General features: G+C 44.4%; 1 pseudogene; it reads left to right on the forward strand.

Moving 5' to 3' along the window:
• Positions 1-36,658: 36,658 nt before the first annotated feature.
• Positions 36,659-119,781, forward strand: LOC148443157 (prolargin pseudogene; annotated as a pseudogene).
• The last annotated feature ends 24,398 nt before the right edge of the window (positions 119,782-144,179 follow it).

Consider the following 144,179-nt stretch of genomic DNA (forward strand, 5'->3'; position numbering starts at 1 on the left):
TTCCATCTTGCACCTCTTTTTTTTCTTTGCATTATGTACAGTTTGGGGCCTAGTTTTTCAAACTGCCATCCTGTCTGCCACTGCAGTTTCACGCCTAGATGGGTCACGTGTTTGTGCCGCCCACTCGTGTCGCTTAGCATAGTCATCCAGCTACCTCGGTGCAACGTTTTGGACATAAAAACACTATTGTGAGGTGTGAGGTGTTCAGAATAGACTGGAAATGAGTGGAAATTAAGGTTATTGAGGTTAATAATAGCATAGGAGCAGAAAAACCTACAAATTCTGTGATTTTAGCTGTTTTTATGCTTTTTTAAAAAAAAATACAGATCCAAAACACAAAACCCAGAACCCAAAACACGGAAGGGTGGTTTTGGCAAAACCAATCCAGATCCAAAACACGAAGAAAGATCCAGATCCAAAACCAAAACACAAAACACGAAAAGTGGCCGGTGCACACCCCTACTTATTATATGGGGCTCTATTTACTACAACCCGCATTTGTAATGATGATTGTAGTGTGATATTATCGACTGAATTCGCATTGCGATTCAGGCAATATCACAGGGATTTACTACAAATCCATTGCAGGGTCAGAGCTTGCAGGAAAGCTCTGTCCCTGCGAATCCCCTCCACACTCGAGTCACGATATTTTCGCCAAAAAATACCGTGCCTAGTACCCGCGCATGTGCCAACCGGCCGCCGCTGCTACCCCCTGGCGCTAAGCCCCGCCCCATCACTAAGCCCCGCCTTGCAATCGCGGACCCCCCGCGACCCCCCTTGAGACCACCCCTCCCTTAATAGCACTTACCTACAGTCATCGGTGCTCCGGTGATGTCTTCCATGCCTCCGGTCAGCTGATATCACATACTGCACTGGGACCCGATCACCTGATGACCGGGTCGCAGTGCAGCATGGGAGACCAGCTGACCAGAGGGGAGTCATCACCGGAGCCCCGACCACCGGTCCCTGGAGTCAGGTAAGTGAATTTTTTTTTTGACTATTTTTTTTTTGCAGTGATCAGCGTGTGATCTGTTTAGACCACACAGCTGATCACTGGGACCGGCTCCGGGCTCTGCTCTGCCTTTTAGAGCAGAGTAGGAGTCCGGTAACCGGGGGAGACCGTGGGTAACGCCACCTCCAGGTGGCGTTATTATCATAGGGCTTTCCCCGGTATTTTTTTACAATTTATTTTTAGTATCTTTGGTCGGATTACATTTCTCATTACAATTATGGGAAATGCGATCTGCTTACTAAAAATAAGTGATACTTAGGGTTTGGAGTCGAATTTTATTAATTCTACTCCAATTGCCCTGTAATAACTATAGGTGATACTAAAATAATGTGAACATTTATTTTAGTAAAAATTATTTATTTATTTTAGTAAAAATAATGTTAATAAATAGAGCCCTTAGTCTGCTCCAAACATGTCAGCTAGACTCCATATGAGTGAGTATGTCCCTTCCACTTCCTGTACACAAGGTGTAAACATAGCAGTCTGGTGATGCGGGCATCACCACACTGAAGAGGATACATCCCACACCCTATGTGCACCAACCCCTCATTGACTTTAACACTGAGGTAAAGTAGGGGACGCCGCACTTTGTCATCTTTCGTGACTTGACTTCATTCTCTACATCCAGACTCATTATTTATCACACCGGGGACGTGACGTGCTTTTCACACACCAGTTGGGTTATGACTGCCACAATCAATTACATGTATTTGTATTTTATTCTTTGTGCAATAAATTGAGTTCTTGCCTGATTTTGAAGTAAAACACTTAATTTCTATTATCATTGATCCATTTCTTGCCATCAATATTTTTGTGCACTGTCTGTGTTTATAGCTTACATACTGGTACACACTTACCGCACAACATTGTGGTACCTACGGTATCACTACAACGGTCACTACGGACCAAGCGATATACCCAATATAATATAACTTATTCAACACCATCTCTTTTTCAACACCATCTTTTATTCATTTAGATTTTCATTACCTACGTTATCAGAGGATTCACGAGTATTCCTGTAGCCCACCGGGTTGCTGACCGACCATACCATCGTCTTGGTGTGCAGCGAAAACGTATGACATTTGTTAGTAACACATCAATATTATTGACCTATTTCTATGCACCTATCATCTACCATTCCAGGTGAGCGCTAAGTACATATTCCTTTTTTAAGACTGCACTGACTGCAGCCTGCCAGCACGACCCCCATAAAGCGCAGTGAGGTGGATACAGCAGGACCTGCAAATCAACAGGGGCGGAAGCCACATGCAAACTGCCAGCCAGTTTTAAAAAGTAAGTGACTGTATTATAACAATGTTTTGATTAAAGTAAGCTCAGCATGTAGTGAGGGGTGCTGGGCTAACTGCTATGATGTGTGCTGGCCGGGTGATGTGAGACAGGGAGAGCGGTGCTGGGTCAGAGGTGGAATTAGCGGCAGTGCAGCCAGTATATTGCACCGATCTGGTTCCGCCGCAATAAAGGGGCCCACAGCAGGCAGCAGTATGAGCCTGACATGTTTCTTTAACAATAAAAAATAAGCCATAAACCAATGTGTCATTTTTGGTGTCCGTGTATGAACACTAAACTTGATGGTGAGATTATCTGTTGCGGGGCCCCAACAAAAATCTTGCCTAAGGCATCAAATTGCTTAGGGCCGGCTCTGAGTACAGTATATCACCACCACTACATTAGAGGGACATAGTGCTGCTATCCACCAGTGTTTTTACCGCTTTGACGTCTGACGCATTACAATGCCCAGCGATACCCTAATGCTCCAAGCTGCATCAATACTACTATTTGTACATCTATTACTTCCCTTTGTCAGTCAGATCACATGCCGTATGGGGACTAGAACCCATTAACTCGAGGCTGCTGGTCTCACAACCTATTAGCAGAGTATCGGTAGCAAACATGTGCAGCAGAATGACAGTGGGTGGAATTAAGGTTATGTAATTAGTCCCACTAGATGACAGTCAATACACTGAGCCAGAGTCTATAAGGTGTTAAATAAGTTGCATAGTTGTTTGGTGCAGGTGGCATTTAGTCCAAACGTGATACAGCTTAATTAGGTCTTAGATTTTTGAACCAGGCAGAACAACAAGTAGAGACAGTAGCAGTGGTGGCTGCTGCCTCATTCAGGGGTGCTCTACCCCCAGGGTGAAAAGAAAACTCCAAAAATTAATCAAAGTGTTTTTTTTTCTGTGTGTGTGTGTGCGTACGCGTTACCCGCACTTATCAACAATGTAGCTGCACAGGGGTGCTGCCTGTGTCGTTTATCAAGGGGCTGCTGCCTCATTCAGGGGTGCTCTCCCTACAGGGTAAAAAAAAATAAAAAATTATCAAAGTGTTTTTTTTTTCCGTGTGTGTCCGCATTAGCAACAACTTAGCTGCGCAGGGGTGCTGCCTTTGGCTGCACCAATTATCAAGTATCAACTATTATTACTTCCGCCAGTTGCTGCACCAATTATCAAGTATCAACTATTCTTACTTCAGCCAGTGGCTGCACCAACTATCAACTATCAATTCTTACTTCAGCCAGTGGCTGCACCAATTATCAACTATCAATTCCTCTTTCAGTCAGTGACTGACTGTATCAATTATCAACTATCAATTTTTCAATCCTCAAGGGGTACCCCAACCATCATATCTGCACAGTTCTCAACTCTATTTATCACTCAGTTTTCATTCCGCCTAGGAATTGTGACAGCCAGCTAGCTGGATGCAACCTTTTGGCCCTTAACTAGATGAAAAAAATCAATATTGTGAGCTGTGAGGTGGTCAAAATTGACTGAAAACGAGTCGCAATAATGTTATTGAGGTTAATAATACTGTAGGAACAAAAACAGGCCCATTTTATTTGATTTTAGCTGTTTTTATGATTTTTTTAGAAAAAATCAAGATCTAAAGGTGCCCACACACATACCGACTTTTCTTCCAATTAGGCCGATTTCGATGAATCGTAATGACTAATTGGGTAAAAAAAAGTACAAATCGTGAGTTTATACTCACGAGCACGATGCCGATGCGCGTCCCCGCTCGTCGTACCTCGCATCCTCTGATCTGCTGTGCCCTAGGGCAGATTAGCCAACCATGAACACAAAGGAAGCCGATCGTGAGGGTTTTTTTCCCTCACAACGAATCGTACGATTAATCGCACAACGCGGAATTTGATTGTCAGGAGCCTGGACACGCCCCATCGCCATCTTGTGCGGCATCGTGTATGGAGCAAGACAGACGCACATTGAGGAGCCTGCACACTGGATTCTAGTTTTGAACAATTTTTGGTGAGTATTAGTACAGTTTAAATTAGGGGTGTGCACCGGCCACTTTTCGTGTTTTGGTTTTGGATCTGGATCTTTCTTCGTGTTTTGGATCTGGATTGGTTTTGCCAAAACCACCCTTCCGTGTTTTGGGTTCTGGGTTTTGTGTTTTGGATCTGTATTTTTTTTTTTAAAAAGCATAAAAACAGCTAAAATCACAGAATTTGTGTGTTTTTCTGCTCCTATGCTATTATTAACCTCAATAACCTTAATTTCCACTCATTTCCAGTCTATTCTGAACACCTCACACCTCACAATAGTGTTTTTATATCCAAAAGGTTGCACCGAGGTAGCTGGATGACTATGCTAAGAGATACGAGTGGGCGGCACAAACACGTGGTCCATCTAGGAGTGACACTGCAGTGGCATACAGGATGGCAGTTTGAAAAACTAGGCCCCAAACAGTGCATAATTCAAAGAAAAAAAAGAGGTGCAAGATGGAATTGTACTTGGGCCCTCCCACCCACCCTTATGTTGTATAAACAGGACATGCACACTTTAACAAACCAATCATTTCAGCGCCTGGGTCTGCCACACGACTGTGGCTGAAATGATTGGCTCGTTTGGGCCCCCACAAAACAAGCTGGTAATTAATCTGTCCCTGCACAAACTGGCTCTACGGAGGCAAGATGTCGTCCTCATCCTCCTCATCCACCGATTCCTCACCCTCTTCAGTGTTGTGTACATCCTCATCCTCACAGAGTATTAATTCGTCCCTGCTGGAATCCACAACCACAGGTCCCTCTGTACGTTCTGGAGGCTGGTCTTCCTGGAAGAGTTGATAATTCATTTTATGAACATCATCTTCTCCACATTTTGTGGAAGCAACCTCCTACGCCTTTCGCTGACAAGGTTCCCGGCTGCACTAAACACTCTTTCGGAGTACACACTGGAGGTGGGGCAACTCAGATAAAATAGAGCCAGTTTGTACAGGGACCTCCAAATTGCTTCTTTTTCCTGCCAGTACAGGTACGAACTGTCTGACATGCCTACTTGGATGCTGTCACCGATGTAATCCTTTAACAGACAGACGCACGCTTGTCGCTGCTGCTTTAAGGATGCAGGTGCGGCTACAGCCCACACATTTCACAAGGACAGAAAAAAAAAGAAGAATTTTTTTATTGTTTGTGGAGCGCACTTTGAGGGTTACACCACCCTTTAATAGACAGACGCACGCTTGTCGCTGCTGCTTTGAGGACAGTATCATATGCAGTGACAGTAGACTTGTCAGAAATTGTTGGCATGTCCTTCAGTCCAGACCAGATGTCCAAACCGGCCCTTGACTTATGACACAGGCGTACGCTTGGCACTACTTTGTTGATGCATGTGCGACTACTGCGCACACAATTCACAAACACAGAAAATATTTTTTTATTTGGTTTAGACTGGAGTGTACTTTGGGGGTTACAGCACCGTTTAATGGTCAAGCCAGCCGGCCCTTTACTTATGACACAGGCGCACGCTTGGCACTACTTTGTTGATTCACGTGTGGCTACTGCGCACACAATTCACAAACACAGAAAATATTTTGTTATTTGGTTTGGAGTGTACTTTGGGGGTTACAGCACCCTTTAACGGTCAAGCCAGCCGGCCCTTTACTTATGACACAGGCGCACGCTTGGCACTACTTTGTTAATGCACGTGCGGCTACTGCGCACACAATTCACAAACACAGAAAATATTTTTTTATTTGGTTTGGACTGGAGTGTACTTTGGGGGTTACAGCACCCTTTAACGGTCAAGCCAGCCGGCCCTTTACTTATGACACAGGCGCACGCTTTGCACTACTTTGTTGATGCACGTGCGGCTACTGCGCACACAATTCACAAACACAGAAAATATTTTGTTATTTGGTTTGGAGTGTACTTTGGGGGTTACAGCACCCTTTAACGGTCAAGCCAGCCGGCCCTTTACTTATGACACAGGTGCACGCTTGGCACTACTTTGTTGATGCACGTGCGGCTACTGCGCACACAATTCACAAACACAGAAAATATTTTTTTATTTGGTTTGGACTGGAGTGTACTTTGGGGGTTACAGCACCCTTTAACGGTCAAGCCAGCCAGCCCTTTACTTATGACACAGGCGCACGCTTGGCACTACTTTGTTGATGCACGTGTGGCTACTGCGCACACAATTCACAAACACAGAAAATATTTTTTTATTTGGTTTGGACTGGAGTGTACTTTGGGGGTTACAGCACCCTTTAACGGTCAAGCCAGCCGGCCCTTTACTTATGACACAGGCGCACGCTTGGCACTACTTTGTTGATGCACGTGCGGCTACTGCGCACACAATTCACAAACACAGAAAATATTTTGTTATTTGGTTTGGAGTGTACTTTGGGGGTTACAGCACCCTTTAACGGTCAAGCCAGCCGGCCCTTTACTTGTGACACAGGCGCACGCTTGGCACTACTTTGTTGATGCACGTGCGGCTACTGCGCACACAATTCACAAACACAGAAAATATTTTGTTATTTGGTTTGGAGTGTACTTTGGGGATTACAGCACCTTATATAGGTACCTTATATAGGATCCAAAACCGGGTACCTTATATAGGATCCAAAACCCGCGAGACTCGGAAGGCGGGATGATGACGTTTTGCCTCGATTTCAGAATCCGAGTCAGGCGGGAAAAGTCGAGCCTGACTCGGATCTGCCTCGGATCGGGGGGGCTCGGGGGGGTTCGGATTTCAGAAATCCGAACCCGCTCACCCCTAGTTTAAATACAACCCACTGCTCACCAATGTGTGCCCCGAGGTAATAAATGCATGACCCATCCTCTGCCCACTGTAATGAGGCAGGCAGTGGCTGGTTCATGCATTAATCTCCCACTGCCCACCAATGTGTGCCCCCAGGTAATAGATGCATGACCCAGCCACCGCCCGCTGTAATGAGACGGGCAGTGGCTGGGTCATGCATTAAGCTCCCACTGCCCACCAATGTGTGTCCCCAGGTAATAAATGCATGACCCAGCCACCGCCCGCTGTAATGAGGCTGGCGGTGGATGGGTCATGCATTAAACTCCCACTGCCCACCATTGTGTGCCCCCTACCTAACCACTAACTTGCAACCAATGTCATGGGGCCACCTAATAATTAATTAGAAAACCAATCAATTTTTTTTTACATTAATAGCCAAAAATATTTAATCAAGATAAACAAATACATTCCTGGAAGATTATTCATATTGAAATAACATTATATTAATAATAAACATGTTTAAAATCAATTCAATACAGAAAAAAAAAACATTTTAAGTAATATTACAAAAAATTAAATAAACACTTATGTAACAAAATAATCACCATACATTACATTTAAAAACACACATCATTTAAAGCTGGGGTCTTCTACCTTTTGGTCTCCAGCTGTTGTGGAACTACAGATCCCAGGATGTCCTGCCACCCACCCATGGGAAATAACAACATGTTAAAATTGTTTTTAGGGCATCCTGGGATCTGTAGTTCCACAACAGCGACAGGCCCACAAGTGGAAGACCCATGCTGTCAAACAAAGAAAAACATTATATTACCAATAAATGAACACATGACATTCCTGTTAAAGAAAACACGATTACAATACCATACCAAACCTTTAAAAACCTGTAAAAAGGAAAATATTAAAACATTAAAAATGAGAACTATAACAACATAACATTTTTAAAAGCTGTAAAAAAAAATATATTAAAACATTAAATTTAACAAAACTATATACACAAATATTTAAATGTCCTTTTTCTTCTTCTTCCTAGATAATGTCCATGGATACTGAACGTGAATTTGTTACAGGATTCATTGAAATCCTGCACTCGAAAGAGTGTCTGTAGAAGATCAGTTCTCGGAAGTACCACAAAAAGTCGCACAAGTTGGCCGCACTAGAGGAACTTTTGGAGTATACGAAAAAATACATATCTGATGTAGACCTGAAAACTGTACAGCAAAAGATTCAAAATCTCAGGACAGTGTACATCAAAGAAAAAAAGAAGGTGGATGAATCCAAAAAATCAGGAGCGGGCACAGATGAAATATATATTCCTGCGCTGTGGCACTACCATATGATGTCATTCATCAGTGATCAAGAGCCTCAAAGTGAATCTATCGTCTTAATGGTTGAGCATGAGGGAGAAGAGGAGGTTGCAGAAGTCTTGTTAAGTAGTGACACAGGGCCTGATTCAGAGCAGGATGATTCAGAGCCTGATTCAGAGCCAAAAGCACTCCCACTGACATCAGTAGTGATGTCAGTGAGGGCCGGCCCCAGATGGTAGGCGTTCCCATGGGAACACCTCCGTCTGGGCAGCCACGCCCCCGGCACGCCCACCAAAGGGGGCGTGCTGTCAATCACCATCAACAGCACGTCCCCTTTGGTGCGAGACCCATAACGACGGCTTGGCCATCGTTATTTGGGTCTCGCGCATGCACACGACGGAGCCGCCTCCGTCGTGCGCATGCGCACTTGGGCAACATCGACCTGCTTGCGGGCGCTCAGCGCTCGCGAGCGGGTCTGAATCAGGCCCACAGTTTAAACCAAAATCCTTAATGTTTTTGTTGTTAAATCCCAAATGTCCAATTTAGTCAGTAGTTCATAGACAGTCCTCCTGCCACGGTACAGCACCTGGTCCATTAAAATAGGTCATGTACTCCTCCCTAACTTCTTTGGCACGTGCGGTGGATGTTGTTGTAATTGGTAGTGCAGACACAGATGTCAAATGTTCACTGTCCTCCAGGGGTCCTACATCTTCTGGTCTAGCTGGGACTGGTCCTCGTTGAGTAGATTTGCTTCGCAGAAAGTTGTGCAGCACACAGCACACCATTATGACCCAGTCAATCTTCTCCACACGTAGATTGATGGTGGTGTGGAAAATGTGGAAGCGATTGCTCATTATTCCAAACGCATTTTCCACAATGTGCCGTGCCCGGGATAGATGGTAGTTGTAGATCCTCTTCTCTCTGGTCAGGCCCCTCTGCAAGTGCAAATGAAGTTCAAATGGCTTCATCACATGTTCATGTAATGCAAAAGCATCGTCTGCAATGAAAACATAATTTAGGCCATGCTTTGTCTGGTCCAGTGAGGGCAAGTTGAGGGTTTTGTTGGCGAGTCTCTGGTAGAAAGCAGTCTTTTTGAAGGACCCAACATCCGAAGCACGGCCATTCTTGCCGATATCCACAAACAGAAATTCGTACTTGGCATTCACCACTGCCATGAGAATGATGCTGAAGAATCCTTTGTAGTTGAAGTCAGGGCCGGATTAACAATGGGGCAGTTGGAGCTGCAGCTCCAGGCCTCCCCATCAAAATAGGCCCACAGGATCTGCGGTAGACAGGAAAAAAGTATTTCCTGTTATAACCTGCCAGCTGCTGTCCGACCGAGGCCCATCCGCCCCCTCCCCATCTCCGCAGTTTGATTAAACTTTATTCAACGGGCATACAGCCACAGCACAGTACAGTATCTATGCCCCTTGCTGCTCTGCATTGTGTCATGTGCCGGCGCCTCCTCCAATTCGTGTGTACAAGACTTCCAAGCGCACATCACCGGTACTACTAGTACCCACATCATCCTACTGTAAAAGATCCGTCTGGCCGTCTGGTGCGCTCCGCAGTTACTATGGGGTGGGGAGAAGCACACGATCACACTACAGCCGGAGGTACCGTCTCACACTGCCCGAGCACAGCTTTAATAAAGCCTGTACTGCTGAGACAGCACTGCAGACACCAGCCTACACGCAGCACCCGAACTGCTGAACAGCAGTGACTCTTACAAACAACCCCCTAGGACCCTCATCTCCACCGCATCAACCCCAATCTCCCGCTACTGCCAGTACCCACTTCCCCCTCCCATTCCCCACACGGAGCTGTTCCTGCCTGCTCACCTTTTCTCACACAACCACCATTACTGAGTGTTACCTATTCACAAATTGTTTGACACCCCTGCCAGAATCCCTCTGACATAAGCTAGATATAAGAGCTATCAAACCCTTATATTGAGGAATTGGCTGATAATAATATTTCCACCCCAGTCATATCTACTATAGTATACTATTCCTGCTACTATTCAGCTGTGTTTAAATTAACTTGAATAAAATACTATTTGTTTTTATACATCTAATTTGTCACGGTACATGTGTATTCTACCATTAGCTATTGTGTCTTCCACAACACACATCATCTACCATCACCCCCCCCCCCCCGCACCGTCGCTCGTCACGGCAGGCATCGGCACCACCGCTGGTCCCGCTGATGTCGAAGTCGCTCACTAGACACATCGTCCAGTGTGTATGCGACTTTACATCCAAATGTAATTGAGCCCCAAAGCAGTTAATAAGAGCTGCTTGTTGATGAAAACACACTGATACTTTCCAAAAAATGCATATAGCCATAGGGGTCATTGGGCCTGATTCAAAGCTGCTCGCTAGATGCAATCGCTCGCACGATGTGTATGCAAATTGCATGGGTAGAGCTATCACACAGCAATGCATTAGCACACCCAGTATTTCTTAGAGAGCGATCACATAGTGTATGCAGACACCCACCAGCCTGTCTTAATATGCCCACTTGTGCACAGCATGTCCAGGAAGTGTATGCAACCATCGGTGCATTGGGTAACATCGGATGCGATCGCAGCGCTTGAGGTTGACCATACCCTGCTGCAAGCACTGCGACCACTTCAGTGTAAAAACAAGCCAGGTGACGTGTACTATGATGCTGTCTTATAATTATGCAAGCCTCTAAAACGCCATTGAGATGCTCAGGCACGCCTGCGTTTGCACCTCCACTCCCCCGTTTTTAATGGCCAGCCCCTGTTACCACCTACAAACGGCTTCCCCTGTCACTCACTCTGCTGGGCTGTCTATGCACAGCGAGCCTGTGCATTGTGAACTTTCGCTAAGGTCTGCACATGCGCACTGCGATACATACACACTGCATACCATCGGCAGCAGCGAGAGTATGCATCTCAGCGAGCGGGTCTGAATCAGGGCCATTGTGCCTTATAGCCAATGCAGGGGAATTATACTAATGTTCCAATTTAAATTTATATATCTCTGTTTTTTTTTTTTTTTTTTATAAAACTGCTTCTAATGGGGGTAAGGTGCAATCAGGGAGATTGCTAGACTCTTCAGGGAGTCTCCCTGACAAGCAAGTATGAATTTATAACATCACTAAGTGACACCTATGCTCTTCAGTAACAGGGTTTTACATTTACATCATAACTATGTCTTTCATATATATGCTGCTAATCACCGCACAAAAGGCCCTTCATAAATTTCAGCTCCAGGCCCATGTGAACCTTTATCTGGCACTGGTTGTAGTAATATGATCCGGTGTTGGCAGGTAGGTTGATGCGGATGTGTTTCCTATCGATGGCTCCTCCGCAGTTAGGGAAATTCCAATGTTGTTCAAAATTTTCCGCGATGCTGGTCCACGATCTTGTATAATGCTCTGCTGGATGCAGCGGATGAGTCGCCCCAATATACAGAGATGTAAAGTTTGTCTTGCTTTTAATATCACCAAATTTTATGAATTCTATTAGGTGCTTGCTGCATGGGATAGGGTGGTGATGACGCCATTTGGACAAGGTCACTACGCACATGGCACAAGTACACTGCTGGAAGCCGGGGCCACAATGTGTACTTGTGCCATGTGTGTATTGGCCTGTTCAAACTGGCATTTGACCCACCCTATGACATATAGCCGGCTACCTATTGGGATTCATAAAATTTGGTGATATTTAATTTGGTTGTTTTTAAACTTTCTATCGTCAGATGATAGATGTGACCCATAAACTTAAACTAAACTTAACTAAAATAAACACACGAGACCAAGATATGCCGTTTAAATTAATTTGGTCAGCTTTATTTAGTTACATGGTAGGTATGGTGGCAGGAGAAAGAATGGCAAATAACCAGCGTCCACTTGTCTTAGGCCAAAAGTATATAATAACTTGTGAGGGTCAACTATCCCAGACAAGGGTAGGTGTGATCTTAAAACTTGCAAGGGCCAACTATCCCTTTCAGAGCAAGTGATGCAGTCCCAACACCCATGCCAATGCACCATTCATCCTGCTCGGTCGAGAGGTGTCGCTGACCCCAATAGGGTGAAATCAGCCTATCAATGCATTGAAGGGGCACGCACCGCTATTACTGCCGCAAGATGGACGCTTCAATATTGCCGGTCTTCCCTGCCACATCGGTTCTCAGTAAAGAAGCAGCCCGCCAACATACTAACCAACTAAGAGCCGTATTCATTTAGAGCCGAGCCACGATAATTTAACGCCAACTTTGCCTGTTTTGTAGGCGTTAAAATATCGCATGCGTGCCCACGTATCCCCGTATTCAATTTCAAAGTAGGCGAAAACGGTACCCGGCAATACATGGATCGGCGAAAAAAAACGGGAATTTTTGGGAAATAATTGTAGGACCCCCTAAAGATCTCCAGACCTCGGGGATCACTATGGGTACCCCCCATTTTTGCCTGCAGAAGAAAGTCAGGGTTTTTAAATAGCCACGGCACCTGTTTTTTTCCCCGACTTTGAAGAAGTGATGCAGAAGAGCAGTTAGGTTTTTTTTTTCAGTTTTTAAGCGGTCCCATCAAATTTGGGGTACATGAAAATGGGTACTACCATATTTTTAAGTCCCTAAAGTCATTTTTTATAAATTCAGCAAAAATGCCCTTGCCGGCAGCTATTACAAATCCCGACTTTCTTTAGGAGATAAAAATGGGGGTACCCATAGTGATCCCCTATGTCTAAACATCTTTAGGGGGTTTCCTGGATTTTTTTCCCTGAAATTCCCGTTGGGTTAAAAGTTTTTAAAAAAATGACATAGGGTCCCCCCCCCATAAGCCAAACCAGCCCCAGGCTTGGCAGCTAGTGGTGGTTTCTAAAAATAAGGGGAACAAATTGTGTAGGGTTCCACCGTATTTTAGAAACCAACACCAGGCTGCAGGGACTAGTGCTAGTTTTAAATATAGGGGGCAAAAAAGACGTGGGGTACCCCCTATATATAAGACCAGCACCAGACCCAACCGACCGGGGTGTAATGCCACAGCCCGGAGACCCAATCACCGGGGCTCCAGGTCCAAAGCATTAGCACCCCAAGTCGGTCAGCGCAAGCCAGTGATCTTGGGGGAGTGGGGGACCCCCCTCCCGAGCACCCCTAGGCTTATGCTGAAGCCCAGGGCTCTTCCCCATACCCCTGGAGCGGTGGGTATGGGGGTAATGGGGGGGCCAAATAATGTAAGACTATTGTACTTTACAGTGGAACTACAAGTGCCAGCATGCCTGCCATTTTGCACTTGTGGAACTACAAGTGTCAGCAGACATGCGGCACTTGTAACTTCACTGTAAAATAAATAGTTAAAAAAAGACAAAACACACACACCATCATTAGTATAATTTTATTTCAGACACCTACCCATTCACACATACTTACCTATACCAGATGTATCTGTCCCCTTCTCCAGTAGAATATCCTTAATACATAGCTCTGCAAAGAAAAATTCATACTCACCTATATACTTGCGCTGGTCTCCGTAGCATCCCCGGTACTTGGCAAAACAAAAAACCTACTCTATTGACCACACGGACACAGGATGTGTATGTGTGTTGCCACACATACACATCCCTCCCGAATGCCAGCTGACAGTAGTGAACTGGGCATTGCAGTCCCGTCAGCCAATCAACGGCCATGCTGACTGTAGAGTGGCCACTGATTGGCTGCGGCAACTGACAGTTCCCACGTGGGCGAGGCAGCTGGGACTCGTGCATGTACTACACCCAGGTTATCACACCAGAACGGAACGGTCATGCAACCGATGACACCGTAGCTCTAATGTAACCACTATGGGAAACAGTTCCAGCAGGAGCAATTTCCTGGTCAGGCCCGCCTGCACCCATTCCGTCGGCCAAGCTGAAAAACACCAATCACCACCCAAAAAAGATCCAAAACCAGAGGATCCTGCAGCATCCGTGAAGAGCTGAGAATCCACAGGCCAGACGCGCACTCCATTGAAATCGCACAGAAAGGTCTCCCAAACCACCAGGTCCAACTTTAATTCAGCCGACAGCCGCAGAAAATGGTACAGTCGACGTAGACCTACCAAGGCCCTCTGCAGCTTGCGACCAAAAACTCTCCCCATCGGTATAACACAACACACGAAGTTAAATAGACCGAGCAAGGATTGTCCTTGACGGAGTGTTATCTTTCTTCTTGCCAACGCTAGGAGGATAGCATCCTGCAAGCGATGGACCTTGTCCGGCGGCAGCCAGCAAAGACCCTCCAAGGTATCAATTTCAATACCCAAGAAAAACAGCTTAGTAGTGGGGCCCTCAGTCTTGTCATGCGCAATAGGAACCCCACATTCCAAGAAGAAAAAAGGAGGCGATTACATCGATCCGAACCGGCTGGCCCCATGCACAAGAAGTCATCCAAGTAATGCGCTATGCTCATCTCCCCAGACCCCACTGCGACACACCAATGGAGACAGGAACTGAAACGCTCGAAGAACGCGCAGGAAACCGAACATACCATAGGAAGACATTTGTCCAGGTAATAGCCATCCGGCAACCAAAACCCCATGAAACTAAATGATTCTGTGTGCAGGGGCAACAATCTGAAAGCGAACTCAATGTCCACTTTCGCCATCAAAGAACCCGGGCCTGCTGCGCAAACTAGAGCTAAGGCAGAGTCAAAGGATTGGTACTGCACTCGGCAGACCTCGACTTCTATGGCGTTGTTAACCGAATTACCTGACGGATGTGACAGGTGCTGAATTAAACGGTAACTCCGGGAGCCACCTGACAGCACCCACAGGTGAGAGGACAAGATCGGGTATCAGAGGTTGCATGAAAGGCCCAATCATGCGACCCAGCCCGACCTCCTTCATAACCTTGTCCTTAAGTACGTGAGGCAAATCGTAGGCCGAGCATAAATTCCTAGGGGACCCGGAACCCACAGACTGAATTATTGGCAGCAAAAACCCCCTTGCAAAATCCTTACTCAAAAAGGTGGTATCGTCCCGCACAGGAAACCAGTCCAGCCATTTTGCCATGGCATCCAGGGAGTTGCAGCTCTACTTAGAATTCCTGCCAACTGCCCATTTGGCAGTGGGTGTTGTGGCGGCGGCCTGAGCCCCCCTGGGCTACGGGAGCAGTCCTTAATGGGGTGTGTTGCGCGACAGCGGAGGCACTGGTGTCGAAATCGACACTTGTTTCCCAGGGTACAATTCCCATTATTGTACGCCTAACACTTACGCTTGTTCTGCCCTCCACTGGCTGCCCTTAGTGTCGAGGGGGACGAAGGTTGAACTGGCCGCCCAAGGAAATGATCAGAAAGGACGCGTGTAGGCTGCATCACATCCATCCACACCTCAACATCCTTACAACCTAGGTCCATGACCTTGACCCGATCCTGTTTGCGACGAAACTCCTTGTCGTATTGATGCCACGCCGTACCCCGTGAGGACTTGAATAGGCCATGTATCAGGTGCAAATACCAAATCACGTTAAGGTACTCGGATGGCCTTGATTTAAGATAGCAAGCTGAAAACACACAAAACCCAGATATCCAATTAGTGTAGGACTTATAGGCCTCAAGCCCAATACCTCCTTTTGCATTTGCGGTCGCAAGAGCTTTTTTCACCATAGCTGTAAGGATGAACATGTCTACGTAGCACCCTTTTTTAATTAGCTGCTTAACCCTGGTACGTATACCTCGAGTGACTGCTGTATTAGCGCAGTGTATGACATCATCAGGACCTGCTCCTCAATCTACACTGGTACTACTCCCTGAGGATCATTCGCTAGAATGCCTGCAGCAACGTGAGCGACGTCTACGAGACCTCTGGGCTATTTTACGCCTAGCCTTACGTGAACTATCGCTTGAAGGGCAGGAGGAAATGGAACTAGACCCGCAGTCAGATGAACTGGCACACTCACTGGAAGGACCAACAATGGCACTGGTGACTCCAGTACCTGTGCTAGCCGTGAAGTCAGCCGCCGTGCTTCTGGTCGGGGCTGTGACCATTGGTCCCTCCTCCAGACTGTCGTCTGTAAAGGAAGAGACTGAGGCAGCATTGTGTGCTCTGTACATATCCGCAGCCTGATTGGGCTGAGGAAGGGAGACAGCAGAGGGAGCAAAAGAGACAGAGGGTACTGCGGGCATAGGAGCGAGGGAGAGGCGCCAAATCCAGCCTAACTGCTGCACCAGAGGGCCAAGCTGTGTCTGCACGGTGGACTCCGCCATCGCAGAAGGGCCTCCAGTGTCAGCAGTGTTTCCGGGCTGTTGGGTCAAAAGCGGCATCAGTGCACCAACCACAGACACCAGCAGTCCGGCAATGGCATCAGCGTCCACCAAGGGAGCACTCCCAGGTGCCACAGACCCTGCAGGCATAGCAACTGCCTGTGCAGCTGCCACCATCCCAGGCCTGGAAGAGCTGGCTGCCACAGACATGGGGGACCCCATGTCTGAATAAGTTTCATCAGTATGAACAGGGGGCAGCACAAGAGGGGGAGGAGTAACCTGCCTATCACTGTGCAGGTGCTGGCTCTGCCCCCATCATCTCTGCCCCCCGCCTGCTTCTATACTGGCTGCGTGCAAGCCAGCGCCATGACAGGCGTCCGTCCTGCACACTTATGTGGCCGTTTACGCTGCCCTTCCCCCGGACATCAGCCGACCCAAGCTGGGCGGCCACTGGGGGACAAGAGATGGGCGGCGTGACTCTCTTTGTGTACCTGCAGGAATGGCTGGAGCACGCGCCTGCGACTCCTGCGGGCACTGTAGTGTGCCCGGCTGCTCCCGATCCCCGCCTGCCCCGGTCCCTAGTCTCACTAGTACTGGCAACCACCGGCGGAGACAACTTTGCTGTGCACTCGGCACAGCTAAGGGGACCACGCCTGACCCTCCTGGCTGCCGGGAGGGCAGGCAATGCTGCAAAGGATGCCAGTTGGACAAGGTCACTACGCACATGGCACAAGTACACATTGCTGGAAGTCAGGGCCACAATGTGTACTTGTGCCATGTGTGTATTGGCCTGGTCAAACTGGCGTCTGTCACATACAGCCGGCTACCTATTGGGATTCATAAAATTTGGTGATAATGTTCTTTTGTGAAATTGTTATAAAAAAAGTATATTGCCCACAGTTTAGTGCACACTTTCAGTTGCCTGCAGGTCAGTGCACATTGTACTAAATGAAGGCTATTTTTTGCTTTATGTTGAGTAAAAAAAAAATTTCTTTACACAAGAAACCAATGTGTGGTTTGTTCTTTTTACTTACCTTGCAATAGTGGTATTGTAACACTTTAACGATGGCTTTGCAGGTCTCCAGAATGATGATGCCCAAGGAGGTGAGATGAGTGTCCCAAACTTCAGGTCTTCAAGTGACCTTCCTGTAGCCAGGTACCTCAGGGTAGCCACCAGTCTTTCTTCAGCAGGGATTGCCCTCTGCCACCTTGTGTCCTGTCTTTGGATGTGGGGGGTCACCAGATGCAGCAATTCTTGGAAGGTGGCGTCATCCATGCGCAGGTAGTTCCGATAGTCATCCGGGTTGTGCTCCTTGATCTCCATCAGCAGGGACATGTGAGGGCAGGTATCCCTTTGTAGAAGTCACTCCTTGGTCCAGCATGCTCTCGTCCTTCTTCGCTGGGCCCTCTTCCTAATTTCCCGGACCCCGGCTTCGGCGACCAACATTCTATACCGATAGGGATGCATCAGTACAGAATTCAAGAATAGGATAGAATGCAGGTAAGTAGCACACACTTGGAGGTAGAATAAACTTTGTAAAAGGCAAGCCAAATACATAGAGCACAGTAGCAATGTACAGGATTCAGCATGAATACACCTAGCCTCATCAAGTAGCAGAGCAGAATGTACAGAGTTTAAAGATTGCCTGCTTTTTATACTCCCTAGATAGCCCCTCCCATTGTTATGGCTATTTAAATTTCCCACCAATAGTCAAGAGCCTGTTTTTTTTTTTTTTTTTTTAACTCACGATTTGTTATGGCCAATCTCACGATGCGTACGATCCAATAGATTGTGAGATCATAAAACAGATTGGGTGTCTTTTTTCCAAAATCATGATCACGATGGCAAGGGAGCTTCCGTGAAAGTTCATGAGGAAATTGGACAAGAAATTGGATCATGACCACATCGGTATGTGTGTGGGCACCTTTAAACAAAAAATAAAACACGGAAGGGCAGATTTGGCAAAACCAATCCAGATCCAAAACCAGAGGAGATACAGATCCAAAACTACAACACGGGGGTCAGCGCACATGTCTAGTATTAGTTACATGCCCAGGGCTGCTGCTATAGCAGCCAAAGCTCCCTGCAGTGCTCTGGAATAATAAGTAACAGGTATTATTTACAGTATAGGCACATTTAACTCATGTCTCCTACTCAAGGTGTGTAATGGACATAATATGGGCAGTATTCACATTCAGACCTATTGGAACAAACCCTCTGGATAGTGACCGGAGACAGGGCCGAAACTAGGATTTCTGTCACCTGGGGCAAGACAATAATTTAGCGTCCCGCCCCAATAAAAAAGGATGTGTGGTTTTGTGACACAGTAATGCCCCATGCAACACATTATGCTACAGTAATGTCCCTTGCAACACATAATGTCACAGTAATGCCCTTTACAACACATTATGCCACAGTAATGCCCATTAAGGGTACACATTATGTCACAGTAATGACCCATACTACACATTAGGTCACAGTAACGCCTCTTACACATTATGCTACAGTAATGCCCTCCAGTGATGGCAGCCCCCCAGAACTGACAGATGAAACACTATTAAAATTGGACTTTCACATTAAAATGGGATCTCCCAGTAAGCCAGCTCCCTCCTTTTACTTGCCAGGGCTGCATGGTGGGTTAGTTTGGGCAGCGCGGCCCGGGACGGAGATGCTACATGCCGCGGATCAGTCAGTGCCACTGTCATTCTAATGTAGCACTGGTCATGAACCAATTGGAGCTCACGGACCTTGCCACCAGCATCACATTAAACTGATGGCTGCGCTGTGTCTCTCAAGTCCGGGCTTCGAGTGGCTGTCTCCAGGTCCCGGCGTGCTGCCCAAACCCACATGTGCAACTACCTGTGGCCACCCCACCTTGGCAGCCTCACCTCATCACCCCAAGTCCAGCGCCCGGGGCACATGCCCCCTTAGCCCCCCTAGTTGTGGCCCTACACTATGTAATGGAAAAGTAATAGGATCAGAGGGACTAAACTCTTGGTATGAACCCCTGCTCTCAGGTAAGTCCCTCATACATCAGAGATGGAGAGATGCTGGGTCAGTGGATCGGTGAAATCCAACATGTTGGATTTCACAGATCTGCCGATCACGAACAAAAAATTATCGCGATTGGCAGATCTGTGAAATTTAACATGTAGAATTTCACCAATCCTGCGACGGATCACGGAACATCGATGTCCGCCGGTGGTGGCTATGGATTCCTGTGCAAGTAAACTTCACCTGAAATTGTGAGAGCTAAACTGCTGCAGTTCCAGTTGAGACAATAGCTAATAGATCTGCTTTACTCACAAAAATCACTAAGTCCAAAGGCCTAAGTACAAGTGTTTCATATGTTCAAAGTGGGACATTAAGGGATCTATTTGCTAAGCAGTGTTAGGAGACAGAGTGAAAAGTGATAAGTCTGTGATAAGGTGCCAGCCAATCAACTCCTAACTGTCATTTTTCAAACACAGCTTGTGAGGTGGCAGTTGGGAGCTGATTGGTTGGCACCTTATCACAGACTTATCATTTTTCACTCTGTCTCATAACAGTGCTTAGTAACTAGACCCCAAAGTCTCTAAATGCAGACTTAGTTGAGCACAGAAGAAGTACGATAAAAGGAACGAGTTAGCTTTAAATGTCTCCTGATAGTCACAGGATGGATTGCTGGTATTTATACTCAGGAGACACAAGGCATAATAACAGTCAGAGGGATTGTAGACAAAGGGGACTATGGCCATGATTCAGAGCCGGACGCTCTGACAGAGCACTCACTCTGAATCAGGGCTGTCCCTTCTCCTTTTTGGAGCGGCCTCCTGGCCGCTCGCATAGCTGTGGGTGACCACCCACAGCTATAGCGAGCAGCCAAAACGATGGTCACAATGGTCAAGACCAACGTGACCATCGGGCTTGCGACGAGAACCTGCGGTAGGGTCTCTCTGCCGCAAGCCCTGGAGTGCTTTTGGCTCTATCAGAGCCAAAAGCACTCCCACTGACATCAGTAGTGATGTCAGTGGGGCTGGCCCCAGACGGTAGGCGTTCCCATGGGAACACCTCCGTCTGGGCAGCCATGCCCCTGGCAAGCCCACCAAAGGGGGCGTACTGTCAATCACCATTGACAGCATGCCCCCTTTGGTGCGAGACCCATAATGACGGCTTGGTCGTCGTTATTCGGGTCTCACACATGAGCATGATGGAGCCGCCTCCGTCGTGCACATGCGCACTTGGGCAACATCGACCCGATTGAGAGCGTTCAGCGCTCGCGAGTGGGTCTGAACAGGCCCTATGTACCAAGCTGATTTTTTACATAAAATTATACAGAAACTGCAGTTTCTGCATAATTTTATGTATTGTGCCTATGTACTAATAGCACAATGCAGGAGATTTCACAGAAAACTCAGGCAAAGTGCTAATTAGCACTTCAGATCGCAGTCCCCAATATTGTCAATTGGGACTATGATTTGTCCCCTATGTATTAAACTACAAAAAGCAAAACTTTTCAGAGTTTAGCCCCAGTTGTTTATACCATATTCAGATGGTGTAAACTACTGTTAGCCTATGGGGGCTCCCAGTGCAGGAGAGAGATCTTTCAATCTCTTTCTTGCAGTCCCCAGCCAGTTCCGGAAGCTGACACTGTGAGCAGAAAGACTTCTCCTAAGCGGTTACCGCAACTGCTGTCCCTGCGAGTTCCCCTTGTTACACAGCTGGGATATTTTCATTAAAAATGAAAATATTCCCAGCGAGATGGAAACATAATAAGACCTATATGCATTTAAAACTATATAGCAAGTCAGTTATGAGGTGAATTTTGGAGCGTGGGGCCCTTGAACTGCGCTGGCTGGACCTTTTCGGGCCATCACCACTTAACACTCAATTTTAACAATTTATATCACTCTACTGTATGTTTGTTTTTATTTATGTTACATTTTTACACATTTATTTTTAATTTTTTTAACACTTTCAACATTAAGCAGCCATTTTCACTTACCTAACACTTCAACTCTTCAATGCCATTTTTTTATTTATTTTGTGTGGTGCCCTGGGGTGGTTTGGCTGGGATGGTTTGGGGGTGCCCCACGCCCCAGACATGAACCCCCAGTGTGTTAGGGACTTACCCGATGAGGTTACCTTGGTGTTGGTGGGTAAGCTCATAACTTTGGCTAAATTTATGCCAAAAACCCTGTATATGATGTAGGGGTGTGCACCGGCCACTTTTCGAGTTTTGTGTTTTGGTTTTGGATCTGGATCTTTCTTCGTGTTTTGGATCTGGATTGGTTTTGCCAAAACCACCCTTCCGTGTTTTGGGTTCTGGGTTTTGTGTTTTGGATCTGTATTTTTTTGAAAAAAAGCATAAAAACAGCTAAAATCACAGAATTTGTAGGTTTTTCTGCTCCTATGCTATTATTAACCTCAATAACCTTAATTTCCACTCATTTCCAGTCTATTCTGAACACCTCACACCTCACAATAGTGTTTTTATGTCCAAAAGGTTGCACCGAGGTAGCTGGATGACTATGCTAAGCGACACGAGTGGGCGGCACAAACACGTGACCCATCTAGGCGTGAAACTGCAGTGGCAGACAGAATGGCAGTTTGAAAAACTAGGCCCCAAACTGTACATAATGCAAAGAAAAAAAAGAGGTGCAAGATGGAATTGTCCTTGGGCCCTCCCACCCACCCTTATGTTGTATAAACAGGACATGCACACTAACAAACCAATCATTTCAGCGCCAGGGTCTGCCACACAACTGTGGCTGAAATGATTGGTTCGTTTGGGCCCCCACAAAACAAGCTGGCAATTAATCTGTCCCTGCACAAACTGGCTCTACGGAGGCAAGATGTCATCCTCATCCTCCTCATCCACCGATTCCTCACCCTCTTCAGTGTGTACATCCTCATCCTCACAGAGTATTAATTCGTCCCCGCTGGAACCACAGGTCCCTCTGTACGTTCTGGAGGCTGGTCTCCCTGGAAGAGTTGATAATTCATTTTATGAACATCATCTTCTCCACATTTTGTGGAAGCAACCTCCTACGCCTTTCGCTGACAAGGTTCCCGGCTGCACTAAACACTCTTACGGAGTACACACTGGAGGGGGGGCAACTCAGGTAAAATAGAGCCAGTTTGTACAGGGACCTACAAATTGCATCTTTTTCCTGCCAGTACAGGTACGGACTGTCTGACATGCCTACTTGGATGCTGTCACCGATGTAATCCTTTAACAGACAGACGTACGCTTGTCGCTGCTGCTTTGAGGATGCAAGTGCGGCTACAGCCCACACAATTCACAAAGACAGAAAAAAAAAAAAGAATATTTTTATTGTTTGTGGAGCGCACTTTGAGGGTTACACAACCCTTTAACAGACAGACGCACGCTTGTCGCTGCTGCTTTGAGGATGCAAGTGCGGCTACAGCCCACACAATTCACAAAGACTGAAAAAAGAAGAAGAATATTTTTATTGTTTGTGCAGCACACTTTGAGGGTGTCACCGCCCTTTAACAGACAGACGCACGCTTGTCGCTGCTGCTTTAAGGATGCAGGTGCGGCTACAGCCCACACATTTCACAAAGACTGAAAAAAAAAGAACAATATTTTAATTGTTTGTGTAGCACACTTTGAGGGTATCACCACTCTTTAACAGACAGACGCACGCTTGTCGCTGCTGCTTTAAGGATGCAAGTGCGGCTACAGCCCACACAATTCACAAAGACAGAAAAAAGAAGAAGAATATTTTTATTGTTTGTGTAGCACACTTTTAGGGTGTCACCACCCTTTAACAGACAGACGCATGCTTGTCGCTGCTGCTTTGAGGATGCAGGTGCGGCTACAGCCCACACATTTCACAAAGACAGAAAAAAAAGAACAATATTTTATTGTTTGTGTAGCACACTTTGAGGGTGTCACCACCCTTTAACAGACAGACGCACGCTTGTCGCTGCTGCTTTAAGGATGCAGGTGGAATCTAGACGGGATTTGGAACCGGGGACACACTACCTCCATCAATTGTCTAAATCCCACTGCACTAATGGCGGATACCAGACGCACGTCTAACATCAACATAGCAGTCAAGGCCTCAGTTATACGTTTTGCTTCAGGATGACTGCTGTCGTACTTCATCCTCATCGCTAGGGACTGTTGGAGGGTCAATTGTTTAGTAAAAGTAGTGATGTTCCTACTTCCTCTCTGGGATGATGAACAACTCCCAGCAGCAGCAACAGCACTAGGAGGAAGTGGTTCTTGATCTTTCCCTATTTTATTTTTATCGGAGAAAGTTTGGTCCTCCATTTATGTTATATTGATATATACGTGCGGCTAAAGCGCACACAAACACAGAAAATATTTTTTTATTTTTGCTGGAGAGTAGTGCACTTTGTGGGTTACACCACCCTTTAAGAAATGAGCCAGCTGGCTCTTTACTTATGGGACACAGGCGCACGCTTCGCGCTGCTCCTTTGTTGATGCACGTGCAGCCACAGTGCACACAAGTCACAAACACAGAAAATATATATTTTTTTGGTTTGGACTGGAGTGTACTTTGGGGGTTACAGCACCCTTTAACGGTCAAGCCAGCCGGCCCTTTACTTATGACACAGGCGCACGCTTGGCACTACTTTGTTGATGCACGTGCGGCTACTGCGCACACAATTCACAAACACAGAAAATATTTTTTTTTTGGTTTGGACTGGAGTGTACTTTCGGGGGTTACAGCACCCTTAACGGTCAAGCCAGCCGGCCCTTTACTTATGACACAGGCGCACGCTTGGCACTACTTTGTTGATGCACGTGCGGCTACTGCGCACACAATTCACAAACACAGAAAATATTTTTTTTTTTAGTTTGGACTGGAGTGTACTTTGGGGGTTACAGCACCCTTTAACGGTCAAGCCAGCCGGCCCTTTACTTATGACACAGGCGCACGCTTGGCACTACTTTGTTGATGCACATGCTGCTACTGCGCACACAATTCACAAACACAGAAAATTTTTTTTTTTTGGTTTGGACTGGAGTGTACTTTGGGGGTTACAGCACCCTTTAACGGTCAAGCCAGCCGGCCCTTTACTTATGACACAGGTGCACGCTTGGCACTACTTTGTTGATGCACGTGCGGCTACTGCGCACACAATCCACAAACACAGAAAATATTTTTTTTTTGGTTTGGACTGGAGTGTACTTTGGGGGTTACAGCACCCTTTAACGGTCAAGCTAGCCGGCCCTTTACTTATGACACAGGCGCACGCTTGGCACTACTTTGTTGATGCACGTGCGTCTACTGCGCACACAATTCACAAACAGAAAATAATTTTTTTTTTGGTTTGGACTGGAGTGTACTTTCGGGGGTTACAGCACCCTTAACGGTCAAGCCAGCCGGCCCTTTACTTATGACACAGGCGCACGCTTGGCACTACTTTGTTGATGCACGTGCGGCTACTGCGCACACAATTCACAAACACAGAAAATATTTTTTTTTTTAGTTTGGACTGGAGTGTACTTTGGGGGTTACAGCACCCTTTAACGGTCAAGCCAGCCGGCCCTTTACTTATGACACAGGCGCACGCTTGGCACTACTTTGTTGATGCACGTGCGGCTACTGCGCACACAATTCACAAACACAGAAAATATATTATTTTTTTAGCACTTGGGGGGAGCACCCCTGATGGACAGAGCACCCCCTGGACAACACTACAGCACCCCTTTAGGACTGGGACACTGCACAGGACTTTGGAGTGGACACAGCCCCTATGGAGAACTGACTGCACAAAACAGTCCAGCCAGCCCCTATGGACTTTTGAAGTAGTGGACACAGCCCCTATTAACAACAGCAGCACAGCACAACACAGCCAGCCCCTATGGACTTTGAAGTAGTGGACAACAGCAGCACAGCGCAGCACAGCACAGCACAACACTACTCTGCACTACACTACACTACACTACACAGCCCAGCCAGCCCTAACTCCCACCCTCCCTCTTCACTGTCCACAGCCGAGTGAGAAAATGGCGCCGACGCGGGTACCTTATATAGGATCCAAAACCCGCGAGACTCGGAAGGCGGGATGATGACGTTTTGCCTTGATTTCAGATCCGAGTCAGGCGGGAAAAGTCGAGCCTGACTCGGATCGGACTCGGATCGGGGGGGCTCGGGGGGGTTCGGATTTCAGAAATCCGAACCCGCTCACCCCTAATATGATGTATACTTATTAATGGTTGTATGGTGCATCTGGTCTCTCTCTTTTTTTCTATGTTGTAGTACTGTCTCAGCTAGGTAGCACATCCCATTAGAAAGAGCTAGGGTGTGCAGTCCAGGCCCACTTCCTCTAAAATATTTAATGTATTATGTGTATTTATACACACATGACAGTGGCAAACGTAGGATTTCTAGATGCTTGATTTTAGAGCACGTGTGGCCAGGCCATGAAGAGGGAAGAATTAGTAATTATCCAGCTTTAATATGTTGCATACAAAGTATATTGTGTTGCATAATTCCAGCATATACAGGACCAGCGATCACAGAAAGCCATTAGATGTGGCAGTAGGTCCATCCTGTCTGAGCAGAATGTTTTTCTTCAGATGTGGGCATCATTCCAGAGCATTGGAACAAGTCCGGCAGTCTGGGGGAGCCACAGAAGAACATAGCACTGCCCTGGACATATATATGTACATATTGGTCTCCTTATGTACTGGATAGTGTATTATTATACAGTATTAATAATTAACCCTATTGATGGTCTATAGCAGTGCACCACTAACAGTGCATGTTTTCCACATGTCCTAGTTCTTGCACAGGTATATTTATTACTAGCTGACACATTTTAATAGATACCACAGGTGGTGCTAATCATTTCATTTGTGATACAGAGAAGAACATGCAGCACTAGTAACATTCTATTATATTACTATTTATATTGTGGTCATGGTGTGTGCTGGGGAGGGGTGTTTCCAGGCAGATGGAAACCCCCCTGCGTTTGCCTATGCATGAAGGCCAAGACTCCTTCAATCTTGACTAGCACCCTGCCCACCTGCCTCTGATGTTTTTAATTAGCGACCCAGCATTTGTTGACTGCACTGTCTGTATAGCAAAGTCACAGGTAAGACCTATATGCATTTAGAACTATATAGCAAGTCAGTTATGGGGTGAAGTTTGGAACGTGGGGCCCCTTGAACTGCTCTGGCTGGACTTCTTTGGGGCATCACCACTTAACACTTATTTTTAACACTTTATATCACTCTATGTTTGTTTTTTATTTATGTTTCATTTTCACACAATTATTTTTAATTTTTCTAACATGCTGGGGATATAACTCGCAGGGACAATGGTTACCGCAACCACTGTCCCTTCGAGTTCCCCTTGTTACACAGCTGGGATATTTTCATTAAAAATTAAAATATTCCCCGAGAGATGGATACATAATAATCGCGGCAGTGCCACGATTATTAGTACATTGCCCCAAATTCCTTATATAGCTATGAAAGTCAGGACAATCAAGGTGCGCCTGAGAATAAATGGTGAAACCATGGTCACAGATATCCAGGATGTAATATTTGTATCAGATTTGAGGACCAACCTTATTACCTTTAGTGTACTAGAAAACAAAGGATTAAAGGTCAAGTTCGCAGAGGGCAGTAAAAGAGGGTCAGTGATAGCAACAGCAATCCAGCAACTATACGTCTTAGATGCGGAGGAGTGTTATGCAATGATGTCCTGTGATTCAAGCCAGTCTATGAAACTGTGGCTCAGAAGCTAGGCCATCTGGGGTTTGACAACTCCTTGATGAGATGGTGAAGGGATTAACCAAAATGATAGAGAGAGACTTGCATGTGAGAGCTGTATAATGGGTAAACAAACCCGCTGTCCCTTTCCAAAGTCAGTAACTAGAGCTGAGGCAGCGCTAGCATTGGTGCATACAGATGTATGTGGTCGGATGTAGGTAAAATCGATAAGTGGGTACCAATATTTCCTGACATTCATCAAAGTGAACACATTTTCCTAAAGAAATATAGTATTGAGCATTAGCTAACCATTGTGTACATGGCTGACCAGAATGGTGTCAGTGAGCATGCCAACTGTACAATTGTGAAGAGAGTGTGGACTGGAGTGATGCAGGCCTTGAAAATTATTTTTGGGCAGTAACATTGTCTACCACAGTATACCTGAAGAATCGTGCACCCACAAGGCATGGTCTAGAAATAAGCCAAACATCAATCATCTCAGAGTCTTTGGGTGCACATGCACATATACCAGAGGAGAAGAGACATAAGCTGGATCCAAGTCAGTGGAATGTATCATTCTTGGATACTGCCAAGAAAGTACAAAATACAAACTATTGGACATTACAAATAAAAAGCTTATAAAATCCAGGGATGTAGTGTTCTGTGAAAAAGAGCCACCTAACATAAAGCTGGAACAAGAATCACAGCAAGAGTTTGTTAGTCTGGATATGCCAACAGCTGTAAGCATGTCTGCTTTGCCCATGTGGATGTCCAATCATAGAGCAGGAGTTCTGTAAGAAATAATAAAGGAAAAACTCCAATAATTATTATGAAGAATTTGTAAATATTGCTTTCTGTGAACCCCAAAATATTAAAGAGGCAAAGTCAAGCAACAGCTGGGAGGATGGATGACAACAAGACATGAACTGTTAACAGACTGAGTCACCGAACAGTCAAGAACAAATGGGTCTTTTTTAAAAAGTTAAATGCAGATAGAACCATTGCCCATTACAAAGCCTGCTTCTTGCTAAAGGATATACATAGAAATCCAGGATTGACTATGGGGAAATCCTCTCGTATTGGCAAGGTACAGTACACTGCGTTTAGTCATTGTCATATCTTTCATGCATGAGTTATTGCTGCACCAATTAAACTTTAATTCAGCTTTCTTTAATGGAGAACTATTTATTATTATTATTATTATCCTTTATTTATATGGCGCCACGAGTGTTCCGCAGCGCCTTACATAGTACATAGAACTAATAGGTGAACAAGAAACAAGTAACTTACAGTACATTACAGTGCAGGACAAGGACACGACTTATATACATTGCTGAAATAGTGATTAAAGCACTCACAATAAGCTGCCAGGAGTTGGCAGTCCCGTGTTAAGTGCCCTAATGGGGAGTAGAGAGTAGAAGAAAATGTAAAGAGAAGCACATAAGGGAAGAGGTCCCTGCTCATGAGAGCTTACATTCTAGTTGAAGAAATCTATATGGAACCTACTGAGCATTGCAATGAGGACATATTCCAAGAGGGAAAAGTCTGTGTGTTAAAAAATTATTTGTATGTTCTGAAGCAGAGTGATCGTTATTGGTACATTAAGCTAGATGCTACACTATTGGAGATGGACTTTGTACATTCAGAGACTGATTATTATTATTATTATTATTATTATTATTATTATTATTATTATTATTATCCTTTATTTATATGGTGCCACAAGGGTTCAAAGTACATAAACAAATGAGCACACAAGAAAAACAGTTATTAACATTACAGACAATGCAGGACAAAGACATGATTTATAAACATTGCTGCATAACACTTAAATAAGCAGCAGGGCATCAGCAACCAAGTGTTAGGTGCTGTTGTAAATTAAAGTATAAGTAAGGGAAGGAGAATCACGTGAGGGAAGAGGGCCCTGCTCGTCAGAGCTTACATTCTATCACTGTCTATACCACAAGATAACAGAGCATAAATTGTTCATCATAGTATACGTAGATGATCTGTTGCTAGCAAGTCAGGAGAAGCACAAAGCCATAGTGTCAAGCATCTGTTAGAACAGAAATACAAGTTAGACCCACAGTAGGGCCTCACATTACCTGTTAGGCTTGCAAATCATACACTTGAAGACTGGAACTGCAGAACTAGTCAGAACTCCCACTGATAAAGACAGAAACTAACAACACCATGAGCTCTATTTATTATCATTATTTTTACTAAAATAAAGTGAAAAAGGGTGTTTTCACAGCCTTTTCACATTAATTTTGTATCACCTAAAGTTACTAACGGGCAATTGGAGTAGAAATCGTAAAATTCTACTCCAACCCCTAATTACCATATATTTTTAGTAATCAGATCACATTTTCCATAATTGTAATGGGAAATGTGATCTGGCCAAAGTTACTAAAAATAAATTGTGAAAAAATATCGGGGAAAGCCCTGTGATAATAACGCCACTTGGAGGTGGCGTTATCCAGGGTCTCCTCCAGTTACCGGATTCCTGCTCTGCTCTAACAGGCAGAGCAAAGCCCAGAGCTGGCCCCAGTGATTTGCTGTGTGGTCTAAACAGGCCACAAGCTGATACACTGCTAATATATATATCTATATATATATTTATTTATATATATATATATATATATATTTAATGAGAAAAAAAAAACTTACCTGAGTCCAGGGACCGGTGATCGGGGCTATCCTCCATGGCTCCGGTCAGCTGGTCTCCCATCCTGCACTGGGACCCGGTCAGCTGACTGGGTCCCAGTGCAGGATGGAAGATCAGCTGACCAGAGCCACGGAGGACATCACCAGAGCCCTGATCACCGGAGGTAAGTGTAATTAAGGGAGGGGGGTTGCAATTGTGGGGGCAGAGCTTAGCGATGGAGGCGGGGCTTAGTGGCAGCTGGTCGGCGCATTTGCGGGCACTTGTCACGGTATGTTTTGCGAAAATACCGTGATAAGTGTGCGGAGGGGATTCACAGGGACAGAGCTTTATCGCAAGTTCTGTCCCTGCAAGGGATTTTTAGTAAATCCCTGTGATATTGGCTGAATTCTCAATGTGAATTCAGTTAGTAATATCACACTACAATCTGCATTCCAAATGCAGATTGTAGTGAATAGAGCTCCATGTCACTCACAAGTGAGGCATAGATAGAGGATATGAAGAAAGTTCCTTGTCAGAGCGTTGTTGGCACTTTAATGTATGTAAGCATTCGAACTCAATCAGACATCACATATGCTGTGAGCCATGTGAAACAATTTGCCATTAACCCTGGTAAACAACACTAGACTGCAATTACAAGAATCCCAAAAAAACTTAAAGGGTTCAAACTTCCTTGAAATTTGAGTTTTCAAAGCCTGGAATTCTCATATTGAAGTCTTTCTGTGATGCCGACAGTGGAATAGATGAAGAACACCATCATTCATAGATGGGATACCTGTTGTACTAGCAATCCCAGCCATCAGCTATGCAAGCAGAAAGCAACCCACCATGAGGCATGGCACTTACAGAAACTGCCAAGGAAGCCTCATGCTTAAAAGATACTTCATGGGAGTTAAGTCTTCTGAGTCAAGTTCAACATTCAATGTGGCAAAAGGGTACAATTGACTTGTCCTACAGTACCTGGAACCATGGCTGGTCCAAGCACATTGCTACTAGACACCACTTTATCCGTGAGGGTCTGATTTCAAAACTACTAAATGTGAAAAATATGGACTGGAATTTGTTTGAAGCGTTGATATGTTTATTGCATAATTGCATGTTTCTGGTTACAGGTGTTCTAGTAAAGCGTAATATTTTATGTGACCGGAGACAGCCTGAGCAAGGGGGGATGTTAGAGAGAGGAGTGTGCTCCTGCACTGTCTACTTCTTCTCTGCAATACACTCTGGGCACAAACTCCAATCTGAGGTGCCACTTCGCAACTGCGACTTGGTGCATGCCACTGTGTAAGAGTGTCACAGCAGTGCTTAGCTTGTCAGGTGAGACCACTATAACCTGCATTACCGCTGTTGTGGATACCGCCAGAGACCACTACTGTGTACCACTGTTATCACTGTGTGTGTTATTCTGGTATCAATAAACCAGCAAGCCTGATTAAGGACTCTCTGTGTGGACTAACCTCCTTTTCACATTCCACTGGTACTTATTGAAACCTCCAAGGTTCTATAACAATAGGTCGTATCAATAACGGACAGTCGTGATTTTGGTGGGACTGCCCCAGTTCTTGGATCCTTTTAAAGGAGTGCCTTTTTTAAACTGGTTATGATTTTTCAAGAATGTGGACATGGTTGGTTTCATAGGGTTTGAGCTAATAATGAGCAGGACTTATTTGTCCCAATATTGTTTTTAAAATATTGGGCAGTATGGCTTTCAGTGGAGATGGCGTTTAAGCTACAGAAAAGTGGTCTTTACTGTGTTAAACAGCAAGAAATCAAGTGTACATAAAGTAATATTATTAGAGATGTGCGCAGCCCCCCCGTGTTTTGGTTTTGGATCTGGATTCATCTTCATATTTTGGTTTTGGATTCAGATAAAAATCAATTAAAAATCGATAAAAACAGTTAAAATGTCCGAATCCAAAACCTGAGTTTGGATTTTAAGTCTGAGTTCCGAAATGGCAACAGATCCTAACCGGGATTCGGTTCAAAATTAATTCGAACCTTGACTCTGTTCTACTCGAAACCCCTAAATTCGAGTGTGTACGGATTTCAGAAATTCGGACCCGTACATCTCTAAATATAATATATATAATTGTTCCACCAGTCTTTCATATATCAGCTTATTTTAACAATAGTTTTCTTTCATTTTCATCTTTATATATACTGGTTTGCTATTCGCAAAGGATGCATGGATCCACACTTTGCCTTCTGCTGCACAAATGTATCTGTGCTATGCTTCACATAAGTTGTATAGAGGACAAATGCTGCGGTGTTATAAGGTCCTGGTAGTGCACATACTGTACATCAGGAGAGCTAATAAGGCATTGCATATGAGCAGGGGTTAAAGTGGTCCGGAACGGGGTGGAATTGCATTCCATCACTTCTATTTAAAGACGTAACCAGTTCCGCCTCCGCCGGCCCACCTAACCCCGGCACTGCAGGGAGGCTCCATTTGCCAGGCGCCACCGCTGAGATATTGTTACCAGCGGGCACCTGGCTCCTTCCCCGCATCACCAGCAGCTGGAGGCTGGAGCTCACTCCTGAGCTCCGGCTTCCAGCTCCCCCCACAAGCACTATGGGAGAGGCGTCATGACGTCTCTCCCATATTTCAGCGGAGCAGCCGGTGAACGGCAGCGGTGCCGGAGGCTGGAGCTCACTGCCGAGCTCCGACATCAGTCTCCTGAAGTGCACTATGGGAGAGACGTCATGGGCTTAAGGTAAGTATTAGATTTTTTTTTTTGTGTGTGTAAGCTAGGGTCATTACTCAGGGGGCATTACTTGGGGCACTACTACTGGGGGCATTACTATTGGGGGCATTACTACTGGGGCATTACTCGGGGGCACTACTATTGGGGCATTACTCAGGGGGCACTACTACTTGGGGAAATACTCAGGGGGCACTACTACGGTGGACATTACCCAGCACTACAACTGGGGGCATTACTTGGGGCACTACTACTTGGGGCATTATTATTGGGGACATTACACAGGGGGGACACTACTACTGGGGGCAGTACTTAGGGGTACATTACTACTGGGGGCATTACTCAGGGGGCTCTACTACTTTGGGCACATTACTACTAGGGGCACTACTATTGGGGGCAATATTAATGGGGGCATTGCATGGGGGGCATTGCATAAGTGGCACCACTCCTGGGGCACTGCATAAGGGGGGCTCTGCATAAGGGTCACCACAACCGCGGGCTCTGTATAAGGGGCACCACCACTGTGGGCACTGCATAAGGGGCACTACCACTACTGGGGGCACTGCATAAGGGGAATCACTATTGTGGGCTCTGAATAAGGGGCACTATCACTGTGGGCACTGCATAAGGGGCACTACCACTACTGGGGGCACTGCATAAGGGGCTGCACCACTACTGGGGGCACTGCATAAGGGGCAGGACCACTACTGTGGGCTCTGCATAAGGGGCACTAGCACTCTTGGCACTGAAGGGGCACTACCACTACTGGGGGCACTTCATAAGGGTCACCACTGCTGAAGACACTGCATAAGGGGCACTACTATTGGGGGCACTATTAGAGGGGGATTACTAATGGGGGCATTGCATAGGGGGCACTATATAAGGGGCAAAACTCCTGGGGGCACTGCATAAGGGGCACTACCACTACTGGGGGCACTACATAAAGGGCATCACTACTAAAGGCACTTTATAAGGGGCACTTCCACTGTGGGAACTGCATAATGGACACTACCACTACTGGAGGCACTGCATAAGGGGCACTACTGCTGTGGGCATTGTATAAGGGGCACTACTACTATGGGCATTGTGTGTATAAGGGGCACAAATGAGGGCATTGTGCAAAAGGGGCACTGCTGTGTGTCATACATGAATAAAGGAGGTGTAATATGAATCAAGATTGTGCTACTGTGTGGCGTAATTTGAATTGGAAATACTATTGTGCGACCATGCTTCTTTTGTGACCATGCCCCATTTGTGACCACACCCCCTTTTGTTTGTGACCACACCCCCTTTTGTAAAAAAAAAAAAACACTGAGGGAGGGCGGTGAGTTCCACCACTTCTCTAGGACCACTTTAAGCACTGCATCTGAGAAGGGAAGAGAAAAACAAAATAATATGAATTAAAGGGTGATGGTGTAAAAGACTGATAAAAGAAGCAGTAATGATATCAAAAGGAAACGAAACCATAAGAATGAATGTATTAATTAATTGAAGTGGACTATTTTGGAAGTAAAGTAAACAGATGAGAAATGGAAAGAATGCCACTTTATTCTTGGATGTGATTGCATTGCACAATTATTAAAGTGATTGGGATGGGTACGGGATGCCGCCGCTCGGTATCCCGGCGGTCAGATTCCCGACAGGAATAGGATACCGACTCCCCCTCTCCTTACCCTAACCCTCCCTCCCTAGTGAACCTAACCTTCCCTCCTAGTGCCTAAACTTAACCTCCCCCTTCCCGTACCCTAAACCTAACCCTCCCCCTTAGTGCCTAAACCTATCCCTCCCTTAGTGCCTAACCATAACCCCTAACCCTCCCCCTAACCCCGCTACTTACCTTTGGGATTCCGGTGGTCAGGATGCCGGCCACGGGATTCTGACAGGAGTTAGGATTCCAGTGTCGCCATTCTGAGCGTGGAAATCCCCACTGTCAGGATATTGACGGCACCTCAAGTGATTTATGAAAAGCTTTGGACTTAGCTCAGAGTAAACTGCAATTTTCAAAATTGCTCTGCAACATATTTGCCCCAATCTGTATTTGGCTGCAAAATTTGCACTTTCCCTGGAATTATTTGGTCTTCAGTTTTACAGATCTATTTAAGACCCTTTTCAATTTTTACCTGGTAAAATATTTACCTCGTTTACCTGGTCACACCAATAAGAAATGAAGAATCAGGTTAATTTACGATTTTACGCATTCCTCATGCCGGCAGTGCCGTAATTAGACACTTTGAGCATTCATGCCCCCTCCCTCCCCATATTCTAAAAAGGGACAGCCCAAAAATGGGTGTGCTCTTGTGGGGAAGGGGTGTCGCCACACCACAGTACCCCCAATTCAATATATGCCACACAGTTGTGCAACCTTATTCACATTACACCGCCCAGTAGTGCCTCTTATTCACATTATGCCACACAATAGAGCCCCTTTTATACATTATGCCACACATTAGTACCCCTTATACATTATGCCACACAGTAATGCCCCTTACACATTATGCCACACAGTAGTGCCTATTACACATTATGCCACCTAGTAATGCCCCTAACACATTATGCCTCACAATAATGCCCCTAACACATCATGCCTCACAGTAATGCCCCTTACACATTATGCCACAAAGTAATGCTCCCTTCAAAAGTTTAAGTTACAAACACAGACTTACAGTCACTGCACAAGCTGTAGCCACCCTGCTGCTCCTGCCGACCATCGTCTCCTCTATTGTCACTACACACTATGCAGGAGCCGGACACACCGCCATTAAATACATTGCAGCGGGCATCCAGCAAATAGACATTGCGGTGGTGACTTGTTCTGCCCCCAGGGAGTCCTGAGCTCTGTACAGCTACCCCAGCCACACTGCTCAAATTATGGCCCTCCATGCTGGGAGAAGTAGTAGTAAAATATGTAATATCTCCTGTGTTAAACCCACCATTCTAGATTTGAGCTAATCAGGCAGAAACAGCCATTATCATATGAACTTTGGGGTAAAAAAAGTTTAATTAGTCATACCAGCTCTATTCATAGACTATGAATTCTACAAAATGCTAATTTACATACACACTGCAGCATAGCAATCCATGCAGTGGGGTAGCAGATGGGTTGAGCTTATTTCCCCTTCGTGCTAGGGACCTCGAAGTGACGTGAGTGAGGACGGAAGTGCAGTTCCTGCCCATGAGAGCCAGCTACAGAAGTACTTTGGGTCTCATTCAGACCCGCTCGCAAGTGCAGGACGCTCGCAAGCGGGTCGATGGTACCCAAATGCGCATGCGCACGACGGAGGGAGCTCATAACTAACAGGTCATATTACCTCCATTCCACAGCAGGCCATAAAACATAGGCAGTTTCATCACTTGCATGAAGGACATACTGCGACTTTCTAAAATTAATACATTTTTGATGACCTTTGTCCTGGTGGCTTTGCAAGACTGGAATAATAGTTTACTGTACAATACATGTGAGCTGTCCCTTTATCAAGATGTGTTTTGCACTTACTGACTCTGTTTTGCATCCCATGCTGTAATACTTCTAAAGTTATTTAAAACATGCAAATGAGTTTGTTCATGTCCTGTGCACATACAAACAGATGGATAACAAGTGGTTCATGCATTGTAAAACAAACCCACAAATTATAGCATGAGATGCCTTACTAATTTGTACTCTGGAGGATTGTCTCATTGTTCACTGTTACATACTGTTCAGAGCATGCAACTATGAACTTTATAAGTTTTGCATCTCTTTTCCTTGCTTTTTAAATTAAGAACAGGACATTATTAAATAGAAGGTGTGCACAGGAGGGGATGCTAGTGAGCAGAAATAAATTCTACAAGCTCTAACTGCCAAATAAAGACTTCATTGTGCTCCGTCTTTCCCCCACCTTATGGGATTCTGTCTGTATCCCCTCCTTTACCCTCCTCTTTCCCCTTAGCCTTCTCAATCTCTCTCACTCCCATCCTCCTCCCTAAATCTCCTCTCCTGTCCATCTCTCTACCCCTCCCTTCTTCCTTGTCTCCCAGAAAACTCAGAGATGTGCTCACAGGGCTCTGGACTCAATAGAGTTATAAAGGAGAAAAGGAGGGTGTAGAGAAAGAGAGAAACTGAGGGGGAGAGCTAAATATTATCTTGGGAATAAAGCCCACCTGTATACAGCCGGCAGCAGCCATAACAGGCTCCCTCACAGGTAAGAGGTCTGTTTTCTCTGTGATGCTTTTTTCACATCATAGACCTGGAAAAAGTGTGCAATCTGACTGTATGATTCAGTGGTGCAGTGAAATAGAGACAACCCATTAAAAAACTGCAGAGTACTCTACTGAGAGGAGCCCAGAAGTTCTGTTACGTTTTATGCTACAAAATCTGTTTCTCAATGCAACACCTGAACTTACTGTACTGTAATGCCCAGAGGATACTTTTTAAACAACTATCCACAGCCTTACCCTTAGGGTCTGTCTGTTGCATTTCTACAGGCTGTTGAAATGTGTATTGACCATTTATAACAAATACAGCACTCTATTAGTAATAGGCCTTGTCTATTTTATTTATTAGTTTTCAGTTAGATTTTTATAGCTTGCTATATATAGGACTGTCAATTAATATATTTGGGCAGCATCAATATATCATTATGTCTCTCAGATGTAAGGTTATGCGTTTATTTATAATGGAAAAATATTATTAAGTAAGTTTTTGCTTTTGTTTCTGTCCTTACTTTCCAACTTCCCCAAGTTATGTAATTTAATGGCTGCTTAATGACCAGGTAACAACACTTTCTCTATAACTAAGAACTAAACAAAGAACAAAAAACAAAAATGCAATCCTATCAACACATATTAAGAAAGAATAAATGCACATTAAGAAACTTTTGATAAATGTAATATATCTAACAACCAACAACATTGTTCTATTCTATTCATATATGAAAAAGTGCCTATGCATCAAACAACTTGAAATATGTTATTTAAATTGGATTACTGAAAGGAAGTCTGCTTTGCATAGAAAATTTGTTCCTGCCCAATCGCAACCTTATATATCAAACCCCTAGTGGTCTGATAACCAGCAAGCACTGGGGGTGCTCTGGCAGTAAGAAGATGACTGCAGCATTAGAAGATGTAGCAGAGGTAGAAGATGGTAGCAGAGTGCCTTTCCAGGATGCCGTCAGGGCAGAAACTGTGTTGCCCCCTCGGTCTTGCACCATGGCCAGCGGTTCTGGTCGCATACTCCTTGTTATGGCCTTGGTAGATTTGAATGGCCATAGGTATAGAAGCTCACTTGGGATTTATGTAGATTTTGTTTGTCCAGAAAAACAGCTGGTTGCTATCACTAAGCTCAAACAGTGTAAGAGGTAACAATAAAAGAGGAAACTCTTGTGTTGCATTATAGAAAATGTACATGTTTCATTCCATATACGAATGTCATTCTTTGAACCTGCTCTGACTATATGCTATATTAATTAAAATCAAATTAAGTTTCATATTTATTAAAAAAAATATCTGCAATAGTAATGTCTGTGGTGTGGCCACATGTATTTTTTTGCAAAGAGAGGCAAAGTTAGTTCCTTAGCTTGGAGATTAATGTACGCACCACATGAGCTGGATTTTGTGCTGCTTCCAGTCAGAACACAAAAGGAGTGTGACTAGAGGTAATATATACTATACATGAACATGTTGTCTCACGGAACACATGCATGCCATTTATGTTATTGAACCAGGGCAATGCTGGTTCCAAGGGCGCTTTGGCAACCTCAAACCAATTTCAGGTAAACCAGCCTCCAGAATAGGGAGGTTTGAAAACAGATTAAAATATATTATGCATGATTAGTAATTAGTATACATAAACTGCCTAAGGTAAAGTTGGAAGCATTTCATTTAAAAAATGTAGACGTAAAATGCATCCAAAAAAGGGAGGTATTTTGTGGGGCTTGCAGAGCTGTATGCATACCAAAATACATCCAGTTTTGCAAGAGTAGCATATAGATCAGGAGACTATAGTATATACTCTGGTTTACCTAATGATATATAAGTGGCTAGGGTTGGACTGGCCCACAAGGGTACATGGGAAATTCCCAGTGGGACCCACTGCATGAGGGTCCATCCCCCTCTCCTAAATTATACATTGTTACTCTATTAGGCAGTCAGTTACCTGGTGGAGCAGGACCTTTGATCAACATGGTGCTTGTCTCCCTTCTATAGAAACTACACCAAGATTTGCCTAATTGTTACTCAAACATCTATGATGCGTGGTCATCTGCCAGGGGGGTGTGGGCAGCTCCCCTAAGTATGGGCCATTATCACTGCATTCCCCTGCTGGGTCCTTCATACCCCAGTCCTGCACTGTAAGTGGTATATACGTACAATTGGTTTATGTCAGTAAAATGTGGCTTTACAATGAAATGAAAGGGGGAAATGTATGAACCTTCTAAAAAGTGGAGAAGTGGGAATTTATCAAGAACATTATATTCATTCTAATCATAGGTTAATGCCGATTGCTTTAAAATGGCGACTTCACTTGTCAAAAGGTTTGATACATATTCCCCAAAGTTATAGTATACAACTTGTGCACAATATAGGACTTTAATGAATATATATATATATATATATATATATAACAATCTGTTTCTGCCTAATCCTGAACCCACAGAGACTGTTTTTGTGGTGGAATTGCCTGAATTTTTCTTTGCCACCTTAAGCCTTAGTTTTAACACATCCGTGTATATAATAAGGTCTAAAAGGTGTGCTTTATGCATAAAAAGACCATTGTGATCCTGATTTTATTGAGGGAATTACTGATCCATTCCTTGCTCATATTTCCTGAATTTTAGATTTATGTATGTTGTATGAGTTTCAAAGTAAAGGATAACCCCTGAAGAAGTCTTGTCAGACAAAATGCGTAGGGTTACATTTTTTAAGATTCATTTTGGAGCAAGCAACTGGAAAAATCATGTCCCTAAAAAAGTGAATTTCATGTGAAAAATTGTATGATGAATTACTAAACTGTATATGATGTGAATAGACTGCAGTAGCCACACTAATAATTATATTATATATACTAACAATGACAAGGTGCGGAATTTGTACCAAGGATTGAGCACCTGCAAGACATATACAAGCTCATATACTACATGGCTGCAAGTATGTGGATAACCATACATCACACCTACAGTATACTGTATGTGCCTGTACAAATGGTTGATATGGTCAACAGGTCAACATGAAACTTGTCGACACAAGAAGGGTCAATACATTTTTTATAAGCCCTAATCTTCACTCTAACCCTAACCTCCCCTTAGTACCTAACCCTAACCCTCCCTCCTGGTGCCTAACCCTAACCATCACTTCCCTGGAAGGGGAAGCGGGAACTAATTACCCAGGCCCGGGCTTGCTGGAGGTTCCTGGCAGGGACCGGGTCCAGTGCCACCTCCCCCTTCCTCTTACATCACAGCCTGGGCTTGCCAGAGGGCCCCAGTCTTGCTGGAGGGGCCCAGGCTTGCTGAAGGGGCCAGGTCGAGTCTAGCGCCGCTCCCCCTCCCTCTTACATTACAGCAGCCCAGCACGCGCTGCTGTGTGCTGGGCTGCACTGGGAGACTGTTCGCAGCTGTCTCTTATGCCTGTTGGAGGAATGATCGCACTGATCATACTCCCCACTGGCTATGCGCTGGACTGAGGGGGCTCACAGTGCCCCCCTCCCTAGCGCGCAGCACTGCCCTGCGGTGCTGAAAATTTTTATCTTTACTGTTGTTTTTCCCTAAGGGGGTGTGGCCATGCCTTCTGCTGTTAGGCCACACCCGCTTTACCAGGGCCAGTCGCGGCTCTTGGCGCTCCTGTGCCAAACCCTAACTCTCCGGTAAGTGCCTAACCCTCCCTCCTGGTGCCTAACCCTATCCGTCGTGGTGAGTGACTAACCCTAACCCTCTGGTAAGTGCCTAACCCTAAACCTAAAATACAAAAAAATTAATGTCGACCATTTTTGTGCCAACCATTTCATGTCGACATTTGACCCTGTCAAACAGTTGTACCTGTCGACCTTCTTACATATTGATCTTTAGTGTGTCGACCTTTTGTTCCTGTCGAACTTTTGTACCAGTCGACCTATTGACTGTCTAACAACTGGTTTCTATTTAGACACTGTCGACCTTTTTACTGTCTACTTACTAGGTTTGCATCCTTCAGCATACAACTTGTTTTCTCCACTAGTGAGCCGTTTGCTCATTCACTAACACCATTTTGCTGAGGACTATAAGAAATGGTCAACTGATGCTCTATTCCATATTTTCTTAAGAATTGTTCCACCTCTCCAACGTTTTCAGATTTTAGCACTTTGAGTCTGCTGCCTTTTTGGTCATTTACATGTCTTTTGTAATCTGCAATTTTCTTTGAGAAGAAATTTAGACACACGTATATTTCAAGTACAGATGTGTCCATCTACATATTTGCAGATCGTGCTACAAACGTGCGCACACATCGCGCCATGCGCTTACTCGCAGAAGCATATGCTACGGTATGATATGGCGCGCATTGAGATCACACCATGCAATCCTATGGAGGCGCGGGTGCGAATGCAGTGCAAGTATCCGCTTATGGGCATGGCGCGATTTGCTGCATATGCAGCGACTATGTAGCAGGACATATCTATATCTCCTAAAGGATTTCTCCTTTATGAAATATACATTAATTTTCATGATGTCATCTATAAATGTCGCAAAGTATCTGTATCGAATATAAACTTTACTTCCATTGGTCCACACACATTTGAATGTACTGTTTCAAGTGGTGCCGTAGCTCTAATTGTTGACTTTGGAAACAGTTGATGACTCTGTTTCCCAAACATGCAGCTTTCACATGTGTTTCTCTGTGTTAGTCACTGATATTCCTGCGACAATTCTCTTCTGAAGCTTTCAGACACTGTTATATACAAGATGACCAAATCTTCTATGCCACAGTGCCAATGACTGTGACTCATCATTGTGTAGAAGTGCTGTGTATCAAGAGCATACAATTGCTGGAGTTATATGCCTGTAGCGATAATTGTCCCACTGCTGTAACTCACTATGCACTTTCCTTTGGTGAACTAACCTCTGGGTTACCCCTGTTCTAGGAAACTGAAGGCAGTAAGATTTGTTCCCATCTCTGTTAAATAAAATACATTTCATATTTCAGTGACTTTTGTTCTTGATCCAACTCTCAAACAAGCTTTAACTTGCCCCAACTTTTGTGACTATCAACATTTGATTGCCAATTCCCTTAATTGTGATAGGGTCACGTTCACTTATTTTGGTTAACCACTTCTCATTGCAATGTCTTGTTGTACCTGAATCAATATACTAAGAGTATTTTCTGTGGTTATGTGTGACACAAAGGGACAACTGCTTACTGTACTATAAATTACTCTACTCATGAGACCTCAATGTGCCTATTGTAATGCAGTCCACATGTCTCTAGCTGACACCTTACCATGAATTATGGAGTACACATGTTACTCCACACTCAAGCCTATGGTACCCATGGCTTTTTCTACTTCATCGGGGCTTGGACTGTTACCAGGATCTACTGTTATTTTCCACAGTCTTTCCCACTTAAGTTGCATTTCCAAAGCAAATTTCCATGTAGTGTAGTTCTCTGCACCTTTAAGTTTTATGAACTCCATCATAGGTGTAATTGCTGTATGTATGCTATGCTCTTTACAACCATTATTGTGCAGCTCTTATGTATTAGAAGTGCTTGCTGTGACACTCTTTTGTTTGAAACACACTCTGCTTGCTTTACTCTGTGCTGCTGCATCCCTCTGTAAATTTACAAGTGGCCATAATGGCGTCTCAATGCTGCTTTGGTGTTTGCAGTAAAACTTCTCAATGTGCTTAGGCACTTTCTGCATACACTCTGTGTGACTTGAACACTTTCTGCATATACATTGTGTGTCTTGAGTACTTTACAATCTGTGCACTTGTGTACACACCAGTGGAATCCAGGGCATTAATACTGTGAAACTTAACCAAGTTGTGTGGTTTAATGAATAGGAGGTTTGTACAGCCATACTTACTGATAAATTGTATGTCCAGAGCATGAAGTGGAGCCGGTGACTGTATTACGGTAACAGTGCAGTTGCTGAAAAAACTGTCAAATGTGGGTACTCAGGTCTCAGGAGCTCATAAACAGAGAACAAGATGTCGCCGTACATGTACAGTTATAGTATCAGTGGCCATCTTAATAAGGGAAATGAAGTATCCCTTGAGGAGATATATTATTGGAAACTGTGCAGTAGTGCACTCCACTTCTAACATTTTGAAAATCTCATCCAACACCATTGCCATTAATATAGAGTCTATCACCCCTTCACTACATTAACAGACTCCATTCGTCTGGGAAGCCATGCCACTAGAATGTGTGCGAGTCTAGCACCCATTTAGCCACAAGCGCATAAGTGAGGTCAGGAACGGATGTTGGGAAATAGTTCATCCTATATGTGTTTGATGCACCAGAGGTCAGGGCTCTGTGCAGGCCAGTTATGTTCTTACACACCAAACTCTGCATGCCAATTCTTTGATGAACCTCATTCTGTGCATGGGAGGAGTGTCATGCAAAACAGGAAAGGGCCAAACCTAAACCGTTGCCACACAGTTGGAAGTTGAAATACACGATTCTCTACATTGTCATTGTATGCTATAGCACTAAGATTTATTTTCACTGAAACTAAGCATCTCAGACCAAATAATTTAAAACAGCCTCAGACCATTAGTCGTAATCCATTAAACTTTACAGTCGAAAGTATGTATTCGGGCAAAAGTGTTTACTTGGCATCTGCCAAACCCAGATTCATCTGTCATATTTCCACATTTCGACTGCTCCTGAGTCCACTAAGGATATGCTTTAAACCATTCCAGCTGACATGTGGCATTTTGCATGGTGATCTGTAACTCATGTGAGGCTGCTTGGCCATGCTAACCCAATCAGTGAAACATACAAACAAAGAGTTCTTGCACTGACATTGAACTCAGTAGTGAGTGTTGCAACTGAAGACAGATGATTTGTATGTGCCACATGTCTTAGCACTCAGCAGTCCTGTTCTGTAAGCTTGTGTGACCTACTGCTTTGCAGCTTAGCTGTTGATGCTTCCACACGGGGGTGTATCTATAATGGGTGCAGGGTGAGTGGGCACACGGGCCCCATGGTCCATGGAGGCCCACACCGCACACCCTGCACCCATATAGTCTTATACTTACCTGTCCGTAGTCTCCAGAGTGCTGCTCTGCAGCGCCAGGCCGGCACTGCAGAGCAGCAAAAATCACTGGGAAAATGGCATCGCCCATTTTTCCAGTGGCTCGCACATGCGCGGTACTGAATCTTCTGCACCGTGGCACTGCACTGAGCCTGCACACGGGCCCCTTTCTCTCTTAAAATGCCCCTGCTTCCATATCACAATAACAATATTTGTAGCTGACCAACGCCAAGTTGAAAGTCACTAAGCTCTTCAATACTGTAGCAGGAGTGGAATGGGATTGAAATACTGGCGGCTCAATAGCCGCCGGTTCAAATCCCAATAAGGAGAGTCCGACAGCTCGAGATCCCGACGAGTCGTAGGTAAGTACACTAACCCTCCCCTCCCCCCCCCAACCCTCCATTAGGGGTGCCTAGCCCTAACCTCCCCTCCTAGTGCCTAACCCTAACCTCCCACCAGGGGTGCCTAAACCTAACCTCCCCTCCCCGCACCCTAAACCTAACCCTCCCAGGGGGGCCTAACCCTAACCTCCCCCTAGTGCCTAACCCTAACCCCCCCTTCCCCTAGCCTAACCTTCCCTGGGTGGGGGGGTGCCTAGCCCTAAGTCCCTCAGGGTCCCTAAACCTAACCCCCATCAACAGACTAAGGGTCTCATTCAGACCCGCTCGCAAGCACAGATGCGCTCACAAGCGGGTCGATGTAGAGGCCCTGCGCACGCGCAGCGGCCACACTGCATGTGCACAAGCCCCGGAGTGAGAGAGAAATTTTCTCGCTCCGGGGCTTACTACAAAAGGGGCGGCTGTCGATGGTGATTGATAGTTCGCACCATTTTGTAGGTGGGGCTGGGGGGTGGCTTGCCAAACGGAGGCATTCCCGACGGAACACCTGCCATTTGGGGGCGGCCCCACTGACATCACTCGTGGTGTCAGTGGTGAGCTTCTGGCTCTAATAGAGCCGAAAGCTCACTTGGGCTTGCGGCAGATGAGACCCTACCACAAGGGTCTCATCGCAAGCCCCGATGGTCACGATGGTTGCGAGCGCCTCTGAATGAGGTCCTAAGTGTTATACTTACCCATCACAGGACAATCGGGATGGCTAAGGTCGGTCTTCCGGCGTCAGGATTAAGATAAGCATCGGCATTTCGATACCTATGTTAAGTCCCTTGTCGAGCAGGTCCTGTCGGGATTTAGACCGGCGGCATTGCATCTGCTGGTCTATTAACTACATCCCAGCAGGAGTGACTATACCAGTTCCAGATTACCAAAAGGTGAAGGAAACCAACAACTCCACACGGTTCCTACAGTAACCCATGTGCACTCCTGTAAGATACATATACCGAGTGTGCGGGCCAGCATACATTCTCTGCATGGCAGTGCTCAGGTTAAGGAACTGGATGAAGGCAGAAAAACAGTTCAGTGGAGCACTTTAATCCCAGTTTTATTCAGGTATTTATAGCAGGAAAGAATTTCCCCAAAGAAAAAGACCAGAGGAGAATGAAGGACCTACCAATTTACCTATTAGAGATGCCAAATCAGAGCAACACAAACACAAACCACCATGGAAATGTCACATTTCTTCTTCTGGCTGCATCCTGCTTGATTGACATCACCTGTAAAAAACACAGTAGTGCCAGATGTGCCAAGAGAGGGGGAGTGGGTACTGATTACCCGGGCCAAGGCTTGTTGTAGAGGCCCAGGTCAGCATCAGCAGGGCGCCATCTTGGTGCTCTCACTCTCCATTACCAGGAGTTCCTGGGATTGGAAGTTATGTCACGTGTGCTCTTGTGAGACTTGGTGGTGAGATCTGTGCTGTGCCTGCCGTGTCTGGGCACCATGCCCGGGAAGAACAGTTACTTTATAGCCCCAAAGGTGAGGCTGAGCTACTAGGTTGTGTGTCACTGGGGCCCAGGCCTCATAGGCAACAGCTACTGAGGGGTATTTTTCTACTGAGGGGGCAAATAACATGCTGGAAAACTCAGGGATGTAATAGTAAAATGGCTTACCCAGCTATGATGCTCCTTAGGATTTGTTATTTTCAATATTTTAAAAAATGAAAGGGGCATGCAGCAGATGCTGTCTGTGGCCTACAAAATTTCTGGACATTTCTTGCATTCAGCAACTGCATGTAGAAGATTGCAGCAGTTGCAAGAACTGTTCCATTTGCCAAGCCATCAACTGAAGCAAGATGTAGTAACCAAGTGGAATTCCACTCTTTATATGCTTCAGCGACTGGAGGAACAACAACAATCCATCCAAATGTACACAAAAATCCACAACATAGGGAATGGGAGGGGGGGGGTATTGTATCTTACTCCAGCACAGTGGAGAATACACTCATTTTGATGCAATATATGGAAACTATTAGAAATTGTCACCAATGAAGTGACTTAGGTGATTCCCTTAATTAAACTATTGGAAAAGCAACTAGAGAAACTAGAGGAGATGAAATAAAGAAAGTACGCTAAGTATTTTGGACTTGTAGAACGAGTTTTTTTGTTCACTTCATCAGGACCAAAGAGTTTGCAACATCTTGTAATTGGATCACTACATTTTGGTAACCATGCTTGATCCTAGGTTTAAATCACACATAATGTCTTTCTTTCTAACAGACTCAGATCTTAAGAGATGTAAAGATTTCCTTGTGAGCAAATTGTCATCTCAAGTGGCACATGACCACAACATCTTCCGCTTCAGTGTCTCCTGCAAATGCTGCTGCCAGGAAAAAAAATGATCTTTTCCAAGAGACCCACTGGTCAACTCAGCACTCCAGAGTGAAACACCATTATGACATCTGGTCAGGCTTAATAGAATTGGCCAAAATTATTGCCACCTCTACTGTGACTCAATATGATACAGTAAGGGATATATTTACTAAATTGTGGGTTTTTAGAAGTGGTGTTGTTGCCCATAGCAACCAATCAGAGTCTACTTATCATGTATCTAGCACCTTCTAGAACAGGGATGGGCAATAAGTGGGCGCCAGCTGCTGGTAAATAACAAATCATAGCGTGCCTTGCAATAGTTTTAGAAAGACCAAATAGCAAAATGGTAGAAGGCATGCTGGGATGTGTAGTTCTACAAAAGATGGAGGGACACATTGACCACACCTTTTCTAGAAGATAATAGCTAGAATCTGGTTGCTATGGGCAACAACTACACTTCTAAAATTCTAGACTTTAGTAAATATACTGTACACCTAAGAATCAATAGAATGGTAAAGGATTATTTTAATGACAATGTACAAATTATCATGTCACACAGTCCCTTTGAATACTGGGAGGAAAAAAAGGCCATTGTACAAACTAGCCTTGGTTTACTTAAGCTGCCCACCCCTCAGTGTGTGCTTGGAAAGAATGTTTAGCACAGATGGGAACCTAGTGAGTGATCACCATAGGAGGCTACTTCCAAAAAAATGTTTAAAAAATTATGTTCATCAAATTAAACTACAAATTCTATGAGGAGGACCATTGCCCCAGTTACAACAATGTACAGAGACTTCTGTAATCAGCTAATATTGTGTGATGATGATATTAACACTGATGAGGGTGAGGATGAGGATGACATCTCCCAACTATAGAGATGATTAACAACACTGTTAGCCTTCTTAAGCCCATTGGTAGTATGTATTGTGGGGGCCCAAACAAACCCAGCACTTCAGCCACAAAAGTGTCAGTCCCTGTCACTGAAGTGCTTGATTTATTCAACTGTGAATGCCCTTTTTAATATACAACATAAGAGTGGATGGGAGGGCCCAAGGACAATTCCATCGTGCACCACTTATCATTATGGGCTTTGCCAAGATTGTTTATATTTGATTGACAGGCAGTGTATATTACTATACTTTACTGAGGCATTCATGTTATTTTGCATTTTGCAATGCTATCCATCACCAGCTTCTCATCCAGGTGTGTAGGCTCCATTTCCTGCAGCTTTTCAGCAGATACAGAGTAGTATCATGAATCATATAATTAATAATTAATTATGGACTTCGACTAGGCTGTTACTCTGCCTTGAATCCTGAGCTGTAATTTGCAGTTTAGATTCAGTTTACACTTTAAAAATCCCAATGAGATTTTGGATGCTTGTTTTGCAATAATTTTTTACATGTCACAGATTTGTGTTTTTATAGTTATATTAGTACTGTAATCAATTAATCAAAAATCAATGAATTACCTAGCCTCTGATCTAGTTCTTGATTAGTGAAAACATTCTATAGAATCATATAGTTTATCTTAAACTTCCATACTGTCTGCCACTGCTGTGCCACTATGTTTCCTAGATGTGTTACTATATATTCTTTCTTTAACTGCCATTTGTTTGTGCTGCTACTTTGTTGCTTAGTTTAGAAAGTCAGCTGCAGCTTTTGACCAATATTTATGAAACCAATATTGTGAGCAGTAAGGTGATCAAAATTGACTTGAAATGATTGAAAATTTATGTTATTGAGGTTAATAATACTGTAGGATTTTAGCTATTTTTTCAATTTAAAAAAAAATCCAGAACCAAAAACAAAACACTAGAGGGTGGTTTTTCCAAAACTAAAAACAAACCTTTGGAGGTGGTGTTGCCAAAATCAAAACACTGAGGTATGTGTACATCTCTAGTATTTTCTGTAAAAAAATAGACACATATGTCCATCACTACATCAGGCCCAAAGTGTCACTGCTTTTATGGCAATACTTTGAGAAGGGCTAATTGAAACATTTAAGTCTGCCTAGAATTGGTAAGTGAATGACCTGTCTGTTGGAAATTGTACAAACTTTGTAATGGAGGGAAGGTGGGGCGGAAAAGAGGGTTGTTATTCTTGCCTTCTCCTCACATGTAGTGTACAGACCAATGTTTGGAACGAAGTCATATACTGTAATACAATACACGATCACATATAAAAGTAAAAATATATACTCTTTTTATTAGGTAAATTATATTTATACAAGACCCAAAACACTACACATATGTATTCAGCTTACTGTTGCCAAACATTACTTAATCACTCAGCAGGCTAACTTCCTTTTCTTTTCCAAAGACAAATAGATTATATTAGGAATGTTTGCTGTAAATGATCCAATTAGCCTTCACTAACTATCAGTTACAGATCAATCGAAAGATAGGCAACACTGACAGAAGTACAATATAAAGTCATGTATTAGGTCACTCCAACTAGTTTCTTTGAAGCCTCTTCCTGGATCTTATGACTAGTTTCTGCTCACTTTTCATCAATTTGTACTGAGTCTGGAAATGTTTGTGTGATTTGGCTGAGAGTTATAGCACTTATGGGAGCCAGATAAAGAGAATCCATGGAAACCGAGCTCTGTTAGCTCTTGATCTCTGAATACTGTAGGAGGGGTCTAGAAAGGGCTAGACATGGACTTGGGGAATTGTACAGTCTCAGAGCTCAATGAATACACAGACACAAGAAAGTGACATATGCTTATATGTAAAAATAAATAAATAAATATATAGAATACAGAAATTGTCGGCCTGAGTTATAAACATGTACGCCTGATTATAGAACTGTGTGTTGACTTCAACTAACTTCTTTGACACTCAAATTAGGTCATTGTGTATAATTGTCAATATTTGAATGGATGGCTCAACTGTGGTATATATATAAACAAACTGAAGCTTGACAAAGGGCACATAGCTGCTTGAAACGTTGCTGTATTAAATATTGTCTGTATTAAATATGCTGTATGCCTAAATAAACACTTTTGGTGTTTGGAATCAGATCCTGGAGTGCAGTTTTCTTCTTGTAAACTACATTATTACCAGTGGCGGATATTACCTAGGGGCTGTGGGACTGCAGCCTTCCCACCACCCACAGGGACTGCCTAGCAGTGGTGGTGACTTCTCAATGGAAGCACTCCCTGCTGATCACAGCGAGGCAGGCAGTCCCAGGGGGAGGTGTTCAGTCCGGACTGCAATAGCAGAGAGAGTGCTTTCCATGGGAAGCCACTCTGCTGCTATTACGGCAGCCCTATCTGGCTTCTGGGGGCTGCAGCTCATGCAGCACCTAAAGCTAGCCTGTTTGCTAGTAGCTCTGAGATTAAGCCATGCCTCCTTATTTAGGCCCTGCCCCTTGCTGTCACCTGACTTAAGCCTCGCTTCCCAGTGACATCAGCTGTCAATCACCAGGATGGTATGGAGGAGAGGGCTGCATAGACTGCAGCCTTTGACTCCCCCCCCGGCCAAGCAGGTAAGGAGCCATTACTGATTATTACTATAGTCTGGCAGCCAGATTCTCTATGTATTTTGGAGTGTCCATCTCCTGTCTATAATTACAAGTATTATAATTATATATAAATTATTATAATTTCTTAGCATTTTATTTATAAATAAATCATTATTTTGAGTATAATAAATTATTATAATTTGTCTCGTACATGGAAAACTTTAAGTTAGTATATAATGCTGTAGCTATCTACAGTTGTGAACCACATACAGGTGTAGAAATTATTTGGTATTTTAGCCAATATAGTATAGTTATTGTATTAAGGGAATACATTACAAATTCTTAGAAATGCAAAGTTTTTAGCGTAAAGTGTGTAATTTATACTTTCATGTATTAAAAAAGGGTCTGTTGTGAATGCTTAAATCTCAGTGTGTATCTTATAGAATGCCAAATATCTGAGATACTGTACAAAGATACGAAAACAATCACTGCCAGCTTCCTATGATCTGTAGACTTTCATTGTTTAAAGAAGAAAAAAAAACAGCTCCAGTGTATACCTTGTATCAAGTGATGAACTAAGCTGCTTCTTTTACTTAGCACAGCCCCAAAGCTGCACACTGAAGCAATTTTTACCGAGCACCCTTGTTTTTGTGAGGTCATGGGTTATTCAGCTGGTTAAAAAGCGTGGCTTGCTAATGTCTATGAAGTCACATTCCTTTATGCTCTGCCTGATTACTGGTTGTAGCAGGTGCTGCACTACAGCAACGCTGGAGCCCAGTATAATCAGTTTCAGTGTGCCATTTCTGGGGATACTTAAAGAAAAATAGCAGTTCACTGAATCAAGAATACTTCTTTAAGCATCTATCTTGTATGGTGCACACTTAGATATGTTTAAGCAGTCACCCGTGGCAAGACAGTAATTTGGCGCCCCCCCCCTGGTAAATCCCCCATAGTAATGTCCCCTTCAGCAGTGCACCTTTAGTAATGCCCCCTAAGGTAATGCCCCTGTAGCAGCGCCCATATAGTAATGCCCCTGTAGTAGTACCCTTATTGTAATGCCCCTGTAGTACCCTTACAGTAATACCCCTGTAGTGCCCATATGGTAATACCCCTTTAGTGCCCTTATAGTAATGCCCCTGCAGTGCCCTTATAGTAATGCCCCTGTAGTGCTGCTTTTTACACACATACAAAAAGAAAAAAAAGCAATACTTACTTTAAACCCCGCTCCTGCATCCGCCGCCGTCCGGTCTGCCTGGCTGCTCCTCGGAACTATGGGAGAGACGTCATGATGTCTCTCCCATAGTGCCTGTGCCGTGGGCAGAGCCAGAAGCTGGAGTTCAGGAGAGAACTCAAGCTTCCGGCTACCGTGGTGCTGCAGGGAAGGTGCCGGGCACCCGCTGGTAATAACATCTCATCAAGCGACCAGCTTGGAGCCTCCCTGTGGCATCTAGCAGGAGGACACTGGCGCCAGGTGTACGTGCACCTACAGCCCCCCCCCCCTAGTTGCGTTCCTGCTTTAAGTAATACATTGTGAAGTTTGGCTTGAAGAGAGCACTCTGGACTGTGGTAGGAAATCAAAATTGTTCCAAGTACACTGTTGTCCATGTCAGACTCACCAGGGAAAGGCAGTGGCAGGAGCAACTAAAAGGGTGTGGCCATGCAAACGGTGGGTGAAGTCATAATATTATGCAGTCTCAGACAGAGTCATAACCAGGGCCGTAACTAGGGTGGTACAGGCACCACAGGGCTGTTTGGGGCTGTCAATTTTCTGTTTATAAACTTTCTCACTTGTAGATTCATCTCTTGGCCACCCCTATCTCCTCCTTGGTTGACTCCCTCTCTATCTGACCACCTCCCCAAGTACCTTCTGTCACATCCTCTTTAATTTAACTCACACATTTCAAAATACTGTCATATCCGGGACTCGTGCCTATCACATCTAAAATGGCAGTCAGTCACCATACACATGGAGCTATCTTGCCCGCAATCTCTGTTGGCAGCCCTAAACACAGCCACCGATCGGTGCAGCTTCACCAGCATTCTCCTACATCTAGAGCTGTAAGTTATACTGCATAATTATTTCGTATCATCACTGCAGCCATTGTATTCACACCTGGATAACAGTGGCACAACGGGATCGGTACCCCTTCATCATCATACAGGATAAATCAGAGTTGTCATAGCCCCTCCCTGTGAGCCACACCCCTTTTTCGGGCATGCGTCTTAAGTCTCTAAAGGGGGGGGGCGCCAATGCACTTTCCGGCCCAGAGCACCAAAAATTCTAGTTACGGTTTTGGCCGTAACTAGACATTTTTGTGTCCTGTGCCAGAAATGGCACTGGCGCCCCCTCATTTTTTAAATAGGGATATCATATTATGCCTTCAGCGCTCACCCAAACAAGAGGCGTGATCTCCTGGGGAGAAGCATGGCCTCATAACATGTCCCTGTGATGCAAAAAGAAATTGAAACCACATACATTTCCCTAGAAGACCTCATCTCACAATATTACCCATATTGAATCACCAACAATTGCCCCTTTGGACATTTTCAAACTAGAAGCAAAACTGGCTGCTAAATTACTAACTGGGATCCAGGCATCCAAATAGCCCATTTGATACTAACCTGTTTTTTTTTATCACTTTGCTCTGATGACCTCTGAGGGCTCTATTTACTACAATCTGTATTAAAATGCAGATTGTAGTGTGATATTACTGACTGAATTCACATTGCGAATTCAGGCAATATCACAGGGATTTACTACAAATCCCTTGCAGGTACAGAGCTTACGATAAAGCTCTGTACCTGCGAATCCCCTCCGCAGCCTTATCACTGTATTTTTCATGACTCTAACCCCCCCTTCCCCTAGCCTAAACCTAACCCTCCCAGGGTGGTGCTAACCCTAAATCCCTCCCCGGGAGTCCCTAATCCTAACCCTCCCCCCCTGCGGCTAAGCGCTCCCGACGCCCAGCTTACCTACAATTGGTATGCCGGGCGTTGGGATTTTGGCGTGGGGCTGATGATAGACGTCGGTATTTAGATGCCTATCATTAGTTCCATGACAGGATTTCACAGTCAGGAAGCCGGCGGTCAGCATTTCGACCGCCGGCCTCCTAACTACATACCTTGCTGGTAGCATAATGTTTGTGTTGGTTATAAAGCTAGCTATGAATAGGGTGACTGGGAAGAAGATGCATGTTTCTCAATAGGCAAAATAAACATATATCGAGTAATTTGTGTTACAGTGAACTGAGCAGCCCCTGCCAGTGTTATATGTGAGGCTATGAGGTCAGTTCACTGGGCTTCTGCTGCTGCTGGATGTAACACAAGCACATGGCTACTATTGCCAGAAAATATATATATTTCTGTATGCAGGATGGGGGTTTAACACTGTAAGCTGGGTGCTCCACCTAAGCATGTGGCATGTGCGTGTGTGTGTCCCGCATGAGGATTGATATAATATACTGATGTCATGTTGCTACTCATGCAGCATGCTGGTCTCACATGAACCTTCACACAGCTGCTGAAACCTGTATCTGAACAGTTGTAGCCAGTAGGAGCCCACATTACCCCACAGTAAAATAATAACATTCATTGGATTGCTGGTACTACTGCTCGGTCCTTTATCGGGATGGATTAAAAAGGCTTCGTTATTACAGTGCTGTCAAACACTATCTGGGCTCAATTACTCTAGGCTTGGCAGCATAGGAAAGAAGAGGTGGCTGCACAGGGAGGAGGAAATGGGGCAGGAGAACGGAGAGGAGGAGAAGGAGATGGCACTAGGATGAGGAGGACGAACAGCACCCTCTGCCCTGCTGTGCTCTGTGCCATGGCACATGTCGCACCACCCTATTTACGTCCCTGGTCTCAAATACGGAGGCACAGTACTGTGTATGATGTTCTGGCGTCTGTGTTCTCAAGACCCACTGCACCATACAATTCACAAAAATGAAGATACAGATGTGTCCACATACACCTAGTCTCAAATCGTGCCAAATAGCTATATTTAGCATACCACGGACTTTGTGTCTTAGTCATGCCAAAATACACTAAGGGCAAAATTTACTAAGCGGCGGATTCTAAACCCCAGGGATTTCGTAGCGGGTTTGCTATCCGCAGATTTACTAAAGCCAAAACTGCTGTAAAACCACTGCAAAACTGCCGTCAAAACTAATTTTAGAATAGAATAGAACAGGGCTGTCATTTAGAAACCGCCACTAAAACCCCAGGGTTTAGAGCCCGCCATCAAACAGCCACCAAACTAACGGGGTTTAGAACCTGCCGCTTAGCAAATTTTGCCCTAATCCTCTTACCCACCACTACTACACAGAGACACCATCCCTCACCCACTGAAATAGCCTTCAAACATTAATACCCCCTGACACTTTACCTCCCCCGCTGAAATCCCTTTCACCCATCTCTACCCTCTGGCTGCATACCACACCCACTAAAATCCACTTAAAAATCTGACAAAAAAAGTGTCTCAATTTCACCCACAGACATTCATTCATCTTAAGAAGTCCATTTAAGTCATTGTCCCTTTAGCATTTGCTAAAGGGGTTATGACATCGTTCAGATTTTAGCAAACAGGATCTTGCTATACAGGTAAGTTATTTTAAATACAGCTGGCATATTTGTAAGTAGCACAGCGTTACTAAACAAAATATACCACTAGTATTTTGGTATTGTTGTTAAATAGAGCCCTAAGACACAGAGGGAGGAGAAGAGCAAGAGGCAGGAGAGAGTGGCAGGTAAGACAGAGAGGGACAGGAAGATGACATCGAAAAATAGCAAAACAGGAGAAGAAGATAGAGATGGGTATATAGAGACAGAGTAGATGGACAGAAAAAAAGAGGCTACTAAAAAAAGAGGAGAGAAAAGCTGGAAACGGTTTTAGGGCGGGATGCAGCAATGGGTGAAATATGTTCAAACCCCCAAAATGCAGGTTTGACCCCATTTCTCATATTAACCAAGCCCCAGAATGTGATGCATTCCGGGGCTTGGATGCATTGGGTAATGCCTATGGGCTTTTATCGGTCAACACCAATCGAATCCCTCCCAACACCCCCCCCGCTGCGCAGAAGCATGCCAGAGGGACTTCTGGGTCATAGTCCCGGAGGTCCCTCAATCCTACCAAGAGAGCTGTCCTTTGTGATTTTATTCATGCTTACCAGCGTAGCTAACGCCGACATGCATGCGAACAGTGGGATGCATTACGCCGGCATGCATGCGGGATGCATACATCCTGAATGCGATGCATCATGCATTCCTTCCTTAGAGAGAAAAAGAGAAACAGACATGGGGAAGGAGAGGGTAATGTAGCAATATAGAAAGACAGAGAAGAAGAAAAAAAGGGTATGGGATCCCGACGGTCACAATGCCAACGGTCAGAATATTGACAGCGGCATCCCAATGGTCAAAATGCTGACGGATTTTGGTAAGTATTCTAACCCTAATCTTAACCCTAACAAACCCCTCCTGCAGCCTTACCCTAACCGTCCTCTCCCGCAGCCTAACCTTAACAGTCTTCTACCAAAGTCTAACCCTAACCCTCACCTAGTGCCTTACCCGAACCCTAAACATAACCTTAACCCTAATACTCACCATCAGAATCTGTCGGGATTGTGACCGATGTGACTGCCTCAGATGACCCAGAGGCATATTTATTAATATTTGAGAGGGTGAAATGGCATTTAAAGTGGCCAGCCGCTTCTTGGGCTGATAGACTTGCCCCTATCTTACTGGCGAGGCACAAAAAGCATATGCTGACTTTTCCTCCACTGATGCGGTCAAAAACACTATTTCGGCCCAGTCAGGAGTCACTCCAGCTGGGAAGGTGCAGCACTTTCACGGGTGGTCCCTACTACAAGGGGTCCCTATTCGGAAGCAGGTTGCAGAACTCACCAGACAAGGGTGGAGTTGGCTCCAGCCGGAGGTCTGCACTACCGCACAGGTTGTAGAGGCGGTAGTTGTCGACCAGTACATAAGGACCCTAGGTCGAAGTATGCAGCACTGGGTGGTACACGCCTATCTTGAGAACCTGGAGGAGATAGTTATAGTGTTAGAGTGCTATGAAACCACAGGAAATATGGCAACAATACTGGAAAAGAGACCAGGGAATGTGCGTCCCGTTAAATTGGCACCCCACTGGCATGTGACCCCATCTACACCCACTGTTCTCAGAGACCCCAACGGACACTCCGTGGTTGTCTGCTATGAGTGCAGAGAGCCAGGTCATGTCCAAAGACATCAGAGCCTATGAAGTGGTGTTGGCAACATGGGTGCTACGTACCAAGCCTTTTGTACTATGGTACCCCTGGACTCCAGACCCCCATTGATGTGGGAGTCTGTTTTGCTGGGTGGTCGAGAACTACCAGCTATAATAGATTCAGGGAGTGAGCTAACCCTAATTTCAGAGCCTGTCTTATCCAGGCCACTAGATAAAGTGCCAAGGTTACTTGAGGTTCTCTGTGTGCATGTATCCACGGAACACTTTCCACGTGTGCGAGTGAGTCTCCCTCTAAAGGGGTGCACTTATGAGGTAGTAGACGTGGTTGGGCCCAAGCTCCCATACCCGCTTATATTGGGATGCAATTTTCCATGGCTCACTGAGCTCTTGAAAGAACTTCAGAGACAGAGCAAGCATACAGTCTCTAAGGCCCTTCCTCACAAAGTGGATAGGGATGTGTTAAAACGGCCAGTCCTCCTTGGAGAGGAAACCCCTAAGCAACCCCTGTCAGATGAGGATGCTCCTATTCTGGGTTGGGATATGCTGCCAAATGACATAGACCTACAGAGTTTTTCCCGGGACCAACAGAATGATGCTGCCCTTGGGAAATATCATGTCCAGTCTCGTCGAAGTCAATGGCGTAGCAAAAAGCACTTATCATCCGGAGGGCACTCCATATTTTGTCCTCAAGTCAGACCTACTATATAGAGTTAAGATTGAAAAGGAGAAGAGAGTGGAGCAGTTGTTGGTACCCAGGGTACATGTGCCACTAGTGTTACGTGCCACTCATACCCATCTTTGGGAAAGCCAAAAGAGAAAAATCCCGAGATTGTATTCTGCTCCAATTCTATTAGCCAGGAGTCATGGCCAAAGTCAAAAAGTTTTGCCAACGGTGTCCCGTGTGTCAGCCCGAGACCCCATTTAAGGGCCCCTCTGGTCCCAATGCCTGTTATCGGAATATCATTTGACCGCACCACAATGGATCTCGTTGGTCTGCTGGAGAAATCAAAATGGGGTAACCAACATGTTCTGGTAATCTTTGACTATGCTACCCATTATCCAAAGGCAATACCCCTGCAGAACACTAAGACAACTACTATTGCCAAGGAGTTGCTGCTCCTCTTTTCTCGTCTTGGATTTCCTAAAGAAATTCTTGCAGACCAGGAGACTCCGTTTATGTCCGAAATATAACCCAGGCGCTGTAGAGTTTTAAAACAACTCCCAATCCCAGACTGTTGAATGAGGTAGTCACCCTCACCAAATGTCAGAATATATAAAAAATTAGTACAAATAGTAACACTAAAATCAATATATAAAAAGTCAGTATGTATTATACAATATTTCAACAAATGGCAATTAATATCCAATCTTGGGAAAAAATATATCTATCTAAACATTGTCAATGCAAATTCAATAAAAGGTTAAAATAGTAGCACTATTGGATCCATCCCTGAATGTGAATCCGTGAATTACTGAATTGGAACAAAGGCCCTCATTCAGAGCCGTACGCTCTGAGCAGAGCGCACGCTCTGAATGAGGGCCGCCCTCCATAATTATGGAGCGTCCTCCTGGAAGCTCGTATAGCTGTGGGTCACCACCCACAGCCTATACGAGCGTGCAGTTTGATGGCCGCGATGGTCTTGACCATCGCGACCATCGCCACTGCGAGCCGGAGCCTGTGGTTGAGGTTTTCAACCGCAAGGCCCGGAGTGATTTTGGCTCTATCAGAGCCAAAATCACTCCCACTGACATCACTAGTGATGTCAGTGGGCCGGCTTCTGACGGTAGGCGTTCCCTTGGGAACGCCCCCATCAGGGAGGCACGCCCCGTGCACGCCCACCAAAGGGGGCGTGCTGTCAATCAACATCGACAGCACGCCCCCTTTGATCAAACACAACGAGCGAAGGAAAGTCCTTCGCTCGTCGCGTCTGGCGCATGCGCACGACGGAGCTCCCGCCGTCGTGCGCATGCGCAGTGCACAACATCGACCCACTTGCGAGCGGACAGCCGCTTGCGAGTGGGTCTGAATCAGGCCCAATGTCCATATATACTGATAGTGACAGTCTCCAACAGAGTCAATAGGTACTGAGTGAAGATGTACCTTTAATGTGGGGCAAAATTTCCAAGTAGAATTTACCTGCAGACTTTCATGGAGTCCTGTGACCACCCACAGCTATAGCGAGCGGCCAAAAAGATGGTCGCGATGGTCAAGACCATCGCGACCATCGGGCTTGCGACGAGACCCTTGTGGTAGGGTCTCGTCTACCGCAAGCCCTGGAGTGCTTTTGGCTCTATCAGAGCCAAAAGCACTCCCACTGACATCACTTGGGAACGCCTCCATCTGGCCAACCATGCCCCCGGCACGCCCACCAAAGGGGGCATGCTGTCACTCACCATCGACAGCACGCCCCCTTTGTAGCGAGACCCATAGCGGCGGCTTGCCCGTCGCTATCCGGGTCTCGCGCATGCGCACGACAGAGCCGGGTCCGTCGTGCGCATGCGCACTGGCCCAACATCGACCCGCTTGCGAGCGCTCAGCGCTCGCGAGCGGGTCTGAATCAGGCCCATTGTTCCAATTCAGTAATTCAGGGACTCACATTCAGGGATGGATCCAATAGTGCTACTATTTTAACCTTTTAATGAATTTGCATTGACAATGTTTATATAGATATATTTTTTACCAAGATTGGATATTAATTGCCATTTCTTGATATATTGTATAATAAATACTCACTTTTTATATATTGATTTGAGTGTGACTATTTGTACTCCCAACCCCACGATTGTCTTTTTTATAGACTCCGTTTATGTCCAAGGTGATGTCAGAATTGTGTAAAAAATTGGGAATAACCCGTCTCCATACTTCAGTCTACCATCCACAGATGGTTGGGTTAGTTGAAAGATTCAACAGGACCTTAAAGTTCAATGATCTGCCGGGCTGTCCTGGATAAGAAATGAGAGTGGGATGAAGTACTCTCTTATCTGATATTTGCCATACGTGTGGTACCCCAGTCGTCAACTGGGTTTAGCCCTTTTGAACTCTTCTTTGGAAGGCAACCTAGAGGTGTTCTAGACATTTTGAAGGAAGGCTGGGAACAGCAGAAAATAGAGGAACCAATGTGGTGTTCATTAGAAAATTATATGAACGGCTGTATAAAATAGGGCCCATTGTTCGAGAAAACCTTATAGCATACCTCTCAACATTTCAATGAAGGAAGGAGGGACAGGGCTTCCGGGAAAAGGGTGGAGTCAATTGAAAATGGGGTGGAGGCTTGCGGCTTTTCCCGTTTTTGTCACTTTGGGGACGTGCCCAGCACTCTCCGAGATGCTGGGCAGACCGTACACAAGAGAACAGATGCCGTGCACATGCGCACCACATCTGTTCTCTTCCTGTACACCCGCTGCTATGCAGCAGTGGTTTGTGCTTTCCCCATCTCCCCCCCACCGCAGGACACTGCGGCCCGTGGGCGGGACAGCAGAACAGTCCCAGAAAAACGGGACTGTACTGCTGGAAGCGGGACAGTTGGGAGGTATGTTATAGAGGCCCATGTTCATCAGAAACGAGATTATGATGCCACAGTTCAGGGATGCATTGTCTTCAAAGCAGAGGAAAATAGTAAAATCCGGCGTCCGCAGGGAACAAGGGATGTTTACTCCTTTCCCAGAACGCACCACATTCACCAGGTATGAAGAAGATACACCTGGAAAGTTGGTCAGGAAGCATCAGTCTGGTAACTGAACCAGGGGCCTGATTCAGCAAGGATCGCAGTTGCTAAAATGCAAGCAATCGGCCAATTGTTACATACTGCGCATGTGTATGCATCGCAGTGTGCGAACCAGCCACTGTGATCATGACTGCGATAGTAGCGGGTATGCAGACCCATAGCAGAGTGACTGACAGGTTTCAGAGCATGCACTGAAGTTAGCAATTCCTGAGTGATGTCTGACCTGCATTAACTGTGCATATGGGTCCAATGGTACTATAGATTGGCATAGTATCACAGTTGAACTGCTTGTGTACAATATATTGCTATCCGTAGTGAACCAGGCCCCAGGTACACAGACGTCTGTTCCAGGGAATTTAGGAAGGTTGAATGGCATCGGCCGTCACAAAGGTAGATATGCACTTCCCCAAGCTTGGAAAAATGAAAGGGGGGATGTGGGGTGAGAGGAGTTGCCTCTCACCAGAATTGCCCAGACTAAAGTAAACCCTGCGCAGTCTGCACAGTGGAGGTTTGTAATTCTGGGTTTTTAGGATTGCACAGGTTCAACTGCAAGTCATCAAAACTCTCATTCACCCGGTACTCTGGGCACTGACGCCGAATAGCAGCCAGCAAGTAGGCCTGAGTTTTGTAGTGCCAGGGACTTTTGGATTTGGCTGTGCTAGGAAGCATAGCAGACTGGGCTGCATGCTATTGTAGCAGACTGAACATTAGCACTTTGGGCGTGGGGTCATTTATTTCCACCTGCATGTCTAATCACTGTGCCTGTTTGTCCAGGCCTTTGTGTGTATATGTTAATCTGCAGTGTCTGCTGCCATTAAAAGACACTGTTTCACCAGGAACCTGCCTGTCGTGTGTCCTGCTTTCTGTGACCCTGTTACATAACCGAAAAACCAATACTCCAAGTAATATCCTCAAGCATTTGCCAGAAGTGCCACATGGGCAGTCTGGCCCTGTACTTATCTTTCTGTGAAGAGGGCTGACTGGACTCAGCACACTGCCTGTGGAGCAGTAGAGGAGAAGAGAATCACAGACAGGCTGGTGGGCCAAGGAGAGGAGAGGAAGCAGGATGGAACAGACACTACGGGAGAAGTGTAGGCATACCTCCCAACTTTTATACTTCATGAAGAGGGACACTTTGCACGCCTTAGGTGCGCGCGCCTGAAAGGGGGAGGCGCTTCACGGGAATGGGTGGAGCCTCTTGAAAATGGGGCAGAGCCTCACAACAACCCTGTTTATGTCACTATAGGGGGCGTGCCCAGCACTCTCTGAGATGCTGGGCAGACCCCAGGCTCTCCCTACACTGGTGAACAGATGCCGTGTGCATGGCATCTGTTCACCATCTGCACACCCGCTGCTCTACTTTGCAGAGCAGCGGTATGTGCTCTCCCCAACTTCTCCCCTACCGGCACCCGCGGGTGGGACATCAGGACATCCCAGAAAAACGGGACTGTCCTGCTGAATGTGGGACAGTTGGGAGGTATGGTGTAGGTATAGATTATAGTGGAAAAAGGGCCGAGATTCACAGAAAAGAAAGGGGTGGAGCCTCAGAGAGGAAAGGGTGAAGACATAGCTACGCACCAGTAGTGTGGCCAGCCATGACGATCAGGACCAACAGTCACATAACACACTCTGGGACCTAGGGGAGCATGATGCAGCAACACTTATTTTATAAAATACATTGCTGGTGATGCAGGGACCAGTAAGCCCTGCCCACTTATGGAAGGTGGCAGATCTCCTCAACTTTGGGGACCACTGCAGAAAACCCTCACTCTCCATTGGCCCAGTTCGACCCTGACTATTGTTTTCCTATTTGATGTTCTGGCAAATACATTTGATGCTGGTCTGCAAGCTTTTAAAGAAGCACCTGTTGATGTTGTTAATGGATACACTATGTTGTTATATGGTTAGACCTAGGTGCATATTTATCAAAAAATAATTGTAGGAAATTCCCCAAAAACAGGCTACCCCAAAATACTAAGGATCCCCTGAATGTATGTACAGGCAACCGTAGCAACAGCAGTTGCCCGATTTTCATTTGCAAATGCAGCCCCATAGGTTTCTATGGCATTTGCCATTGTAGCTTATGGCTACTAACATATGCGTGGTCTGATGACTACAATACATAGTAGCCCCTGATCCTGAATGTGATTATTCATACATACAGGTGATACTTAATTTGTATTGCTGTGCTGAGAAATTATAATTTATTGGTAAAAAGTTCCAATGATCATTAAATACATCCTAAAACAATATTGGGTACATCGTTAAATATACACAGCTCAACATCGGGTCTTTTTTTTGCCTCCTCCATTTACCCTGGTATATTTGCAATGAATGAAATGTTATTTTATCTCTATATGTTTTAGGTTTTATATATATAAGCCACTGTAGGATATTCTTTATATTGATTAAAGCTCAATAGTGTAATGATTTATATAACACTACTTAACAAAATCTAAAATATTATCTGATACATACAAATATCAGATACGGTAATACAGTAGCTATAGCTAAAAAAGTAAGATAAGTAAAAATTAATATCTATAGAATTTAAATATTCTCATCATATTAATTGATTCATCGTATTCATTTATAAAAGACTAATAAAACTACAGAAACACTTAACTGCAGAAACTAAACATCAGAAAGTCTTAACAATCCAAATTAGCCATAATGTAATTGTTAATAAAAGATAAAATGTAAAGTAACTTTGCTTTAGGGAAATTGGATATTGACGCTTTCCGTATGTACTTTGTCTCATTGTCTCTTTGTCTCTCAGCAGTAGTCCCCCATTATTGCAGGGTCTCTGCATCCTTGGCAGCGATGCTCCATTGTCAGAATGTCTTGGTGAAAATGTTCCCCCTGTTCATAACTTAGGGCCTGATTCAGACCCGCTCGCGAGTGCATAGCGCTCGCAAGTGGGTCGATGTTTGGCCCCTGCGCATGCGCCACCTCCGGGGGACGCATGCGCGAGCCCCAGCGAGCGACAGTAGCTCTGTCGCTCCGGGGCTCACTACAAGACGGGGCGGCTGTCGATGTTGATTGACAGCTCGCCCCGTTTTGTAGGCGGGGAGTGGGGGTTGGCTGCACAAATGCAGGCGTTTCCTTAGGAACGCCTGCCGTTTGTGGGCGGCCCTACTGACATCACTCGTGATGTCAGTAGTGGACTTCCTGCTCTATTAGAGCAGGAAGTCCACTCGGGCTTGAGGGAGACAAGACCCTCCCGGTAGGTCTCGCCGCAAGCCCGATGGTCGCGATAATCACGACCATCGCCAGGCCGCTCACACTAGCTGTGGGTGGTCACCCACAGCTTTGTGAGCGGCCTGGAGGCCGAAACTAAAAAGAAAAAAAATGCCCTGATTCCGAGCGAGCGAGCGCACGCAAAAAGCGTGCGCCTCTGAATCAGGCCCTTAGACTACCCAGGTTTTCAGGGGAAAAGTATAGATGGGAATGTAAAAAGTTAATTTTAATTGACATTCTACAACCCATATTCTTGTAGTTGTCCAATAGTTCATTCACAATAGACAGGTTGACCTCTTTTCTGTTCCCTAAGAATGCACGCACAGCAGCCTTGAAGGAGAACCAAGCAGCAGACTCATTTTCCGTCAATTTAGCATTAAATAATTCATCTGTTAGCAGTTTCCTTATATGCCTTCTTAAGCTTTCCTTGCTTAACTTTGGAAACTTTTCCTTCAGATAACTGAAAGCCTGGCATTATTTTTCCAGAGCTTTCACAAAATTCTTCATTAGGCCCAACTTAATATGAAGCAGAGGTAAAACATGATTTTATGCGGCTCAACCAATGGAGTGTACTTAATGTTTTTCTCTTCAGCAACATAGGTTTCTCTCTTTGTTGTTTATAGGGGCATACATAATAGGAATGTGCGCCGACCCCGTGTTTTGGTTTTGGATCTGTATCTCCTTCAAGGTTTTGGATCTGGATTTGGTTTTGCAAATCACCTGCAACTGTTTTGGTTTTGGTTTTGGATCTGGAATTTAAAAAAAAAAAAAAAAATAGGTAAAAAGTTTTAAAAACAGCTAAAATCATGTAATTTATGCAATCCAAAACCCAAAATTCGGATTTAAAATCCGAATTCCGAACCGCAAAAAGATCAGAACCATACCCAGATTTACCTGGATAACCTCCGGAGATCAGAACTGCGACTTGGATTTAACTGGATTCACGAAATTCGGGTGGATTCGGATTTCTGGAGAACCGAACCACACATCTCTAGTACATAATTAAGGCAGTGCGGTGGCATACGCAGCTAGACGACTCGATGCACGCAGGAAGTGGCCAAAATCCTGCACGAGATCAGGTCAACCTCTATTGAGCGTATGGTTCTGATGGCTCTCAATGTTACCGATATTTCTGCTGTCTTGCGGACTACTCAGGCTTTGAGTAAAGGGAAGTGAGCGACATTGTGTAGTGCTGGGCATCTGCATCATATACTGCGGCTGCCGTGCATATGCATTGATTAGCATATATTTGCAGCGGCCAAGTGCGTGCGAGCTCACACTTGCATTTCTTGCTGAATCAGGCCCATCGTGATTTGTTGTATCTCTGTTGTCCCATAAACACAGAGAAGCAGTACTTCACCTTGCAAACCTAACAGCAGTGCAACTACCTACAAAGATTCCTTAAATTATCTTTATTCATGATTCCCTCCAACAACGCAGCCATACTTTTATAATTTTCTATCATGCCCACAGCATAGGCCAGAGGCAGTGAAGGGGGTTTGTTCCTATTACGGAGTAACACTGCTTTCAAACTACTCTGAGGAATCAATAAACAGTCGCCACTCACTAGTATTATGCAGAACACCAAACTCAATCATTAAACCGTTAAAATCAGTACACACTAGGGGTGTGCACCGGCCAATTTTGTGTTTTGTGTTTTGGTTTTGGATCTGGATCTTTCTTCGTGTTTTGGATCTGGATTGGTTTTGCCAAAACCACCCTTCCGTGTTTTGGGTTTTGAGTTTTGGATCTGTATTTTTTTTTAAAAAAGCATAAAAACAGCTAAAATCACAGAATTTGTGTTTTTTTCTGCTCCTATGCTATTATTAACCTCAATAACATTAATTTTCACTCATTTCCAGTCTATTCTGAACACCTCACACCTCACAATATTGTTTTTAGGCCAAAAGGGTGCACCCAGGTAGCTGGATGACTATGCTAAGCGACACAAGTGGGCGGCACAAACACGTGGCCCATCTAGGAGTGACACTGCAGTGGCAGACAGCATAGCAGTTTGAAAAATTAGGCCCCAAACAGTAAATAATGCAAAGAAAAAAAAGAGCTGCAAGATGGAATTGTCCTTGGGCCCTCCGACCCACCCTTATGTTGTATTAATAGGATATGCACACTTTAACAAACCAATAATTTCAGCGCCAGGGTCTGCCACACGACTGTGGCTTAAATGATTGGTTCGTTTGGGCCCCCACAAAACAAGCTGGCAATTAATCTGTCCCTGCACAAACTGGCTCTACGGAGGCAAGATGTCGTCCTCATCCTCCTCATCCACCGATTCCTCACCCTCTTCAGTGTTGTGTACATCCTCATCCTCACAGAGTATTAATTCGTCCCTGCTGGAATCCACAACCACAGGTCCCTCTGTACCTTCTGGAGGCTGGTCTTCCTGGAAGAGTTGATAATTAATTTTATGAACATCATCTTCTCCACATTTTGTGGAAGCAACCTCCTACGCCTTTCGCTGACAAGGTTCCCGGCTGCACTAAACACTCTTTCGGAGTGCACACTGGAGGGGGGGCAACTTAGGTAAAATAGAGCCAGTTTGTACAGGGGCCTCCAAATTGCCTCTTTTTCCTGCCAGTATAGGTATGGACTGTCTGACATGCCTACTTGGATGCTGTCACCGATGTAATCCTCCACCATTCTGTCAATGGTGACAGTATCATATGCAGTGATAGTAGACATGTCAGAAATTGTTGCCAGGTCCTTCAGTCCGGACCAGATGTCCAAACTTGGTCCTGCCTGCCCTGCATCACCGCCAGCGGGTTGCTTAGGGTACCTAAGTTGTTTCCTGGCAGCCCCAGTTGCAGGAGAAAATGAAGAAGGAGCTGTTGACGTGTCACGTTCCGTTTCAGCTGACAGTGTTTTCACCAGCAGGTCTTTGTACCTCTGCAGGCTTGTGTCAGTCTGAAAGAGAGACACCACAAAGGCTTTAAACCTAGGATCGAGCACGGTTGCCAAAATGTAGTGGTCTGATTTCAACAGATTGACCACCCTCGAATCCTGGCAAAGCGAATTAAGGGCTTCATCCACAAGTCCCACATGCTGAGTGGAATCGCTCCATCTTAGCTCCTCCTTCACTTTCTCCAGCTGCTTCTGCAAAAGCCTGATGAGGGGAATGACCTGACTCAAGCTGGCAGTATCTGAACTGACTTCACATGTGGCAACTTCGAAGGGCTGGTTAACCTTGCACAACACGGAAATTATTCTCCACTGCGCTTGAGTCACGTGCATACCCCCTCCTTAACCTATGTCATAGGTGAATATATAGGCTTGAATGGCCTTTTGCTGCTCCTCCATCCTCTGAAGCATATAGAGGGTTGAGTTCCCCCGCGTCACAACCTCTTGCTTCAGGTTATGGCGGGGCAGGTTCAAGAGTGTTTTGCTGGTGCTCCAGTCTTCAGCACTCAGTCGCTGAATGGCGAAAGTGGCTACAAATTTTTTGGGCCACCCAAAGCGTCTCCTGCACGCCCCTGTCATTTTTCAGAAAATTCTGCACCACCAAATTTATTGTGAGCAAAACATGGAATGTGCTGGAATTTGCCCAAATGTACTGCCCGCACAACATTGGTGGCGTTGTCAGATATCACAAATCCCCAGGAGAGTCTAAGTGGGGTAAGCCACTGGGTGATGATTTCCCTCAGTTTCTCTAAGAGGTTGTCGGTGGTGTGCTTCTTACTGAAACCGGTGATACACAGCATAGCCTGCCTTGGAAAGAGCTGGCGTTTCTGAGCTGCTGCTACTGGTGATGCTACTGTTGTTGCTGCGTAAGGCGATACATCTACCCAGTGGGCTGTCACAGTCATATAGTTCTTAGTCTGCCCTATTCCACTTGTCCACATGTCCGTGGTTAAGTGGACATTGGGTACAACTGCATTTTTTATGAAACTGAGGACACTTTTTCTGACGTCTCTGTACATTCTCGGTATCGCCTGCCTAGTGAAGTGGAATCTAGACAGGATTTGGTACCGGGGACACACTACCTCCATCAATTGTCTAAATCCCACTGCACTAATGGCGGATACCGGATGCACGTCTAACACCAACATAGCAGCCAAGGCCTCAGTTATCCGTTTTGCTTCAGGATGACTGCTGTCGTACTTCATCCTCCTCCCTAAGGACTGTTGGAGGGTCAATTGTTTAGTAAAAGTAGTGGTGTTCCTACTTCCTCTCTGGGTTGATGAACGACTCACAGCTGCAACAGCAGCAGTGGCAGCAGTAGGCGTAGCAATGCAGGATCCTCCGGAGGAATCCCGGATAGGAGAGTCAGTCATGCCAGTGACATGGCCTGCAGGACTACTTTCGATCCTGACTAAGGAGGAAATTGACGAGGAGGGAGTTGACGGTGTGGTTTTCAGGCGCTTGGATACAACAGGACAAAGGGATTTAGGTGTTCCTAGACTGCTTACGGTCTTAGCCAAAGTTTCTGAACTTGGCAGTAACTTTTTATGAACGCGCTGCATGTAACGTATAAGGGAGGATGCTCCTAGGTAGTTAACGTCCCTACCCCTACTAATTTCACCTTTACATATGGTACATATGGCAAGACAGTTGTTGTCCGGATTTGGATAGAAATTTTGCCAGACCAAAGAGGTGGAATGTTTGGTCTTCTTCCTAGGCATGACCGCGATGGGCTTTTTCATCAAACAGACAACAACTGTCTCCCCCGGAGCCTGATTTAAACAAACCACATCTCCTTCAGAATCCTCCTCGTCAACTTCCTCCTCAGCGCCAGCTACACCAGTATTCTCATCCTGTTGTACTTCAACAGTGACATCTTCAATTTGAATATCAGCAAGTGGACTGTGGGTGCTCCTTCCAGCACTTGCAGAGGGCGTGCAAATGGTGAAAAGAGCCACCTCTTCCCGTCCAAGGTCAGCCATCGCAACCGCGGCCACACTTGGACTCTCCTTGGGGATTTGTGTTATCTTCTTAGACTGCACAGTTCTTTGCTGTGTTTTTGCCAGCTTAACTCATTTGATTTTTGTAGCGGGAGGAGGGCTTCCATTGTCATGTGAAGCTGAACCATTAGTCATGAACATAGGGAAAGACCTTAGCCATTACTTGCCACTCCGTGTCGTAAATGGCATATTGGCAAGTTTACTTTTCTCCTCAGATCATTTAAATGTTTTTTTAAGGTAATTTTCCTGAACTTTGTTATTTGAGATTTTATATGTCCTCTACTATGACATTAGGCTCGGCCTTGGCAGACGACGATGATGGCATTTTATGCATTTTATCTTCTATGTCATGACTAGTGGCAGCAGCTTCAGCACTAGGAGGAAGTGGTTCTTGATCTTTCCCTATTTTATTTTTATCTGACAAAGTTTGATCCTCCATTTATGTTATACTGATATATACGTGCGGCTCAGGCGCACACAAACACAGAAAAGAAGAATTTTTAAATTTTTTTTGAGTGCACTTTGGGGGTTACAGCTGGCCCTTTACTTAGGACACAGGCGCATGCTTGGCACTTCTCCTTTGTTGATGCACGTGCGGCTACAGTGCACACAATTCACAACACAGAAAAGAAGATTTTTTTATTTTTTTGGAGTGCACTTTGGGGTTACACCACCCTTTAACAGACTTATGACACAGGTGCATGCTTGGTGCTGCTTCCTTGTTGATGCACGTGTGGCTACAGTGCACACAATTCACAATACAGGAAAGAAGAATTTTTTTTTTTTGGAGTGCACTATGGGGGTAACACTACCCTTTAACAGATGAGCCAGCCATCCCTTTACTTATGACACAGGTGCATGCTTGGCACTGCTACTTTGTTGAATCACATGCAGCTACAGTGAACACAATTCATAAACACAGAAAAGAAGAATTTTTAATTTTTTTTGGGAGTGCACTTTGGGGGTTACACCACCCTTTAACAGATGAGCCAGCTGGCCCTTGATTTATGACACAGGCACATGCATGGCGCTGCTCCTTTGTTGATGCACATGCGGATACAGCACACACAATTCACAAACACAGAAAAAAATATTTTTTTATTTTTTTTTGGAGTGCACTTTGGGGTTACAGCATCCTTTAACAGACGAGCCAGCCGGCCCTTGATTTATGACACAGGTGCACGCTTGGTGGCTACTGCGCACACAATTCACAAACACTGAAAAAAATTATTGTTTTTATTTCACTTGGGGGGAGCATCCCTGATGGACAGATCACCCCCTGGACAACACTACAGCACCCCTTTAGGACTACAGCCTTTATGGGACACTGCACAATACAGCCCAGCCAGCCCCTATAGACTTTGGAGTGGACACAGCACCTATGTACAACCGACTGCACAAAACAGCCCAGCCAGCCCCTATGACAGCAGCACAACACAGCCCAGCCAGCCCCTATGGACAACAGCAGCACAACACAGTCCAGCCAGCACCTATGGACAACAGCAGCACAACACAGCCCAGCCAGCCCCTATGGACTGAGTGGACACAGCCCCTATGGACAACAGCAGCACAACACAGCCCAGCCAGCCACTATGGACTGAGTGGACACAGCCCCTATGGACAACAGCAGCACAACACAGCCCAGCCAGCCCCTATGGACTGAGTGGAAACAGCCCCTATGGACAACAGCTGCACAACAGAGCCCAGCCAGCCCTCCCTCTTCACTGTCCACAGCCGGAGTGAAAAATGGCGCCAACGCGGGGACCTTTTATAGAATCCAAAACCCACGAGATCCGACAGCGGGATGATGACGTTTTGCCCGATTTCAGAACCGAGTCAGGCGGGAAAACCCGAGCCAGACTCGGTTCCCGGCTCGGATCGGGGTGGCTTGGATTTCAGGAATCCGAACCCGCTCATCACTAGTACACACAAATTAAATAATGTAATTCTTCCTGTTCTATGATGTGAGGTGATTTGTCTTGAGTTTTGGGATGATACTCCTCTATAATTTCTGTATCTTCTAACTCGCTTTCCTCTGATGTCCCCGATTCATTGGTACACACATGAGGTTTCCAGCTTGAAAAAGGTTACAGTGGTAGCCGAAATGTGTTGCTGCTCTCTTACAAGAGTGTCACCCTTCACTGCCGACTACCAGCGACCATCCCGCAGAAAACCATCTATCATCAACCTAAATACTGGTTAAAGCCTCCGGTTGTCAGGGTCTACTGAAATAGAGGCTGGGCGTATTACCGGAGTGACTACACCTGACCTCCGCTATTGCTGCACGGGAGCCCCCTGTCATCACACAAAAATCCAGCAACTCCGTCAGACTCACTGGTAGGACCGAGACCGGTGCCGACCACGGGGGGGTCGTGAATTGCTGCTATACTGCTAGATACCAGCTGCTGGATTACTGTCATCCCGTACTGAGCCGTCTGCGTTTGCAGTGTCCTCATACATCCAGGTACTGTGTTATTCTACCTGCAGGTACATTACTGGTTAAAATGAATATAGGTATTTGTCCTGCACACTGAGCAGATGGTTTACTTGGCCACCTGCTTCCAAACCTCAAAAATTTCCCCAAACCTTAAAATAACATACAGTAAAAATAGATAGGTGCAGTGCTTGGCTTAAGGGGTTAATGTTTATAATTAAATGATCCAATTTAATTGATTTGTATAAATCTAACCCAAATGTTGTAAAAATGTTGAATGATTGCAAGACTGTTATGATGTTAAAAATAGTAATAATTATATTTTACTTCGATTCTATGCAGAAAATACAAATTCGTAACCCCAAAAGGGTAAATCAAATAAGCGTTCCCGGTATAAGCAGGGAGAAGATCTAATCCGTGGCATAAGGTATACAGTCCAGAAAACTACAGTGCGGTGTCCCACTACTTATTTTGAGATGTTTAAAGTCCAGTTTAGCTGATGCGCATATCGGTGTTTATGTAGTGTCTAGGTGTGGTGGACAGAGTGTTGAAGGCAGTGGGTAGACAGACCTCCGGATCGTGCCGCACTGTCTGTGGGTCAGAACTCCGCTAGTGAACCCGTCCGGGGTCGCCTACGGGGTGCCGACTCCGGAGACGGTGGACAGTGATCTTAGGGGTGGCAGACTTGGTTAGTGCTCCAGAGAGTCTATATCAAGTGCCCCATTCCTTACAGAGGGTCAACCGCTCACACTTACCATATGCTCTGTTGCGCTCTACACCTGGGTCCGTCATCTTCCTTCTTCTGGCACCTCTGCTCCACTGCTTTGGGGTGGGTCGTGCTGCATGAACCTGCTAATCGGGAATGTAGTGTTACTGCCTTCTGTGGGTTATATTGAATCCTGTCAGGAATGCAGGGTATATAGTTAATCAACACGTTTCAGCCTTTAAGACATTCTTCTAGGAGGTAATTACTATTTTTAACATCATAACAGTCTTGCAATCCTTCAACATTTTTACAACATTTGGGTTAAACAGGGTGAGATCTATACCAATCAATTAAATTGGATCATTTAAACATTATCCCCTTAAGCCAAGCGCTGCACCTATCTATTTTCACATTACCGGTTAAATTTAACCTGTGCCAACAGTGCTATACTCCACGCCTTGAAGCGCCATACATGGGACCAGTATTTATTAATTAGTGATGGTGTCTACACCGGATTGTGTGACTCCTCTTTATCCTACATTCGGCTGGGAGGTGATTCATTGTTTGAGATCTTTCTACAATGTAGCCCAATTTACCATCGTGATGGGCATAAACCTATAATATTGATAATCAACAATTCACAGGGAGAGCTGCCAATCAGATACAGATGTTTATATCTGCCCACTAAAGAATCATCAAAGTTTCAATCTAATATCAGACTTAGTAGCTTTGTGTGGTCTTTCCAATACCACAGCTTGGAACTGTTTCTAATCATTAGATTCTATGTTTCAATGTGCATTTGACTATTGAGATACATTTTTATTGGAGTCTGATCAACTTCATGTTTTTAAGTCAAATGTGATATTCACCATGTTTTCTCTTTAGTTATGCTTATCAGGTACTAGAAGAGTTATTTATGACCATTGTCTCCAACTTACATGTTCTATATGTTCATGCCATATCTATTACCTTTTTCTTTATCTAAGGTGCAATAAATTATTCTTTGTTCAGTTCAATTTTTCATGTGTTGTTGCTGTATGTCCCAACATAAATATTAGAGCGCAGTATATCTATTCTCTGCTTTCCTCTGATGTCCCCGATTCACTGGTACACACATGAAGTACAGGAACAGGCAGCCCTTCTCTATGAGGCACAGGTTTTATCACTGAAGTTACTTTGTGATATTTGATAGTGTGTTTAGTTTTACTGGAATGGCCAGCAATGCTAGCTAGACAAAAATAACAGTCAGTACTGTGCTCCTTAGGCTCACACCATACCATTGGCACAGCAGACAGCATCATATAGTGATTCCTTTCAACTACAGTATTCTGTCAGATTAGTTGCACATGATATGTAAGATATGATCAGCCAGAGTCCTGGGACACAGAGACGGAGGCTCCGCCATGAAGCAGCCCACTGTGAGAACATGCTCCGGTTACTGATGGTCAAGGTACAATCCAGGGAGCTTCCTGCTTACTTCTCCCTCTGCATGCCTGTCTGGAGCAGGGACAGGAGCCAGCAAGCAACATGGCAGCCAGCACTAAGAGGAGGGTCCTGCCACAGAACCAGCATGGAGGAGAATGAGTTAGATGAGATGGGGGATTCTGATGACATAGAGATTGAGGAGTCTGGGCAGGATGTGTACCTCATTCCACAGACAGAATGGAGTCTTGCCAAGCATTTACTGTGATTAAATACTTTAATTTTTTAATTTTAATATTTCAAAATATCTAAAAAAAACCTTACATGATTTAACATTTCTTAGGGTATAGTTGGATTCTACACACATTACATGGAAATTGATATATACAGTATCATGTCAAATGCAAAATGCCTGTTCAGTAATGTAATAGTAGTGAAAACTAGAATACATCAGAAATGTAGCTGCTTATTCACTGGATCCTTCTAGAGAAGAGCACAGACCCCTGTATTTTGGTTTTGGTTCTAAATCATTGTGGCGTTTTGGTTTTGCCCAAACCATGCTCAATTGTTTTTTTTTGTTGTTTTTTTTTAATTCATTGATTGACATATAGTATTATTACCATCAATAACATTAATTTCCAGTTATTTCAAGTCAATTTTCACCACCTCACAGCTCATAATATTGTTTTCACCAATATTGGCCAAAGGCTGCAGCAAGCTAGCTGGCTAAACTAAGTGACAGCATTGGCACAAACACATGGCAGTTTAAAAGAATATAGCACATCTACAGTATGAAACATAGGGCCTGATTCAGAGCCGTTCGCTATTTGCGGTCGTTCGTTCAAAAACAAGGGGTGGCTATTCAAATGATCCGTTCGCAAATTGCAGTCTGTTCACACCTCTAAGACTGAACGAGCGAGCAAAACATACGCTCGGTTATTTGTTAAAAACGCCCCCTGGCCGCTCGCACCATACGTCATGTCCGCTATTTATTAGATTAATCGAGTACATCGACCAGCGTATGAACTGCTCGCTATTCTTGTGGTTGGTTTTTGCTACCACAATCTTGCGAGCAGTTCTGGCTATAAAATAACCCAGTGACGTGGTCAATGACGCTGCTGTATTAATTATGCACACCCATAAAACGCCCGTTTTGACCTTTAAGCACGCCTGCGTTCGGATCTCCACTCCCCATTTTCAAGCACCTTCCCCTGTTACCACCCACATACGCCTCATTCTGTCACTCAAAATAGCAGGCATTCGCTATATTGTGAGCACATGAATTTCGGCCACACTGACTGGTTCGCGCATGCGTATAACGATCCGTACGCATGCGCAGATGTGCAAACATCGCTCGGAACGAGCGTACTGCCGCTAGCGAGTGGCTCTGAATGAGGGCCAAAGTGGCTTAGCAGTGGCAGACAGGATGGCAGTTTAATAAAGTAAACGACTCTATAGAATATTTTCAGTAATCCAGAACTAATAGGATAATAGTAAAAGCCTAGTAGAAAATATATATTACCAAGACCCTTCTCCAAACAACAAATCACTGGCCTTAGGGCAGTACAGGTGAATGCTGCCAGAGTAACATCAAGTAGAAAGCTAGATCACCATCAAACTTACTCCAAACATAAAATCACCGGCCCAAGGCCAGTACAGGTGATTGGAGGTGGAGTATTTCATAGAGGGTAAAGCATTTATTACTATAAGGAAAAGTAAATCTAAAACATGGAACACATTCTTAAAAACCAAGCTTCCAAATGTGAGGTTTCAAATGCAAACTGAATCCAAACAGAATATCACAGGATTCAGGCCAGAGTAGTAGCCTAGTAGAGAAGATAATAATAACAAACTTCTCAAACCAGCAAATCACAGGGCTCATACCAGTACAGGTAAATGGAGAGGAAGCAACAGGCTAGTAGTATTTAATGAAAAGTGGTGCACAATGGAATTGTCATTGGTTCCACCCACCCTTCTGTTGTATATTAAAAAGGACATGCACATTTGAACAAACCAAGCACTTAAGCGAAATGGACTGCCATTTTTGTGGCTGAAGTGCTGGGTTTGTTTGGGCTCCCAGAAAATAAACCCTCATAACTGTTGTTAATATGATCATCACACATTATTAGCTCATCCTAACCGGTATCCATTGTTACAGTTTCTGTTTGTCAGAGGCAAAGGTATTCCTCATAGAATTGTAGTCTATTTTGATGAACATAAGTGTTTCCACATTTTTTGGAAGTAGCCTCCTACGCCAATTGCTCACAAGGTTCGCAGCTGTGCTAAACACTCTTTCAAAGTACACAATAGAGGATGGGCAGTTTAAATACACCATAGCTATAGTAGTTTGTACAAGGTGCTCTAAATATCCTGTTTTCCTAGTATTTAGAGGACTGTGTAAAATGCTAATTTGTACATTATCATTAAAGTAATCCTCCACCATTTCTATTGATGCTTACTGTATCAGATTGAGTCACGGTAGATGTGTCAATATATATGGGCATTTCTTTTAAGCCTGACCAGGTGGCATAATGTTTTACTCTGCTGCATTGAGTTGACTCATCATTAACAATGGATCTCTTGGAAAAGGTCAGTTTTTTCCTGGCAGGAACATTTTCAGGAGACACTGAAGCAGGAGACATGTCATGTGTCACTTGAGCGAATACTTGCTCGCAAGGACCTCTTTGCATCCCTAAAGATTCATGTCAGTTTGAAAGAAAAACTTTACATAGAACTTAAACTTACAGTAGGATGAAGCAAGTTTGTCAAAATGTAGTGATCCAATTCCAAAGATGTTGCAAACCCTTTAATCCTGGAGAAGTGAATAAATAACTTGATCTACAAGTCTAACATACTTAGCAGAATTGCTTAGTTTTATCTCCTCCTTCAGCTCCTCTAACCGCTTTTCCAGTAGTTTAATTAAGAGTACTGCCTCAGACTGGCAGTGTCTAAATTCACTTCAGTATCTTGCATAAAACTGAGACCATTCTCCCGTGTGCTGAGGGGTAACATGTCCTCCCTCTCCCTATCTCATGACTTGATGGGTACATCTTGATGACTTGTTGCTGTTCCTCCATTTGTTGAAGCATATAAAGGGTGGAATTCCACCTGGATACTACCTCTTGCTTCAGTTGGTGGCATGGCAAATGGAACAGTATTTGCAGCTGCTGCAGTGTTCTACATGTGGTTGCTGAATGCCAAAAATACCCAGAAATGTTATGGGCCATAGCCAGAATCTCCTGCATGGACCTATCATTTTTTTAAAATTCTGAATCACCAAGTCTTTTGTGTGCACAAAACATGGTACGTGTTGAAATTCACCCAGACATAATGCTCATACAGGTACAATACTAGTTCTTATTGTAAATTAAAAAACCTGAAAAGAGTCTTAGAGAGGTAAGTCATTTTGCTTTCACATGCCTGAATTTTTCTAACATATTGACAACGGTATGCTTCCTAGTGAAGCCAATAATACTGAGAGTAAGCTTGTGTTGTGTGTTAGAAGGAGATACACCCATCTAGTTGGCTGTCACAGTCATGTAATATTTAATTTGACCAGTACCACTTGTCCACATATCTATAGTTAAGTGGATAGTCGGTACAATGGCATTTTCTAGGCAAAGAATATTTTTTTGTTTAGTGTCCCATTATAGGTGACGAATTGCTGTTCTGAAAAAATAGAATAGATATGGAATTGATAGCATGTATACATGACTTCAAATAATAGGCTCAAACCAGATGCATTGATGGCAGATATTGGATGCATATCTAATGTTAACATAGCTGTCATAGTTTCAGTGATCCGCTGTGCAACAGTATGCCCGGCTGTCATATTTGGTTTCTATTGAAAATGTTTGTATAACAGACAATTGTTGTTAGAAACTGCTAGACTTTTTGGTCCTTTTCTGTAATGAAGATTCAGCCCCAGCAGTAGCAGCCCTAGTGAGCAAGGATTCTTCTTGGAAATTGTGGATTGCATTAGAGGAGTCAGTTTGCCTATGAAAATTGAATGCAGGAGGACTATCTCTAATCACTAATGAGGAGGCTAATGATGGTGTTGGCGGTAGAGATTGCATGTCCTGGTATCTATCCAAGCTGCTGGTAGCTGATGCTGGATTGCTTTTATATGATTTTCCAGATTTTGCTAAACAACTTGAATGAACTCTCTGCAAATGATACCCACCTTCTCCTATATTATTAGTAGATTTCTCAGCATCAGAAATGTTAGACTCACACATAGCACTCCCTTGGACTTTCCTAAGGAATCTCTGAAGCTTGTGAATATGCAATTTGTTCTTCAGCCTTAGTGTACTTTTTGTACACTTATTTGCTTGTTTTAGAGGTGACACAACTAGACTCAGCGAGAAGGTGGTGCAAGCGAGGTTACAGAAGATGCCTGACTGTGTTTGGCCCTGGGTTTTGCAATAGGCATTCTAATGCATGAAAGAGCAGCAGCAGGACCACAAGGGGCAAAAAAAAAACATGGCCTGAGTCTTTCTTTGCCACTGTGTGTGGTGTATGGCATGTTACAAATGTATTATGTGTTAAGGTAACTCTTCCCTTCATAGTTAAAGGTGATGTTTTTTAACAGATTGTTAAACATTGTTTAGATTTGGCGTGACATTTTTTACACCTTTTTTCTTAACCCTTGACCTTGTCTGTTGAAGAAGTACTATCACTGCCAGCACTAGTACTGATATGTTCCTGTTCTTCTATAGATCAATTGACAATCGATTTACACCAGGACAGGGGTAAAGCTACTGTAATTTGGTCCCACGAGGCGAATTCATTGGAAAATTTGCATTGCGAATTACATTTGCAATTCAATTCCAAACGCGCATTTCTTTTTCAGAGTATATCTGCCTGTTTTTGTTGGCACCCCCCTGAGCTGGTGAAAAAGTAGGGAAAATCTTTATTTTAAGGTACAAATGTTGGGACCTGCTTCAGTACCACTCGAACGCCCCCCCCTTTCATATGACTAATTAGGCATTTGGAATTTTTAAATTAGATTAATTGGGCCAAAATGTCATATTTCTGGTTAAAAAAATGCCCCCAAAATATGATTTTTAGCTAAATAATGCACCCAAAATGTAATTCAATTATATTTTTCAATGAAAAATAATTAGAGATGTGCAGGTTCGGTTTTACTCGGATATGTTAGGATCTCAAAAACGGCATTTTACTGGCTATCGGCTATCACGTGTTTTGGATAGCCAATAAAATAAATCTGAACTAATCATAAAACCGAACCCGCACATCTCTAAAAATAATTGCTTTTTATCATTTTTTTACACATCTCAAATTACCCCAAAGCATTTTTTAATCTACTTTTTTTTGCATTTTCTGTAATTTTTTGTAATTTAAAAAACGCACAATACAGCCGTTTGACACCTTTTAAAAGCATACAGTACTTTCCTTATGGCCACTAACAGTCTTCTATATGATTCTGCTAATTAAGTTTTCCCTTTTTTGGGGTCCAAGAAGGTCTCTCCACTTTTTCATATTATTTTCCCTGTTCGCTTTTTGGACAAAATTTGCACACTATTACTGTGAGTAATGCGAAGTGGCATTTCTAATTAAATTGTGCATATCTCGGGTGCATGCATCAAGGCGAAGTGTGTGAATTAAAAGTGTGCAAGTTTATCGCCTTTTGCAAACTCGCGCCTCATCCTAACCCTCCCTCTTGGTGCCTAACCCTAACCCTCCCTAGTGCCTGAACCTAATCTCCCCCGCACTGCACCCTAAACCTAATCCTCTCCGCTTAGTGCTTAACCCTCCCCCTAGTGCCTAACCATAACCCCTAACCTAACTCTAACCCTTCCGCCCACCCCGTTACTTACCTTCGGCATCCCAATGGTCGGGATGCCAGTGCCGGTATTGTGACCGGCATCGGTATTCTGGCGCCGGTAATGTAAGCGTCAGCATCCAGACCGCCGGGATGCCGAATGCATAACCCTCCATTAAGCAGTCCATATTTTTGTACTGGGGACACGGCTTACCATTTTGGAGACAAGCCATTTTGAAGACATGTATAGGAGAATTTGGAGTAGCCTAATTTGTCCTAATTTAACTTGTGAAAGGTATGATACAATGAAATATTAAAAATATAGTATGATCAGGATGGAAAAGAAATACTGTTCACAATATACATGGCTTAACAGAATCTAATGTTATAAAATTGGAGTCTAATAGGAATTAGGTAATCATTCAGGTTTGTTTGATGACCTAATCGTAGCTGCAGTTTACATAGGGATGCACAGTGATGGGAAAAAAAGAGAACTAGGCTGGGAATTAGGGGAGTAAATATAATAGGATGGGAGGGGGCAGAGCAGCTGAGGAGAAGGGGAAGATGCTAGGTCTTTTTATGTAGTGGTATTTTATAGTTTCACATCCATTATATGCAGCTCTATGTCATCGTATTATTATACCGACCACTTATAGTCCCCAATGCCCAGTGCACCCAGTAATAAGGGCAGAATAACAAAATCATAACTGTGATATACAGCTGAAAGCATTCATATGAAGGCCTATTTTTAAACCGCATTACTCTTTCATGCTTTTTATTGAGCCCCACCATGCCACAACACAGCCCTATAATACTGTCATATATGCCCCATAATGCCACCATATAGCCTTATCACCAACTGTGTATTGAATACCTGAGAAGTCCATGCAGAAACTAGGGGGACAGCACTATGGGGTCTATTTACTAAGCCTTGGATGGAGATAAAGTGAGCGGAGATAAAGTCCCAACCAATCAGCTACTAAAATAAATGACACTTAGGAGCTGATTGGTTGGGACTTTGGGCCTAATTCAGTACAGATTGTTACTGCAATCACATGTAGTCTCACTGCGAAAATATGGTAATGATTGCAATCGCAATGCCATCGCAGCCAAACATAAGGACGCCCACTTTACCTTACACACATCCGTAATACTTAGCAAGTCTGCAAAACCATCGGTAACATCGAGTACCATCGCAGCCTCACGCACACTTGCACAAGGTCTGACTTTACACAGAAATTGCTAACCTCTTTGCACACAGTGAAAGCCCAAGCTGCGTATGGCATTGCAGTGCCTTCTTTATGCACACCCCTGTAATAGCATTCAAACGCACTGACACGCCTGCTTTTCGCCGACCGCCCCCCCATCACCACCCCCAAACGGTCACCTTCTGTCAATCACTCTACGATGGGTCTGCGTAGTCACTGCGATCTAAGTCCTTTCGCAGTGAGAACTTTGCACGCGTACATTGCATACGCATGCGCAGAATGCAACAATCGTCCGATTGCATGTGTAATCGCAGTTGCAATTGGAGATGAATCAGTCCCTTTATCTCCATTCACTTTATCTCTCTCCAAAGCTTAGTAAATAGACCCCTATGTGTCCGTTCACTTCCCAGGTCCCTACAGGTACTCTTATTAGCATGTGTGGAGGATAGTGCATGCACAATAGAATTCCTCTTTTTATGTACCTAGACCAAAAACAATCACAGCTTAGAAAATACTCAGAAAAGACTTTAATGCCTCAATATATGTTAGGTAGATTATGCCCTCTTCTTCTTATTCGCAAGCTCTCATCCAATGTACTCCAATCTCTACTAAGAAATAATTTTTTTAATATTTCATGATGGTATGGGGACTTTATTTGTTATCCCAGAATATATATATATACATTTATGTGCTCTTTCTGGGTCAATTTACCATCTCTAAGATTATTAACATTGATATCTCCTCAATAGCATCATCAGCCCAATTTTATTTTTTTGAGATAAAATGTTTCTCAGCCTTGTCTCCCTTATCAATTTAGCATTAAAAAGTCTCTTCGCTCAGGCCCTTGAGTAATATTTTGCTTTAAATTAAAACCAGAAGATAAGCGATACGAACATCTGAGGTCACCAAAGAGCGGATACTGCGGATCATGTCACTCAAATAGCTTGCTGTTTTATGTAAGAATGTACTAAAAAGATTATACATTTCATTAGCCAACTTCCATAATTACAAGATGTATCTAAATTCATGTTTTCAAATTTACAATGAGCTCCTAAAAGTCAATGAATAACTACATCTGCACTTATCTACTCAATGAAAATGAGCATCGGGATGGCTTACAGTGCTGACAGGATTTTAGTTTATAGACTCAGGACTAGGCCAGAGGAATATCCTCATGAATTAAGGTAGTAAAGGGGACATGATCTTGCAAAAATTAAGAACAAAGGGTCACTAATTATTTCTCTGATACATATAACAAAACCTTACAACAAACATTGACTCATGCATTTATTTTATATAGGCTTTGAAGGTAATATTTACATTATTCATAAACCAGGCAACGATTCAATTTATTGTTCTAGTTACAGGACATTATCCTTAATAATAATGTTAAATTATACAAAAAAAATCCTGCTAATCAATTTAATCATGTTTGCCCTTCTCTCAATAATAATGAATATTGGTTTATTCCTAACATATAGAAAAGGGACAATGATATACAAACTATTATTATTATTAAAAAAGTTAATGGTGCAGAAACCCCACCTTACGTATTTCTTTACATGCTGAGAAGACATTTGATAAGATTTTATGACCCTTTATGTTTGCCACGCTAGAATCATATGTATTTGGAGATATTTCCTAACAGCTATAAGAGCTGTGTTCATCAACCTTTCAGCTAAATTAGCCACAAATAGATCTTCTTCTAATCTTCTACTTATTGGAAAATGGAAATACAAAAGGTTTTCTATTGTCCTTCTTATCTTATGATCAAACTTTGTCAAACTTAATTATGTAGCGCAAAGATATTGAAGAAATGAAAGTGTGGAATTGGAAATAGAAATTAAGTATTTTTGCTGATGAAATTTTACCTTTCCTTCCCCCATACCTTATTCCTAAATTGTTCTAAGATCTCTAATTAATATTATGAGATATCAGGATATCAAATTAACTAATGCATTCCATATTCTCATTAATGATAAATTGGCTGTATCTCAAAATGTAACCTCAAGTCAAAGAAGATAACATATAAATGTTAAAGATTGTTTTAAATTTAAGTACTTCCCAGCCTGTTCTGCTAGAGAAAACATATTTGTGATTGTGAGTACTGCCTGTTTCAGAGGAATTACTGATATTAAAAAGAAAACTGATCTCTCCATAACATAACTGTTACGGTCTCCTAGGACTCACTGTGTAAGACCTCTAGAATCACTCAGATGAGGTCTTCACTAATAACAGTTACCCACTATTCCCTTAGAACTGGACACATTCACCGGTACTTAGGTGGCCGTCTCCAGATAGTAGAGGCTTACGCAGTTATCCTAGGGCCACAAGATGTTATGTGACTGTAGGATCTCAGAAGAGAGTGAGATATGCAAGGAGGAGTAGATAGGGTGCGGCTTAAAGAGCTGATGGATATCCTGGCTGAGTAGCAGCTTTGAGGGCTAAGATGCAGCTTTGAGAGCCATGATTTGGCAGGAGAGCCAATAGATGCTCCAACGGCAATATGGCCTTGAGAGCCAGGGAGTGGCTTTTAGAGCCAGGGTGTGGCTTGACCAGCTGATAGGAGTATAAACTGGGATGTGGCTCTGAGAGCCGAGGCACGACTGCGAGAGCTGAGGTTCCGGCAGAGATACGGCCTTGAGGGCCGAGCTGTGGCTACAAAAGCAGAGGTGCAGCTTTGAGATCCAGGGTGCGGCTGGAGAGCCGAGATGCAGCTTTAGGAGTTGGTGTGCAGCTGGAGAGCTAAGATGTTAAATGCAGAGATGCGGCCTTGAGGGCCATGATGACAAAGACCCATAGAATACTGCAGCTCGCAGAAAATCAGAACTCTAGATGATGGAATGAGAGTAATCTCTGAGAATCCTCGAAGCACAGGCAGAAACAGGCACAGACAGGCAGGTACACGACTGGCAGGATCCGGAAGCACACGTCAGAAATTATATAGCCGGCAAGCCAGCGATGAACCCGCAGGCTTAAGAAAGGTAAAGAACCAATGGACTAACAGGGTAGGTGATTAATGAAATCCACAGGTGAGGAGAAAGATCATCCAGTATTCCCAGTATCACGTGCCACAGCCCGGCGTCCCGATCTCCTAACAACTAAGGGTAGTTGACGACAGTTATACTTATTTCCAGGGACAGAGTAAGACTTGTGGGGGCACTGGGGAAACTAAGTTGTGGAGGCCCCATATTTTACATTTCCATGGCCTCACGCAGCAACTTCTATTCTCCTTACCTTGTCTCTAGTCTCTCCACTGAACGGCAAGGTCGCAGCATTCAGCATCAGGGTTGCAACTGGGCAGGGGGGCTAGGAGGGCATGTGCCCAGGGCACCGGACTTGAGGGGCGGGGGTGCTAAGAAGGAGATGAAGGGGGCCTTGGTGACTGCAGTTGTTGATTTGGAGCCACCTACAGCAGCCATTGAGAGCTGCAGTGCTGCAGTCCTTCTAAGGTGGAACTGGTCACGAACCAATAGGAGCTCACGGATCGGCAGTGGCTGCCAGTCTGTGAGCTCTGGTTGGTTCTCAACTGGCGCCACACTAAAAATGACTGCAGTGCTGTCACTCTCTCAAGGGATGTGGACGGCTGCCTTCCAGAGCGGCTTCAAATCAACACCTGCTAATTCAGGCACAGTAAGAGGTTAATGTAGGGGGAGATCCATACTTAGCCAAATTACTACCCTAGGCAAGATGTTGGGTAGTCTCTCCCACCATGGGATCCTGAAAAGGGGGGTGGCATAACAGAAGGATCAAGGTCTTAACCATATCCCTTTCTCTCCCAGCACCTTCCTCTCCTAGCACAGCATGATGGCACCCCTCACCTGACCCAGTGCGCCTATACCAGCACAGCATCCCCCTCACCCAGCACAACACTCCTCACCCACCACAACAGCTCTCACACTGCACAGCACCTCCCTCTCACAGCACAGCATGGTGTCAGCACCCACCCTCACCCAGCACACCTATCCCAGCAGAGCACCCCATTTCCCAGCAGTAAGCACCACAGCACCCCTGCCCTCTCCCAATTCCAGACTTACTTTACTTGAGCCGCCCGACTCGAGTACCCACCCTTCCTGGCTCAGACTGGCAGTCCATAGCTGTGTGTGATGATTGCTGAAGGCGAAGCTCAGAGCCGTGAGGCTCATAGGAGGAGCTGCTGTGGGTGCAGCAACCCTCATGCAGCCATTTAATTAAAGTTCTAAATGAGCCTCTGCCCATACGCAGAAGGTCATTCTGATCGTGGTAGCCGCCGGCCGCCGAACTGGTGCGTGCTGCCCCAGAGCCAGCCCGGTGCTAACCACTAGCCGCTGATCAGACCTGTCAGCTGAGCTTCGATTGTGGACTGCACAGTGGCAGTAGCAGTTGCCTTAGTCTCTGCCCAGTCAGCAGCAGGTGCCCCTAGACATTCCAAATGCCCTATGCATTTGCTTAGTTTCCCTATTCCAATGGACAGTTCTGGCTACCATAATTACCATCATATCAGTACAATATACAGTAGTGTTATGTAGTGGCAGCTCCCACCTTTAGACTTAAGGGGGGCTGCAATTGCCAAGCTAACTGCTAATTGCACCACATATAGATAACCTACTTTAAATCACCTTAAATTATATCATAGAGTGAGAACTAACAGAACACTCTGGTAACTTAACATTTCCAATATATTTCTGAGATATGCGCTTCTCAAGCTCAATGTGTTTGTGTTCTGATGATAGAGTTGTTCAGCAGTGGCGTAACTAGGGTATTTGGAGCCCAAGGCAAGATAAAAAATGAAGCCCCACTGTGTGCGCACGACGAAGGACCGTGTCAAATAAGTGGGCATGGCCACATGCTACACCGGGTCTGGTCACTGAAAAATGGGGGCGTGTCAACATGATAATGCCCCCAGTAGTAGTGCCCGTTATGCAGTGCCCCCTGTTGTAGTGCCCATTATGCAATGTCCCTATTAGTAGTGCCCCTCATGCAATGCCCACTATAGTAGTGCCCCTAATGCAATGTCCCCAGTAGCAATGTCCCTCATGCAATGCCCCCTGTTGTAGTGCACATTATGCAGTGCCCCCAGTAATGACCCTTATGCAGTGCCTCCTGTAGTAGTGTCCCTTAAGCATTGCCCCCTGTTGTAGTGCACATTATACAGTGCCCCCAGTAGTGCCCCTTATAAAGTGCCACCAGTAGTGCCTCTTATGCAGTTCCCAATATACAGTGCCCCTTATACAGTATCCCAGGTAGTGCCCCTTATATAGTTCTCCCAGTAGTGCCCCTTATGCAGTGCCCCCAGTAGTGCCCAATATATAGTTACCCAAGTAGTGCCCCTTATATAGTGCCCCCAGTAGTGCCCTTTATATAGTACCCCCTATGCAGTGCCCAATATACAGTGACCTTACATAGTGCCCTCTATGCAGTGCCAAATCTACAATGCCCCCAGTGGTAGAGCCTTTTACACATAAGCAAACACACACAGACAGACAAAATTACACATACCTGAACCCACGCTCCTGCCACGGCAGCTGCTGTCCGCTGCTCCTGTCCCACTCGTCACTATGATATCATGACGTCTCTTTATTCACCCAGTGCCGGAGCCGGAAGGTGGAGATCATGAGTGAGCTCCAGCCCGGCTCCGGCCCTGTGCGCAGCAGCCGATAAGAGTCTGTCTGACTCTTATTGGCTGCAGTGCTAAAACAAACACACAGCCGCCAGCAGTGTGTTTGTTTTAATGTGTAGCGCTGCGGACCGACGTGCCTTGGCCGGCGGCGGCCCCCCACTCCACCAGATCCAACAGCGCCCTGGGCACCTACCCCGCTCCACCCCACCCACCCCCACGTTATGCCACTGTTGTTCAGGGTTCACTATAGCAATATTATATACAACAGGTAACACTGGTGAAAAAATAAATCACATCAGACACAATTAAAAATCAATTGTACAGTTATAAATACATTTTGTTATAATCATGGCTTAGTGTTCTAATACAATTTTCCTTATAATTTTTTACTAAAATTCTAATTATATAATTAATCATTTTATACAGTAGTGTATTGTACAATGAAGCTTGGTCTCAAATGCTGACAGGTGGAAAATTAAATCTATAACATTAGTAAGGCCACTAATATAAAAACAAAACAAAACAGTGCATTCATAAGAATATAATTAATATATAATTTAGTTTTACTTTGTTAATATCCTTACCATAATACAATAGAATTCTCCCTAATTGCTGATGTCACTCAGTTTTTGCATACACAGTGAAAGCTTATATGGCTACATAGTCTGCATCCTCTAGAAGCACATTAAGGCCAGCGAGTAACACAGCATGGGCATATCATGCAGTGTGTATACCCGATTTGTGTGATACCACAGTCGCATTCGATCACATGGCAAAGCATAAGCACGCCCACTATGTCTTGGGGTGGAGTGGAATCGCCCTGTGTATGCAGACGCCCACCAGCCTGTCTTAAGATGCCCACTTGCGTACGTCATCTCCAGGAAGTGTATGCAACAATCTGTACATCGAGCACCATCAGATGCATTTGCAGCACTTGAGGTTGACTATACCCTACCACAAGCACTGCGAGCACTTTGGTGTAAAAACCAGCCAGGTGACATGTACTATGACGCTATCTGCTAATTATGCACACCTCTGAAATTGCGTTACGATGCTCAGGCATGGCTGCGTTTGCAAGTCCACTCCCTCGTTTTTAATGGCCAGCCCCTTTCAGCACCCACAAACGGCTTGACTTGTCACTCATTCAGCTGAGATGTCTATGCTCGGTGTGTGTTTTCGCTTCCCAGTCGCTCAGACTAGTTCACGCATGCGCACTGTGATGCTTACGCATGCACAGAATGCGAACCATCGGCAGCTACGAGTGAACACTTCTTAACGACCGGGTCAGGTCCAGTGATCATTCCGTCATTCAATAAATCTTTTTAGTGTGTACCGGCAATCATGCGATGTCCAAGGTGAAGGTAAATCGATTGCTGGCCATTCATCAGGCATGTACCCAGCTTTACTGCTGATTACACTCTGGACTGGCAGTCCCACAGGGGGAGGAGTGTCCAATAGTCTACAGCCAACTGCTCCACAAGCCGGGCTAGTTTACACAGGGTATGGGACTGTGACTGTCTCCTGCTCCCTGCTGGGGCTGCCATGCACTAGTAAGTATTTAGCTACGATTGTGCACTTAGGGGAAGGGGGAGTGGGACTGGAACCAGAGGGAGATCATTAGGGTGACATGCAGTGGCAGATTTTTAGAGGGGGGGGGGCTTACAGCCCCTAGGTAAAAAAAATCCACCACTGGTGTTTTGTAGCCATTCAGTAATATTTACCTTTCGTAGTGACCCCTCCACCATCCTGGCAAGCAGCGTGAAAATTAAATATCAGAGTCTTCACACTGCACATGTCACAGGGCTGAAGCTGGACACAAGGGGACACAGTGACGGAGAAGAATCAGGATCAGTGAATTTCATTGCTCCTCTCCTACTACAGTAGTAAGCTTCACCTCATTTCGCCATCTCCAGATGGCAAAATAAAATTGAGAAACGGAAATAAGAAGTTTCAGTTTTTCTCTGAATTGCTTTCCCCGTACTAGTGCATGAGCCTTCAATTCTAACACTAATCAGGATTTAATCCAAGTAAATCCCTTCCCTTAATAGGACAAAGAAGTGAAATCTGTCATTAGTAAAAAAGAAAAAAGGATTTTCACTTCTTCATGATTAGGGTTCCAAATCCAGATTATATCCTTAAGTAAATTCAAAAGGATATCACTCAGTTTATCTTGAGTTGAAAAACACCAAGAGTAAAATTCATTATCCTAGCTAGATTTATAAATAGTGAAGGCAGCGGTCCTCCAGATATGCCTACAAACCTAGAACCCTGCCTAACATCTGAGACAAGTGGTTTACTTTTCCTATTACTTGGCTTCAGATTTAATGCTGGTGCTGGTTGTTGTCTCTTTAGTATACAGTATGTACTAGGCTCACACAGGTCCATACTGAGGATGTAATAATCAGATTTTCTAAAACCTGTTTGAAAATACTGTGTGAAACAGTTTTATCTAGGTTTCCGTCCTCTTTGACGCTGATTTGAAATATAGAATTCCCCCTTGGCTCTTCTACTTGGTACTTTAATTTCTGTGGAGATTACCACAAGGTTCTAAATTTATGATTTCATTTAAACTACTGTATATTTACAATCTCTTTCACAGGGCACATATTTAGGCATATCTACCCACTCCCACAATGATGTTGCTATAATCTGATCAGGAATAATATACGGTATGTCCAACCTATACAATATATTGCACGCTTTTAATTCTGAACCATAAGAAAGACTTAGAAAGAGACTTACAGTAGGTCATTCCCCAGGTGAGGAAGCTTTCCAGAAAATTATTAGAAGAGTTGCTAATGCATCTATTTTGGCTTTGACGAAGGAAAATTCCTACAAAGTGTATACAAGTTGTAACCTATAAGACTCCTCAGAATTTTCCAATCACCCGCCCCTAAATTTTGGCATCGTTACAGACTAAGAGGAGAATTGCTGCATATTTAGTAATCCTGACCTGAAATGATTAATTTATGGAAGGAGGTGCAGTCACCTATTGGCAAGATTCTTGGGGTATGGATTAATTTGTCCCTATGGTTGGCACTGATATGTTTACCTACTAAAAACTTTAATTCTTCAGAATGTAAGCTTTTACAAGCAGGGCCTCTACCCTCTTGTGCTTGTCCTTACTTTACTTTCACCTACTTCTAACCCCCCACTAGGGCACCAAACACTTGGTTGCTTACGCTCTGTTGCCTATCTAGGTGTTATGGTCACTTATGTATCAATGTATATTATACATGTCCTTGTCCTATATTGTACTGTAAGTCAGTTGTCAAATTATTTCTTTATGTACTTTGTAAGGCGCTGCGGAACACTTGTGGCGCCATATAAATAAGGGATAATAATAATAATTCTGGTAAACTGGCCTATAGCTTTCTGCACAGTCAAATCTGCTAAACATTGTTAAGATTAAGCACACAAGTAAAACACAAGTTGTTTGTATGATCTTGTAACACAAATGTTTCTATGCATTGAATGTGTGAACAATAATTGTGGCAGTACATGAAACAATGCTATCCTCCTTTTGCATTCATGCCAATAGCAAATTCCCCCACGATGGGCTGCAGGAGATCCCTATGAGCAATGCGGCCTTTTCCGCATTGTGCATATGCCGCTGGAAAGCCGCGCATGTACATTGGCCCATCCGGATTTAAATTGATACATCTGAGTGGAAAAAGAATCCTTTTACCAGAATATTCAACGTTAACGATTCTTAATATTTGGGGACTGGCCGCCTACTATGATGAATATGCCCCTATATGCATAAATGTGTTGTTTTTTTTTATGCATGCATCATCAACTCCTTCTGTCGAGGGCACAACTGCATCAAACGATACGCAATACAGGTAGGATCATAGAAGGATGTAGAGAAACCCACATATACCGTGGCTTTCCCTTAGCAAGGTCTTAGGCCAAGATGTACAAACGGGGAAAATGCAGTAAAACCCCCGAAAATGCAGTTTTTCAGGGTTTTACTGCATTCCCCAACTGTACTAAGCAATGCGATGTATTCGGGTGCTTCGTCCTGATGGGTAATGCCATGTTCAGGTGGCATTACCCAATAGAAGCTATCAGGGGCGTAACTAGAACTTATTGGGCCCCATAGCAACATTTTTAAGGGGCCCTCCTAACTTAGGTCTTACACAATAACCACAGTAGTTCCCCTAAAACATTAAATGCCCACTGTAATGGTGCCCCTTATGCAATGCCCACTGAAATGGTACCAGTTACGCAGTGCCCCCAGTAGTGAGCCCCCTGTAGTTGCCCCCAGTTATGAGCCTCCTGTAGTGCTCCCAGTAGTGAACCACTTGTAATTGCCCCCAGTAGTGAACCCCTTGTAATTGCCCCCAGTAGTGAGCCCCTTGTAGCTGCTCCCAGTAGTGAGCCCCTTGTAATGCCCCCAGTAGTGAGCCCCTTGTAATTGCACCCAGTAGTGAGCCCCTTGTAGCTGCTCCCAGTAGTGAGCCCCCTGTAAAGCCCCCAGTAGTGAGCCCCCTGTAGCTGCCCCCAGTCATGAGCCCCCTGTAGCTGCCCCCAGTAGTGAGATCCCAGTAGCTGCCCCCAGTAGTGACCCCCTGTAGCTGCCCCCAGTAGAGAGCCCCCTGTAGCTGCCCCCAGTAGTGAGATCCCAGTAGCTGCCCCCAGTAGTGAGATCCCAATAGCTGCCCCCAGTAGTGACCCCCTGTAGCTGCCCCCAGTAGTGAGCCCCCTGTAGCTGCCCCCAGTAGTGAGATCCCAGTAGCTGCCCCCAGTAGTGACCCCTTGTAGCTGCCCCCAGTAGTGAGATCCCAGTAGCTGCCCCCAGTAGTGACCCCCTGTAGCTGCCCCTAGTAGTGAGATCCCAGTAGCTGCCCCCAGTAGTGAGATCCCAGTAGCTGCCCCCAGTAGTGACCCCCTGTAGCTGCCCCCAGTAGTGAGACCCCTGTAGCTGCCCCCAGTAGTGAGCCCCCTGTAGCTGCCCGCAGTAGTGAGATCCCAGTAGCTGCCCTCAGTAGTGAGATCCCAGTAGCTGCCCTCAGTAGTGACCCCCTGTAGCTGCCCCCAGTAGTGAGATCCCAGTAGCTGCCCCCAGTAGTGAGATCCCAGTAGCTGCCCTCAGTAGTGACCCCCTGTAGCTGCCCCCAGTAGTGAGCCCCCTGTAGCTGCCCCCAGTAGTGAGATCCCTGTAGCTGCCCCCAGTAGTGAGATCCCAGTAGCTGCCTCCCCTCCCCCCGCACGCGCACACACACACAAACAAAAAAAAACACTTACCTTTATCCCCGCTCCTGTGAAGCCGCCGGCCGCCCCGGCGCCCGCTCCTCGGCACTATGGGAGTGACGTCATGACATCACTCCCATAGTGCACTGCGGTACCCGGAAGACGGAGTGAGCTCCGTCCTCCGGCTGCCGCCGGGGGTCTGAGTAGGGGCCGGGCGTCCGCTGGTAACACAGTCTCAGCAGGCGCCCGGCATATGGTGGGTGCAGGGGGTGCGATCGCTGGGCCAGCGGGCCCCTTAAGCCGCCGGGCCCCATAGCAACCGCACCCCCTGCACCCTCCATAGTTACGCCACTGGAAGCTATGCTTTGTACATCCCTTATGACGGGATTTACTAAACATCGCATCCGCGATGCGGTACATCCTCCCTGACTTTGTGTACATTACCGTGGTATGTACCAAGAATATCGCAAAGAACAGCTCTCCCGATAAGAGCTGAACTTTGCGATGGCCCCGGACATAGGGACTTCCAGGTTTAACATGCAGAAGTCTCTCTGGCGTCCTTCTGCGCATGCGCAGAAGGATGGGGCCGTGGGGGGTGATTGGAGGGATCCGATCGTATCCCTCCCAGCTTGGAGCGTTACCCATATTAGTACATTTGAGGAATGCAGTAAAACCCCCGAAAACTGCATTTTTGGGGGGTTTTACCACATTTTCCCCCGTTAGCACATCCCAGCCTTAGAGAGAAGACAGCCAAATTAGATTCACCTTATTGGAATGTACAGTATAAAGGAATGGCCAACTGCATATAAAATCCTTGGTGCAGCATATTTGGGTTAATTATAACATAATTGGGTGGGTCAAAAATAGTCAAAGCAACTCAACTGCTGTATTACTTCATTTACCAATGAGTCATTTATTGCTCAGTTTTAAAATGGTCATAATCTCCCTTTAGAAATGACTCAAGTCACCCAATACATAACTGTAAGTTTTAAAGATTGTGTCACACTGAATTTGGATTAGTCTGCCAATCATTCAGCATAATTATTAAAAAAGTTCTCAGTGGTTAAAAGGTAAAGGAGACAGAGCAAGTTATTAATGTTCAGTCTCTTACAGTCTTTGTTTTTTTCCCAAAATATATTTGAGTTTTCCCAATAAAAATAGCAGGTATACAAATCCAAGAGAGACACAATCAACAATGACATCTACAGATAACAATGAATCCAGATGCCTGGACCATGACTGAGCCAGTGGATATAGTAATAGTAATAGGTCATAAAGTTGTTACAAGGTTAAGTACAACATGCTTTCAAACATGTGGAGATGCAAATAAAGCAGATTACAAGTAAAGTATAGGCATCCAGAAGGAAATAAAAAGATAACTGATAGCAGAGATTTTACAAGCTGTTGGCATGGTGATTGTGGATTGCATTATGAATGTATTGAACAGAAACATAACAATATTTAAACAAAGTGGATTAAAGTCCTAACTTTTATAGAAAAACAAAGGAGAACACATAAGGGAAGATTGGGAGGGGGTGGAATTAGAAACAGAGGACCACAAAAAACTTTACTGAACTGATTAAAAATAAAAAAATGAAAATAAAAATAGTACACAGTCATAAAGATACGGCATAAAAAGTAAGCAAATAATAATAATAAAAATTTTTTTTCAAGGTGATCAGTAGATTTAAATAGTTTGAAGCTTGTGTTTGAGTGGCAGCATCCAAGGTATTAATATAAAGTCCCCATTTATGATAAAGTCGGATTACACTTTTTTCTATATCAAGCAACGTGGACTGTCGGAATGGCTGGGAGGCTCCCAAAAATTGTGTGGCACTCCCGGCCACCCGAAAAGGTGGACAAGCTGGGGCCATCTGCCCGTGGCCGCCCACTTCCACAATGAAGTGAGTGGCACTGGTGGCCAATGGCGCAAATCATATTGAATCACGTTATTATGGCTCTGCCCCCCGCTTCACAATGTTATTAATCTCGGCAATGCATAGCGGGGGCGTAACTATGATGATGCAATCGTGTCGCCATGCCCCAGACCCGCCTACCTCCTTTGAGCACCGCACCCAGCAGTGCCTCAGGGCTGCCAAAAGGTTGGCAAGTATAAGAATAATAACCTTAACAGCATCTGAGTAATAGCAGTTAGCATAGGGGAGGAGAGAGATGTCCAATGTTGTAAAATAACTTTTTTTGCCACAGTCACGGAAATAGTAAAGAAGGGGCAAAGTTTATTTCCCATCATGACCCAGATTCCAAGATGTAAGGTTTGCACACAGGAGTGCTAACGAGTTGAGCGTTAAGACTTAGATGAAATGTAATCTTAGGGTATACTAACAATTTGCTCCAAGTTTTATAAATGATACCACAATTCCAACACTTAAGAATAACTGTTGCACATAACCTGTGACATTTTGGGCATGCCCCTGATTCTGCAGGAGTCATAAATTTGTGTTGAGATTGGGAAATGTAAGCCCTATTAAGAATCTTAATATGTACAGAACCTCCTGTAGTGCATGTGACTGTAATATACGGAGAGTGGAATCATATTAGTGCATTAGCTGCTCACCAACAACTATAGCTGAGAAGTTTTGTTGTCAAGCTCTAAAGGAAGAATTCAATTGTTTGCATCTTCAGTTGTTAGTAATGTGCACCCGACAGAACTTTTCAATTGTTGCTTGGTTAGGGCACGAATGCCGCAGGCACAAAGATTTCTACTGGCACCCTCCTGATGTGGCGACCATAAATCTGCAAAGAGTACTTTCTTTGGGTGCCCAAACTGTACTTTTGGGTGCGCTAACCAGTACTTTAGATGAGTTTAGCCACTTTGCATGGTTAAACCCGGTCTATTTTGGCACGACGTGCGCGAAGAGGCCTGGGCAAGCAAAACAATTGAATATCGCCCCCCCCCCTGATCAACCTTCACTTTAGGCGAGAGACCGGGCGTGAAAAAATGAATGAACTCCCCCCTAAAACTTCCTGACCACACCTTAACCCATTTCAAGATTGGTTAGGTCTAGGATAGATATCTGGTCCGGTAGGTAGTCTTCTGTTGTTGTTTTTTTAATGTCGATCAACTGCACAGTATCATTTCTCTTGCTGTCTTTCAACTGCGTTTGACAGCATAATGTATTATTCTGTATTCTATATTGGCGTAAACAGCCATTCCCTGCATGCAGCAGCCAATCAGTGTCACACCAGTGCAGGGCCTTGGTACAAGAACCATAAACTAGTATTATCTGTGTAGCAAAATAAACAAAATCATAAAAAGAAATCCTAGCCTATCTTACTCTAAACAGAAGTCTTCCTCTTTAAGGGTGGAAGGACCTAATGTTTCACTCACACAAAACAGTATTTAAATACAGCACTTACATAAAGCCATAGCAGTGTATCTCAACAGGTCTGTCAGCCTGCGCCCCAGGTAGTGAGAGACTGCCCAGAGAAACTGACAAACCTTTTATCAGCCTCAACACAGGTGGTCTCTCAATCAAGGCTGCTCATTACCTGGATAATTACCACACAGAAGTTTAGAGCCTGGGACATACCTCCCATCATTGTGCTTTTGTCACAAAAAACAGTGTCAATAGAGGTAGCATGAGTAGTAATCCTTTTTTTAGCCATTGGTTCCTTGAGACCAGCTAAAAACAATATTTGCTCTTCAGGTTTTGGGCATCCAAACAAGAAAGTCAAGGGGGGCAAGGATAGGGGGGCAGATCTCACTTTTAATTGCTAAAATGAATGGTGCAGATGTACAGTTTTTGAGTGCCACCTATTTAAACTGTGCTAATCCTTCTCTAAGGCACTCTAACTCATTAGTTGTCTTGTTCAATATCCTTTTTTTTTAAAAAGGGCAAGTTTGTTTATTAACCCTTGTTAGGTATATAAGCCATATGTACAAAATCATGCTTTGAACACTTCCTGCTTTACAGTTATAATTGCTCTGTAAATTCTAATTACACCTTGTGGAATCAACTATCTCACCTACATTGTTGACAAAATGACATCTCGTTACTTGGAGTTCTGGTCTCTGGCTCTATTGCTAAGTTCTGGTCTTTTCACCAGCACCTTTTGCATGAACTTTAAGAATATGTCTCTCCCTGTGATTAATGTCAGATTATTATTGCGCTCCATGCATGGTTTCCTGCTACACATTTGTAGTTCTTATGAACCAGTTCCGGTCTAGCCCGGTTATCCTGTATCAGTAAAATTGTTAATGGAATCTGCTTGTCAGTATTTACTTTTCCTAAATTTGTTTCAACGTTTCTATGACCTTACTTCTAGATCCAACTGTAGTGTGCAGTAGGGGTGTGCACCAGCCACTTTTCGTGTTTTGTGTTTTGGTTTTGAATCTGGATTTTTCTTTGTGTTTTGGATCTGGATTGGTTTTGCCAAAACCACCCTTCCGTGTTTTGGGTTCTGGGTTTTGTGTTTTGGATCGGTATTTTTTTGAAAAAAAGCCTAAAAACAGCTAAAATCACAGGGGGGGTTTTTGCTCCTATGCTGTTATTAACCTCAATAACCACTCATTTCCAGTCTATTCTGAACACCTCACACCTCACAATATTATTTTTAGTCCAAAATGTTGCACTGAGGTAGCTGGATGACTATGCTAAGTGACACGAGTGGGCGGAACAAACACGTGGCCCATCTAGGAGTGACACTGCAGTGGCAGACAGGATGGCAGTTTGAAAAGCTAGGCCCCAAACAGTACATAATGCAAAGAAAAAAAAGAAGTGCAAGATGGAACTGTCCTTGGGCCCTCCCACCCACCCTTATGTTGTATAAACAGGACATGCACACTTTAACAAACCAATCATTTCAGCGCCAGGGTCTGCCACACGACTGTGGCTGAAATGATTCTTTCGTTTGGGCCCCCACAAAACAAGCTGGCAATCAATCTGTCCCTGCACAAACTGGCTCTACGGAGGCTAGAAGTCGTCCTCATCCTCCTCATCCACCGATTCTTCACCCTCTTCAGTGTTGTGTACATCCTCATCCTCACAGAGTATTCATTTGGCCCCACTGGAATCCACCACCAAAGGTCCCTCTGTACGTTCTGGAGGCTGGTCTCCATGGAAGAGTTGATAATTCATTTTTATGAACATCATCTTCTCCACATTTTGTGGAAGCAGCCTCCTACGCCTTTCGCTGACAAGGTTCCCGGCTGCACTAAACACTCTTTCGGAGTACACACTGGAGGGGGGGCAACTCAGGTAAAATACAGTGACAGTAGACATGTCAGAAATTGTTGGCACGTCCTTCAGTCCGGACCAGATGTCCAAACCGGCCCTTGACTTATGACACAGGCGCACACTTGGCGCTGCTACTGTGTCGATGCATGTGCAGCTACTGTGCATACATTTCGCACACAAACACAGAAAAAAAAGAATTGTTTATTTTTGTGGAGCGCACTTTGGGGGTTACACCACCCTTTAACAGACAGGCACACGCTTGGCGCTGCTCCTTTCTGGATGCAGGTGCAGCTACAGTGCACACAATTCACAAAGACAGAAAAAAATAATTTTTTATTTTTTTGGAGCGCACTTTGGGGGTTACACCACCCTTTAACAGACAGGCGCATGCTTGGCGCTGCTCCTTTGTGGATGCAAGTGCAGCTACAGTGCACACAATTCACAAAGACAGAAAAAAAAGAATAATTTTTTATTTTTTGTGGAGAGCACTTTGGGGTTACACCACCCTTTGACAGACAGATGCACACTTGGTGCTGCTGCTTTGAGGATGCACGTACAGTGCACACAATTCACAAACACATAAGAAAATGTTTTATTCTTGTTGGAGTGCACTTTGGGGGTTACACCACCCTTTAACGGACAGACGCACGCTTGGCGCTGCTGCTTTGAGGATGCACGTAAAGTGCACACAATTCACAAACACAGAAGAAAATGTTTTATTTTTGTTGGAGTGCACTTTGGGGGTTACACCACCCTTTAACAGACAGATGCACACTTGGCGCTGCTGCTGTGAGGATGCACGTACAGTGCACACAATTCACAAACACAGAAGAAAATGTTTTATTTTTGTTGGAGTGCACTTCTGGGGGTTACACCACCCTTTAACAGACAGACGCACGCTTGGCGCTGCTGCTGTGAGAATGCACGTACAGTGCACACAATTCGCAAACACAGAAGAAAATGTTTTATTTTTGTTGGAGTGCACTTCTGGGGGTTACACCACCCTTTAACAGACAGAAGCACGCTTGGCGCTGCTGCTGTGAGGATGCACGTACAGTGCACACAATTCACAAACACAGAAGAAAATATTTTATTTTTGTTGGAGTGCACTTTGGGTGTTACACCACCTATTAACAGACAGACGCATGCTTGGCGCTGCTGCTTTGAGGATACCCGTACAGTGCACACAATTCACAAACACAGAAAAACTAAATATTTTTTGGAGTGCACTTTGGAGGTTACAGCACCCTTTAACGGACGAGCCAGCCGGCCCTTTACTTATGACACAGGTGCACGCTTGGCGCTACTTTGTTGATGCACGTGCGGCTACTGCACACACAATTCACAAACACAGAAAAATTATATATTTTTATTGGACTTGGGGGGAGCACTCCTGATGGACAGAGCAACCCCTAGACAACACTACAGCACCCCTTTAGAACTGGGACACTGCACAACACAGCCCAGCCAGCCCCTATAGACTTTGGAGTGGACACAGCCCCTGTGGACAACTGACTGCACAACACAGCCCAGCCAGCCCCTATGGACAACAAACTGCACAATACAGCCCAGCCAGCCCCTATGGACTTTGGAGGAGTGGACACAGCCCCTATGGACAACAGCAGCACAGCACAACACAGCCAGCCCCTATGGAATTTGGAGTAGTGGACACAGCCCCTATGGACAACAGCAGCACAGCACTACACTACACTACACTGCACTACACTACACTACACTACACAGCCCAGCCAGCCCTAACTCCCACCCTCTCTCTTCACTGACCACAGCCGAGTGAGAAAATGGCGCCGACGCGGGTACCTTTTATAGAATCCAAAACCCGCGAGATCCGACAGCATGATGATGACGTTTTGCTTCGATTTCAGATCCGAGTCAGGCGGGAAAAGTCGAGCCTGACTCGGATACGACTCGGATCGGGGGGGGCACGGGGGGTTCAGATTTCAGAAATCCGAACCCGCTCACCCCTAGTGTGCAGTGATATTCATTGCAATCATCAGAAGTGCAGGGCCTGATTCAGAGTTAAAAGCACAGCAAAAATATTAGCAATTTGGCATCTTGACAATACCATATTGCATTGATTTCATGTCTATTGCATATTTGCCGACCTCTCCCACTATGGCCAGGAGGCTTCTGAAATTCTCCCGCAAGAGAGGGCAAGTCTCCCGGTCTGGTTGCCACCTCTGCACCCGCCCCACTTACCCCTGCACTCCCCACAGACTTACCTGGCTAAATTGGGCGGTCCAGAGGGGTCCAATGACGTGATTTCCGCTGAATCGCATCATCGTAGCCCCGTCCCCTGCTTAACAATGCCCACACCCCATGGAGGGAGCAGCCAGAATGTCGGCAAGCCTGGTCAATTGTCCTGCACTTGCCACTGTCCTGGGCTTTTCAGCTACAGTATTTCATATTGCTCCCTTCCAATATCCTGATTACTCTCTTGTCTTGGCCTATGGGCATCCTGCTAAGATTGTTTCCAATTCCTAATTATTAAACAACAATAATATCCAATCTCTAGATTCCACTCAGGGCTAAACACTCCCTATCTATTGTCAATGTTAATTTCTGTACAATATCTTGCACACAGTGGCGGAACTTGTGAGAGGTGGGCCCAGGTGAAAAAATCTGCTTTGTGCCCCCCTCCTCACAGGGAAAAGCAGTGGGTGCATTATCTATCTGACTGCATCACATTCACCTCTACCCGATTGTGTCACATCCACCTAACTGTCTTCCTGACTGTGTGTCACATCCACTACCTGTCTACCTGCATCACATCCACCTACCTGTCTGCCAGCATCACATACACCTACCTATCTGCCCGTCTGCATCACATGCACCTACCTTTCTGCTTCACATCCACCTACCTGTCTGCATTTAATCCATCTACCTGTCTACCTGACTGTCACATCCACTAATTGTCTGCCTGCATCACAGCCACCTACTTCTCTGCCTGCCTGCATCACATTCACCTACCTCTCTGCATCACATCCACCTACCTGTCTGCATTTCATCCACCTACCAGTAGGACAGTGTTACATCCTCCTGCCTGTCTGCATTAAACCCACCTACTTTCCTGCCTGAGTGTCACATTTACTACCTGTCTGCCTGTGTCATATCTACCTACCAGTCTTCCTGCCTGCATCACATCCACCTACCTGTCTGCATTTCATCCACCTACCAGTAGGACTGTGTTACATCCTCCTGCCTGTCTGCATTAAACCCAACTACTTTCCTGCCTGAGTGTCACATTTACTACCTGTCTGCCTGTGTCATATCCACCTACCAGTCTTCCTGCCTGCATCACATCCACCTACCTGTCTGCCTGCCTGTGTCACATCCACTGACCTGTCTGCCTTCAGTGTCACATCTGCCTACTTGTTTACCCACTTGTGTCACATCCACTTATCTGTTTACCCACCTGCATCTCATCCACCTACCCGGGAGCCGCCCTACACTTACCCACCCACTGCCTCAATCAGAGCTCAGCTCCGATCGGGCAGCTTTACAGCAGTATAGCTTACGCGCATGCGCAGAAGCTTACTAATAGTAAAAGAAAAAGGCAGACGTGGGAGCTGCTGCACATTACCACCCTCTGCAGATCCTCCCACAAGCCTTTGCGGAGCCTGTCAGCACCTCCCCAGCCCACACAGACAAGCAGGGGGCAGCTTAAGGATCAGCAGGTAAGTGTTGGCAGCAGCGGCTGTAGTGGGGGTGGGGGTTGGGGGGGCATGGGTGGTGTAGGCTGGAGCTGATGACATAGGGCTGAGGGGGGTTGGGGCTGACGACATAGGGTTGGGGGGGAGGTTGGAGAAGACAATACAGGACTAGGGGAGGTAGGTTGGTGCTGACAACACAGGGCTGGGGTGACACAGGGGCTGGGGAATGATGCTTAGACACGCAAGGGCTGGGGGAATGAGGCTGAGAGACACATTGGTGCTTAGACATACTGGGGCTGGGGAATAAGGCTGAGAGACAAACTGGGGCTGGGGGGGATGAGGCTGACACAGTGGGGCTGGCAAATGTGGTTGAGAGACACACTAGGCTAGAGAATCAGGCTTGGAGACACTGGGGCTGGGGGAATGAGGCGGAGACACACACTGGGGATGGGGGAATAGTGCTGAAGGACACACACTGGGGATGGGGGAGTGGGGCCAAGAGATGCACATTGAGTAATGGGGCTGAGGTACTGGGACTGGGGGAATGAGTCTGAGACACACTGGGGCTGGGGGAATGAGGCTCAGATACACTGGGGCTGGGGGCCTGGGGAAGGAGAGCCACAGGCGGGCCTGGGGATGGAGAGACACAGGGGCTACTGGGGGTGGAGAGGCACAGGGGTCCGGGGGATGTAGAAACTCATGGGGTCCTGGAGAGACATAGGGGTTCTGGAGAAAGACAAGGGGTCCTGGATATGGAGAGACAGAGGGAGCCTGGGGATGGAGAGACAGTGGTGTCTGGAGACACAGAAATTCTTTGATCAGGGAAATTAATTTTGCCCTGCACATAAGCTTCTGCTACTATAGGTTATGATGATGACATTAGTTATATTTGTACATAAACAGGCATCTTCTAGACAATGTGATGCTGCCCAGTGAGGCTCAAATTCTTCAGAAGTTCACTTTTGCAGAGAAACCACCATATAGGTAAGAAAACTTTCAAACTGACTGGCCTGTACCTAGTGCAAAGGGATGGGGGGCCCCCAAAAAAGTGTATAATTCACCAAGATTTCTGTTGCCGGTCCTGTTCCCCTCAGTGGCTTCCAAAAGCCCCTCCAGGCTATCCTCCACAGATCCCGCCCCCTCAACAGACCGACCCCATCAACATCCTCGCCCACATCAGGGCTGCTTCCAGAAATTTCCCGGGCTGATTTTCCATCCCAATCCACCCCTGACTATCAGTCTTCCTGCATATAGCACATCCACCTACCTGTCTACCCACTTACATCCCATTCACCTACAAGTGTTCCTGCCTGCAGCACATCACCTACCTGTTTACCCACCTGCATCACATCCACCTACCAGTCTTCCTGCTTGACTCACATCCACCTACCTGTCTACCCACCTGCATCACATCCACCTGTCCATCTGTGTCACATCCACCTTCCTGTTTACCCACCTGTGTCATATCCACCTACTCATCTGCCCACCTGTTTCACATCCAATACTTGTCTGTGTGTATCCATCTACCTATCTGAGAATGCATAATATGCCATATCCTTTGTGAGATGGTTATGCCGCTCCCATTGATAAAAACACCTAACAGTGGTTGGCCACACACCTTCAGTGGGCCCCTGCAGCTACATTTCCCTGGTGGGCCCTTAATGCTCAAGTCTGACACTGGTTAGGATTAAGGTTAGGTTCAGGGTTAGGTACTTGACAGAATGTTAGACTTCAGAGGGTTAGACTTGGCAGAGGGTTAGGCACTAGGGGCAGGGTTAGGGTTAGGCGCTTGGGGGAGGATTAGGGTTGAAATAATGAAAAAAAATGTGTCATCCTTTTCTGTGTTGTCCTTTTGACTATGGCAATCTTTTGATTCTGTTGACCTAAGTCCATGGCGACCATTTACCTGTCAACCTTTCACTTTCTACTTTCTGGTGTCTTTCTATTGATTGTCCGTCTAGTTATTGTCTATCAATCCACACCAGGTCTGAGGCTGGATTCTGGGCTCTGGCTGGCGGCGCTCCTCGCTACATGCAGCTATTCACTGTACAGCTCTATTAGTGTCAGTGAAGGTTAGATGCATGGGGATGAGACCTCACTCATGTACTTAGGGATGAGACATTATTACGTCTCATCCACATGAGTCTGACAGTGTCACAGTGTCTCTACTAGAGAGCCGTACAGTGAGTACTGTAAGTAAAACGGATCAGGTGAGCTGGATACAGCTGTGATATATAGTGTGTGAGCACTACATGGATGCAGGCTCAGGCTACCAGCACCATTACGGGCTAGGGGGCAGGGTGCAGGCAGCTGCTGCGCCGCTAGTAATTCCGTCCCTGTTTGCACATCTATCCATGTCGAGCTCATTACATTCCATCTTTCTTAGAGCAACCATGGCTTCATAAATATAATAGTCACTCAAGTAGAAATGGTACCTGTAAATGAATCACGATCGCGCGCGGGGGGAGATTAGCAGCAGCCGGTCTGCGCATGCGCAGCAGCTTGCCACTGTATTTTTTCTGAAAAATACAGTGATATGGCTGCGGAGGGGATTCGCAGGGACAGGGCTTTATCAAAAGCTCTGTCTCTGCAAGGCATTTTTAATAAATCCCTGTGATATTGTCTGAATTCGCAATGCAAATTCAGTCGGTAATATCACACTACAATCTGCATTATAATGCGGATTGTAGTAAATAGGGCCCTAAGGGTGGTATGGGATATGTACAAACCAAAACACACCTGCTTTGTTTATTGGGCAGAATTGATTTTAACAACACATGATCTACCAATCTAGCCAAATCCATTTTGGTCAATAGGGCACCTGTATGCTTGAGCTTGTCAAATCTGTTATCCAAAGCAAGTAGACATTTAAAAGGACCAACTGTCTGTTTAAATGCAGACAAGACTACTTCAGCTGAAGGCAAAAAGATACTGCAACACCACAAAGACTTGCCTGCAACTGGAAGCATGTCAGAGACTGAAACAATAAATACAGATGACCACTCAAGGAACAATAGTTCCATGAGGAGCAACAAAGGAAAACCTCCCAGAAGTTATAGTGAGGAATTAGCAGGTTTTGTTTGCTGTGAATCAATCAGCTTCTGTCATTTTGCAAGCATAGGTTCTGAGCCCTGGTCATTGCTGCTATCCATCTGCTAATAGTACATGTACTTATAACGTTTTTAAAATATATAGTTTAAACTTCATGTAACATATCAGCAACAATAATAATCATTTAAATATTTTGAAAAGTAATTAAAGCAAATCAGTGAAGGACTATTACCTTCAATGTACCTCGAGTCTGAAAATACCATAATCAGGTGACTCTTATAACCATTGGTGATGCAAATTTGCTATAACTTACAAACATTTAAAGCCTTAAAATGAGGACTTTATGCCAAGACTGGTTATGGCTATTAATGATACTGCTGAAACAGTGCACAAGCATGTTTTACCATTTCTACTTTCAAATTTCCCTCTCTAATGATTATCTGCACTCATGGAAAATAAGAAATGCCAATCACCAAGACTGATCAATGCACCATCATGCAATTTTCATTTTCAACAATGTAATCAGTTATTTAGATGTGACACATGACACTGATGTAAGAGATGATATTTAAAACTTTTAATATGTCTTACCTGTGTCAGTTATTGAAAAGGGTCAGGCGTTTTATTCTGCTGCTTCCCCTCCCTTTTGTATGTTTAGTGTCCTGTGAGGATAGTGTTTCAGAAGGGGCCTTGAGGGGGATCAAATTTGCAGGGTTTTCTCATTACAGAATTCACTAATAACCCGAACCTTAGGCTATCCTTTTCTAAAACTGCATTTAAGAAATCTCTTAACTCAAAACATCTATTTCCGCAGTGACGTACAGGCAAAATATACAGGTAACGATGCAAACAGACATATCTAATGTACAGGAACTCTAATCTAATATGACAATGTAACAAAACAAAGCAAGAACAGACAAACAAGGTATGACGTGGATGGGGCGACGGTTGGGAGACTCACTATTTCCACACAAGCGTGGGACGGGGAGTGGAAGGTAGTGCAGTACTCGATGAAACTGTACAAAATGAAGGGCGAGCACACAGTGGGCCTGATTCAAGGGTGCACACGATTAAGCAGTGTTAGGAGACAGGAGTTAGGAGTTAGGAGAGCTATTTACTAAGCAGTGTTAGGAGACAGAGTGAAAAGTGATAAGGTGCCAGCCAATCAGCTCCCAACTGTCATTTTTCAAACACAGCCTGTGAGATGGCAGTTAGGAGCTGATTGGCTGGCACCTTATCACTTTTCACTCTGTCTCCTAACACTGCTTAGTAAATAGACCCTTGAGCCTTTTGCAGCAACACAACCGTGACATTATGCTAATGACGTGGCTGATTGACTTTGTACAGAGATGCCTCCGGCTGCAGCACTAATCCACCACTGTGCGCATTAGGATGCACCATCGACTGTACCATCGAACATTGAACCAGACGCAGATTATCCATCTAAACATGGCCGCCGGTGTCAGCGCAACTGCAGCAAAAGATGCATATGCTGACCACAACACGCCCGCATCTGGCTAGCCATTCCCCTATTACCACCCAGAAACACCCACTGAAATTGTGTCCAAAGTAGTTCTGTGGCTCCCAGCGGTAACCAGGGCCGGCCCGCTCGTTATGCCGACTACACAGCTGTGTAGGGCGCCGGCCAGCAGAGGGCACTTGGATTAGTCACCAGGCCACAGCTCAATAGCGCGGCCGCACTCCTTCCCGTCCCCTCCCGTTGCCACACTCCTTCCCGCAATACTCCCCCCTCCCCGGGTGCCGCAGGGAGGTCCATTTGCCGGGCACCCTCTGTGATTCTACCAGCGGGCGCCCGGCTCCTCACAGCGGCAGCTGGAGATCACTCCTGAGCTCCGGCTTCCGGCTCCCCCCACAGGCACTATGGGAGACACGTCATGACATCTCTCCCATAGTAATGAGGAGCGGCGGACGGCAGAGGACGCAGAATCGGGGCTCTTGAGGTAAGTATTGTGTTTTTATTTGTGTGTACAGTATGTGCGGCACTCTTACATAGGGCATTAATACTGGGGGCACATTTAAAGGGGGCATTACTACTGGGGGCACATTTACAGGGGACATTACTACTGGGGGCACATTTACAGTGGGCATTACTACTGGGGGCACTCTTACATAGGGCATTACTACTGGGGGCACATTTACAGGGGGCATTACTACTGGGGGCACATTTACAGGGGGCATTACTACTGGGGGCACTCTTACATAGGGCAATACTACTGGGGCACTCTTACATAAGGCATTACTATTGGGGGTACTTTTACAGGGGCATTACTACTGGGGGCACATTTACAGGGGGCATTACTACTGTGGGCACTTTTACATGGGCACTACTACTGGGGGCATTATAACAGGGGCATTACTACTGGGGGCACATTTACAGGGGCATTACTACTGGGGGCATTATAACAGGGGCATTACTGCTGGGGGCACATTTACAGGGGGCATTACTACTGGGGGCACTTTTACATAGGGCATTACTACTGGGGGTACTCTTACATAGGGCATTACTACTGGGGGTACTTTTACAGGGGCATTACTACTGGGGGATCTCTTACATAGGGCATTACTACTGGGGGTACTTTTACAGGGGCATTACTACTGGGGGCATTATAACAGGGGCATTACTGCTGGGGGCACATTTACAGGGGGCATTACTACTGGGGGCACTTTTACATAGGGCATTACTACTGGGGGTACTCTTACATAGGGCATTACTACTGGGGGTACTTTTACAGGGGCATTACTACTGGGGGCACATTTACAGGGGGCATTACTACTGTGAGCACTTTTACATGGGCACTACTACTGGGGGCATTATAACGGGCATTACTACTGGGGGCACATTTACAGGGGGCATTACTACTGGGGCACTTACATGGGCACTTCTACTGGGGGCATTATTACAGGGGCACTACTACTGGGGGCTAACTACTTGGTGCATTATTAAATGGACATTACTACTGGGGGTGCTTTTACAGGGGGCATTATTACTGGGGACATGTTTACAGGGGCCTTACTATTGGCTGCAGTACTACTGGGGGCATTATTGCAGGGGCATTTCTAATGGGGGAACTGTTACATGTGGCTTTACTATTGGGGACACTACTACAGGGGGCACATTTACAGGGAGCATTACGTTTGGGGGCACTATTACAGGGGCACTACCACTGGGGCATTACTGCTGGGGCCACTACTAATGGGGGCATTGCAGAAGGGACACCACTACTGGGGGCACTGCATAAGGGGTACCACTGCTGTGGGCATTATGTGTAAGTGACACTATAGCTGTAGGCATTGTACAAGGGACAGTACTACTGTGGGCATTGTATTAGGGACACTACTACTGTGGGCATTGTGTATAAGGGGCACTAATATTGGCACTGTGTATAAGGGGCACTACTCTGTGGTGTAGTTTGAATTGGGGATACTATTGTGACCACACCCCTTTGTTTTGAGACCTCGCCTTTAGCATACCTCCTAACCACCCCGATTATGGCGAGAAAGTGTCCCAGATGGGGGGGGATGGTGAATAGATGCCATGCACAAGCATGCGGCATCTATTGACTGGAGAAAGGGACAGAGCATGCCCAGCAGCTCCAAGAGCACTGGGCATGTACCCAGCATGACTGGAATTACAGGGCTGCTTTCATGATTATGGCTTTTCCCATTATACCACACTCCTTTCCTTTGTCGGGTGCACGCACCTTCGACACATGCAAATTCTGCCTGGGGGCGACAAAATGTATCTTCGCTTACCAAAAATATTAGGCTCGGGCCGGCCCTGGCGGTAACCATAGGAACACATGCACAGTGCAGACTCAAAACATCGCCCTCTTGCGCTTCAGTTTAATTTGTTTCAAATACTTTTATACACTTATGCCATACCCTGGTGTGTCTGACTTACCTCAAATACAATTTCTAGGCACATTTTTTCAAATTCATTTTCTGCTCTACAATAGATCAAATAAGAGCACAAATATATACCTTACTGTATAGTGTAAACATTCACCTCTAGCTTTCACTGTTAGTCAGCTACAGGTGCATAAAGCAGGACTCACAGATAGCTAACTTGTTCCCAGCAATATCATTAAAGCACTGACCACATGCCTTGTAATGTGCCCAGAGGCGAAGAGAGCACCGCTGGGCCCCAGTAAAGAAGGGTGTGTGTGGCCTAATCACGGGAGGCGTGGCCACGTCCACTAACTCACTGGGATTAAATATCTACTGTGCCAAGTGGATTGTCCCTTAATTCTAGTGTATGTTTCAGTAAAGTCATCACCAGTTATTATAATTTGAGTTAGACAGGGGTTTCCCAAGTCAGCCCTTGGTAGGAGCTACTGTAGTCACAGCAGATGATCTTGTTTAAAGTTGCAATATATTTTGACACCACTAGATGGCACTTATATATGAATATGTGTTTTTAATGGTTAATATGATGAAGTTACAAAAGATGATGTGAGATGCCTGATCAGTTTTATGAAATGTGAGTTTCCCATTGTGAGTCCGATTTATTTCTGTGCCACTACAGTATTACACTATTGCTTTTTTGCCTTGTTCTTTTTCTTTTTGGAGTGGTAAAGAAACCTGGTGAAAGGAGAGGTGACAATAACAGAGAGAAGACTAGACCGTGACCTTGGGTGCAACGCAATTTTCCTGAACTACTCCATTTATTGATTGTCGACAGTGCCTTAGTGAGACTATATTTTTATTCTTCTATTTACATTTGGGAAACAGTAAGGAGCTCCCTGAGTCTATCACAGGTTGCAGTTTCACTTACGCAGATTAATGACAAACTTTTCTTTCATTTTGTACCTACTGCGGGCAAGATGCACCAATGCATATTTTGTGAGCAAACTTCCAAAAATTAAGTTTTTTGGAGGTTTGGCCGCTTACCACATATACACCAAGCTCTTTAATGCGATACATTCTGGAGCTTTTATGCGATGAGCAACGCCATCTTTCGATTGCATTACTCAATAGAATAGAGACTTTTATTCGCACTTCCCTCTGAGAGGCACCGTCTATGGCATGTGCATCACTTTACACATGCGCAGAAGGACTCCTGGGTCCTAATCCCGGAAATTCTTCTATCGCAGAGGACAGCTCTTACCTGGAGAGCTGTCCTTTCTGATTGGTGGGATGCATCCCATTCAAAATGCGATGCATCATGCATGCCAGATGTGGCCATGACCCTGTCAGCTGCACCCCAAAATAATTACATTGGGAAAAAACATTTTTTAGGTGTCAAAAAAATATTTCAAGTCTTTTATAATTAAATTTAAATCATATTTCAAGAGTGCATGTTTTGAAGAGGCAGCATATCTTACTGCTCTTACCGGGTGTGATTGTACCTATATCAGCTGCTCCCCAAAATTAATAAGTGCAAAAAACATCTTAAGTCTTTTAATAAAACGTGCATGGTAAAGTAACAGTCCCTCATTTCCCTGTCATACGTTCATTTGGTGTGGTGGCAGTTACGTTCATCTACATTACAGTAGTTTACTCCTCTCGAGCAACCGAGTACTAGTGTTGGCTGTCATTGCTCTTCTTTAACATCTACTTCTAAAGAATGTCAATGGGTAAGTAGAAGGTGTAAGAAAAGGACACTCCAAATCTAAACAATGTTTGACAATTTAAAAAAATCTATCACCTCTAACTATGAAGGGCAATGTTACTGCCTAAAAATGCAAAATTTCCAACATTCCATACACCACTCACAGTAGCAAGGAAAGGCTCAGATCATGGCCTATTTGTGAGCTGTGGTCCTGTTACTGCTCTTCCATGCACTAAAATGCCTATTGCAAAAGCCAGGGCTAAACAGCAACTTCTGTAACCTTGCATGCACCACATTCTCACTCTATAGTATAGATGCGTCACCTTTAAAACAGGCATATCAGTGCACAAAAAGAACAGTGAGGCTGAAGAAGCAACTGTGTGTTCACAAACTTCACAAAACCCTTAAGTCGAGTCTAAAGGTGTCCACATGTGCTATATGTGAGAATTAAATTCTGACTCTGAAATCATAGAGAAGCCTCCGTCCAGTGCCGCAACTAGGGGTATGCGAGTGGTGCCAATGCACAGAGATGCAAAAAAGGTCACCTTGCCTGGCAGCTCACTCGCACCAGACATGTAGCGCCATGTGGTGTATTGAGGCTAGATGTATGAGGACACATCTGTATTTTATCAGAACAGCAATTCCTCACTTGTACCGGGACGTAAAACAAAAACTTATGCTTTGCCTAGAAATTGCCATTGTACTGACTGTCCACTTAACTACAGATATGTGGACAAGTGGTATACAAAAGATTACATGACTGTGAAAGCCCACTTGGTGGGTGTATTGCTTCAGCAGCAGCAGAATACACAATGCCAGCTCATTCACAGGCAGGCTACTCTCTTTACCACTGGCTTCACCAATACCTCTTTCACACTGCCGAAATAACCAGGGTTATTACCAGGTCGACCTGGGTCACAGCTCAGTACAAAAGGGTCCCTTAAAAAATAACCCAGGTCAAGTGACCTAGGAATCCAACCATGGTAGCGACCAGGGTTGGACACGGGAATGACCTGGGTCACATTGCAGTGTAAATGGACTGACCTGGGTTATCTGACCCGAGTCATGCCTAAACTGAGCTGATTGGCAGCCGTGGAGCAGTCACCACCCACTTTATACAATTTCACAAATATAGCAGAGCAGACCTGGGTTTGGTATGAATGGGGCCTACCCGAGAATAACCCGGGTCGAAGGTGCAATGTAAACAGGGTCTGACCTGGGTCTCTTCCGGGACTGATCTGTGTTCAAAATCCTGAGTTGGATCTGGGATTCTGGCATGGAAGGGGTATATGAGGCATACCAGTGTCAATCTGTTGAAAACAATTAGGGATGTCAGCAAAATATTTTACCCCGCTTAAACTCTCTTAGGCTTTGTCACTTTTAGTAACATTGTACTAACAATACAACTGAGTGAATGTTTTGTACACACAATAAACATGGTAATTCAGAAACTTGTAAAAAATACAGGTACGTGCAGGAGATGCTGGTTGTGGCCTGTAAAATTTCTGAGCATTTTCAGCATTCAGCAACTGCATGTAGAATGTTGCCGAAGCTGCAAGAACAGTTCAATTTGCCATGCCACCAACGGAAGCAATAGGTAGTAACCAGGTGGAATTCCACCCTTTAATTGCTTCAGCGACTGGAAGACATCCAAATGTTTACATGAAGCCAAGACATAGGGAGAGGGAAATATGTTACCTTACTGCAGCACAGTGAAGAATGCTCTCGGTTTTATGAAAGTTACTGAAGCCAATTGAAATTGTAACCAATAAGTGAGTGACACTGCCAGGTTATACTTTTAAATAAACTACTGGAAAAGCAGCTGGAGAAACTGAAGGAGGAGATGAAAAAAAGTGATTCTGCTAAGCATGTTGGACCTGTACTGTAGATCAAGGTCTTTGTTTGTTTCACTAATACTACATATTTTGGAACATTTTGCAATTGGATCACTACTGTACATTTTGAAATCCAATTTTGATCCTAGATTTAAGTCATATGTAATGTCTTTCTTTCCAGCTGACACACATCTTAAGAGATGTATAGAGATCCTTGCAAGTAAGTTGTTGTGGCACATGACACAATGTCTCCTGCTTCAGTTTCTTCTGCAAATACTGCTACCAGGAAAAAACTGACATGTTCCTAGAGACCCACTGGGGGTGATGATGAGTCAACTCAGCACACCAGAGTGAAACATTATGACATCTGGTCAGGCTTAAAAGAATTTCCCACATATATTGACACCTCTACCATAACTCAGTCTTGATAACTCAAACTTGATACATAGATAAAAAGGCTTTGTACTCAGCACTACACCTGTGTGGTGTTTGATGTAATCCAAATAAATACACTGAACTATTATGTGTGTGGTTAATGTAGACTAATTTATTAATTTGGAGACACAGTACTCCTGATTAAATATTGTAATGAGGAGTGTTAACTCCATTTAATGGAATAGAACTGAGTTGCTTGGGAGGTATTGTATCCACGTATCCCTAATACACCTCTGGTGTGACAACTGACTGCCTGCTAGGATGTTAGATGACCCTTTTAGGGGGTCTCTGTCCAAATGCTTGTGTGTGCGTACATCTGCTTATGGAAGTGGAAGTGCATGGGTCCAATGTTGCACTTGTAAGCATGAGCAGTAGTGATGTTCTGCTCTGCTTGCTTACTGGTAGGTGTTCTTAGTCTGGCTTTTGGCAGTCCAATGCTGAATGTAAGTGGTGTTCACTTCACCCCTATGAGCATCTTTGCTGATGACTCGATTGGTGGTCAGGAGGTTCCTCTATGGACCTGTGGGGTGCTCATATCTCTGCTGGCCAGTGCGATGCTGGAGAGAGAGTGGTTTTGTAGTAGTGGTCACTGCAGAGAGTGTGCTGCTGCTGACCAGAGGTGTAATGGAAGTGTCTCTTGTGTTCCAACATGTTTCAGGCAATTGTGGACTTTGTCAATGATGGGGGGATGTTTTATGCTCTCTCTGACCAATAGCGGCTCTATGGGCATGTACTTTTATAATGAGGTAGTCTGCTCAATTCCATTTTTTCATTGAAGGAATTGATCTTTGATTGGTATCTTTGTGAAGATAATGCAAAATTCCCAGTATATGTGTGTTTTATGGCACACTATCTGCTTAGTAAGGCTGTATTCAGATTGGAATGTAGTCACCATACCGCCGGATGATATACCGCCAGACATAATACCGATGGCTAAAGACCGAAAGGCATCTAAATCCCGGTGCCTAACAGAATCCAGACGCCGAAAGCCAGACTAGTTATTATCCCGATCGTAGTTTAGCAGGGAATGCTAGCACTTAGCCACGGAGGGGGGGGTTAGGTTTACGCACCACAGGGGGGTCTTAGGGTTAGTCACCACCCCCGGAGTCTTTGCTTAGGCACCAACCCGGGAGTCTTAGGGTTAGATGCCACCCCAAGAGTCTTAGGGTTAGGCACCATCCCGGGGGTCTTAGGGTTAGGCACCACTAAGGGTTAGGATATCGAGAGGAGTGGGTTAGGGTACTTACGAACCCCATTCGGAATTTTAACTCTTCTGTCTTTCACTGTCGGTATTTGGTCCGCCGGGATTTGATCCGTCGGCATGCCATACCACACCCATTCAGATTAAATGTCCAGTCAAATCTGGTGCTGTTTTGTCTTATTAGATCAGATTTGAGTCTCCATGCAATTTTCCGAACTGTGCTCTTGTACAATGAATGTGAACAGTGATGGCAACAGTTTGAATACATGTAAACTATTATAGAAAATGAAGAAGTCAGCGGTTCATCTCAGCCCAGCCGAATTTATGTAAATACTAATAGGTGCCCTCTGGTAATAATATTCTCTTTTATATTCCCCTTAATTGATTAATTAATTAATTTTCTCAACATCCAATCACCTGTATTGGCCTGAGGCCTGTGATTTGCTGGTTGCAGAAGTTTATTAATTAACTAATTCATGTATTATTTTTTCTATTAGGCTGTTACTTTGGCTTTTAGGGTCATATAGTTTATTAATCTGCCTTTCTGTCTACCACTTCTGTGTCACTATGTTTCATAGATGTGCTATATATTTTTAAACTGCCATGTGTTTGTGCCGATGCTCCATTACTTAGTTTAACCAGACAGCCCCTTGCAGCCTTTAGCCAATATTGGTGAAAACAATATTGTGAGCTGTGAGGTGGTCAAAATTGCATGAAAATGACTCAAAATGAATGTTATTGATAAAACAGTTTATTAATTTTAGTTGTTTTTATCAATTTTTAAAGAAACAATTGAGGGTGGTTTTGCAAAAACCAAAACATGACAATGATTTAGAACCAAAACCAATACACTGGTATCTGCAAACATCTCTAGTAGTAAGTAAGGTGTAATAGGGACTATGGTATGGTGCTAGTGACTATGACAAAGGTCAGGGAGTTATTTGAAAGCAAGCAGCACATACAAGTTTCTGAAGAAATAAGTGGGAAACTGAACATTCTACTGGACATGCTACAGAAAAAAATTTGTGAAATATATGAGACAATGGAAACAGGCAGAAAAGGGGTGTATTAAGAGAGGAGAGGGCCCGTGTGCATTCCCCGTCCGGGCCCCCCTCCTCTCTCCTCTGCGGCCGGCAGCGCACTGGCCAGAACAGTAGTCTACTGCGCATGCACAAGTCACTGGGAAAATGGCACTGCCGCTATTTTCTTGGCAATTTCCCCAATGCACATGCACAAAAGGCTGGAAAACTATTATATTATATTATTATAGATATGCCCCTGAGGCAGAACTTGGGAAAGATGAGGTGAAGAGTGGAGCACCAAGGCAAAAGACTGCAATATAAGATTTTGCAACATTGTAAAGACATTTAATTGATTGATGGAGGAAAATGACAGGAGAGGAATTCCATGAGACAAGCAACTGCTTGGAAGATATTACTATCCTGAGAACACTGAGTATTGGGGGCTGTGCTTGTCCCTGGTGACATGATTGTGAATAATGGGAATGGATCTTGTCTAATGAAGCTGGGCTGTGTTATACCAGAATTTAGGAAAACTGAGAAGGAGGCAAGAAGGAGAGACAAGTATATAAAAGCACTGGACACACTAGATCCCATGACAGTGCCTTATTTCCCAACAACTGCACACCTCACGCCTGATATCTGAACCCCATCACAAAGCCACAGCTATATCACTCCACAAGTGTAAACAATAACATCTCTCACTGGGATACTGCTCACAGAAAAGTAGCACAACACTGCCTCACTGACAGTAATATACATTTCTGACAGAAAAATGTCAAGAAATGTCAAAATTACTACATAACTCAAAGGATCTGATATCAATCATCACCACGAAACTTGAACCTGAGCAGCCACTTCAGAATCTAGCAGAGCAAACTGTGAGTAGACATGCCAGCCTTGACCCTAAAGAAGCATTAAGCACATCCTGTCAGTACAATTCACTCTTCAACACATGCTTTCTTTCCAAAATGAGCCACAGTGACAGTAGTCATTAATGTTCAACTGTTTTATTCACTTACACTGTTATCCAGTTAAATGTTAATTCATTAAAATAATTAAAATGAATCATCTTATGTTGAACTATTTCCTCCTTCTATTCTGTATCTGTTTCCATCTACATCATTTCCACGTAGAATTATTTTGTCACAACAAAAAAGCCACAAGAGAGATATACAACTCTTAGGTGCGTGGTCATGCTCTGACTTACGCACGCTATGGTGGTTGAATGTATCCGTAGATATATAGATATATAGATATATATATATATATATATATTTTTTTTTTTCACTGTATACACTGTATATTCATAATATATATATTTATAAATATATATATAGTCCTGCGCTTATGCACACACTTTCTTCTCTCATCACAGAGGTGCTCTTCAATTGGAATACCAAACTTCAGTATTCCCATCAATATGTCCCAAAATGAAAGCACAACTCCTTAGTTCCAATGTCTCTTTTGTTGTTTCTTTTAATATTCACCACCCAGTAACAAAAACACCATTGCTGTATATATTTTGGAGGGAAAAATCCAAACTCGGCGTGCAAACTCAAACCTATCCGAGCCTGCACATCCCTAATATATAGACATATCGCTAATTCATCATAGGGCATATGCATACAGTATGCAGTATTAATAATAATAATACATCTGTTACTGTGCATATACCTGCATGCAACCCTGCTCCTGTTCCTGTCGGTTAAGAAATGTCAACCTTGGTTAAGTTATTCATTGTGTGTACTGACCTCCATCACATACTGCTGATAATTATAGCATCATCCATATGTTCTGCCAAGAGAGATAGAGAGGGGAAGGGACAGAGAGACAGAGAGAGAGAGAGAGAGAGAGGGAAAGAGAGAGAGAAACATAGTGATCAGAAACTTAGAAGTGCCAGTATGGAAAATGTAGGCAATTGGAATTTGATAGTATTACAATGAAAGCAGTAGAAGTGCACGTGTATGTTTGTATATAGGTATGGAACCATCTAGCCCAGTGGTTTCCAAACTGGGTACCCAGGCACCATGGGGTGCCGCGGGGCACTTGCAGGAATGCCATGGGTTGGTGGTTCAGGACCAAAGGTCAATCTGAGAGGCAAAACCAGTGCTAGTAGTGGCCCAATCATAACATGTGTGGACAAACAGTAGTGCAAACCTGTCCACTACCACATAACTATACATAGCTAAGGATGACAGCTAAGTACAATTTACTTAATTTTATTTTATTTTCAGATATTTTCAATAAGAAACTTTTGGCTTAGATGTGTTGCAAAAAAAATGCTGATACTCTAGGGCCCCGTGATTCAAGAAAGTTTGGGAACCACTGCTTTAGTTTATTGTTCATTTCTATTCATTCAATCCATTCTAAAGTATGGCATTGTGCTTTATTAACTTAATTAATTATTTCTCAAGTTAAATACATTTAAAAAACAACACTACAACAAAAGGGTTAATAAATATAAGTGTTTGCACATGAAAGAAAATAAAACATTGATTTTGAATGAGGAAGACCTACACATGTGCCATAAACTGCACCTTAATTTGCTTTCATCTCCAGAATCAACTACAAAGGAGAATATTCTGTCAAATATTTCTTCTTAATAGGCGTGTACAGGAAATGTATTTCTCCAAGAGACTAACGCACTACACTTTACTGTCAGAATATCTTCATGCTTGTTTGTTCACATTTTTTGTTGTTGGCTTTTCTCAAAATGAAGTCTGCCAGATGCTAACACATAATATGCAAGACGTGGCATATTTAAAAATAACATTAGATGTGCTCTATTTATTAGAAACACTTACTTGCTTTATTTTTAGAATTGTTTATTTGATTGAATATGGGCCTTGTTTCAGATTTGTAGGCTATGCCCATGTTGTCGCAAATAGAGCAATTTTATGCCACTGGCCATATTTCTGAGTCGCACTGAGCCGTCATGGTACATTACCTTAGTCACACACTGCGAGTGTTTATTCACAGTGTGTCTGACAGACAGGGAGTGTTTGGGGGAGGCAACTGGGAGTGTCAGCTACAAATGCAGACGTGTCTCCACCGTTTCGGGTGCATGTCAGATCCAGTGTCTGCGATCTCATACACAGGAAACATGGCTCCGGCGTCTCAGTTATGGCGGCCATTCTGAGTGACCATAGACTCATTAAAGAAGTCGATGTTTGCATGATCTGTGTCTGATGCTAAATATGTGTACGCAATTGCGGACTGCTGCGATGGCTCAGATGGGCATCTCACTACAAGCTCCAGCAGCTGTTGCATTATCATATATTCGCATATCCAGATTTGTGAAAATCCCAAACGCGGCAGAATTATAGTACAACTATGAATCAGGCACATAGTTCGTGTCCAAATTGTTTTTTTTTTATTTAAAGGATGTTTGTTTGACCTATACAAGTAATGGGATATGGAATCTAATAACTGTGTGTGTACAGTACAAGGTGATTGCTCACATAAAGGGGTAGATGTACTAAGCCTTAGCTGAGAGTTAAATTGGAGAGAGATAGTACCAACCAATCAGCTCCTAACTTACACTTTACAGACTGTGTTTGAAAAATTACAGGTGCTGATTGGCTGTCATTTTGTCTCTCTCCACTTTATCTCTCTCCTGGATTAGTACATCTACCCCTATGTATTTTATTTATGCACACTGTATTTACATTTCCACAACTTGCAGCTTACAGACTTTTTGTCCATCAATGAAATGCTAATGTCTGTAAAAGTAAAAACCAAATGACCAAAATTCTCTTATATCATAAATTGGACCACTGCTTTCTTAATATGAAACTTCCTGTTTTGTAGCATGCCGAGGTTCAGGTGACTATTAATATTAATATTTGCCCACAGGCTCTGAAAATTAATCTTTCTTATCGCCACATATTGTAGTGATTTGGAATGTTTATTTTGGAGCTATTTATGAAGGGGTAGCATTGGTGAAAAATAGAAAGGAAAGCGATAGCTAACGCTACCACTGTACTTTTGGATTCGGTTCCATCTGTGTAAATGCCCAAGCGTGGCCATTAGACTGCTGATGTGCAAAGCAAAATACATACAATGTACAAAGGGAAGAGCTCCAGCTATCAGAAAGCCTTGCTTTCCCCCATGAAGGAGAGGTTGCTAACACCATCTTCGGAAGCCATTAGCTTACGGCGACAAGCTGTCCCTATAGAGAACTATAGGGATGACTGCTACGAGTGTTGATATTCTAAATGCTGGAGATATCACTTCTATCTATCTTCTACGTTATAATCTAAAATTAGGTTGATACTTAATTTTGCCTTAACCAAGGAGAAGCAGGCATTTAAACATGGTTAAGGACAGAATTATTTCAATAAATAGTGAGATAGTACTATTCATGATGAGCTTCAATTCTAGCAACTATGGTAAAACAGATATCAGTAAAAGAACATCACATCATGTCTGTCTTTTCTTCCAGTGCCATAACTTTGCATTACGAGATTGTTTTGGCTTTGGTTTAGGTATGCATCTTAACGCTCTATAGATAGCTGTGGTCAAGGTCCAATAGTCACAACTCTAAGACAACAGAAATTGATATATGCTATTTTATTTCTATTGGAAAATTTTATCAACTTTTGAGATATATTTTAATAAATAATTTTAAAAAGTTTTTTTTTACCATTACTACCTCACATTGGAATTTTCTCCTATTTTTGCTCCTGAAGGGGAAAGGAAAGTCCCAAACAAGAAGGAAAGGGGTGAAAGATTGCTATACATGCACAAAACAAGAATAATTCATGTAAGTGCTGTACAACAGAGATTTCTTCCAGCAATGTGAGCTGAGATATTGCAGCCGACTTTTAAAGAAACCTTTATGTGCATGTAGAATGAAATTTAATGTGAGTGTCAGCAGGGAGGTGAAAGACGGTCCTTAAACACGAGGGTATCGACAATTTACATTGAGGATACACATATTGTGTTGGACTTGGATATCAGACATACTATCTTGGTGTATTAAATCCAGTTTTAGATTTATTGTATATTAAGCGCCATTTACAAATTGCCCCATTTCTGTTGTCTTAGAGTTTTATGGTGACCCTCAAAGGGATAGTGTTGTGATAGTCTGTTACCTTTATGCGACATTTTGGAAGTTCCCATTTTTCTTTGTTTAATATCCTATAGTCACAACTCTCTGGATAGTGTAATCTTTTATGGAATTAAAAAGCTTGAACTACTGTTAGATCAGCAACTGCTCTATTCATGTCTGCATCATCTCAAACTCTAGCCCATTCAAATGCCTTGTCCTCCAAAGAGAAATCTTGTTTTAGCATTTGTTGGAAAAACAGGCACCAATGTTCCATATTGCCTGCCCTTGTTTTGAAAGGTCCAACTATCCTACTCTACCATCCATATTCAGGTCCATTACAGTGAGTGCAGAAAAACAAAAAATGATATATGACATCAGAAAACAGGATGCAATGCATATGGTAGATAATAAGATCCAGTGACACCACTGAGACATTTTGCTCACCACACAAAGGGCCTGATTCAGAGGTCCACGTAATGTCAATGCCATAAGCAACTGGCCAATATTTTCAGTCTGCGCTGGCATCCTGGTCGCCCTGCGAATGTGTCCCGGTGGCTACCGCGCTAACAGATCGAAATTGCATGCAAAGAGATGCAATTTCAGTGGGCATTTCAAGGAGGTAACAGGCGGGTGGCTAACCAGACGCATGCGTTTTGCAGTCAATGATTGTGTCGCACTGACACTCGTTCAGATGATGAAATTGTACATGCCTTAGGGTAGGTGCAATCTTCAAAGTTGTGACTGATGGTGTAATGATGGTGCCTTGAACTACGTGCGGTGATGGAATGCGCCACTGCCAGTGGGCATCTCAATAGGCTGAGAATCGGTTGTGGCATTTGTATAAAGACGCAGACGCTGTTGTGTAAAAAGATGGGATCGTGGCTGCAACTGCTTCCACCTCTGAATCATTGTCAAAATTGCTACCTTTGCTTTGTGCCTCATTGATGTCAATGACTCATGTGCAATTCATAGACTTCATAGATTGGGTACTTGCTAAGATACAGCTCCACATGTAGAGTGTGCTGTGTTAGAACCTCATACAAAACAATAGATTAAAATAAAAAGCAGAGTATTTTAAATGGAAAGCCGCCACAAACGAGTCTACTCCTGGTTCTGGAAATGTTCTCTTTTTCACAGACCTGTTAAATTTCATCAAGGTTTTTACTGTTAAAGTAAGTAAAATTGTATTAACAGGTATTTTCTCCTGGGAAAAATATTTATCTGTTTTTAATTTTTTTTTTAAATTATGTTCAATTACACAACCACATTTTTACATGTGTTTAATTGTTTCTTATTTGACTTTTATTTGCAGGTGGTGACTATGAGAACTTGGGTATTTTCACTTTTACCTTTGGTGCTGATTCTAGTAATTGAAGTGAGTGGTCAGAGACGTAAACCTCGTCCCACAGTAGTGCGCCCAACTAAGAGGCCAACCCCACCTGCACCAGAACCTGTGGAACCCACGGACCTGCCCCCTCCGTTTCCACCAGGACCTCCATCAGTTTTTCCAGACTGTCCTCGGGAATGCTTCTGCCCTCCAGATTTCCCTTCAACAATTTATTGTGACAGTCGCAATTTGCGCAAAGTGCCAATTCTCCCGACTCGTGCCAGGTATGTTTACCTGCAAAATAACTTCATTGATGATTTGCCAGAGGATGCATTCAAGAATGCCACTGAGGTTCAGTGGATCAATCTCGACAACAACCGCATTAAGAAAGTAGACAAAAAAATCCTGGAGAAGATGGGAAATCTGACCTATTTATATATGGAGAAGAACCAGCTGAAGGAGGTACCATCTTACTTGCCTCCACGGCTAGAGCAACTTCGTCTCAGCCGAAATCAGATCTCCAAAATACCTTCTGGAATTTTCAGTAAAATGGACCACCTGATTTTGCTGGACTTGCATCACAACAAGCTAAGTGATGGGGTCTTTAACAAGAATACATTTAAGGGTCTGAAGAACCTTATTCAGCTAAATTTGGCTCACAATATTCTGCGTAAAATGCCTCCCACTGTGCCAGAGACTGTGAATCAGCTATTTCTCGACAGAAATAATATAGAAGACATTCCCTCTGACTACTTTAAAGATCTGCACAATTTATCTTTCTTAAGGCTCAATTACAACCAATTGTCTGAAAAAGGTCTTCCTAAGAACATCTTCAACATATCCAGCCTCTTGGTCCTTCAACTATCCCATAACAAGTTTACAGTGGTCCCATCCATTAGCCCCAAACTGGAGCACCTCTACCTGAATGACAACATAATTGAAAGTAAGTAGATTGTGTGTCTGTTTTTCACTCTTTGCATATTATTATTATTTTTATTATTATTTTTATTATAATCATCATCATGGATTTGGATGACGCAACATGTTTCCACAGTGGGGAAACCAGGATATACATAAAATAGAGACATAAAATGTAGACAAAATAAATACAACATGAAAATTAAGGCATCTGGGGGCACTGCTCATGGGCTCTCTTCCATTCTAACTGGAAGATGGCACAGCTGAAACAAATGTTAAACATAATTGAGATTACAATATAGTGTGTGGAAATACAATAATTGTCATGAGTGTATATGCTGTTGGTGCACACGCTTTCTAGAAAATTTGAGCTACTGAACAGTCAATCTAAGTATTTTCTAAATTGCATGGTGCTTGTGAGTAATAGGCCATCTCCTTATCAACAGCTAGCAAAATTACTGTAAACATGCAATTGAGAAAGCAGGCAGTATAATTCAGTATCTCCTAGATGTTGCACAGGTGGTGCTAATTATTTCACTTGTGAAACTGAGAAGATCTGTAAAACTGTGTGTGGTATTTATGAAGTCGACGTGCATCAGGTCGATATGAGAATGTTGACATGCTTAGCACATACCTGGTTCCGGCAGCTGTCTCTTCTTCCGGGTCCACAGTGGTCACATGTGCAGCATTTCCGGCACAGACATCTGACGAGCGGCAGTTCTGGTAAGTATTACTCCCCTACCCCTAATCCCTACTCCTACCCATCACCCTAGTGCCTAACTGTAACCTCCCCATAGTGCATAATCATAACTTTCCCCCAGAGCCTAACCATAACCCACTCAGCAGCAACTAACCCCTAACCATCGGCATTCTGAGAAAGTCAACATTTCACATGGTGACATTTCAGATGTTGATATTGTGAGCATGTTGACAATGTGAGGATGTCGACATGGTGCCTGTCAACCATGTGACCTGATCCCCTGTAAAACATGCCAGTTATGTTTCTCTGAGGACCAATTTTGTCGTAGGGTATCATAGCATAGAGTTCTTCTTAGCTCTGCATAAAACAGCTGCTAATTTAGAAATGCAACAAAGATTTGTGTACTAAATGAGGATCCAAATTCTTAATTAAATGTGAGGAGAGGTAAGCACATAGGGTTTTTTTATGTAATCAATCCTTTGTTAGGTAAGAGTTAATTTGTTAGGTTAGGATCACCAGTTTTAAGGTCAGTCTCAGTTAGCCAATAGGGTTTTAGTGGGAGGGTATAGATTCATTTAAATGAACTGGCAGAGGAACCATCTTCCTCATTCCAATTTTGTTATGCCTAGCCACCGGATTTGATGGGTAGTACAGTATGTCTTTTTTATTTTCGTTGGAATGTATTTTATTGTATTTTCACAAGAAAAGACAAAACTACAAGCGCTAATACCTACTATTAGATCGTATTGATCTCTACATGCAGATAAACCCAATGAAAAGCCAGCCCTCTACAGTGGGGAAAACTGGAAAATCCCCAAAAAACAGTAACCAATGTAAAAAGAAATAGTGGGCGCTAATCAGGGTACAATTAAAAAAGCATTTAATAAGGGGCAATAGGAGTTACCTCCAAGGGATATAAACACATATGGAAAAACATAAATAATATTCAGAACATCCAAAAATACAACAAATGAAATAATGAAATTAAAGATGATGCATGAAATTAAAAAATAAAAAATTTAAAATATATAAAATATATATATATATATGTATATATATATGTAAACAAAAATAAAAAAATACAAAATAAACAATGAAGTACCTTAAACTATTAAATAATGAAATTAAAATGAAATGATGTAATAAATACACAGTGTATGCATACACAATAATAATAAAACAGCATGCACCACTCCTCGTATGGTGCTGCACATGGAACTACACAAATGTATTAAATCACAGAGCAATTGCTGTTTGATAAACTCAGATGTAGCAATGTTGAATCGATTAGGATACTAGGATCACTTAACAAGAGGGATACATATCCTTCAAAAAAAAACTGTGTACATTTGTATCTGAAATAATTCCTGCTAAAAATTGTTCCCAAAAGAGAAAAATTCTCTGAAGCAAGATATAGATGGATCCTAGCTCATAAGTGTATAGCAATCCAAGTTGGAGTTATGGACGGATCCAAATCGAATTTTAATAGTTAGAGGCTGTGGATATGCAGCATGGGTTGTCAGATGGGAGAAAGTTAATCACATGCATGTGTGTTTGTAAAATGTCCCGCTCAGTTTCTCTGCCCTGAATGTATCCCTTTTATTAAGACCAAGTTCTGCATGGTCAGCAAGCCGGCAGCAGTATTTTACCAGTGTGATGGTCAAATCAGCAGGGACCCACGATCAGGGTAACAGCAGCCCATGTACTCAATGCCTCTCCACAGCAGGCACTCGTGTAACGCGTTTCTCCGCCTATACGCCCATCAGCGGTTTCCTCAGACAGTGTAACACAAAGACCCGGCAGTCGCTATAAATAGCATCTTCAATTAAGCGGATCACAGGTGTTGTCTCCAAACTTATTGTAGCGCATGCGCATTCTCATAATAGTGTTTCTTCAGTTGATAGAAAAAGTGTTCTCCTCACTTCAATTGTACTTGCGTAATTAGCTGTCACATCAGACTCCGTTCTATATATATATAACAGCCAATAATACAGATGGCAACATTGTATTCATAAGCTGATTTAGAGATGTTTGCCGAGTATCCAATTGTAAGAATAGCAGCATTCTATTTGTGTATTAACTGCAACTATCTGTCACTTGCTCTGAAAAAAACGTGCTCTTGGCACAGTGGTGATTTAAAGAAGATATTGATACCAATATGCATAACAATAAAATTATATACATAAAAAATTAGATTAGAATAAACATATAATATACATTTAAATTAAAATAATACTAATAATAAATATTAAATCTACAAATAATAATAAATTAAAATAAAATTCATATGAATATAAATGAAAATAAATGAAAATATAAAAAAATAAAAAAATAAAACTGCTGATGGGCGTATAGGTGGAGAAACGCATTACACGAGTGCCTGCTGTAGAGAGGCATTGAGTACATGGGCTGCTGTTACCCTGATCGTGGGTCCCTGCTGATTTGACCATCACACTGGTAAAATACTGCTGCCGGCTTGCTGACCATGCAGAACTTGGTCTTAATAAAAGGGATACATTCAGGGCAGAGAAACTGAGCGGGACATTTTACAAACACACATGCATGTGATTAACTTTCTCCCATCTGACAACCCATGCTGCATATCCACAGCCTCTAACTATTAAAATTCGATTTGGATCCGTCCATAACTCCAACTTGGATTGCTATACACTTATGAGCTAGGATCCATCTATATCTTGCTTCAGAGAATTTTTCTCTTTTGGGAACAATTTTTAGCAGGAATTATTTCAGATACAAATGTACACAGTTTTTTTTTGAAGGATATGTATCCCTCTTGTTAAGTGATCCTAGTATCCTAATCGATTCAACATTGCTACATCTGAGTTTATCAAACAGCAATTGCTCTGTGATTTAATACATTTGTGTAGTTCCATGTGCAGCACCATACGAGGAGTGGTGCATGCTGTTTTATTATTATTGTGTATGCATACACTGTGTATTTATTACATCATTTCATTTTAATTTCATTATTTAATAGTTTAAGGTACTTCATTGTTTATTTTGTATTTTTTTATTTTTGTTTACATATATATATATATATATATACATATATATATATTTTTTATATATTTTGTATTTTTTATTTTTTATTTTTTAATTTCATGCATCATCTTTAATTTCATTATTTCATTTGTTGTATTTTTGGATGTTCTGAATATTATTTATGTTTTTCCATATGTGTTTATATACCTTGGAGGTTACTCCTATTGCCCCTTATTAAATGCTTTTTTAATTGTACCCTGATTAGCGCCCACTTTTTACATTGGTTACTATTTTCACAAGAGATGTGCGCCAACCCCTGTGTTTGGTTTTGGCTTTGGCAAACCTACAGTACCCTCAAATGTTATGGTTTTGGTTTTGGCAAAACCACTCTTAAGTGTTTTGGTTCGGTTTTGGATTTGACTGTTACTTGGACCTGTTTTTGTTCCTATAGTATTATTAACATTCATTTCCAGTCAATTTTGACCAATTTTGGCACCAGAAATCCCAAGGGATGGACTTACATGCAATTAAAAATACATAAAATCCAGATTTAGATCCAAAATTCGAGTTGCAGCATGACCCAAGCCGGGACTCGGTTCTACTTGGAACACCAAAAGTGAACCAAGTCTGGACTCAGAGCCTGATTCACTACTGCACACAATATTGCATACACACGCAGTTCAACTGCGATCGCAATGCAAACTTAGCACTACATAAGGATGCCCACTTTACATTGCACAAATCCGTAATACTTAGCAGAATAGCTAAACCATTGGTACAATCGAGTACCATCGCAGTCTCGTGCAAACTTGCACAAGCCCTGACCTTACTCAGAAATTGCTAACAACCACACATGCTTTGAGACCTTAGACTGCGTATGGCATTGCAGTGGCTAATTTATGCACGCCCCTGCAGCGGCGCGCAAATGCACTGGCACGCTGCATCTCCCCGACCACCCCCCATCACCACCCACAAATGGTGCTTCCTGTTAATCAATCTGCGAGGGGTCTGCGTAGCCTCAGTGAACGCAGTCACCATCACAATAGCTATTTCACGTATGCGCACTGCGATGCATACGCATGCGCAGAACGCAACAATCGACCAATTGTGTGTGGAATTGCAATTTGACTCGGAACCTAAAAGAATGGGTGTATTCAGTTTTCAGCAAAACTGAGCTGCTCATCTCTAATTATCTCCAACAGGGAAAGCACAACTAGGAGGAAAGCAGTGAACCTTGGCGACCTCTTATAACACAAGAGTGATTGGGTGGCACTTACCCTTTGAGACAGACGGGTTTCATTTCTACCTCAGGGAAGAACCTAGGACCTCATTCAGAGCCACTCGCAAAAATCGAGCGCTCGCTCTGAATGAGGCCGCTTTTCTTTTGAAAGGCGGCCTCCTGGCCGCTCGCTAAGCTGTGGGTTGCCACCCACAGCTTTAGCGAGTGACTAGGTGATGGTCGCGATGGTCGAGACCATCGCGACCATCGGGGCTTGCGACGAGACCCTTGCGGTAGGGTCTCGTCTACCGCAAACCCCAGGTAGCTTCCTGCTTTAACAGACCAGAAAGCTCCCTACTGACATCACTGGTGATGTCAGTAGGGCCGCCTACAAATGGCAGGTGGTCCTTCAGGAATGCCTCCATTTGTCCGGCCACCCCCCCACCCCGCCTATAAAATGGGGCGAGCTGTCGATCAACATCGACAGCCGCCCCTTTTGTAGAGAGCCCCGGAGCGAGTGCATTTGTCACTCGCTCCGGGGCTTGCGCACGTGCAGTGCGAGCGCTGCATGTGCGCAGGCCCTTACCATCGACCCGCTTGCGAGTGCATAGTGCTTGCGAGTGGGTCTGAATGAGGTCCCTTGTCTCCATCTCAGGGAGGATCCAATACTATACAAATTGAGGGGGATTGGTACTGCCCAATTCTGTTTGCACTGGGGTGTGTGCCACCCCAATTTACTTAAATATCTTATCTGGCTGTGGCGGAGGTTGCACTGCTTTTATTGGCACTCTTCATAATTCAATTCTAATTCGGTCAATAAATTAAGACTGTGACCTCTTTCACCATATTTTTGTGTCCAAGTCATTATTTATGTAGAATTTGGGTTTAATGTGTTTACCGTAGTTTAATAAAAGATTGATGCAATAATAAAACTACTGGGTGACTTAAAGGCAAATCTTCTCATCTAGGCATAATACCAAAGTTAAGCAAAAATGTAAAGTTTCATTTTTTTGCATTTTTTTTTAACGTCATCTGAAGGAATGTGAACTAAATGGCAGTCTACAGATGTTTATACTTTTTAATGTTGTATTTTAAATGCCTTTGAAGTTATGCATGTGTTAGTGCTCCCTTCTAAAAAGATAAAAGATCACAGCCAACAAAGTCAGTCAAAGTATATTAGTTGTACTAATATAAAATACTATACAATGTTGGAACCACTAGCTTGAAAATCTAGTCTATCTATCCACAATTTAGAGTACATAGCTTTGTTGTCATCCAAGACTCCCTTGGCTCAAATTGAAATTGAAAAATCCCTCTATAACTAAACAGGTACAAGGTATAACAAACATGTCACTGCTAATTCTAATACTCTGAGTAATCCCTATAGCATTAGGATTTTGCAGTGCAGGAGCTAGAGAAAGAGCCGTAGAAAGATCAGAGCGGTGGAAATACCTGCAGCTCCTATGTACCCCATCACAAACTGTCTGAAGTGGCAAACAGGGACCTATGGCATGCTAAGAAGACCCAGATATAGCCCCTCTATCTGATCCACATTGAGTAGCCTGAGCTTTGTTGGCAGCAGATGAGGCATTATTGCGGCATATCAGCTTTTAGTGGTGTAAAATACACACATGCCACCTGGTGAGTGCAGTCATGTTTTACTGAGAGGGCTAGCAGCGATGAAGGGCTAGGAGTGCATGTAGTGATTATTCTCGATGGGATTAGATTTAGTGGCATGAATGCTCCATGGCTGGATAAATGGGAATCATTTGGCAACCGAGTCTGCCAGGGACCTGGGGTAGGAGCAGGGAAGATTCAAGGTTCCCCAGCCTTGCCAGGAGTGGGAGCATGGCAGCTGTCATGAGGGCAGCAGAAATATATCCTGCATATTACAGTCGGGGTATTGCTGGTTCTATGGAGCAAGGTTGCCAAAAAATATTGCAGAGTGGAGGTCTGCATGCTAGCAGAAGAAGAGGGAAAGTACCTGCACACAATTCATATCCCTGCAGAGGACTACTGTAGAGAGGAAGTGCTTGCTGTCACAGCCTGACCACATCAAAGAGGCCTTTGATAAGTGCCAAATAGTGAAGTGGGTTTCTGCATCCAGGCAACGTGTTTATATAGGGAGTACTGGGATAGAGACCCTATGTGAAATAGCCCAGCAACAAAAGCCCAGTGAAAGAGCCCAGCAACAATTACATGGAAAAAGTACTTCCATCGACTCGGAAACATCGATGGTTGCTAATCACCGGTTTCTGATGTCCATCCCTAGTATGTGGTGAGGGAGCCACTTGGTAAAAATTTAAAGCAGCCGGCCTGGCGGGAGATCATTGTATCTTCAGCCTGATTCCACAGACTTGCCAGTGTGCACTGGCTGCTCTGAAGTGCCCTGGCCACCTCTGTAAAAGGTTGTTATTTGAAATATATATAATGTATAGTGTAGGGTACTTTACAAGATTTGATAGACAGATAGATCGATAGATAGACAGATAGATAGATAGATAGATAGATAGATAGATAGATAGATAGATAGATAGATAGAGCTATTATATATATATTGTGAAGTGAAATACATAACACACATATGTTTTTGTCTGATGGTGAATATATTAGGGATGTGCGCTGACCCCTGTGTTTTGGTTTTGGATCTGTATCTCCTTCGAGGTTTTGGATCTGGATTTGGTTTTGCAAAACTGCCCTTGAGTGTTTTGGTTTTGAATCTGTATTTTCTTTTTTTAGAAATCTCTAAAAACTACTAAAATCACATAATTTGGGCTTTTTTTTGTTCATACAGTATTATTATGCTCAATAACATTAATGTCCACTCATTTCCAGTCAATTTTGACCACCTCACAGCTCACAATATTGTTTTCATCCAGTTTAGGCCCAAAAGTTGCACGAAGTGTGGCTGACTAAGCTAAGCAGCAGCAGTGGGCTGCACAAACATGTGGCAGTTCAACCCCCAACATGGCACATTAGGAAACATATGTTTTCATTAATTAAGAGGCCTGAGGGAGATGGAGTGTGTATGTATTTAGAGGCAGGGAAAGGAAGGGTTGATTCATAGTAAGTTTGATTACATTTTTTTATTTCAAATCAAATTTATGATCAAGGAGGGGAGAGCATGGGTGAACAATATGTCCCATGTTTTGCAACTTGGTGGTTCAGAATATTTTTTAAACTTAAAGGGGCATGCAGGAAATGCTGTCTGTGGCCATAAACATTTCTGGACATTTTCAGATTTAGCAACTGCATGTCAAAGATTGCAGCAGCTATGGCAGTTCAACTTCCAGCATGGCACATCAAGAAACAAATGTTTTTATTTTTCAAGAGGCCTGAGGGAGTTGGAGTATGTATGTAGTTGAAGGCAGGGAAAGGAAAGGTTGATTAGTGATTAGTAGTAAATGTAATTACATTTTTTTATTCTGAAGCACATTTATGAGGGGGGAGGGGAGGCATATACAAAAAAATACTCATTCACATCAGTTCTTGCCCCAGCAGAGCTTCTCGATGGTTCCAAATTTTTTTAAAAGAATCAAAGGGGCATGCATGAGATGATGTCTCCGGCAGCACACAAAACAGAAGCTCCGAACAGGAAGGGGTCAGAGGGATTTTAAAGTCTGGTACTAAACATCTCTTATCATTGTGCTTCTGGGATTATGTATGGGAAGGCTGGGAGCGGAGGAGGGAGAACATCTCCAGATATCATCACAAAATAGCCTCTCCATTTGGTGTTTGATTTTCATCTGACCAAACATGGCTGTTATGATCAAGGAAAGTCAAGCCCATCAGGTTGATATATAAAAATCAAGGTTGAAAAATGGCATAAGAGTATTTTGCAAGTATTACAAACAAGAAGATAGAATTGAATAGGGTTGCCTTAATTATGGTGCACTCATATAATTAAAATGTAAATTTTATTAATGACATTGAAATGTACAATCAATGAAAAGTTAGTGAAATATCAAAAATATAGAGAAATGTGAAAGAAGAATGAAAGAGTGTTGTAAAAGTTGATGCCGTACGGTCCTCCATTAATTCTATTCAAGAATATGATAATATGTACGTATATTGCTCTTGTTCACTTGATTATGTATCACTGAGTTCCATAAATATTCACTCCTACTCTCCTGATACTAGTCAGCATTTTTGTTTTGAGTATTCCTTCGTCACTTATTAGTGTAGGAGATATCACAGGATTCCATTTGTAGCATGGATACAAAAAACAGAATGCAGCCTATACAAAGAATCCGTTTTTTTTCTCCTTCATTTTTGCTCCATTGTGTGGTTATTGTATCTTTTATACAGTTCAACCTATAATAACATAATAACAAAAGTCAAACTTGTAATAGGGAGTGGGTTTTTTTGTGTTAGGATCCTCATATGGGTATTTCAAGGATTCTCCTATTCCTCCAATAAGATGATATTAGGATATTTATAGATTAGGTAATGCTTATTGCAGTATATACTAGGGGTGAGCGGGTTCGGATTTCTGAAATCCGAACCCCCCCGAGCCCCCCCGATCCGAGGCCGATCCGAATCAGGCTCGACTTTTCCCGCCTGACTCGGATCTGAAATCGAGGCAAAATGTCATTATCCCGCCTTCCGGGTCTCGCGGGTTTTGGATCCTATATAAGGTACCCGCGTCGGCGCCATTATCTCACTCGGCTGTGGACAGTGAAGAAGGAGGGTGGGAGTTAGGGCTGGCTGGGCTGTGTAGTGTAGTGTTGTAGTGTAGTGTAGTGCAGTGTAGTGCAGTGTAGTGTTGTGCTGTGCTGTGCTGTGCTGTGCTGCGCTGTGCTGCTGTTGTCCATAGGGGCTGTGTCCACTACTTCAAAGTCCATAGGGGCTGGCTGGACTGTGTTGTGCAGTCAGTTGTCCATAGGGGCTGTGTCCACTCCAAAGTCCTGTGCAGTGTCCCAGTCCTAAAGGGGTGCTGTAGTGTTGTCCAGGGGGTGCTCTGTCCATCAGGGGTGCTCCCCCCATGTGCTCAAAAAAATATTTTTTCTGTGTTTGTGAATTGTGTGCACTGTGGCTGCACGTGCATCAACAAAGGAGCAGCGCCAAGCGTGCGCCTGTGTCCCATAAGTAAAAGGCCGGCTGGCTTGTCCGTTAAAGGGTGCTGTAACCCCCAAAGGGCACTCCAAACAAAATAAAAAAAAATATTTTTTTGTGTTTGTGAATTGTGTGCGCAGTAGCCGCACGTGCATCAACAAAGTAGTGCCAAGCGTGCGCCTGTGTCCCATAAATAAAGGGCCAGCTGGATTGACCGCTAAAGGGTGCTGTACCCCCAAAGGGCACTCCAAACAAAATAAAAATATATATTTTTTTGTGTTTGTGAATTGTGTGCGCAGTAGCCGCACGTGCATCAAGAAAGTAGTGCCAAGCGTGCGCCTGTGTCCCATAAATAAAGGGCCGGCTGGATTGACCATTAAAGGGTGCTGTAACCCCCAAAGGGCACTCCAAACAAAATTAAAAAAAAATTTCTATGTTTGTGAATTGTGTGCACTGTGGCTGCACGTGCATCAACGAAGGAGCAGCGCCAAGTGTGCGCCTGTGTCCCATAAGTAAAAGGCCGGCTGGCTTGTCCATTAAAGGGTGCTGTAACCCCCAAAGGGCACTCCAAACTAAATAAAAAAATAAATTTTTTTGTGTTTGTGAATTATATGCGCAGTAGCCGCACGTGCATCGACAAAGTAGTGCCAAGCGTGCGCCTGTGTCATAAGTAAAGGGCCGGATGGCTTGACCGTTAAAGGGTGCTGTAACCCCCAAAGTACACTCCAAGCAAAATAAAAAATATATATTTTTTTGTGTTTGTGAATTGTGTGCGCAGTAGCCGCACGTGCATCAACAAAGTAGTGGCAAGCGTGCGCCTGTGTCCCATAAATAAATGGCCGGCTGAATTGACCGCTAAAGGGTGCTGTAACCCCCAAAGGGCACTCCAAACAAAATAAAAAAAAATATTTTTTTGTGTTTGTGAATTGTGTGCGCAGTAGCCGCAAGTGCATCAACAAAGTAGTGGCAAGCGTGCGCCTGTGTCCCATGAATAAAGGGCCAGCTGGATTGACCGCTAAAGGGTGCTGAAACCCCCAAAGGGCACTCCAAACAAAATAAAAAAATATTTTCTGTGTTTGTGAATTGTGTGCGCAGTAGCCGCACGTGCATCAACAAAGTAGTGCCAAGCGTGCGCCTGTGTCATAAGTAAAGGGCCGGCTGGCTTGTCCGTTAAAGGGTGCTGTAACCCCCGAAAGTATACACTCCTGTCCAAACCAAAAAAAAAATAATTTTCTGTGTTTGTGAATTGTGTGCGCAGTAGCTGCACGTGCATCAACAAAGTAGTGCCAAGCGTGCGCCTGTGTCATAAGTAAAGGGCCGGCTGGCTTGACCGTTAAGGGTGCTGTAACCCCCGAAAGTACACTCCAGTCCAAACCAAAAAAAAAATTATTTTCTGTGTTTGTGAATTGTGTGCGCTGTAGCCGCACGTGCATCAACAAAGTAGTGCCAAGCGTGCGCCTGTGTGATAAGTAAAGGGCCGGCTGGCTTGACCGTTAAGGGTGCTGTAACCCCCGAAAGTACACTCCAGTCCAAACCAAAAAAAAAATTATTTTCTGTGTTTGTGAATTGTGTGCGCAGTAGCCGCACGTGCATCAACAAAGTAGTGCCAAGCGTGCGCCTGTGTCATAAGTAAAGGGCCGGCTGGCTTGACCGTTAAAGGGTGCTGTAACCCCCAAAGTACACTCCAGTCCAAACCAAAAAAAAAATTATTTTCTGTGTTTGTGAATTGTGTGTGCAGTAGCCGCACGTGCATCAACAAAGTAGTGCCAAGCGTGCGCCTGTGTCATAAGTAAAGGGCCGGCTGGCTTGACCGTTAAAGGGTGCTGTAACCCCCGAAAGTACACTCCAGTCCAAACCAAAAAAAAAATTATTTTCTCTGTGAATTGTGTGCGAAGTAGCCGCACGTGCATCAACAAAGTAGTGCCAAGCGTGCGCCTGTGTCATAAGTAAAGGGCCGGCTGGCTTGACCGTTAAGGGTGCTGTAACCCCCAAAGTACACTCCAGTCCAAACCAAAAAAAAAATTATTTTCTGTGTTTGTGAATTATGTGCGCAGTAGCCGCACGTGCATCAACAAAGTAGTGCCAAGCGTGCGCCTGTGTCATAAGTAAAGGGCCGGCTGGCTTGACCGTTAAGGGTGCTGAAATCCCCGAAAGTACACTCCAGTCCAAACCAAAAAAAAAATTATTTTCTGTGTTTGTGAATTGTGTGCGCAGTAGCCGCACGTGTATCAACAAAGTAGTGCCAAGCGTGCGCCTGTGTCATAAGTAAAGGGCCGGCTGGCTTGACCGTTAAAGGGTGCTGTAACCCCCGAAAGTACACTCCTGTCCAAACCAAAAAAAAAAATATTTTCTGTGTTTGTGAATTGTGTGCGCAGTAGCCTCACGTGCATCAACAAAGTAGTGCCAAGCGTGCGCATGTGTCATAAGTAAAGGGCCAGCTGGCTTGACCGTTAAAGGGTGCTGTAACCCCCAAAGTACACTCCAGTCCAAACCAAAAAAAAAATTATTTTCTGTGTTTGTGAATTGTGTGCGCAGTAGCAGCACGTGCATCGACAAAGTAGTGCCAAGCGTGCGCCTGTGTCATAAGTAAAGGGCCGGCTGGCTTGACCGTTAAAGGGTGCTGTAACCCCCAAAGTACACTCCAGTCCAAACCAAAAAAATAATTATTTTCTGTGTTTGTGAATTGTGTGCGCAGTAGCCGCACGGGCATCAACAAAGTAGTGACAAGCGTGCGCCTGTGTCATAAGTAAAGGGCCGGCTGGCTTGACCGTTAAAGGGTGCTGTAACCCCCGAAAGTACACTCCAGTCCAACCAAAAAAAAAATTATTTTCTGTGTTTGTGAATTGTGTGCGCAGTAGCCGCACGTGCATCAACAAAGTAGTGCCAAGCGTGCACCTGTGTCATAAGTAAAGGGCCGGCTGGCTTGACCGTTAAGGGTGCTGTAACCCCCGAAAGTACACTCCAGTCCAAACCAAAAAAAAAATTATTTTCTGTGTTTGTGAATTGTGTGCGCAGTAGCCGCACGTGCATCAACAAAGTAGTGCCAAGCGTGCACCTGTGTCATAAGTAAAGGGCCGGCTGGCTTGACCGTTAAAGGGTGCTGTAACCCCCAAAGTACACTCCAGTCCAAACCAAAAAAAACATTATTTTCTGTGTTTGTGAATTGTGTGCGCAGTAGCCGCACGTGCATCAACAAAGTAGTGCCAAGCGTGCGCCTGTGTCATAAGTAAAGGGCCGGCTGGCTTGACCGTTAAGGGTGCTGTAACCTCCGAAAGTACACTCCAGTCCAAACCAAAAAAAAAATTATTTTCTGTGTTTGTGAATTGTGTGCGCAGTAGCCGCACGTGCATCAACAAAGTAGTGCCAAGCGTGCGCCTGTGTCATAAGTAAAGGGCCGGCTGGCTTGACCGTTAAGGGTGCTGTAACCCCCGAAAGTACACTCCAGTCCAAACCAAAAAAAAAATAATTTTCTGTGTTTGTGAATTGTGTGCGCAGTAGCCGCACGTGCATCAACAAAGTAGTGCCAAGCGTGCGCCTGTGTCATAAGTAAAGGGCCGGCTGGCTTGACCGTTAAGGGTGCTGTAACCCCCGAAAGTACACTCCAGTCCAAACAAACAAAAAAATAATTTTCTGTGTTTGTGAATTGTGTGCGCAGTAGCCGCACGTGTATCAACAAAGTAGTGCCAAGCGTGCGCCTGTGTCATAAGTAAAGGGCCGGCTGGCTTGACCGTTAAAGGGTGCTGTAACCCCCAAAGTACACTCCAGTCAAAACCAAAAAAAAAATTATTTTCTGTGTTTGTGGATTGTGTGCGCTGTAGCCGCACGTGCATCAACAAAGTAGTGCCAAGCGTGCGCCTGTGTGATAAGTAAAGGGCCGGCTGGCTTGACCGTTAAGGGTGCTGTAACCCCCGAAAGTACACTCCAGTCCAAACCAAAAAAAAAAATATTTTCTGTGTTTGTGAATTGTGTGCGCAGTAGCCGCACGTGCATCAACAAAGTAGTGCCAAGCGTGCGCCTGTGTCATAAGTAAAGGGCCGGCTGGCTTGACCGTTAAAGGGTGCTGTAACCCCCAAAGTACACTCCAGTCCAAACCAAAAAAAAATTATTTTCTGTGTTTGTGAATTGTGTGCGCAGTAGCCGCACGTGCATCAACAAAGTAGTGCCAAGCGTGCGCCTGTGTCATAAGTAAAGGGCCGGCTGGCTTGACCGTTAAAGGGTGCTGTAACCCCCGAAAGTACACTCCAGTCCAAACCAAAAAAAAAATTATTTTCTCTGTTTGTGAATTGTGTGCGCAGTAGCCGCACGTGCATCAACAAAGTAGTGCCAAGCGTGCGCCTGTGTCATAAGTAAAGGGCCAGCTGGCTTGACCGTTAAGGGTGCTGTAATCCCCGAAAGAACACTCCAGTCCAAACCAAAAAAAACATTATTTTCTGTGTTTGTGAATTGTGTGCGCAGTAGCCGCACGTGCATCAACAAAGTAGTGCCAAGCGTGCGCCTGTGTCATAAGTAAAGGGCCGGCTGGCTTGACCGTTAAGGGTGCTGTAACCTCCGAAAGTACACTCCAGTCCAAACCAAAAAAAAAATTATTTTCTGTGTTTGTGAATTGTGTGCGCAGTAGCCGCACGTGCATCAACAAAGTAGTGCCAAGCGTGCGCCTGTGTCATAAGTAAAGGGCCGGCTGGCTTGACCATTAAGGGTGCTGTAACCCCCGAAAGTACACTCCAGTCCAAACCAAAAAAAAAATAATTTTCTGTGTTTGTGAATTGTGTGCGCAGTAGCCGCACGTGCATCAACAAAGTAGTGCCAAGCGTGCGCCTGTGTCATAAGTAAAGGGCCGGCTGGCTTGACCGTTAAGGGTGCTGTAACCCCCGAAAGTACACTCCAGTCCAAACAAAAAAAAAAATAATTTTCTGTGTTTGTGAATTGTGTGCGCAGTAGCCGCACGTGTATCAACAAAGTAGTGCCAAGCGTGCGCCTGTGTCATAAGTAAAGGGCCGGCTGGCTTGACCGTTAAAGGGTGCTGTAACCCCCAAAGTACACTCCAGTCAAAACCAAAAAAAAAATTATTTTCTGTGTTTGTGAATTGTGTGCGCTGTAGCCGCACGTGCATCAACAAAGTAGTGCCAAGTGTGCGCCTGTGTGATAAGTAAAGGGCCGGCTGGCTTGACCGTTAAGGGTGCTGTAACCCCCGAAAGTACACTCCAGTCCAAACCAAAAAAAAAATTATTTTCTGTGTTTGTGAATTGTGTGCGCAGTAGCCGCACGTGCATCAACAAAGTAGTGCCAAGCGTGCGCCTGTGTCATAAGTAAAGGGCCGGCTGGCTTGACCGTTAAAGGGTGCTGTAACCCCCAAAGTACACTCCAGTCCAAACCAAAAAAAAAATTATTTTCTGTGTTTGTGAATTGTGTGCGCAGTAGCCGCACGTGCATCAACAAAGTAGTGCCAAGCGTGCGCCTGTGTCATAAGTAAAGGGCCGGCTGGCTTGACCGTTAAAGGGTGCTGTAACCCCCGAAAGTACACTCCAGTCCAAACCAAAAAAAAAATTATTTTCTCTGTTTGTGAATTGTGTGCGCAGTAGCCGCACGTGCATCAACAAAGTAGTGCCAAGCGTGCGCCTGTGTCATAAGTAAAGGGCCAGCTGGCTTGACCGTTAAGGGTGCTGTAATCCCCGAAAGTACACTCCAGTCCAAACCAAAAAAAAAATTATTTTCTGTGTTTGTGAATTGTGTGCGCAGTAGCCGCACGTGCATCAACAAAGTAGTGCCAAGCGTGCGCCTGTGTCATAAGTAAAGGGCCGGCTGGCTTGACCGTTAAGGGTGCTGTAACCCCCGAAAGTACACTCCAGTCCAAACCAAAAAAAAAATTATTTTCTGTGTTTGTGAATTGTGTGCGCAGTAGCCGCACGTGCATCAACAAAGTAGTGCCAAGCGTGCGCCTGTGTCATAAGTAAAGGGCCGGCTGGCTTGACCGTTAAAGGGTGCTGTAACCCCCAAAGTACACTCCAGTCCAAACCAAAAAAAAAATTATTTTCTGTGTTTGTGAATTGAGTGCGCAGTAGCCGCACGTGCATCAACAAAGTAGTGCCAAGCGTGCGCCTGTGTCATAAGTAAAGGGCCGGCTATCTTGACCGTTAAAGGGTGCTGTAATGCCCAAAGTACACTCCAGTCCAAACCAAAAAAAAAATAATTTTCTGTGTTTGTGAATTGTGTGCGCAGTAGCCGCACGTGCATCAACAAAGTAGTGCCAAGCGTGCGCCTGTGTCATAAGTAAAGGGCCGGCTGGCTTGACCGTTAAGGATGCTGTAACCCCCGAAAGTACACTCCAGTCCAAACCAAAAAAAAAATTATTTTCTGTGTTTGTGAATTGTGTGCGCAGTAGCCGCACGTGCATCAACAAAGTAGTGCCAAGCGTGCGCCTGTGTCATAAGTAAAGGGCCGGCTGGCTTGACCGTTAAAGGGTGCTGTAACCCCCAAAGTACACTCCAGTCCAAACCAAAAAAAAAATTATTTTCTGTGTTTGTGAATTGAGTGCGCAGTAGCCGCACGTGCATCAACAAAGTAGTGCCAAGCGTGCGCCTGTGTCATAAGTAAAGGGCCGGCTGGCTTGACCGATAAAGGGTGCTGTAACGCCCAAAGTACACTCCAGTCCAAACCAAAAAAATAATAATTTTCTGTGTTTGTGAATTGTGTGCGCAGTAGCCGCACGTGCATCAACAAAGTAGTGCCTAGCGTGCGCCTGTGTCATAAGTAAAGGGCCGGCTGGCTTGACCGTTAAGGGTGCTGTAATCCCCGAAAGTACACTCCAGTCCAAACCAAAGAAAAAATTATTTTCTGTGTTTGTGAATTGTGTGCGCAGTAGCCGCACGTGCATCAACAAAGTAGTGCCAAGCGTGCGCCTGTGTCATAAGTAAAGGGCCGGCTGGCTTGACCGTTAAAGGGTGCTGTAACCCCCGAAAGTGCACTCCAGTCCAAACCAAAAAAAAAATTATTTTCTGTGTTTGTGAATTGTGTGCGCAGTAGCCGCACGTGCATCAACAAAGTAGTGCCAAGCGTGCGCCTGTGTCATAAGTAAAGGGCCGGCTGGCTTGACCGTTAAGGGTGCTGTAACCCCCGAAAGCACACTCCAATCCAAACCAAAAAAAAAATTATTTTCTGTGTTTGTGAATTGTGTGCGCAGTAGACGCACGTGCATCAACAAAGTAGTGCCAAGCGTGCGCCTGTGTCATAAGTAATGGGCCGGCTGGCTTGACCGTTAAGGGTGCTGTAACCCCCAAAGTACACTCCAGTCCAAACCCCAAAAAAAATGATTTTCTGTGTTTGTGAATTGTATGCGCAGTAGCCGCACGAGCATCAACAAAGTAGTGCCAAGCGTGCACCTGTGTCATAAGTAAAGGGCCGGCTGGCTTGACCGTTAAAGGGTGCTGTAACCCCCGAAAGTACACTCCAGTCCAAACCAAAAAAAAAATTATTTTCTGTGTTTGTGAATTGTGTGCGCAGTAGCCGCACGTGCATCAGCAAAGTAGTGCCAAGCGTGCGCCTGTGTCATAAGCAAAGGGCCGGCTGGCTTGACCGTTAAGGGTGCTGTAACCCCCAAAAGTACACTCCAATCCAAACCAAAAAAAAAATAATTTTCTGTGTTTGTGAATTGTGTGCGCAGTAGCCGCACGTGCATCAACAAAGTAGTGCCAAGCGTGCGCCTGTGTCATAAGTAAAGGGCCGGCTGGCTTGACCGTTAAGGGTGCTGTAACCCCCGAAAGTACACTCCAGTCCAAACCAAAAAAAAAATTATTTTCTGTGTTTGTGAATTGTGTGCGCAGTAGCCGCACGTGCATCAACAAAGTAGTGCCAAGCGTGCGCCTGTGTCATAAGTAAAGGGCCGGCTGGCTTGACCGTTAAAGGGTGTTGTAACGCCCAAAGTACACTCCAGTCCAAACCAAAAAAAAAATAATTTTCTGTGTTTGTGAATTGTGTGCGCAGTAGCCGCACGTGCATCAACAAAGTAGTGCCAAGCGTGCGCCTGTGTCATAAGTAAAGGGCCGGCTGGCTTGACCGTTAAGGGTGCTGTAACCCCCGAAAGTACACTCCAGTCCAAACCAAAAAAAAAATTATTTTCTGTGTTTGTGAATTGTGTGCGCTGTAGCCGCACGTGCATCAACAAAGTAGTGCCAAGCGTGCACCTGTGTCATAAGTAAAGGGCCGGCTGGCTTGACCGTTAAGGGTGCTGTAACCCCCGAAAGTACACTCCAGTCCAAACAAAAAAAAAAATAATTTTCTGTGTTTGTGAATTGTGTGCGCAGTAGCCGCACGTGTATCAACAAAGTAGTGCCAAGCGTGCGCCTGTGTCATAAGTAAAGGGCCGGCTGGCTTGACCGTTAAAGGGTGCTGTAACCCCCAAAGTACACTCCAGTCAAAACCAAAAAAAAAATTATTTTCTGTGTTTGTGAATTGTGTGCGCTGTAGCCGCACGTGCATCAACAAAGTAGTGCCAAGCGTGCGCCTGTGTGATAAGTAAAGGGCCGGCTGGCTTGACCGTTAAGGGTGCTGTAACCCCCGAAAGTACACTCCAGTCCAAACCAAAAAAAAAATTATTTTCTGTGTTTGTGAATTGTGTGCGCAGTAGCCGCACGTGCATCAACAAAGTAGTGCCAAGCGTGCGCCTGTGTCATAAGTAAAGGGCCGGCTGGCTTGACCGTTAAAGGGTGCTGTAACCCCCAAAGTACACTCCAGTCCAAACCAAAAAAAAAATTATTTTCTGTGTTTGTGAATTGTGTGCGCAGTAGCCGCACGTGCATCAACAAAGTAGTGCCAAGCGTGCGCCTGTGTCATAAGTAAAGGGCCGGCTGGCTTGACCGTTAAAGGGTGCTGTAACCCCCGAAAGTACACTCCAGTCCAAACCAAAAAAAAAATTATTTTCTCTGTTTGTGAATTGTGTGCGCAGTAGCCGCACGTGCATCAACAAAGTAGTGCCAAGCGTGCGCCTGTGTCATAAGTAAAGGGCCAGCTGGCTTGACCGTTAAGGGTGCTGTAATCCCCGAAAGAACACTCCAGTCCAAACCAAAAAAAACATTATTTTCTGTGTTTGTGAATTGTGTGCGCAGTAGCCGCACGTGCATCAACAAAGTAGTGCCAAGCGTGCGCCTGTGTCATAAGTAAAGGGCCGGCTGGCTTGACCGTTAAGGGTGCTGTAACCTCCGAAAGTACACTCCAGTCCAAACCAAAAAAAAAATTATTTTCTGTGTTTGTGAATTGTGTGCGCAGTAGCCGCACGTGCATCAACAAAGTAGTGCCAAGCGTGCGCCTGTGTCATAAGTAAAGGGCCGGCTGGCTTGACCATTAAGGGTGCTGTAACCCCCGAAAGTACACTCCAGTCCAAACCAAAAAAAAAATAATTTTCTGTGTTTGTGAATTGTGTGCGCAGTAGCCGCACGTGCATCAACAAAGTAGTGCCAAGCGTGCGCCTGTGTCATAAGTAAAGGGCCGGCTGGCTTGACCGTTAAGGGTGCTGTAACCCCCGAAAGTACACTCCAGTCCAAACAAAAAAAAAAATAATTTTCTGTGTTTGTGAATTGTGTGCGCAGTAGCCGCACGTGTATCAACAAAGTAGTGCCAAGCGTGCGCCTGTGTCATAAGTAAAGGGCCGGCTGGCTTGACCGTTAAAGGGTGCTGTAACCCCCAAAGTACACTCCAGTCAAAACCAAAAAAAAAATTATTTTCTGTGTTTGTGAATTGTGTGCGCTGTAGCCGCACGTGCATCAACAAAGTAGTGCCAAGTGTGCGCCTGTGTGATAAGTAAAGGGCCGGCTGGCTTGACCGTTAAGGGTGCTGTAACCCCCGAAAGTACACTCCAGTCCAAACCAAAAAAAAAATTATTTTCTGTGTTTGTGAATTGTGTGCGCAGTAGCCGCACGTGCATCAACAAAGTAGTGCCAAGCGTGCGCCTGTGTCATAAGTAAAGGGCCGGCTGGCTTGACCGTTAAAGGGTGCTGTAACCCCCAAAGTACACTCCAGTCCAAACCAAAAAAAAAATTATTTTCTGTGTTTGTGAATTGTGTGCGCAGTAGCCGCACGTGCATCAACAAAGTAGTGCCAAGCGTGCGCCTGTGTCATAAGTAAAGGGCCAGCTGGCTTGACCGTTAAAGGGTGCTGTAACCCCCGAAAGTACACTCCAGTCCAAACCAAAAAAAAAATTATTTTCTCTGTTTGTGAATTGTGTGCGCAGTAGCCGCACGTGCATCAACAAAGTAGTGCCAAGCGTGCGCCTGTGTCATAAGTAAAGGGCCAGCTGGCTTGACCGTTAAGGGTGCTGTAATCCCCGAAAGTACACTCCAGTCCAAACCAAAAAAAAAATTATTTTCTGTGTTTGTGAATTGTGTGCGCAGTAGCCGCACGTGCATCAACAAAGTAGTGCCAAGCGTGCGCCTGTGTCATAAGTAAAGGGCCGGCTGGCTTGACCGTTAAGGGTGCTGTAACCCCCGAAAGTACACTCCAGTCCAAACCAAAAAAAAAATTATTTTCTGTGTTTGTGAATTGTGTGCGCAGTAGCCGCACGTGCATCAACAAAGTAGTGCCAAGCGTGCGCCTGTGTCATAAGTAAAGGGCCGGCTGGCTTGACCGTTAAAGGGTGCTGTAACCCCCAAAGTACACTCCAGTCCAAACCAAAAAAAAAATTATTTTCTGTGTTTGTGAATTGAGTGCGCAGTAGCCGCACGTGCATCAACAAAGTAGTGCCAAGCGTGCGCCTGTGTCATAAGTAAAGGGCCGGCTATCTTGACCGTTAAAGGGTGCTGTAATGCCCAAAGTACACTCCAGTCCAAACCAAAAAAAAAATAATTTTCTGTGTTTGTGAATTGTGTGCGCAGTAGCCGCACGTGCATCAACAAAGTAGTGCCAAGCGTGCGCCTGTGTCATAAGTAAAGGGCCGGCTGGCTTGACCGTTAAGGATGCTGTAACCCCCGAAAGTACACTCCAGTCCAAACCAAAAAAAAAATTATTTTCTGTGTTTGTGAATTGTGTGCGCAGTAGCCGCACGTGCATCAACAAAGTAGTGCCAAGCGTGCGCCTGTGTCATAAGTAAAGGGCCGGCTGGCTTGACCGTTAAAGGGTGCTGTAACCCCCAAAGTACACTCCAGTCCAAACCAAAAAAAAAATTATTTTCTGTGTTTGTGAATTGAGTGCGCAGTAGCCGCACGTGCATCAACAAAGTAGTGCCAAGCGTGCGCCTGTGTCATAAGTAAAGGGCCGGCTGGCTTGACCGATAAAGGGTGCTGTAACGCCCAAAGTACACTCCAGTCCAAACCAAAAAAATAATAATTTTCTGTGTTTGTGAATTGTGTGCGCAGTAGCCGCACGTGCATCAACAAAGTAGTGCCTAGCGTGCGCCTGTGTCATAAGTAAAGGGCCGGCTGGCTTGACCGTTAAGGGTGCTGTAATCCCCGAAAGTACACTCCAGTCCAAACCAAAGAAAAAATTATTTTCTGTGTTTGTGAATTGTGTGCGCAGTAGCCGCACGTGCATCAACAAAGTAGTGCCAAGCGTGCGCCTGTGTCATAAGTAAAGGGCCGGCTGGCTTGACCGTTAAAGGGTGCTGTAACCCCCGAAAGTGCACTCCAGTCCAAACCAAAAAAAAAATTATTTTCTGTGTTTGTGAATTGTGTGCGCAGTAGCCGCACGTGCATCAACAAAGTAGTGCCAAGCGTGCGCCTGTGTCATAAGTAAAGGGCCGGCTGGCTTGACCGTTAAGGGTGCTGTAACCCCCGAAAGCACACTCCAATCCAAACCAAAAAAAAAATTATTTTCTGTGTTTGTGAATTGTGTGCGCAGTAGACGCACGTGCATCAACAAAGTAGTGCCAAGCGTGCGCCTGTGTCATAAGTAATGGGCCGGCTGGCTTGACCGTTAAGGGTGCTGTAACCCCCAAAGTACACTCCAGTCCAAACCCCAAAAAAAATGATTTTCTGTGTTTGTGAATTGTATGCGCAGTAGCCGCACGAGCATCAACAAAGTAGTGCCAAGCGTGCACCTGTGTCATAAGTAAAGGGCCGGCTGGCTTGACCGTTAAAGGGTGCTGTAACCCCCGAAAGTACACTCCAGTCCAAACCAAAAAAAAAATTATTTTCTGTGTTTGTGAATTGTGTGCGCAGTAGCCGCACGTGCATCAGCAAAGTAGTGCCAAGCGTGCGCCTGTGTCATAAGCAAAGGGCCGGCTGGCTTGACCGTTAAGGGTGCTGTAACCCCCAAAAGTACACTCCAATCCAAACCAAAAAAAAAATAATTTTCTGTGTTTGTGAATTGTGTGCGCAGTAGCCGCACGTGCATCAACAAAGTAGTGCCAAGCGTGCGCCTGTGTCATAAGTAAAGGGCCGGCTGGCTTGACCGTTAAGGGTGCTGTAACCCCCGAAAGTACACTCCAGTCCAAACCAAAAAAAAAATTATTTTCTGTGTTTGTGAATTGTGTGCGCAGTAGCCGCACGTGCATCAACAAAGTAGTGCCAAGCGTGCGCCTGTGTCATAAGTAAAGGGCCGGCTGGCTTGACCGTTAAAGGGTGTTGTAACGCCCAAAGTACACTCCAGTCCAAACCAAAAAAAAAATAATTTTCTGTGTTTGTGAATTGTGTGCGCAGTAGCCGCACGTGCATCAACAAAGTAGTGCCAAGCGTGCGCCTGTGTCATAAGTAAAGGGCCGGCTGGCTTGACCGTTAAGGGTGCTGTAACCCCCGAAAGTACACTCCAGTCCAAACCAAAAAAAAAATTATTTTCTGTGTTTGTGAATTGTGTGCGCTGTAGCCGCACGTGCATCAACAAAGTAGTGCCAAGCGTGCACCTGTGTCATAAGTAAAGGGCCGGCTGGCTTGACCGTTAAGGGTGCTGTAACCCCCGAAAGTACACTCCAGTCCAAACCAAAAAAAAATTATTTTCTGTGTTTGTGAATTGTGTGCGCAGTAGCCGCACGTGCATCAACAAAGTAGTGCCAAGCGTGCGCCTGTGTCATAAGTAAAGGGCCGGCTGGCTTGACCATTAAAGGGTGCTGTAACCCCCAAAGTACACTCCAGTCCAAACCAAATATAAAATTATTTTCTGTGTTTGTGAATTGTGTGCGCAGTAGCCGCACGTGCATCAACAAAGTAGTGCCAAGCGTGCGCCTGTGTCATAAGTAAAGGGCCGGCTGGCTTGACCGTTAAAGGGTGCTGTAACCCCCGAAAGTACACTCCAGTCCAAACCAAAAAAAAAATTATTTTCTGTGTTTGTGAATTGTGTGCGCTGTAGCCGCACGTGCATCAACAAAGTAGTGCCAAGCGTGCTCCTGTGTCATAAGTAAAGGGCCGGCTGGCTTGACCGTTAAAGGGTGTTGTAACCCCCAAAGTACACTCCAGTCCAAACCAAAAAAAAAAATTATTTTCTGTGTTTGTTGAATTGTGTGCGCAGTAGCCGCACGTGCATCAACAAAGTAGTGCCAAGCGTGCGGCTGTGTCATAAGTAAAGGGCCGGCTGGCTTCACCGTTAAAGGGTGCTGTAACCCCCAAAGTACACTCCAGTCCAAACCAAAAAAAAAATAATTTTCTGTGTTTGTGAATTGTGAGCGCATTAGCCGCACGTGCATCAACAAAGTAGTGCCAAGCGTGCACCTGTGTCATAAGTAAAGGGCCGGCTGGCTTGACCATTAAAGGGTGCTGTAACCCCCGAAAGTACACTCCAGTCCAAACCAAAAAAAAAATTATTTTCTGTGTTTGTGAATTGTGTGCGCAGTAGCCGCACGTGCATCAACAAAGTAGTGCCAAGCGTGCGCCGGTGTCATAAGTAAAGGGCCGGCTGGCTTGACCGTTAAGGGTGCTGTAACCCCCGAAAGTACACTCCAGTCCAAACCAAAAAAAAAATTATTTTCTGTGTTTAGCCGCACGTATATATCAAATTGATATAACATAAATGGACGACCAAACTTTCTCCGATAAAAATAAAATAGAGAAAGATCAAGAACCACTTCCTCCTAGTGCTGAAGCTGCTGCCACTAGTTATGACATAGACAATAACATGCCATCAACGTCGTCTGCCAAGGCCGATGCCCAATGTCATAGTAGAGGGCACATACAATCCCAAATGGCAAAGTTCAGGAAAATGACCTTGAAAAAGACATTTAAATCAGCTGAAGAGAAATGTAAACTTGCCAATATGCCATTTACGACACGGAGTGGCAAGGAACGGCTAAGGTCAATCCCTAGTATGTTCATGACTAGTGGTTCAGCTTCACATGACGATGGAAGCCCTCCTCCCACTAAAAAAATCAAAAGAGTTAAGCTGGCAAAAGCACAGCGAAGAACTGTGCTTTCTAAGAAGATATCACAAATCCCCAAGGAGAGTCCAAGTGTGGTGGTGGTTGCGATGCCTGACCTTCCCAGCACTGGACGGGAAGAGGTGGCTCTTTCCACCATTTGCACGCCCCCTGCAAGTGCTGAAAGGAGC

This window comes from Taudactylus pleione, unplaced genomic scaffold (genome assembly GCF_031769625.1).
Source record: "Taudactylus pleione unplaced genomic scaffold, aTauple2 ptg001328l, whole genome shotgun sequence".
NCBI lineage: Eukaryota > Metazoa > Chordata > Amphibia > Anura > Myobatrachidae > Taudactylus > Taudactylus pleione.